This window comes from Phoca vitulina, unplaced genomic scaffold (assembly GCF_004348235.1).
Source record: "Phoca vitulina isolate PV1807 unplaced genomic scaffold, GSC_HSeal_1.0 scaffold52, whole genome shotgun sequence".
In the NCBI taxonomy this organism is placed as follows: Eukaryota; Metazoa; Chordata; class Mammalia; order Carnivora; family Phocidae; genus Phoca; species Phoca vitulina.
Genome location: NW_022589755.1, coordinates 7,515,045 through 7,618,709, shown reverse-complemented (window position 1 = coordinate 7,618,709; position 103,665 = coordinate 7,515,045). Strand labels below are relative to the sequence as shown.

Here is a 103,665-nt window from a genome sequence, read left to right as displayed (position 1 = left end):
AGCCCGATGTGGGGCTCGATCCCAGGACCCTGGGACCACGACCTGAGCCGAAGGCAGATGCTTAACGACTGAGCCACCCAGGCGCCCCTATCCTGAAATAAAATTTATAAAGAACATTACCTATTCTAAATTCATAATTTCAAAATAAATCAACATAATTCCATAACTGCAGTATAGAAGTAAAATGAAGCAAATTGATAATAAAATAATTAAGCACTCATGATCATAACTAACCTAAAAGATATTAAAAAGTGGCCAGATGCTTGTACCTCCAAGCAGAATCTCTTTGATTGTAAGAGCTAACAATGACTACAAAGAAGCCCCATTACACTGAAAAAAAAACAAACCAAACCTGGAAGCAATACTATCTCTGATTGAAAATATCGCTCCAGTTCAAACAATGTAAATCAGGATCAACTGGTTGAAACTGAATCTGAAAATTAGAGTCTTTTTTTTAATTCTGGAAAAGAGGTCCCCGAACATGCGTAAGATATACAAAAGGGGACAAAACTCTGCCAAAAGTGCATATACTAGACACAATTATGGCCTAGAGAGTCAACAACCTGCATTTGATTAAACCTCTTTCAGCCATATCACCGAGGGCTCCTGAATAGATGAAGGTATGCTTTTTGCATCTCCTCCCTCAGCTCTGGCTCCTGAACCAAGTACTGCTCTTTGGACTGGCGGGTATCACACTACTTGCGAATAGCTTTAACATCTTAGCCTTACCCTTACCCTGACGTCTTCCCCTTACACAGCAGTGGAGAAGTGGTTTTCCATGGCTATTTCCAAGTAATGCCTCACAGGACACAGGACGCTTCTCCTCGTGAGTGGAATAGCGATATCAGAAACAGGTGTCCATGTCAATCCCTAACAATGCTAGCTTACGATATTCATATCACTTAGACAAATGCTACTGTGCAGAGGCTTTTCTGCTCATTTGCATGCTCCCTCAATAAGGACAAGGTGCCACCACTGTGTAAATCAGAAAAACAGAGTCATCCCTAATTCTTTCCTTCCCACCCTGCATGTAACCCACCAACTAGACTTAATTTTGCCTTCAAAATAGATCCTAGCTTCAGCTTCTGGGAAGAACCTGCTTCCTCTGCTTCCATCCTTCTCCAAATCACCATCAACTCTGCCTGCCAAAATTTGCTAACTGGTCTCCCCAAATCCCCCTCACCTCCCTCCAACTGATTCTCCACACTTCAGTCAAAGAAACTTTTTTGGAATGTGAAGTCAGGCAATGCTACTTCCCTGCTCGTGTCCCTCTGGCTCACCTGCACACTTAGAAGAATATCCTGACCCCCGGATAGCCAATGCAATACTGAGAGAGAAAAACAAAGCAGGAGATACCACACTTCTGATTTCGGACTATATTACAAAACTATAGTAATAAAAACAATATGGCATAGGCATAAAAACAGACACATGGATCAATGGAACAGAATTGAGAGTCCAGAAATAAACTAAGGCATATATGGTCAATTAATTTATGACAAAGGAGCCAAGAATATGTAATGGGGAAAGGACAATCTCTTCATTAAGTGGCATTGGGAAAACTGTACAACCACATGCAAAAGAATGACACTGGACCCCAATCTTACACCATACACAAAAGTCAACTCAAAATGATTGAAGACTTGAACATAAGATGTGAAACCACAGAACTCCTATAAGAAAACATGGGAGTAAGCTGTGAGACATCAGTTTTGGCAATGATTTTTTGGATTTGACACCAAAATCAAAGGCAACAAAAGCAAAAATAAACAAGTGGGACTACATCAAACTACAAAGCTTCTGTATAGCAAAAGAAACCGTCAATAAAATGAAGAATCAACCATGGAATGGGAGAAAATATTTGCAAATCATGTATCTGATAAGGAGTTAATATCTGAAATATCCAAGAGAACTCCTACAACTCAATAGGAAGAAGAAGGAGGAGGAGGAGAAGAAGGGGAGGGGAGAGGAGGAGGAGACCTCTCACCTTGGTCTGCAAAGCTCTACATGACATTGCCCTTTCTATCCTCATCTTCTTCCACTCCCTTCCTTGCCTGCTGAGATCCAGCTACACTAATTGTCATTCTTCTTGAATATTCTGAACTCCTTCCTGTCTTTGAACTCTTCACACTTTCATTCCCTCTGCCTGAACCTCAATTCCCCCCAATTTTTGCATGGCTGGCTTCTCCACATTGGGAGAACCTCTTCTCAAATGCCACCTGCTCAAGGAAGACTTCCTTCATCCCTTCGTCTATGAAAACCCCTCCATCATTTCCAAATGACCCTGACTCCCTCACTTAGTGTGAGTAAATCCACCCACTATAAACATAATGTCCAAAACTATATTTGTAGTACTACATTTGTGGTGGAAAATTCAATCTATCTATGGAAGTTGCAATAAGGCACCAACACCTAGATGATAATTTTATTGTATTTGACTTCTCTGACATTTGACATTTTTTTTTTTTTTTTGTAATGGCAACATCTTTTGTATGTCAAGGTCTTGACTTCATCTGTTGGTCATAAACCATCAAAATTCTTTGTCTTGATTTGATTCCTATATGTCTTCTGCTGATTCTAAGAGATTCGTTTTTAAGACACAGTGAAGTATGTTGTTTGTTTGTGCAGTATGTGGGGGCACCATGGTTGAGATTGGGAACTCTGTTGGGGAAGTTTTGAGGGTGAAAGTACAGGAAAAGGCTTTCTTTATGAAATGCTTGATGAAATGAATGAATAAAATCTCTTCCAGACTTGAAGCTTGTCCTGTACTTTGGTGGCTAATGGATGGATGGATGGATGGATGGATGGATGGATGATTAAATGACTGTCCCATGAATGGCTGGAGAAAGTCAAACCACTCACGGGCTCCTTTCTGTACAGATTACCCACGATGCATCTTCCCCTTCGTCTATCGAGGAAGGTCCCATAACAGCTGCATCATGGAGGGCAGCTTCCTTGGAAGGCTGTGGTGTTCCGTCACCTCCAGCTTTGATGAGAAGCAGCAGTGGAAATACTGTGAAACCAATGGTGAGGCACTAGAGCAGGGATGGGGTGTTTGGTGGGAAGGAAGGGAGATAACAATGATCCTACTGAGGAGATGATGGCACAGGGGAGAGCAGAGCAATGGGAGTAATACTTCTAGGAATCAAGGGTCTTCTTGGAGAATACATTAGGACAACCAGAGGAGACAGGAATGTCCTGAGACCAGGTTCCCCCGAGTCCCCATTGTCAGCATGGAAAATCCAGTTGTCCTAAGAACCAGAACCATGGGTTGTAGTCCTGATATTGGTTTTCAAGTATTTCTGTTGCCAGAATTGTCAATAAGTGGATTCACCAAGTGCTGGACCCTTCCTTAACATTTCATCTTAATAACCTCTTCACTTCTTAATGACCTCCATTCATTCTAGAGCCCTCTCTGTATTAGACTCTGATCCAGGACCTCTATATATAACCTCCCATTGAATCTTTCCATGGAAGCTCTATGAGATGCTATTTTTTTCCCTAGTCAATAAATGGTCACAGTAAAATTAAGTCCTGCCCAAAGTCACACTCCTAGGTGATGTCGGAGTTAGGATTTGAATTCAAGTCCATATGGCTCTGATGCCCATGCTTTCTCACTAAGTAGTGTTGCCTCCATAGAGATGAAGATTCACGTGAGGCACCTGTCCATGAGCACACTTATTCCTGTATAAAATCTTAATTATGTTCTTCCCTTGGCACTCAAAAAATCCTAATCCCATATAAAACCTTAATTTTATCTTTGCCCTAGCTATCCATCACTTGTGTCCTTAACCCTACCAAACTTATCCTTAAATCTCACAATAATTCTGTTGATGAAGCCTGTGGAACACAAAAGCCTTTGTTCAGGTAGACAGTAACTGTGTGGTCATTGACAGTTTGGGTTCTCACTTGTATGCAAAGTGGACATAATAACATCACCAGGAACTTGACTGGGCACGTTCAATGTTATGTTGCCTTTCATGAGATAAAACATGGCGCCTAGTTCATGTGTGATAAATGGAAGCTCTTTTCGTTGTCTCTTCTTGTCCCTGTGACCTTTCCATGATTATTTTCAGAGTATGGGGGAAATTCTTTCAGCAAGCCCTGCATCTTCCCCTCCATCTACAGAAATAGCACCATCTTTGAGTGCCTTGAAGATGAAAGCAACAAGTTCTGGTGCCCAACCACCGAGAACATGGATGAGGATGGAAAGTGGAGCCTCTGTGCTGACACTAGTAATCCGGGGAAGGGGACTGGGTGGACACGGGTGGATTCCTTCATTCATTTACTCAGCAAACACCTGCTCCAGCCCTACTGTGTGCCAGACACCGTGCTGGGATGTGGGCATATGGTGATGAGTAATGCAGGCTCTCTTCCTCATGGATCTGATGAGCAAAGGGCATAAATAATGCGACTGTGTGATGGGCAAAATACGGGCTCCTTAAGATCCAAGAGAAAGAGGTCAGTATAAGATTTTCAAAATGTGAAACACCAAATACTTGTTTGTACAAACAGAGTAAGCACGTGTTAAGGTTTAAAAAAAATCTGGGGTGCCTGGGTGGCTCATTTGGTTAAGTGTCAAACCCTTGATCTCATCTCAGGTCTTGATCTTAGGGTCATGAGATCAAGCCCTGCATTGGGCTCCACGCTGGGCATGGAGCCTACTTAAAGAAAAAAATCTATTAATAAGGGAACTAGAAGGATAGGTAAGTCAATTCAGGGGACATTATAAGAAATACATGAAATCAGTGAAGAGAAGAATATTGAGCACAAGCAAGATTGTTAAGTTAGCCACAAAATCCATTAACATCTAAAGGGCAATCAAATCTTTGTGGTTATCTTGTCTACCAGACAGAAATTATTGGCATCTCTGTTGAACAAAAATCATTCACGATGTATCAGTCTTCTACAAGTTCCAGAGTTGGGGCCTCCAATCAACAGCAGGTAGTAAGTCAGACAAAGTTCTATTTCCCTAGAGCAGGGGTCTGTGAACCCCATCCTGCTATGGGCCACATCTGGACCAATGTTTCTTTTGGCCCCTAACCTAAGAATCGTTTTTACATTTTTATATTGTTGAAAAAATTCTGAAGAATGATCATATTTTGTGACAGACAAAAATTATATGAAATTCATATCTTAGGGCCCATATATAAAGACTGTATGAGGCATGAAGCTGAAAACACCTACCATCTGGCCCTTTCTAGAAAAAGTTTGCTGCCACTGAGCTAGAGAATCAGGTGACCCTTAGGGATTGTTTAGACAATGCTCTAGGAGGACATGAAAAGGTCATGTGGCAATCTTTTGGTGCCATTGCGTGTTTTGGATAATTTTGCTAACAAAGGAGAACAAACGTAGATTTGGTGGATGATCAGGGCAGAAGCCCTCAAGGAAGGAAAATAGAACATTTCTCTGTAAATATATTATACTATTTTCCCATAAAGCACATCCCAGAGCGCCTGCACTTCAGGATTGTGGACAGCTCTTCAGCACTGCACTTGGGCATTTTAAACACTTGTCCACAGCACGAGAGTTGCATGGAGAAGGCAGGGTGCAGCCTTGCTGGGCTTCAGCTAGGAACATGGGTGCTGTGTGTCCACACATGGCCGCAGAAGCCCCACCAGTATTGATTTGGGTTCCAAATAAATTTTAGCAAGCGGCGAATTCACACATTGAGGATCTGTGAGTAAAGAGGAGCCCTTGTAATATGTCCTCTCCATGCTTCCCACTCCACTCCCTGGTTCCCCTGGTGACATGACGTTGTCCTTCTCTCTCCCACTGCCAGGAACCCTTGTGCTTTCACTCTGCCCTTGTTCCCCATTCCACACCCCATTGAGCTAAACGCAACAAGCTTCCCAGGGAAGAAAATCTCTATGATATTTAGGATTAGGTCAGCATTTATCTCCACTAATGGGAACCTCTGAGCAGTGGCCATACAACACACCCACAGGCATTGTGGACCCAATTTTGATTTTAGGGTGGGCTCTGAAGCCTAAGCCTTCACCATAGCGTAAAGGCACAGGGGTAACCACTGTCTTAACCCCTTCTTCTCCCTAGGAATTTCCTCCTTGGTTCCTGGCTTTCCCTGCCACTTCCCATTCAACTATAAAAACAAGAATTATTTTAACTGTACTGACAAAGGCACAAAGCAGAACCTTACGTGGTGCGCAACCTCTTACAACTATGACCGGGACCACACCTGGGTGTATTGCTGATGCAAAGGTGAGATGCGTAACATACCCGGGGCAATGCTGTGTCCTTCCAGCGGGGTGAGCTCCACGTCCCAGAGATGAGGTGAAGTGGGGGTGGGGGGGAGACTAGGACAGCTTCCCAAATTAGAAGGAGGTGGATGAACTCTTTCAGACCCAGAAAGGTATCTTGCCAAGTTTTAGGTCCACGAGGTCTTGGGTGTGCAAGATAAGAAAATGGAATTTCTCAAACTGGAACGTAAGAAGAAAAGATGAGCTTGAGAGGAGACCACCAGGATTTCTCTGGTCCCCAGAGGACATGGCACCAGGTTGTTGATCTGCTACCCCCATCACTGAATAGTCAGAGGAGGAAAAGGTGGGGGTCACTTCTGCTCTCCATCGTGTGGGTCCCTCCCCCACCTCCACACATAAGTCTTCAACTCTCTGCAGGACCAACCTCACTCCCCCTTCCAGCCCTTTCCTCTGCCTTCAATATTCTTAGGCCAGTGGAAACTCTCCAGATCCCCTGCATGGGTCCACTGGCCTAATCACTCGGTGGTTCTGGGATTTAAACACAAACAGAAGCCCTTTCATCAGATGTGTGGATGGGGTGTTTCTAGAAATATTTGCCCTTACGAGGCATGTGGCTTATGGGTGACACCAAAATTAGTGACCCCTCCTGAATTTTGGCTTGGCCATGAAAATTATCTTCCCAGAACAGAGGAGAGGCAAAGGAGTGGGCTTGGGGCTCTGGGTACCATCTTAACAGTGTGGATATTTAAAAACACCCACAAGCTGGTGTGCCTGGGTGGCTCAGCCAGTTAAGTGTCTCTTGATTTTGGCTTGAGTCATGATCTCAGGGTCGTGGGATCAAGCCTCGAGTCAGGCTCCATGCTGAGCACAGAGTCTGCTCATGATTCTCTCCCTCTCCCTCCCCCTCACCCCCCACTTGCACGCACACTCTCTCTCTCTAAAACAAAACCAAAACCAAAACCAAAAATACCCACGAGTCATCCCCAGGCTGTGGCTAGAATGAAGAACATTTTTAGCGCCCTACCTCTGACTCCTGTCCACCAGAGCACAACTATCTTCTTCGGATCCCTCTTCCACCAAACCTATTAGTAGAGGTGAAGTTCAGGTGCTCATGGTCAGTGGCTTCCAGCCCCGTGAGCCAGGTGAGGGACAACGGTGTCTAACCCCTCCTGGCTCTGCTGCCTCATCTTCTGATTCAGTCTCGGAACCCAATACAATACTTCTGTATTCACATTACATTTTGAGTCAGTGCATACCTATTACCTGAATGCTGGCTTATGATTCTATTTTCCAGGGGAGGACAAATATCTTCAGAGGAAGATGGACATACCAAGTTTAGAACCTGCTTCGTCTTTTTCATTGAGTCTTTCAAGTTTAATCGCTTTTAGAAACACCTTGTCCGCCATTTTGCTTAATCACTTGGTCCTTTGTGAAGAACAGAGGGGAAATGTGGCATAACCACCAATAAAGGAGCCCACAGTTAACCCCGGGGCTGCCCTTTGTGCTTCCTGGAATGAGAGATATGGTGAGGGACTGGAATGTGTGGTGAAGGAAGCGTTGGTGACTGGGTTGGTGAGTCTCATGGAGGGAGGTCAGATTCTCAGCCCAGGGGCCCTTGGAAGTTAACTGCAGCCTGCTATCTCTTTCTGGGAACCCATAGATTTGGGTGGAGCATTTATAGATACTTGTTAAATCATTAATAAATAAATTAGTAAGTAAACAGAAGGTAGAAAATTCATTACACTTGATGTAATGAGCACTGGGTATTATATGCAACTGACAAATCACTGCATTCTACCCCTGAAACTAATAATACAGTATATGTTAACTAAATTGAATTTAAATAAAGAATTAAAAAAAAAGAAAATTCATTGCAAGACTACCTTGACTATTCCTTCCCCATGCCTGTGGCAGACATCAGTAATTGATTACAGAATCGGCTTCCCTGTGAGCCCAGATGCATCCTCATGTTGTTCTTCTCCTCCTTCTCCCCCTGCCCGCTCTCCCCCCACCCCTCCTCTCTCATAAAACACTGAGCAACTGCTACCACTATTCCACACTGCACGCAGGCATCAGGGATAGATTTAACCATTCAACCACACTTGGTACCAATCTGATTGTCTAAAATGATGTTGCATAGACATTTGAGAAGCCCAACGATCTCATTCCACTATAGCTCAAGAACAACCAAATGATCAATCCTCCCTTAATCACATACAAACACGCCGCAGGAAACCTGGCTCTCCTGCCCCCTGTTTCCACGTGTGCCCCCCCATTGTCTCCAGCCTTCCCTCACACACTTCCTACCACTGCCCCCTCACTCAGTACACTCCAGCCACTGCCCTATTCCTGACTCCAGCCTCTGTGCCTTGCTTGTGTGGAATCCCCTTCTCCTTGACCTCCTGAAGTCATTCATAAAATCATTGTCGATAAAATGTTAACTTCATAAAATAAAAATAAAATTCAGTTTCTCAGCCTCACTCACCACATTTAAAACTCAGTAGCCACATGTGGCAAGTGGCTACCATAATAGTGCAGATCTAGAACATTCCATCATCACAGAAGATCCCGCTGGATTGTGTGGCTCTAGAATACAAGCTCCTTGAGGTCAAGTACCTTATCATTGCTCTAGTTCCATCACCTGAAATAATGCCTGGCATAGAGCAGGGACTCAGCAAATATCATGTTGAATAGGTGAGTAGTGAGTGAGTGGGATGGACAGATGGACAGGTATATGGATGGAATGAGATGGAGCTGAGACAGGAGGCAGAAGCCATATTTTAAAGGATGATCTGGATTATGTCACTCCTCTGCTCAAAATCCTCCAAGGTCCTCAGACTGGCCTCTAAACATGCACGGTTTAACCCCTGATCCACCACCTACCCCTGTCCAGCCACCATGGCCTCTCACCATTCCTCCACCACAGTCAACGACATTCCTGCCTCAGGGCCTTTGCATTCACCCTACACTATGTTGGAAGTGCTCTTCCCCTGGATATGCCCCTGGTGCTCAGTAGACTCCCTGATGCCCCTATGTGGAATGGGGACTCCTCCTCATTCTCAGACCCCTTAAACCAGTTTCCTGCTCCATTTTTCTCCATATCTCTTACCATCTTCTACCATACTCATGTATTTTGTTCCATGTCTGTCTCCTCCCTTTATAATGTAAGCTCCCAGGAGGCAGGGATCCATGTATTTCATTCACCGAGGGAGCCCCATGTTTGGAAGTGTGCCCACAGCAAGCACTTCATACGTCGCTGTTGAATAAATGAAGTGCAGGAGGGAAGGAAGACAGGAAGGAAGGAAGGAAGACAGGAAGGAAGGAAAGAAGGAAGGAAGACAGAAAGGAAGGAAGGAAGACAGGAAGGAAGGAAGGAAGGAAGGAAGGAAGGAAGGAAGGGAGGGAGGGAGGGAGGGAAAGAGGAAGGAAGGGAGGAAGGGCAAAAGGAAATTTTAATTTAAATTTTCATTTTATGAAACAAGGTTATTGAACCTGATGACCCTTTGTATACATCTACTTAGTGGGTTTCAAACGTGCGAAAAACCTGGCAGAAAGTGGGACATGAATCCTGTACTTCAGGGACCTTGTGTTCCTGGAGCATCCTGCCTGCAGACGGAGGTGAGGAGCAAGAGACCCTCCCATTTCAGGGCGCAGGTCAGCGTCAGGGTGTGAGGGCTGGCACAATGTCCCCCCTAACAGAGGCTATCTCCCAGAGTGCCCAGGGCGGACACACAGGGGGGCTGGGGTTCCCAGGAACGGTTTCCACACCACCTGGCTGAGCTGAGAATTTGAGAACTCCTCGTCCTCCCTCTCTTTACATGATGATATTTTGCAGGGGATTAACCTCCCCCCTTCCAGGGATCAGCTTGCTCTAAACCTTGGTAATCCAGATTTATGATTTAATTCAGTGGCCTGAGTATCTTACACAAGGAAAAGGAAGTAGGAGACCTGAGGGAAAAAATAGACCGAGCTTCCGGGAAATCAACAAAACGGGCTAAGCTCACTTTGGAAGCCTCTTTAATTAACCATTTCCAAGCCCAGTCTTATCAGGAACCCCGTTTGTAGCCCCAAGATTGGCATGCCTCTCTCTTACTGACAGAAAGAAACTGAGGAGATCGGAAGCAACAACGGGGAAGGGTGGACTACAGGCTGAACTTTTTTGGGAGTCGGACCCAAGAGGACGCTGAGGAAGAGACTCTGGAGGGTCATAGGCATTAGGGATTAAGCAGTCAAAAGATGTCATTAACCTTTGGAATTGGGGGAGCAGCACTGACCCTAGTCCCAATCTCATTTCCATACGTAGACTCTTCCTTCTTAATCTCATTCTAGAGAGGTGCCCCTCACCCCACCCCGCCATCCGGGCAAAGCGATCACTTTCGGCCTAGCCTCAGCTCATGCTCTGTGGGGCCAGTCACCACGCACCCTCCCACCCTCTCTCCTGGAAGGGCCCAGGCGGGATTTGGTCCTCAGCAAGTGCTTGATCCACGTTGGCCAGGTGGGGAGTGAATGGGGCTTCCGGAACTTCCTCAGCGAGACATCATCTTCACAAACTCTGCAAAGAAAAGTCCCCGGTGAGGCATCTATTTGTAAAAACAGCGAGCATTCACTTTTGAGCCCTTACTGTGTGTGTCAGGGACCATGGGGGATCTTCGGGAAAGTCCTTGATGACCCCGTGTACCTCTGTTTCCTCATCTCCAAACTGGGAGTCACAGGACTACCATATACCTTCTATAGTCTTTCAGATGGTTAAACACGATCATGCTTATAGACACATGGACTGCTCAATAATAACTATGATTATCTGATTCCATCTTTTCAACCAGTTCTGGAGGAGTAAATATCATTTTACAGATAAGCAAACAGAGGCCAGTGAGGTTGACCAGTGCTCCTGAGATCACGTGGATGGTGAGTGGCAAAGCTTGGAAGGAATGCAGGGTGCCCCTGACTCTGCTCCATGACTCCATGCCAGGTGAACTCCAGGGCCCCACCCAGGTCCTGAGGTCAATCTGTCCCTCCCCTGCCTGGGGATCTGTCTCCTACCTCATCCAGATTTCCAGTGATGCCCCCGGTACACCTGACCCTGGTGAGATCCAGCAGGCATCCAGCAATCATTTACTAAGTTGCGGTCATGCAATAAATATCTACCAAGCTTCCCTTTTGGGAATGAGAGAACAGATGGTTCAGAGAACATCCCTTACCCCCCTCCAGGATTTGACAGCCCGGGAGGTCAAACTCAACTCAAAGCAGCAAGGTCTGCAGTGATTACTCCCTTTGAGGGGAGAGGAGCAGACGATTCCCGAGGGATAGCTAAGACCTGAGAATGCACTGACGGGGAAGGTGCAGGAAGCGGAAGGAAGGTCAGGGAGAAAGGAACAGGATTTTGAGGACACAGAGCAGGGGCCAAGGGTGCCCCAGAGCACAGCGACTCAGAGAGAGGCTGTCGAAATGCAGAGTGGGTGGGGGGCAGACCATGGGTGCACTTGAATGCTGGATTAAGAATTTAGCTTTTGTCGTGGCCCCTGGGTGGCTCAGCGGGTTAAGCATCTGCCAGTGGCTGTCCCCACGCAATGTCACCTTCAAAGTCGACGGTACCGTCTCCGTTCACGTCGGCCTCCCGCACAACCTCCGAGATCTCTCGGGGCGTGAGCTTCTCTCCCAGGAGCCTCTGCATGGCTTGCTGCAGCTCCCTGAGGGTGATCTCCCCGTCTCCGTTGGTGTCAAACTGAGCAGAGCAGAGCGGTGATGTCAGCACAACAAGGGCACTGTTTACTGGCCATTTACTGTGGGTCAGGAACTAAGCTAAGGGCTTTTGCACACGGCACGCTGGCGTGTCAGCTCCCAGAAGGCGGGTCATCTGCACCGTCTTGTTCACTGCCCCGGGCCCAGCCCCCAGACGGCGCCTGCCACTCGGCACGCACCGCATAAATATTGGCTGAATTAATTAACTGTTTTCAAGCCTCCACGCTGCACACCCTTAACCAATCTACCAGAAAGTCTCGTACGTTCTATGTCCCGAGCAGGGGACGCTGATGCTAACCTGGCCGAAGCCACCATCATCTCCTGCCTGGACTATCACGACAGCCCCCCTGATTGGTCCTCTGGCTCCCATCGTGGTCCACACATCAGGGCCTTGCGTTCATGTTCATTTAAAACAAATCAGGCGCCTGGGTGGCTCGGTGGGTTAAGCGTCTGCCTTCAGCTCAGGTCAGGATCTCAGGGTCCTGGGATCGAGTCCCGCATTGGGCTCCCCGCTCAGTGGGGAGCCTGCTTCTTCCTCTCCCACTGCCACTCCTCCTGCTTGTGCTCTCTCTCTCTCTCTCCAAAAAAAAAAAATCTTAAAAAAAAAAAAGAAAGAAAAGGTAGATCCACACACCCAAGGTTTTCCAAAAGGAATGTTTCCCAGTAACTGAATTGCATATTTGTTTTTAAATTCAAACAAGTTGAATTTATATTCTGTTGAATGTAAACGGAAATTAAATAAAGAATCGAATTGAAACTAATCAAAATTAGGGGCGCCTGGGTGGCTCAGTTGTTAAGCGGCTGCCTTCGGCTCAGGTCATGATCCCAGGGTCCTGGGATCGAGCCCCACATCTGGCTCTCTGCTCAGCAGGAAGCCTGCTTCTCCCTCTCCCACTCCCCCTGCTTGTGTTCCCTCTCTCGCTGTGTCTCTCTCTGTCAAATAAATAAATAAAATCTTTAAAAAAAAACCAAACTGATCAAAATTAGATAAAATGAAAAAAATGAGTTCCTCAGTCACACTTGCCATATATCGAGGGCTCGACATAATATGGCCAGGGGCTGCATTTTGGACAGAGCGTTTCGAGATCCCAGGAAGTTTTGTTGGACAATGCAGCTCTGGACCTCTATATGAAGCTGGGACGGAAAAAAAATCACACAGCTGGTAGGGGGAGATCTTCCTGGGATTTGGACCCATGTTTGCACAGCTCCAAAGTCTTTCCTTCCAAAGCCTACACTATTCTTTATTTTTGCCTCCTATATTGAAAGCTCTGAGGAAAGAGCTTTATTTATTTCTTTATTTTTAAAGATTTTATTTATCTATTTGAGAGAGAGAGAGCGAGATGGCGTGAGCTGGGGGAGAAGCAGAGGGAGAGGGAGAAGGACAAACAGACTCTGCTGAGCGTGGAGTCCGACATGGGGCTTGATCCACGACCCCAAGATCATGACCTGAGCCGAAACCAAGAGTCAGATGCTTAAGCCACTGAGCCACCCAGGTGCCCCTGAGGAATGCATTTTATTAGGGGATGAAAGCGAATTTCAGCAAGCCCCTTACCCTCTCTGGGTCTCATTTTCTAAGTGTCTCTACAGGTGGGTTAAACCAGATTATCTCTTTGCGTTCCCCTCTGGGATCTCAAATTATTGGATTCCTTCTTCCCATTGTGGGCATGGAGATTAGAGGTCCTAACATGTGTTCTGGGGATGGCAAGACCTCGGGTAAGATTTGTAAATTCCATGAGCCTCAATGTCCTCGTATGCGTAACTGTGGTAAGTGGCGGCTTACCCCTACTGTTCTTTATGATGATTAAACTAAAGAATATATGTAGGGGACCTTGTGCCTTGCAAGTGTTTGGAAGACGTCATTTTCCTTCCCTATAAATCCCATTATAGTTTCCAAAAAACTTGGTTTAGGTGGGTTCCATCCACACTTGAAGACCAATCGTAGACCCCTGGGGTTTCCTTCAAGCACCAACACCATGAAACTCTTAACTCACTTCCTTGAAGGCATCTCTCATCTCCTGGATACCGATCATCCCTGCTGTTTCTGCAAGCAGTTTGGGAGTCATGAGCTCCACAAAATCGTCAAAGTCGACACGGCCACCCACTGAGGACAGAAGAGGCAGGTCTAGTGAGATTCCACGTAACCAACCCCCCATGACCTCGCTGGACCCTTCAAAGTCTGTTCAAGAGGGAGACCTGCTCTGATCTCTCTGCCTTCTGAGAGCTTTCCCTCTCAGCCAACCCAGGCCCCAGGGTCCCTCTAATCCCAACCCGGATGGACGGGTGCGTGGGTGGAAGTCACTAGCTGTCCCTGTGACCTTAGGCAAGTCTCTTAATTGGTTCAGATCTACATTTGCTTGTCTGTTGGTCTGTAGAAGGGGGAGCATGAATTCAGTGGGAGCCAAATCGCTTCCAGATAGGAACACGATCCCATCCATGTTCAACCTTGTTTCCTCTGTGGCACGCCCGGAAGCAAACCCCAGAGCAATTCTGTGCCAGCTTCCTTCTCGAAATGAGCTCTGAAATCCATCCCAAGTTTGTTTCCAGCAGCAAATGTGGTTCCAATCTTGCCCTCTACTGATGCGTCTCAGCGGTCATGGTAATGACCTCCATTGATCACCACTACTGGAGGCTAAGCCTGACCTGCAACAGCTCCTTTATCGAAATCCCACAAGGAGTGACATCACCTCTGCCTGACAGGTGGGGAAACTGAGACTCAAGAGTGGGAGCTGACTCCACGTTTCAAAAGCACCACAATCGGTAAATGATAGAAGTGGTTCTTGGACCCAGATCTGCCTCTAAGAGTCACCCTTTTATCCCCTTCAAATGCTGTCTCCCTGAGTCCAGCCTGGATTGTTTGCTTCTAGGCTCCTAGTGACCCCTACCCTCTTCCCCCTTCCACCATAGCCCACCCCCACCCCCAGTGGTTCTTCCAGCCCTGGCCTCACAGTTCATGCGGATTTGCTGGCCCAGTTCAGTCAGCTCCATCTCGGTGGGCATGTAACCCATCGTCCTCATGAGATTCCCCAAATCCTTACAGGAGATGAACCCATCTCTGTCCTTGTCAAACTCAAGAAATGCTTCCTGAAGCTCTGAAAATTAAGAGAGAAGAACTTTGGGGGAACCTGAAACAGTCCATGGGGAAGACTGGCATCCCTTGAAACCATCAGGGAGGCACCAACTAGAGACTCCACAAAGGAGAAGACATCTTTGAAAACCAAAATTTCAAAAAGGAGTGATGTATGAAATGCAGGTGGAGACTGCAACGTGCAAGATCGAAATGTGCAAGAGGAATGATCCGTGAGACCACAAAGCGACAGCACCACGGTCCTCCAAATTCTGGGGCAAAATTATGGGAAACTTCCAAACCACCAAAAGAAAAACCAACAGTTTTGAATCATCTTACAACTCATGCTTGTGTCCCTCCTGGGTCTCTGAGACACTTAGGAATGGGCGTGCCTTCTAAACACTTTGGGAGACTCCTAAGTGACCATCAAAAGGAGTTCCGCAAAATCACGGCTGAGTGGGAGGAGAGAGGGGTGTGAAGCTTTCGTGGGAAGGGTCTACCCTGAGATGCACAGAGAGCAGCCTAGTGGCGGATGACAATGAGGCGGCATTTGGGGACAGAGGTTACCTTCGATCTCATCTTGTCCCAGGGGTCTTTCCTGGAAAGGAATGCAGGGGAGAGGGAATTTGGAGGAGGTCAGGGATCCAATATCCACTTCTCCAAATGCATCGTCCCCTCCCTCCTCCGAGTGACCCCTCCCCTTTCCTGTTTCTCCTCCACCTCCCCATCCTCTTCCTTCTCCCACTTCCTGACTCCTTCCCCTGACTGCTTCTCGCCCTCTTCCTCATCACTTCCCATTTCCTCTCTCCTATCCCGGAATCTTGGTCTCTCTCCCTCTGTCTTTCCTGAACAGACATCCATCCCATTGTGCTGCAAGGGGGCCAGGGCATCCTATCCCCTCCTTTTTCTGGGACAAGAAAGCGAGGCTTGGAATCACAGCTAACCCGTGCTCAGAATGCCAATTTCGTTTAAACCTCAGAGGTAGGTAGGGGAGGTAGGACCAAACAGCGTTCCCATCTTACTTGAGAGGAAGCTGAGGAACAGAGAGGTTAAGGAAACAGCCTGAGGTCACACAGCTCCTAAGTGGCAGAGCCCCTCCCAGGGCAGGGAGACATTAAATCACTCCCTCGACGTCAGGTGCAGCAAGTGCTGAGATTTGAATTCTGAGTCAAAATTCTTTCCACTACACCCCCTTGATTCTTGCCCCACCCACCCCATTCTTTCTCCCAAGGGTTAGAAGCCGTTTGCGTGGGACCAGTGTTCAGTGGCATCCAGGCAGGATGATCATTGGGTACGGGGCACGCCACCTGGGGAACCCCACCAGCCTCTGGCCTCTCCCTTTATCCTTGGAGCCTTCCCCCCAGCTTCTCTTTCTTATTATCCCCTCCCCCGTCTCCCTCCCTCCCTCCCTCTCTCTGGTCGCCTGAAAGCCTAGCAAGGAAGTGTAAGCCCCTTGGAATCAAAGCGAACTGACTGGACCCTGCCACTCCGTAACTGTATAAGGCAAGGGGCTTTGTGCCTCAGCCTCAGTGCCTGCATCTGTGAAATGGGAACGCAAGGGTGGCCAGCCTTACAAGGTGGTCCTGAGGATGAAATGACAGCAGGAAAGCACAGCCCTTTGCGCAGGGCCGGGCAGGCCGCAGTGCCTTGGTTAAGTGGCAGCTAATGTCATCGTCATCCTCGCTCTCTCTGGGTGTCCACAGAGATGGGTGGTGACGGACAGGGACATCCCAGTTCCCCTTTTATTGGTGGGTCTTCTCCCTCTCTCCTTTTTGCTGCTGACTTCTGATTTCACCCTCACCCACCTCACCGGCCCACGGAGCTCCCCGAATTCTACCTTCTCAGTCACGCGTCCCTGCCTGTGCCCCCCCCATCGGCTCCGGGTCCCTTGCACCTGTCACGCCCCTTCTTCCCCCACACCCAGCTCCCTTTGCCCTGCCCTTCCGCCTTGTCCACCACCTCACCCGCTGTTTCTCAGCGATGCCTTTCCTCAAGAAGATGCAGGCGGGGCCCATGGGAAACTGCATGGAGGGGCACGGCAGGGTGCACCAGGCACCAGGCACCAGGCACCAGGCTCCAGTCGGCTCCCCCTCCTCCCTGGCCCCCTCCTTCCCGTCCCCCTCAGCGGCTCGGCCTCCTTATCTTCCCTGGCACTCCTTTGCCAAGTCTTCCTGCCTCTCTGGGCCTCTCCCTCGGTCCTGGTGCCCGAGAGCTGTGACAGCTGGATCAGAAATCTCTCCCGGGGTTGGGGAGGGATCAGAGCTGTTCCTGCCTCCCCATCTGGCTTGAGTGAGGTGGAGGGGGCACCAGTCTCAGCCTCTGACCTTTTATCCCCAGAATAGAACTGGATGGTTTCGAAACCGGGGATTAGAGCAGAGGGCACCCATTCATTCGCGTTCCAGCGAGCCTGCGGGGTGCTCACTCCAAGCCCTGGGGGTTGAGAGGGGATCCAGACAGGGAGCCAGAGTTCAAATAGGGAGTGAGGGGGTGCCCACCGAGGGGCAGCGGGGCCCCGGGTGTTGGGGCCTGGGGGGGTGAGGATGCGCCGTGGGAGGGGAGCCGGCAGGCCCTGCGAGAGTAGGAGCAGACTGAGGAGGTGTCTAATGCAGGTCCCGAGGATGTCCGCTCGCGGGGGCAGCACCGTGTAGGGCGTGGACACGGGGTCAGGGCGAGAAGGGCGGCCCCGCCGAGCGGGATGGGTGGAGGCACTGGTTTGTACTGGGGGGTTTCCATACAGAGAGGGATGTAACAGTAAACAGACATCACGGTGTGCACGGGGACGTTGGTACGTATGTCGTCGAGCTAAGAGGACACAGAAGCAGGGACGCCTCCGGCTACCAGGGCTTGACTTCTAAATCCCATTCTCCACGAAAAGGAGCCAAGTCCTGGGAGACAGGGCTGCTCCCATGTCTGGAGCAGGACAAGCATGAGCCTAAACTGTGCCGTAAAGCAAGGACACAGTTGTGGGGTCACGGCAAGGAACACAGAGGTCAGAGGTCAGCCTGAAGAAGCTCCAGTGACCATATCAGGGGCAATTTGAAAATCCAAATAAATAACAGAGTATATAGGGTACCACAGGAAACCAGGAATCCATACAGACAGCAATAAAGAAGTGCCAAGCTTGACAATATTTATTTACATCGCACAAGGTATCCCCTTACAATATGCTAATTGCAAAGGAGGGTCACTTTATAGGGACACCGAGCAGACAGTATCTTAATGAAATGATTCAAATGAACATCATCAGTAACGTGACAAATCGAAATTATGAATTCGGTTCATGCGCAATTATGAATGAGCACTCCTGCCCCCGTCCCCTGCTGCCCTGCTCTGCACACACTCCCCAGGACTCAGCTCCGAGCACCGTCTGCCCTTGATGGTTTCGACAAGTTCTAGAAGCATTTCACCAGGGGTTAGATGTTCTAGCTGCCCTCCCCAACCCCGGCCCGCTCGCCCCAGCCTCATCCCTTTACCATCCTCATCTCCAGCCATCAGCAGGATCTTGTCACTCCCAGACCTTCACTGCCTGCAGGATTAGGTTCCACACCCTCGAGGGGGCACGCGAGGCTCCCCATGAGAGGCACTCTGGGCACAGGGTCTCCTGCGGACCACCCGGACCAAATCCTGGCCCTCCATCTCCTAGATAGTGGACCTAGGGAAAGTAACTTACATCCCTGTGCCTCATGTCCCCATCCGTCAAATGGGGTAATAAAAATTCCTATCCAGTGGGATTGTCGAGTGTCTTTGGTGAGGACGTCCCTGCCCAGCCCTGGTGGAGGGCCGGGCAGCCATGGCTGCTCAGGGCGGGGTGTTCACAGGGGTCTGCAGGGGCGTGGGGAGGAAGAGCATGTCCCCGGCCCCCTTTCCTCAGGAAGACTGGGTTCCATGCCTAAGGGAACCACGAGGCTGTACAGAGCCAGACAGACGTGGGCATCCCCAGACACGTAGCACTCAACACCAGTGTTATTTTGCCTTAAACATGCTGAGTTTGGTAAATATGGATGCACGTTAATTTGCTAGTCCTCTGAGGTAGAACTGTTATCAGTCAGAAACTCTTCTGGCCGTGAGAAACAAAAGCCATCTCACAGTGGGGTAGTCACACTGGGTTACACATCGTAACTATTCCTTCACCCCGCGCCCCCCCAACCAGAAGCCCGCTGGGCAGCAGCTGGCCCCTGGGTCACCGGTTAAGAGAAGTGGCTACTTTCCCTGAGGCTCCTGGCTTGTTCCTCATGATCACAAGGTGGTGGCCCAGGCTCCAACCATCACATCCACAGTAGTTGAGGCAGGCAGGCAGGCAGGGCTGCTCAACCAGGTCTCCTTTTTGAGCAGGAAAACCAGCACCGACTACATGCTGGGCATTGTGCCGGGGCTGGGGACCCAAGGATGAGCAAACCTCACGGCTCAGGCCCCAGAACCAGCAGTCCCCAGTCGGTGGGCGCCAGAGCTGGGGGGGCCTCACACAGTCACTGCACTGTCTCCCACGAGGCTGGGGCCCAGTGCCAGGCTGCTGGGTCAGAACCCCGGTGCGGGCCTGGGCGCCCACTTCCCTGCTCTGCGCTCCCCCCATCCGTGGAGCAGGGCCCCCCACACTGCCTGCCTGGCAGGGGCGCTGCACGTTACTCGAGTTAACGTTCACGGTCTAGGCCGCCACAGTCCCCTACGATAGCCACTCACTGCGTGCGGCTGCTTACAGGAAAATTCATGAAAATGAAGTAAAATCCGCAATGGCTCAGTTGTCAGGTGCACTGGCCGCATTTCCGGTGCTCATCCTGCTTCCCAGCGTGGATGCAGGGTGTTTCCAGCGCCGCGGAGAATTCGGGAAGGTGCTAGCACGCTGCCCGCCACACGCCACCCACGCGGGAGCTCCTGGAACTGTCCCCCCAGAGCCCAGCACACACCCTGACACGACAATGGGTGTTCAATAATTATTTATTGAAAGAAATGAGCAAATAAATCCCAGGCTCCGCTTAAGCCATCCCCACACACACACACACGCACACCTGTGACACTCCAAACCCACGCGGCCGCAACACCAGGTCCGCCGAGCAACAGGACACCCCCGCGTCCCCACCTCCGCGCGCCCCGCCCCCAGCCCCTGGGCAGGCGGGAGCCTAGTAGAAATCTTCTGGGTCGGAGTCCAAGTCCGCGCCCTGCTGGTTCTGAATCTGACTCTGCTTCCTGTACAGGGAGGCCACCTGAGGACAGCAGGCGGGGGGCGGCGGTCAGAAGCCCCAGGGTTGCCCCCACCCCGTTCCAGAATCCGCCGAGAGAAGCTGGTCCAGCCAAGCAAGCCCACCCCGGCTGGGGCCTCACCTGGGTACTGGTGGTGGCCTCCTCGGGCTTCTTGTCTTCACGGACGCGGATAAACCGAGGGAAGCGAAGGGAGATCCCCTTCTCACCATCCACCTGGGGGAGGGGGTGAGGATGGAGACCCTCCTGGGGTCTAGCCCCCAGGCCACTCACGGCAGCAGGTCCCTAGCCCAGGTCTCCTCCCCGTGCCCGCCCCTCCAGCCTCGGCTTCCTGATCCATTCAATGGGGCTAAGCATAAAGATTAAATAAGGGAATAAAGCGCTTAGGACTGTACCTGGAGCATACTAAGTGCTTAAGGAACGCCAGTCCGGTAGCTGTGATCTAGGCTGTTGTTCTGTTCTTACCCTCAGGGCCAAGAGGCAGGGCAGCAGAGACGGGGTGTAGATTCGAGTACCAGAGGGCAGGGTTCAAATCCCAGCCCCCAACTCAGGGGCTGTGTGACCCCAGCCCAGTGACCTCGGCTCCCGGGCTCTACCTCCCCAGCTGTGCCAGGGACACTCAGTGCTTCGTGAGGACGGAATGGTGCGAGCAAGTGTGGGGCCTGTGAGCACGGCGCCCGCTTTGCACGGAAGCTCCGTGAACGCTGGCCCTGCCACTTGTCACCGGGGGACCCTGACTGCTTAACATGGAGCCTGAGTGAGAAATTTTAAGACAAATTCGATTTAAGAATGTGAATTCTGGGGGGCGCCTGGGTGGCTCAGTTTGGCTCAGGTCATGATCTTGGGGTCGTGAGGTTGAGCCCCGCGCTGGGCTCTGCGCTCGGCAGTGAGTCTGCTTGAGATTCTCGCCCTCTGCACCCCCTACCCCTGCGCTCTCTCTAAAATAAGTAAATCTTAAAAAATAAATAAAAATGAGTTCTGCCTTTAAATGGAAGTCCACTCCTACTCAGAAAAGCACATGCTAGCCAGATTTTGAAGGGTCAGAAGGAATCACAAAGGATGCACATTTTTAATTCAAGATTTCTGTTCCGGAGGAGAGAGTGAAGAGCTGCTCTAGCACCAGGCTGACCCTCTAGCTGGCGCTGAGGGCTGAGCCACCAGTCACAGAGATCAGTCCGGGAATTTTAAAACTTGGTAGCGCGAAAATGAATTACGGTTGAGAAAGACGTGCGGCAGCTGAGGTCACTGCCCAGCAGGAAGTGTCCTAAAGTTCTTTATGCAGGAGAACTGTGTTTTCAAAAATCACTGAGGAGCCGAAGGTGAGGTTATGGTATTAAAGGAAACAATTTCACTGTTTACTTTCTACACGTGGGGAATTTTTTTTTTTTTAAATGGAGACTTTGACCCCGTTATCTGACACCCAAATAAAATGCGAGCTCAAGCTTTCCTAGTTACTATCAGCCCGGAGCACAGGCGTGGGCTCCATGACCCCTGCTCCCCATCTCCCGTCTGGAAGGTCGACCCTGGGTCCCTCCTGCTGCCTGCAGCCCGTGGTGCCCCGGCTACTCACCAGGCCCCGGGCAGCGGGGTAGATGGGGGACAGGGACAGATCGGCACATTTCACCTCCCACACAGCGCTGGGGTCCAGCCAGTGGTCGGGGGCCACGGCGCCGTCCGCCCGGACATAGGAGCGTGGGGTGGGCAGCACCAGGGCCTGCGGGGAACAGCAATGGGGAACAGCAGTGGCGTGAGGAGGACAGGGTCTCAGGTCTCAAAGTCAAGGCCGGGGGTTGGGCGGTTGGGGAGAGAGGAAAGGAGGAGGAAAATGGGGGATGGGGATAGACGGTGATATAGACATGCCTGAAGGTAAGAGCCTGGGCGGGGATGAGGGGGAATGAGGGGAAGAAACGAGACAGAGAGCCAGAGAGAGAACCAAAGAATGTCACAGAGACAGAGGCACCAACACACAGGAAAGGGAGTCGTACCCCCAAAACACCCATGACCGTGCCACAAACACTCCCAGTTACTAGGGGCTTCCCCAGCCCTGTCGGGATTCACTCAGGGCTGCCTCAGGGACCCCTGCGATAGTGCCCTCCCCGTGACTCGCCCTCTGGCAGTGGAGGCTCCCTGACCCACGTCCTACGCTAGCAGCTGCCAGACCTGGGACTTGACCCTGGACACGTGGGGCTCCCAGGCCAGCTCCAGCACCTGCTGCCCCTGAGAGGGTGGGGGCCCAGAGCCCCGCACGCACACAGAGCGAGCCGCGCCGGGAGAGGTGGAGAGGCCACGCCGCTCACCTGGAGCCTCTGGTAATGCTCCTCCAGCTCCTCGTCACTGAAGCCAGTTCCGAGCTGCGGGAAGGACAGGGGACGTCAGAGGGTCGGGGTGCGGCCTGTGGCCGGGCATTTCCCCCCCTGCCCCTGCCCCTGTGGACCCGGATCTGTGCATACCGGAGGCCCTCACCCTACCCTGGCCTAACCAGAACCCACAGAGACCACAGTGGAAGTGTGGCGGGGGGCGGGGGGAGTGCTGGGCGCAGAGCACAGGCGGGGAACACCTCTCCCAGTGGCATCCCCCCTCCCCCGCCCACCCGCTGCCCTTCACTTGCCAGGGCAGCCCTCACTCCGTCCGCTCTGCCCCCTGGCCCAGGTGCCGCTCCACTGGGCTCCCCCGCATCCCACCTGCCCCAGAACAGGGTGTCCTCTCCAATCTCCACGCCGCCGAGCATCTTCCCTCACCTACCCACATCGTCAAGCCTAACAACTCGCTGCCGGCAAATGTAGCGAGACAGACGTCTTCAAACTACGGATAGAAAATGCTAACCGGAAAGACCTTTTTGCATCGAGAGCCTTAGAGTGTCTCGGGCAGGCAGCTCTCTCAGAAAGCTGTTCTGGGTAAGCAGTGTAGATGGTGCCGGGTTGGGGCCCTGACGTACTTGTGAATGGTTAAGACCACCTCCGTCACGGGTCGCATGGGCTAATAAGCACTGCGTGCAGCGCAGATTCACTCATAAGAACGCCAGCCACGAGGGAACCAGCCAGCCACAGGGAGCTGGTCCAGGACGTGGGGCGCACACATCTTTTTGAAAACTCTTCCACAAGCGTTTGTGAAAAATTCTGGGCCACTTCGCTAACACAGTCAGAGGCCAGTCGAGGAAGGCCCCCTGACCGTCAGTTACAGGAAGAACCGGCCATTACAGAGGCCACCCCAAGCCTCCGTGGTGGGCTCCCACAGCAGAGGCCCCCACAGGGAAAGATGGACTCTGATCTACGAGAAAGCGACCACCCCAGCAACTCAGCCCCCCAGAAACCATCCTCCCCCTGGACTGGTGCTTTTTTTCCCCAATGGCCTTTTGTTCAAAACAACCCCTCCCACTGCCTCCTTCTTCTCCATAAAATAACACTCCTCTCCTTCGTGGGATGGGCCTATGGTTTCGCCACAGCTTGTGCATCCCGGAACTGCAATTCTCTGCTATTTCTGAATAAACCCATTTTTGCTGGTAAAATAACGGACCGTTTATTTTTAAGCTTAACACATTCAAGTTGTGCTTCTAGAAGTCCTGAACACAAGGGCAAACACTCTAATGTTTTTTAACATTATGCTACTTAAATGTATCTGACGGTATTTAAAACACGGTATTTATAAGACAAAAAGCAGGGGAAAAAAAAAAATCCTGACATACAAAGATCATAGCTTTGTAAAAGTATAAATAAGACATTCCCTCAAATCTTACTAGTGGTTAGCTCTAGGCACAGGAATTGTAGGTAATTGTTTATTCTGTTTCTGGGGCAAAAGCCTCACATTTGTTGGATCAAATGTATATACAGCTTTAATGTATATAGCTTTGAACAAAAACCAAAACCACTACATCTTTCAAGCTCCCCTGTGCATGGGAGTGGGCCATGGAGCAAAATTCTGACCCACGCCACAGAAGGTGCTCGCTGGCTGAGGCTGATGCGGGTGACACATCCCTCTGCTCGGGGCCTTCCTCCTTCCTGCTGCTTGGAGTGTGCATGGCCATGATGGCTGGAGCTCCTGCAGCCACATTATGAAGATGAGGTCGGAAGCACATGACAAAACCCCTGGGCGGGGAGAGAAGCCTGGGTCCCCAGTGACATCAGAGAGCCTGCCGCCGGCCCCCCCTTCAGACTTCTCATTACATGAGAGAAAAATAAATCCCTTGTAAGCCATCCTCATCTGCAGCTGAACTCAATTCCTGACATAGCTTCCTTACAACTTTTTATGATAGTGCATTTCTCTATGTGAAGCAAGAATTACTTATAGGATCAGAAAAAGCAAATAAAAACTAGAAAAAAAAATAATCCTACATAGGACATGAGAGCCTCTTAGTTCAGCCCCACAGCCCCCCTCACTCCGCGACTGAGTGGAATCTACTTCCCTCCTGCCTCCCGGCACCTTGCATATGGCCTGGAGCTCCTCACTCTCCTCGTCGTAGGCGGCCAGCAGGAAGCCCCCATAGCGGCCAGCCCGCTTGCCACGGCCCAGGTAGGCGCCAATCACCACGAGGTCCAGGGTGTCGCCCACACCATCGAGGTAGTCCTTCTTCAGCTAGGAAAGGAAGGCAGGAGGTGAGGGGGCGCTGCCGAGGCGTGGACCTCCCTGCTGGAGGCTCATCGGTGGGAGGAGCAGGGTTGGGGTGAGTCTAAGGAGAGCTCCTGTAGAGAAGACCAAGGATGGCCACCAGGCTAAGGCTGGACCTGGGAGGAGCTTCTGGACTTCCAGAGCCCATGGGAAAGAGACGACCCAAGTGGGAAGAGCCAGCGGGACTGAGGGGACAAGTCAGACGGAGACCTTGGGGGTCCCCCTTGGGTCCCCCTCTCCCTCAGGACAGAGGCACATTCCACTCACTCCTTCACACGGAAACATTCATCATTTGTTCCAGAAACACTAAGTGCCAGGCAGGACTCAGCCTCGGGGATGCAGCAGGGAAAGTGTCCTAAGACAGGAAACGCTCATACCCTCCCAGCTGCTGACAGTTTGGGGGGCGGAGAAAGACCACAGGCCGCTAACACACGCCCGGGAAACCCAGCCAGCTCCACTCCAGCTCATCTCCTGCTGCAGTCCTCTTGCCCCGCTCCAGGCAAGCCTCCTGCTCGTGGGCTCCCGCTCTGCCCAGCACCGCCCACCCCCAACCATCCACCATTCACAGCCAGACAGATGTCTTGTGCAAAAAGACAACCGGACCATGGGACTTCCTGCCTAAAACCTCCACTGGCTTCTCAAAACCCAGAATATTTTACAACGACCCCCGAGGCACTGTATGATCTGAGACCTGCTCTCCACCCCAACCTCACCTTGCACCTCAATCGCCTTGCTCCCTGCACACGCAGAGCTTGTTCCTATCTCAGGGCCTTTGCACTTGCTGCCCCCACCCTTCTCCTAGGTGTTCTGTCCCAGATCTCCACGTGGCTGACCCTTTCCTATCATCTGTGTCTCGACCCAAGCGTCCGCTCTGGAGAGGCCTCTCCCCACGACCAGAGCACTGTAAGATCCTCGCTGGCCCCTGACCTTGACTTGTTTTCTCCACAATGCTCATCACCCCCGATGTCATCTCCTTTATGTCATGGCTGACTCCCTTCTCGCCGGCCCCACTCGACACAGAGGACAAGCTCAGAGAACAGAGACCTCATCTAGCCGGGGCAGCTCTCAACTGATTCCTGGTGAATCCATTCATGAGGGTGTGCAGAGGGGTGGTCTCCGGCTGGCCGGACTGCGAGGCAGCAGGGGCCGAGAAAAGGCTCCTGCACTCACACAGGGTGAGGTGGGGACCAGAAACCCGGATGGAGAGACGGCTGGATGTGGGAAGGGCAGCCGGGGCAGCTCACCTTCAGCCAGTTGTGGGATCTCTTGGCGATCTCGTAGGTGGCATCGACGTCCAGGGTTTTCACCATCAGCCCCTCGCAGGAGTCTGAAGGGACACACGGACGGGTGGCCTTCGTGAAGCCCTGGCCTGGGACAGCCGGCCGGAGCCGCAGGCTTCCAGTGAAATCTTGTGGGCTGGGGCGCACGCGGTGGCCAGCCCCGGACCCCCTCACCTTTCACAGACTGCTCCAGGAACTCGGCGATCTGCTCCGTGTCCTTGGTGTCCAGGGAGGTGGCGAAGACAAACTCGCCCTCTGTCTGCACGAAGTTCTCCCGGAGAAGCTGCCGGCGTCGGGAAAGCGGCTCACGCACCAGGGACTGGCGGGGGGGGAGGGGAGGAAGGGAGCGGGAAGAGACAGAGAGGAAGGGACGTCACTGTGGAGGAGACGAAGCCCGAGCCTGGGAGAGACAGGACACCCGTGCGTCTCCAGCCACCACTTGGCTCCCGACGGAACGCCCCACCAGGAGGGACCAGGCCTGCACGAGGGTTGCGAGCGCCGAAAGGACCGATTTCAAGGGCAGGTCGAGAGCAGCGAGGGCGCTGGAGGCTGGAGCAGACTCCTGTTATCATGGCTACGGTTCCTTGTTCAACACGGGTTGAATAGAGCCGGAAAGAAGCCGACGACCACAGGGGTGTAACGTAAACGTGTTTCCGTTTTAATCCAGGGCTCGGCAACCCTGTCCCACAAAGAACCAGACAGTAAACATTCTTGGCTCTGCGGGCTATTCGGGCCGTCGCAACCGCTCACCCTTGGGCTGCCGGGCAGAAGTAAGTGGACAGGTGCGTGGTTACGTTCCCACAAAACTTCTGTACAGACAAGACAGGCCCGTAGGCCTTCATCTACCGAACCCTGAGGGAGACCGAATCCCTCGTGGGAAAACAGTGCTTGCTTTATACCGTAGAACAGGCTCCCCAACCTTCTGGAAGTTAATCCACGACCTGTGATCTTATTAACCACACCCTTTCATGTTCTGTACACGCTCCTGATGGACAGGCACAGCCCTGCTGGACATCACGCAAGCCGATTCGAGGCTGAATTTGGCAGGGAGCCTTGTTCTTACAAACTACCAGGCAGGCTGGGGAAGAAGTCCCCTAGCTCTCTCTCGCCATCCATCCCCGAGGGAGGTGTGGCTCTCCTCCACCAGGCCGAGGTGGGATGCTTCCTCAGATGGGGAGCTCACTCCTTCTGTTCTGTTCCATCACTGCAAGGGGATGGAACTTGTCTCAACAGCCCCAAACTCACTCATTCTGAGTCTAGATTCACTCTGAGACTCTCCTAAGGGGAGACTCTAGAATAAAGGTGGTGATTGATCCTAGTAGTGATAAGGAAGCGGAGACTCAGAGAGGCTGAGTCATTTATCTGCAGCCGCACAGCCAGGAAAGGAGAGCTGGGATGTGAAAGCAGGTGGTCGGGCTCCAGATTCTTAACCCATGCCCTGGAGCAGCAGTTCTCAAAACTCTCCAGTCTCGGGACCCCCTCACACTCTTGAAACCTGCTGAGGACTCACTCGAGAGCTTCTGTGTATGTGGGTTACATCTCTGGATATTTACCACAGTAATGACGATGTATCAGCTACTAAATCACATGTTAATATTTGCTATACTAGAAGTGAAAAATCTAGACATTTATTAATTCGTTTAAAAATAACACCTCCAATATGTTAACCCAACAACGTATTTTCATGAAATGTGCCTATCTTAGAAAAAAAAATTAGTGAGAAGTGGGGGCATCAGTTTACATTTTTGCAACTTCTTCAATGTCTGGCTTTTCACGGAGCTGGGCCCTCCCGTGCGCGGCCGTCCGCATTCAGACGGCTGCCACACAGGAGAATCTGCCTGCACGGCTGCGGAGCTGGGAAAGGCAGGCAGGGCCTCACAGACTCCCCCGAGAGGGTCCTGGAGACACCCGCAGGGGTCCTCGGGCCACACTTTGAGAACCGCTGCCCGAGCGTGGCCACTCAGACCGCCGGCTCCCAAGCTCGCACACCGCCCCCATCTGCCCCCAGACATGCAGCCGAACTCACCTGTCCATTGAGGTAGATGAGGTCGAAGGCGTACAGACACACCTGCACCTGGATCTCTGCCGCGTCCACCTCCTGGGTTGGGCAGAAGGGAGAGCAGGGCTGGGGGACGGTGGTATGAGGTGTGGTTGCCGTGCCTCCCATCATGCCCCAGGCAGACACCTGTCACCTACCACTCTCCCCTTCTCTCCAGCCAATAGGCCACACACCCATGAGGATGACAGTGCTCCTAGCTCCGGGCTCCGCATGGTGATGGCTCTCAGCTAATCCCAACAACCTCACTCCCCTTTGTCAAGTATTTGCTCTCCTAGCCTCCCTTGTAGCTAATGGTGCTGACAGGACACAGTTCTGGCCAATGAGGGTAAAGAAGTTTGCTGGGGCACAGGTTGGGGGGGGAGGGTTCTGGAACAGATCTTTCATGATAAAACAGAGACACAGGAAAATGGCTCTTTCCCCCTTTGTACTTGGCATGCTGAGATGAGAATGCAATGGCTGGAGCTATGGCAGCCACACTGTAAAAGGCAGCAAGAACTGTATCCCAGCGGACACTCTATCCTTCTGGGGATGGGGCAGGGTTGGGAGGAAGAGGAGAAAGTGTGGGACTATGGCAGGCAGCGGAGGAGGGCGGAGGCTACCTTGCGTTTGCGGGTGGTAAGCACTTGGAATGGCTGGATCTGCTTCTTTTCCCGGTCCCAAGCCACGGCTTCCGTGTCCAGGATGAAGGATGTGACTGACGGGAGTTTAATCTGAAAGGTGAAGAGGGAGACCCAGGGCCGCTGAGAGGTAGAGGATGAGGACAAAACACAGGCCCAGAGAAACAAATGTTCTTTTCCTTCCACAGCTCTGAAAATCCACCCACAAATTGATGCTAACTTAAAGATGCACATATGGATATATACCCTCTTCTCATTTCCCACAAGGAGGAGAAAAACAAACTTTTCTGAGACTTACTACTTGGTCCCATAAGCTGGAAACCCAGTGGCCTTTGTCAGTTCCCCGTGAACTTGTCCACTTCCCCTCTGAAATCTCTAAGCCGCCCACAACTTACTGAGCCCAGTCCAGCCGAGGCCACATCATCCTCCTGGTCTCCCTGCTCCTGCACGGACCCCGTGTCTAACCTGCTCTCCTCACAGCAGAGTGCTCTGAGCAAACCCCAAATCTGATCTCAGTGCATCCCTGCTAAAAACCATCCCGGGCTCCCCAAAGCTGTGAGGGCTCTTCCCCTGGTCAGCCCCTGGCCCTTCCTCACCTCACCAGGCCCTTTCAGACTCTGCACCCCAGCATGCTAGCCTCTCCTGTTTTGTGGATTGGCTAGGCCCCTTCAACCACAGGGCCTTTGCACATGCTAATCACTCTAGAATGCCTGTCCTTATTCTTCACCTGCACGGGGAGGACTTCTTTTCCCTCAAAGGAACATTGCTGCACAACACCAGATGCCATCCTTCATGCTGCATCCTGGGGCCGTGCACGGTGGCGGCCTGCCTTGCTGACATCGGGCCTAGGTCAAGTCTGACTCTTACAGAGGCTCACAGAATGGGGGTCCTTCAGAGCCCAGGTCTCCACATACAACTACAGAGCCAGCAGCGGGACGCTCCGACGAAGATCTGCCTGCCCTGCTAGGCCCGAGCTGGGTGTAGCCTGTCTAAGCTGCGTCCCCAGCCTCCTGCACGGGGCTCAGCCCGGAGCAGATGCCCAGGAAACACTTGCCCAATGAATGAGCAAAAGCAGCCAGATACAAAAGACCCCGAACTGAAGGATACACTCGCGGGAAGCTGGTTGCTTCTGGGAGCTGGATGGGGATGCAGCTTGGCATGGGACCCAAGATAACAATTTAGGGTGATACGTACATGGAAATGTCTTATGTTTACGTGGGTGTGCATAAACGCGCCCAAACTCGCCAAACCACGTACGCTACGATCAGAACCCTGCATAGACATTACACCCACCACACTGGCTCATCCATCTGCTAGTAAAACGGACTGGAAACACCAGCGCTTGGCTAACAAGAGCTCCACTACCATCTGTAATCTGCTGTTAGGTCTGTCCTTGCGGCTCCGGGAAAGCGCCAACTTCCTAATCAACTAGGGGCAGGCAAGGAGGGCTGTCTGACCGACTCCCAAAACAGGCCCAAGGCGCCCGGGAGCAGAGAAGCCCCGGCCTATTCCGGCTGCGGGGCTGATCTGCAGGCAGGCTCCCTCCACCCACATCCCAACCGCCTCTCCCCGTCAGAGCGAGATTCTGGCTTTCCTGGCTGCTGCTGCACCACAGGGCCCAGTGCTGGGCGGTGACCCCAAGCCAGAGGCGGCTGGCGGCGGGGCTGGGGGAGGGATCCAGAAAGCATTAACTCTCCTCAGGGGAGGGGAGAGCAGAAGGCCGGAACCGCTTGCCCATCTTTCTGTCTGAAGTATGGCACCTATCTGGGGACGATCGGGGGACAAGCGTTGGGATGAAAAGCCGACCAGCCAAGGACAGCAGAGGATAGAGACAGAAATGAACGGCTTCTGGGGGACTTCGGTGCACAGCTGAGCCAGGCTAGGGCCACCCACCCTGATTTCGTTGAGAAAAAAAAAAAAAGCATCTGCTTAAGCCTCTGGGAGGTGGGTGTTGCATTACTGAGGCCGAAGGCACTCCGCTCTCCTGCGGACAGTCCCGCTGCGCCCAGCTGGCCTGGACGGGCCGCAGTTCTCTGTACCCATATCTACAGCCCCCGCGAGAGGGGAAGTAGGCGGCAGACGCCCACCTTGGGGATGCGGCTGATGATGTCCGGGTACTTCCCGGTATTGTCTTCCTGATTCCTGCTGAAGATCTTCACCTCCCCGCCTTCCAGGACGTGGATCTGCGGCAGTGGGGGAGGGGAGAGGGACTCAGAGCCCAGCCCACCCCAGCTGGCCCCAGCCCCACCTTCACCGGCAGACGGTTCCAGAAGCTCTGGAGGAGGAACCGGTGCAGAGACCTGAGTAAATCATCTCCTCCATCCACACAGCGCCTCCCACCCGTTCTGGAAGCCCCTGCCATCTCCTTCCTCACCCTCCCTATCCACCACCCCCACCACCCTGGATGCTCAAGTGCCTTGCTGTGTCTAAGCGGATTTGCCTGGGTGTTAAGTCGTAAATATCGCCCTGAATTTACTGTTAACTTTCATACCGTCCGGTCACAGTCCGTCAGCAGGACCACGAATGTGCCGCCTTACACGCACATGTCACGGCCTCAAAGCACCGACGAGCGCGTCACCCAGCGCACTCACTCCTCCGTCCCCGCGATCAACAGGGCAGCCCCAGCTCCCCCCCAGGACAGGAGAGCCATGAGAAGCATCCTTACAGACCCAACCAGGGACGTCCCTGGCACGGGGGCGCCTCCCACGGCAGCTGTTACAGCAGGGCACGGGCGAAGCCCACATTTTCTTCAACTCCCACGGCCGTGGGTCAGGGACTTTGCCGATTTTATCAAATAAAATGGACTTTCAGGTAAGCCCGGGAGGTGGTTATGAACACGACCGCTGCGGGACGGCGGAAAGTGAAGCCCGAGATGCACAAGGTCACACGGGCGCTCTGTGGCGGGAGGCACTCTGAGCTCGGGTCTGACCCACCCCAGGGCCCCGCTCTCGGGCACCTTCCGTCCTGCCGCAGGGAGGCGTCCGCCCCCATACCTGCGCCCTCTGCCCATCGTATTTGTACTCGCAGGTGAAAGCTGCCTCCTCGAAGCGTTTCAGGACCTCGCTGACACCACGGGTGGGGTGCGCCAGCATCGGTTTCAGGGGAACCCCTGGGAGGGGAGGAGCGAGAGAGTTAGAGTAAACTGGGGGAGGCGCCAGCGACATGTCTGATCGGTGGGGGGGGGGGGGGCAGAGACAGCCAGCTGTGCCCCAGGACCCATTCTCCCTTCTGAGTAAGAGAAGACCACGTCCTCCCGGCTCAGGCAGGCAGCTGGCCTCCCAGCTCGGCACAGTCCCAGCCTCCCTTGCAGCGAGGGAGGGCCGCGTGATTAGAATGCGTGCGTGGTGGTGTGCACGAGGTCTGGGTCACGTCCTCACCCCTCTTCTCTCTCTCCCTCTTCTGTGATCTAGAAACCTGAGCCACCTCTGATCGTGCACATTAGGGTGAAAACCTTGGGACGATAAAGTGACAGGAGGGAGGAACCTCAGTTCCCAGAGGGGTCCCTGGAGCCCAGCCACATATCCTCCCTGATCACCTGCCTTCCTCTGGACTCATGTGCGAGAGGAACATTCTGTCTGGCCCGAACCACTGCTCTTGGGGTATCTCTGTCACAGCATGCACCCACACCCCACCTAATCCAGAGGGGGACTCCAAACAGAAAAGGGATGGGTTTCCGCACAGGGAACGAGATTCGATTTTGGAGGCAAGAGGAGGAATCTGCAGGTTCTTAGAGGGATGGAGGAAGCTAAGGCCGGGAGGAGGGAGTGGAGGCTGCAGGAAGGCCGTCCGCCACTCCGTGGCCCTGGAGCCGGCTCTGCCCGGCGTGGGGCTGCGGTCACTCCCGAGGGGCTGGTACCTGGGCTCAGCTTGCAGTGCTCCGGGAGGCGCTCCAGGCCGTGCTCCAGCAGCACAGGGATGATCCGGTCCAGGTCGGGCACCTCGCTGGGGTGGGGGCAAGAACTAGCTGGCAGGTGTCTTTCCAGAACTCTGACAGCCTGGAAAGCCTGTGCTCTGGCTACAAGATGCACCTCTGCCAGTCTGTCACCTTGTCCAGGGGTCTGCTCTCACCCATCCCGGACTCTGGCTGTCTCTGTCACGCTCCCGCCCCAGCACCACTGCACATCGCTCTGTCTCCCTTGCTCTGGGCCTGCCATCACCCCTACCTGTCACCAGGAGACCAGTGACCCTCTACCTGAGCTACACATTAGAACCACTCAAGGATGGATTAAGAAATTTCTCCAAGGCCAGGCCCCACCTCCCAGGACCGGCTGGGGAGCACCCCGTGGTCAGAGTGGAGACCATTGTCCTGGCCCTGGGAGGGTGGGGGTGGTCTGCAGGGTCGGTCCCTGCCCTGTGACCCAGCGAGCGGCCCCGAGGGCGTTTGCAGAAATGCTCCTGGGCCCTCCTGCCGCTGATACCCTCTCTGGGCACTCACCATCTCGCTGTGGCCCTGTCACCCCATGGATGTCCTAACCCCTCACTCTGCGTCAGTCACCAGCCCTGCTCTGGTTCTCTTCGGGCCTCTGCACATGTGCGGTCCTGCTGGGAACTCCCAGATGTCGTGCCGCTCGCACCTGCGGCCAGCATCTCCTCCCTGCTCCCTGTGCCCTCGTCCCTGGTCCTAGTCGCTGTCCCCCGCCTCATGCCCGGCACCAGTCTTGTCTGGGTCACCACCCCTGCTCTGTCACCAGCCCCACGATGGTCACTAGTGCTTGCTAGCCGCCGGCCCCGCCCACGTCGCACGTGGCCCTCGGAGCTGAGCCCACCGCCCCTCCGACCCTCCCACTCTGCCCACGGGCCCCGGATCTCACCAGAACGTCTGCTTCAGGATCATGCCTTGCTCCTCTAGCCACGTCTTTCGGGCCTCCGCTGTCCTGCCCTTCCCAGCATCCACGACGGCCGGGGGCGATTCTAAGACCAGACGCGCCGGCAGAGGCTTTGGGACGGGCCCGACCCCTCGGCTACCCCGGGGCACAGCGGGTGGCATGTGGGCAACAAGGAAGGGGGACAAGGCTGCCAGGGAAGGAACCTGGAGGGCAGCGGGGGCGCAAGGACCTCGGGGAAAGGAGAGCGGCCCGGTTAGCGGGGCGCGGAGACCGGCCGCAGGGCCTCACCTTGGCCTGGGGGCGTGAGGCTCACGGCCTGGGCGAGCGCGGCCACCACCGACTGCTCCGCCAGCCCGAGGCGCAGCCGGCCGCTCAGGGCTCTGGGAAGACAGCAGGGGAGGGGGAGCGGGCTGGTCGCCACCCACCCTCCCCGTCTTGCCCTCTACCCCCTGCCCCTGCCTCCCTGCCTCCCCCACCTTGAGCCTCTGGAACCCTCTCCTCAAAACCGGAACCACCTTCAGGGCCGGAAGGGACCCACGGCATCACATGGCCCCACTGAACAGACGGGGAAACGGAGGCCAGCCTCTAATAGCCGCGGCCGCTGGCCTTCCCTGGGGCAGAACTGGGGGCCTCGCGGTGTCTTCACCTCTCTTCTCAGCTGCCCTCCGGGGAAGCGGTGAGGCTCGGGGAGGGTGAGCCGGGGCACAGCGGGCCTGGAAACGGGACACGGCCTCCCCGGAGGTGCCACGGGACGTGCCGCCCAACAGCCTGCCCCGCACAGGCCCGGCTCTGAGCCAGGGGCCTCCGTCTACCCTTCCACAGAGCCGGCCGAGGGTAAGGGGCCTGCCCGGCAGCGCCGGGGGAGAGACCGACAGGACACCACGCCGAGCACCGCGCTCCCAAGAAACGCTCGGTGATGGGGGCTGCCGGGACGTCATTCCCACGCTCACGGCAACCGCCTGGCCCCCCGCCTGCACCGCTCCCGCCGAGGCCAAGGCACACGTCACTAACCAATCCCAGCACCTCTTAGCCACGAGCCCCAGGCCGCGAGGAGACGAGCCGCCCGGGGAAAGGGACCCCGTGTGCTCAGTCCAGCCCCTCAGGGCCCCGTGTGCGGGCGGTCAGGGCACCAGCGGGACCCCCACGGCCGGTCCCTCCCTCCCTCCCGCCGCCGCTCCCAGCCTCCCAGGCCCACGCCTACCTGGCGATGTATCGGGCTTCCGAGTGGCGGCAGGCGACAAAGAGGCCTTTGATGACATCCATCTTCTTGGCTGTGGACTGAAGCGGGTCGAGCAGTCAGTGCCTGGGGCGAAGGGAGGGGACGACACCTCCTCCCGGCTGGCCCCCTGGAATACGTGCCCCTGCCGTCACCCCACTCCCACTTCCCGCGGGGCGGTGATGCAGTAAGGAAGGCCGGCTCCAGCCCGCCTCCCCCCCTCGCTCTATTCAGCAGGTATTTACTGTCCCGCGTCCTGTCACGCGGCCGCAGCAAAGCAGGTGCTAGAATCTCAAGAGGAGACCCCCTGGCCCACAAGCAGGCCCGAAGCGACCCAGTCCCAGAGAGTGTGACCGGAAGGCCCCCTTGCCACACGCGTGGCTCCAGGTCCCCGAGGGGAAGGGCAGAGGGTCCAGGCGCAGGGCTGCCCCCCTGCCCCACTCACAGCACTGCCGGCCAGCCGGGCGATGTCTCGGAACTTGGTGAAGACCCCGGCGGCAGTGAGAGCGGGCGGGGGCAGCATGAGTCTCTGGGTGCTGCGGCTGTTCTCGGCCACCAGCCCCACGTCGCCCTTCTCAGCTGCCTCGGCCTTGACAGACTCCAGCTGCCGCCCTTTGGGTGGAGGGAACAGTGGTGAGGGGGACGCGGGGGGCTGTGTGTCTGTCTCGGGTCCTCTCTGCCCACACCTGGCCCGGCCCCCCACCCCACTCCTACCACAAACACCGAGCAGCGGAGGCCCTGCTCACGGTCTCCCCGCATCTCCCCTAAGCCCTCCAGGCTCTGTCACCTCCCTGGGCTCCGGGCCTCAGTCCCAGCCCCCTTGTCCTGCTCCCTCTGCATGCCCATCTTCCCAGCCCCCCTTCCACCCCCACGGTACTGGGGCTCCCTCACCTGAACCAGCGCCCCACGTTCCCCCCATCGCACCGACCTGTCCCGTCGGCCCCTCTCCCCACCTTCAGAGCCCCCTCTGCTGTCTCTCACATCCTCCCCACCTCTGCATCTTCTCCCTCGGAGCCCCCCACCCTGGAACTGCCACCACACCCCCTGCTTACCCGTGGCCTGGGCCACCGCCTTGAGGAGGACGCCGTCACCAACACCAAGCTCCAGGCCCTGCTGGGGTGGCCCGAGGCGGTTGAGGCTGAGGTAGAGGATGGGGAGGAGGTCTGGAGGTGACAGGGCCACCACGGAACGCAGCAAGTTGCTCAGCGTCTCCACCATCCGGAGCCTGGGGGAGGGGGCAGGGGTGTGACCTCCTGGCATTTCGGGGTCAAAGTTGGGGGGCGGGTGGAAAGGACCCTGGGGAAGGAGAAGAGGAGGAGCTCGAGTCTGGGCCCAGGTGGTGGCCTGAGCCACAGGCCCAGCCACAGATGCTGGCGGGAGGGTGAGCCTGCTCCATGCTTACGACGAAGATGGGGACGGCCATCCCCAGAGGAACAGTGGCTGTTGGCTGGAGCATTTTCCAGGTGCCAGACCGGGGGGCAGAGGGTGAGTCTAAACCCTCTGTATGTTTCCGCTCACCGAATGCTCAAGGCTCCACCATGAGGGAGAGACTGATATCACCCCCACTTTAGAGAGGAGGCAACTGAGGCCCAGAGAGATCATGTAACTTGGCCAAGGTCACAGAGCCAGTGAGAATCAGGCTGAGACGTGAGCTGAGGCCGTCTGCCCGAGGAACCCCGCTCCCCACCACTACACCGTGCCGGCTCGAAAAGTAAAACCCCGTTTCTGTGTGGCTCGCAGGATCTGTGCAGAGGTCTGCATTTGCTCTTGAGCAGGCCTCACTGGAAAGAGCAGCTAAGTCTCCCTTACAGAAGCAGCCCAATGAACACACGGAGGAGGCACGAGAGAGAGAAACACAAAGCACCACGGGGCGGACGCCAGACTGACTTCCAGGCAGACCAACAGCATGCCCCCAAAACTGAGGCCTGCCTGGAGCCTCAGAACGGGACCTTAATTAGAAAAAGGGTCTTAGGGGCGCCTGGGTGGCTCAGTTGGTTAAGCAACTGTCTTCGGCTCAGGTCATGATCCTGGAGTCCCTGGATCGAGTCCCGCATCGGGCTCCCTGCTCAGCGAGGAGCCTGCTTCTCCCTCTAACCCTCCCCCCCTCATGTACTCTCTCTCTCATTCTCGCTCTCTCAAATAAATAAATCTTTAAAAAAAAAAAAGAAAGAAAGAGGATCTCAGCAGGTATAACTCAGGTCAGGGTCAAGATGAGGTCATCGCAGATGGGGTGGGCCCTCAATCCAGTAGAAGTGTCCATATAAGGTACAGAAAAAGACACACAGAGAAAGAGCACGTGGAATCGAAATCGGAGGCAGGGATTGGAGTGATGCGGCCATAGGCCACGGATGCCCAAGGCCACCATCAGCTGGGAGAGGCATGGGTCAGGTTTCCTGAGAGCCTCCAGGACGAACCAGCCCTGCCCGCCCCTTGATCTCGGACTTCTGGCCTCCTGAAATGCGAGGGATACATTTCTGTGTTTTCAGTCCCCAAGTCAATGGCTATCTGTTTTGCCAACCCGAGGACACTCTTCATTCCAGGGCTCTCAGCAAGCTCGAGCAAGCTCGAGACAGATGATCTGTACTTTCCTTGTGAAGAGACTGAAGCTCAGAGAGGTCAGGCCACCCGCCCATGGTCACACAGCCAGGAAGCGGCAGAACTGGGCCCACTCCCAGGCCTGTCTGCCCACCCCGGGCAGGGCTTTGGCTAATCCGGCCCTCCTGCTGCTGCCGCCCACAGGCCCCCGTGCCCTGCAATTCCACTGTGGGGCTCCTGCCAGAGGAGGTTCCTCCTATGTTCATAAAGACACACGCTGACAAGAACAAAGCGCTGGGAATAGCCGAAATGCTTCGCTCATGTGTGAGAAGTGAAAAATGAAGGAATCCTACAGAGCAAGATTAAAAGGGCCGAGACCTACTTAAACCAACATGGAAGGATCTTCTGGAAACAAGGCTGACGTGCAGGTAGGAAGCAGAATGGGGAGGGCCCCCTGACGACACTGACTAAACACGCAGGAGTGAGGGCCGGGGCCAGGCAGCCCTGTGTGCCGGCGGCCTGACCAGCACTCGCTGGGAGTGAGGTTCCCACTAGAATCCAGACCCGGACCTCCTCACACGAAGGGCAAGACAATCAGCGAGGCCGTGGTTACTTCTCACCGCTGAGGGTAGATTAAGTTCCTGCCACTGGGAGGAGGCGGTTTCCCCACCCGGGGAATCTGGGCTCATGCTCACGGCTCGTTGTGACCCACAGAAACAGACAGAAGCGTGGTGTGGGCCTTCCGGGCCAGGGGCCCACGAGGCCCTGCAGCCACTCCAGGGGCCGGGGACGCATGCAGGAGGGTGAAGTGGAAAGAGCAGAGGCGGAAGGCACCGGGCAGCCGGAGCCGCCACCCCACCTGCCCCTGCCCATCCAGGCGGGCCTGATGAATTACCGAGCAGAAACTTCCTCAATCTTCTCAAATGTCCGGGCCACAGCCAGGTAAGGGACCCTGGGGAAAGAAGAGAAACACAGGGTGGTGTGTATAACCCACACCATCCATCCGTCTGTCCACGTGCCTCCCCACACCTTCGGTGCTGCTGCCTGTGTCCCCAAAATGGGGACGCGAGAGATCTGACGGCTTCCTCCACCGGAGGCCTCTGGGGAGATGCGCCCGGTGACAGGGAGAGGCGGAGGGACAGTCGGGGGCGGGGGGAGCCTCACTTCTGGCCTGGCTTCCAGCACGCATCGTCAATGGGATGGTAGTTGTTTTTGGCAGGATTGTAGCTGGGGGGGTCCAGGGGCCTGTGGAGGCAACAGGGGGATAGACACCTGGGTCAAAGAGAAGCCAGTCCTCCAGCTAACATTTTCTGAGCACCTACTACGCGCCAGACGCTGTTCTAGGCATGAGGGCGCAGAAGGGAATGAAAACAAAGTTGCTGAACCTAGAGCTCACATTCTAGCCGGAGAGTCGGGGAAGAAAAAAACCAAAACAAACGTAGCAACAAATAATTTTGGTATTAAAAAAATATTTCCAAAACCAAAATCAAACCACGCTGGGGGAAGGCGGGATGGAGGTGCCACTTCTGAGGAAAGGCTGGGGAAGGAGACATTTGGGCAGAATGACATGAGGAGTGAGCAGAGTGGGTATCCAGGAGAAGAGCACTCCAGGCAAAATGAACAGCAAGTGCAAAGGCCCTGAGGTAGAGACGCACATGACATGTTTGAGGAATGGAAAATGGGGTCTCACAAAAATGACATTAACAATCCCAAAAACACTGTCATTAGAATAATTAGCTGCAATCACCAATTGTAGCTGAAAGAATTTTTGGCGGGCATTGGTCTCATCGTTAGAGGAATCAAATCAGGAGAATCTGGACTCACCACAGGCCTCCCCTTACCGCCCTGTCCTCTCCACTCGACAGCCGACACGGACTCACCCCTTGGCCTCCTCCTGTCTTGCTGTGCCAGGTCCCTCTTCTTTCCCTTCTTTCTTGGTTGCCGGTTTCCGGGGGGCTGGGAATGAAGTCAGGAAACTGTGGGCCCTCCTCCTGAGAGCCCCCACCGGCCCATGAAGCCAGGAGACAGGGGTCAGACCTTCCACCAAGTGGGACGCGCTCTGGGGAAAGGCCCGCCTCCTCCCCAAGAGGCTGGGAGCTGAGGGGCAGGAGACACTCACCGAAGAAGCTGCTGACCGTCTTGGGCGCTTTGGCGGGCGGCTTGGCCGGGTCCTCCTCTCGAGCCTCCCGCTTCCCCGCCACCTCAGCCTCCAAGGCGGTGTCTGGCGGGGGCTCCGCTGCTAAAGCGAGAGACACTGGGTGGGGATGCCCACTTCCAACCCGAGACTGCACTCGTCACTGGTTCTGACTCCACATACGGAAAACACCTTCAGTTCTGCCCCTTTCCTTCTGTGCGTTAAGTTTTTTGAGCCTCTTGGGCCCGATGCTTTTCCGTCAGTACTAACAGAATTCCCTCGAGCGTCTAGCCTGAGACCGGAGACTTTACGGACAGCGGTAAAAAGAAATCTCAGCACGATCAGCAGAAAATGTTCCCACTTCCCCGGCAGTTGCAGGAAAGCGGGTAAGGTCCACGTCCTCGAAATGTCCCCATGATGCTGGACACAGGAGTCTCACGGACACCCGGCTGTGGGGCTTGTTCTTGGGCCTGTGAGGGTAACTAGAACCTCAAAAACCCCGCAGCTCAGCCAAGCGGTCTAACTTCATAAACTACCCCTCAGTAACATTTAGTACCTGTGATTTCTCAAAGATACAAATATTTTGTTGGAAGATGACTGGCTCTTTCTTCTTTCCCATGTGCGGGGGCGAGGGGGGAGATTTTAACCATAAAAACGATGACAATAAAACCTCTGATTCCCCGAGAATTTGCATTTCAACAACACATTGGAGTCTTATTTAAAATTAACTGGCCTCAGAGAGGCACCTGGGTGGCTCAGTCGGTTAAGCATCTGCCTTTGGCTCAGATCATGATCCCAGGGTCCTGGGATCGAGTTCTGCATCAGGCTCCCTGCTCAGCGGGGAGTCTGCTTCTCCCTCTGCACCTCATCTCTCTCTCTCTCACTCTCTATCTTTCTCAAATAAAAATCTTTAAAAAAACGAAATTAAATTAACTGGCCTCAGAAGACATCCAACCCAAAACCAGACAGCCAGGGTCCCCGGGGAGTGGAAACTCACAGGAGGTCTCTGGGTGCTCAGGGGGCGTCACGGGCTGGCCCTCCCCTTCTGCTTCTTCCTTTTGGGTCACTTCAGGCTCTGTGAGGCTTTCCGGTGGGGTCTCAGCTTTGGATGACAGAAGTCAGATGGCAAAAAAAAAAAGAATTATTCTGACCCCCAGGGACATTTCAACTCCGATCTGCTCCTCTGCAGATCAAGCACGTCTATAAAGTGGCAGGAGGTGTGAGCCCGCTCCTGGTCAGCCCCAAGCGCGGCGGGGCCTCCAACGGAATCCAAACCCCGTGTTCGCGCGCCTGGGCAGCCAGAAACGGACACAGACAGCCAGTATCTTCTGATCAACATCTAAAATTATTCACCGCAAGATACAACTGGAAAGAGTTCCAAACGCACATGATAACTTGATATGGGTAAAAATGAAAAATGTTTTAAGCTGGGAAAAAAAAAAAAAAAGGTCATACTTCCATAAAAACTGTGTAAGTGAACTTGAGAAGAATCAAGCAGCTGCCCGCTCTCCCACGCACAGCCCCAGACACCGACACTGGCTAAAAACGCACCATTTACAGTAAGGTTGGACCCGGACTAAAAACTGCCCACAGGAAGCCACATCTGCCCGGAAGAGTTGAGCCAAATGAGGACCTGTTATTAAACACTGACAGTGGTAAAGGCTGCACAGAGGTCCCAAGTGACCAGTGGATCAGATCTTTGCACCAGAATGTCCCCCGTGGGCCGAACTCTTGGGGATACCGCGGATAGTTCCCGGTTCCAGGGGAAACTGGGGGCATCTGCTGGTCACGGCAGGAACTACGAGCTCGAGGTAGGTCAGATTTCAGCATCCTTGGCCCGCGGGTCTCGCAATTCCTGACGTCACCTGTCCGCCAAGCTGGGCTTTCCTTGGCTGCTGTGATCAAAACTCGGCACGGGGAACAAGGGACTCCAAAGGTCTGCGCGACTGTGCAGAGGGCAGGACACATCCTAGCTAGTAACTAACTGTGACTCTCTGAAGGAGGAAACAAAAAATAGTACTTCTCCTTTCAACGGACGTGCGCCGTTTTCTCAAACACCCAAGTTTCTAGAACATTAACAGTTGTCTGGACATAACTACTTAATAAACGGAACTGTCGAGGTGGCGGCCCAGGGGTGCCATCAACAATTTACTACGCACTAAGCGTGCTGTTGAGAAGCTGGGGGTCTCTGCCTTCTGGTCCCATTTCTAAGGAAAAAGAAGTCATGGAGAAGAATACATTTTCCATCAACACAAACAGAAAAACAAAGGATAAAAATGGGAAACGGCATACGGATTCATCCTAAATTAAAGGGGCCCAAATGAATGCATTTCAAAATGCTCTCGTAACCCAAATGCCTGTGCTGGTGTGTGGGGTTCTGACGGCCACATCGAGATTCAGGGACACAGGCATTAGATCGGGGATCCTAACAGTCCAGCCTCGGGGAGAGGCCCCCACCCTTCCAGATTCCCCACGGTGCACCCTCCAACTCTCTCTCTCTCGCCCTCCCTTCCCCTGGTGCCTCACCTTCTTCCTCCTTCTTCCTCTTGGCCTCTCTGTCCTCATCCTTGCCCTGCTCCTCCAGGACATCCTGTATTGTCCGCTTAGGAAGCTGCTTCCGAGCTGGGAAGACAAGGGGCTTGGTGTGGTGGACCTCATGGGTCTGTCCGCCCCCCGCCCCAGTAAGCTCAGGCCAGTCAGTGATGGGGCCCCCTGAGAAGGCTGTGGGACGCTCCCCTTCTGCCCCAGGTGCGCCTCATTCTTCCAGCTCTGCCGCTTCCTGGCCGTGTGACCCTGAGCAGGTTACTTAATCTCTCTGTGCCTCCGTCTCCCACATATGCAGAATAGAAACAGTCCCCGAGAGTAAGAGATGCTACGACGCGCTCGGCCCAGTGCCGCGCCGACTCTAGCACCTCCCCCCCCCCCCCCCACACACATTCCAGAAGCAAGTCCTCTGGTATCTGCCGCTGTGCTGTCTCATCTCTCTCCAGCTGACCTTCTAACTCTTTCCACGCCACGTAACCCTTCATTCTCCAGCACCGCTGAACTCCTGCTGCTCCCAAACACAACACACCTCCGGGCCCTGGCACTTGCTGCTCAGGGGCAAAGTTCAGGGGTCCTTTCCTCTAAAAAGAATTCCCTGACACCCCCCGCCCCCCAGGGCCAATCTCAGGGTCAGCCCTGAGCTTCCAGCAGGCCCCGCGCCACTCAGCTATTTCATGACTACCTCCCCACCGCCCCCGTCCCGCAGCCCTCCCATGGCGCCCCAGCACCCGCCAGGACAAAACCTGGGCTCTTGGCCTAGCATGCGGGGCCCTGTGGGAGCCAGCCCCACCCTCCTGTCTCACTGCACACGGTCCTCAAACTCGCCCTGCTCCCCACATTGCACCTGACCCTCCAGAAACACGCCGGTGTATGTGACGCCCCGTGTGCCACGTGGTCCCTCTGCACACTGCTCGTGGCTGCACCGCTTCCCGCCGCCCTCCCGCATCTTCCAAGACTCAGCTCGGGTGTCACCCGCTCTGCGCTGCCTCAGTTCTGAGCCCTGTTACCACTGCGACTCCTTTTCTTCTTCTATTTTTTTAATTAAAAAAATTTTTTAAAGTTTTTTATGCAAGTGTAATTAACATACAGTCTATTAGTTTCAACTGTGCTATTTCTTTTCTTTTCTTTTTTTTTTTTTAAGATTTTAAGTAACCTCTATACCCAAAGTGGAGCTCAAACTCACGACCCCGAGATCAAGAGTCACATGTTACACCAACTGAGCCAGCCAGGTGTCCTCAGGCGTGCTATTTCTTATACCAGCACCACCCGATGGAAAAATACGGTGAGACACATACCTGATCTTAAACTTGCCAGTAGCTACATTGAGAAAAGGAAAAAAAAATCCAGATACACCTCGTTTTAATAATACGGTTTATGTAACCCAATGTATCCAAAAATACTACGACTCCAACGTGTTGTGTTTTCAATGCTAAAATAATTAACATTTTCTTTTCCGTGCTAAGTCTTCAAAGTCCGACGTACTTCAGCACATCTCAACTGGTTGCTAAGTTTTCCTCAGAAAGAGCTGATCTGTGTTTAGACTTCACAGAATTTACAGTTGAAGAAGATCTGTGCACCTAAGTTATTCTAAACGTGCCTGAGAGTCTTCGGTAATTCAATCCGGCATCAGCTTGCACATTTAAATTTAACAAAAACGGTGCAGCACTGAGAATTCAGTCCCTTGGTCGCACCTGCTACACCTGTCCCCTAGCATCATGTGAGGGTCTCTCACCTGTGCCTCCCCACCCGTACAAAACGTTCCCAACCCCCAGGGGACAGAGGTGCCATTCCTCAGGCTGGCTTTCCAGTGTCCCCTCTCCAGTGTCCCCACTTGGGGTCCCCAAGCCTCTGCACTAAGCACCAACACACCAAGCCATCAGTGCCCCAAAGGGCCTTCTCGATGCCTACTTCCTTCCTTCTGTTGTTAACCCTCTTCCCTGCTCACTCTTCCTTCTCCCTCAAGGCTCGGCTGGGTCAATCTCTCTTCTACCAGTCTCCCTCTTTCCTGGGCTCCCACAGTGAGCTGCGCTGCCTCCCGGACAGCACGTACCCGCGGTTACAATAACCCAAGCTTCCTGAGCACTTACTATGGGCTGGGCCCACGTCCAAGCACTTTCCACGTATTTCCTCTTAATCTCTGTATGATAAATGCTGTCACTATTATCGTCTCTGTTTTACAGATAAAGCTCAGAGAAAGTAAGTCATTTACCCAAGGTCACACAGCCAGTGGATGGTGAAGCCATGCTCTCAACCACAACGCTAAGATCAGAGCTGTCGTGAGGATGGCTGCCAGGTGCAGAAATCCTCAAGTGGACGAAGACAGGCAAGGGAAGGGGCAGGGGCCTGTGTGTCCTCACCTGTGCGCCGCTTTGGGATCCCTGCTGGGGAGATGTCCACAGGAGAGCTGGAGAGGGAGGGGCTGCTCTCGGGAAATGTGACAGGGCTGGGAGGCGAGACTTGTGGAGAGCTGGGGGCAGGCTTCTGGAAAGCAAGAAAGAGCAATTCTAGAGTGAGGGGAGGAAGAAGGGGCCACCCCCTTGTCCTTTTCCAAACAGTTGGGGGTAGAGAGTTCTCCGTCCCAGTTCAGGGCCCCTCCTCTCTTAACCTGGGCCTTACCCTCCTTAACCTCCTGTGGAGTTTCATGGCACGAGACTCTCCCCATCATGGACGACAATAACAACAACTCTTTTTCCTAATGTAACAGAACCTTTGATTTTTAGCTAGGCATATGATGGCCCAACGAAAAACCACATTTCGCCTCCTCCCCTGCAGCTAGGTGCAGCCAAGAGCCTGAGAACTACACTTCCCAGCCTCCCTTGCAGCTAGGTGTGGCCAGGAGCCTGAGAACTACACTTCCCAGCCTCCCTTGCAGCTAGGCGTGGCCAGGAGCCTCACTCCTACACAATGCAATACAAGGGAAAATGATGTACACCTCCCATGGAATGTCTTGCTCTTCTCACTGGCTTGAAAATGGACATTCGCTTGGACTAGGGCATCTAGGATAAAAGTAAGGGTACAGAAGCAGCCTGCGTCTCTGACACTGAGAGACTGCTATATTAATCCTGGACTTCCTATTCCATTAGAGACAGAAATAAATTCCTACCTTGTTTAAGCCCGTTACTTGTATCTTGGTTTCAATCCCTAACTCATCTTACAGGGCCCTCCGCCAGTTATTAAGCGACAGCCCCTCCGCTCCAAGCCTACCCCGTCCACTGTCCCCCATGATGCTCGGACTCTGAACACCCCGTTCCCAGTCTGGTAGGAAGCTCTGTGGCAGGCAGCGCCCTCACAGGGTACTAGAAGGGCCTGTGTCAGCCGGATCCGACTTTCAGCATTTCCAACACTCACAGGGCCTGCGACGTGATGCCCCTGGACGCCGGCACTCTCCGCCCAGGGCCCCTGCCTCCAAGATCTGAGCAGGCCCTCAGGGCGCCAGCTGTAAGCTCAGAGGCCCCGGCGCCCAGCAGCGAGCCCCCGAAGGTCTGACTGTCGGCTCCACAGCTCCCGGGGCGGGAGCTGCCCCCGACAGTTGCTACCACCATGACGCCTTCGAGTTCTCTTTTCGCCCCTGCAGTGACCTGGTTGAGAACTACACACGTATTTGATAATTCTTTATATTAAACTCTCTCTGCTCATGTGGTCTCTCTCTCCTATTCAGACCCTGATGGATACAGGCCCCAAAGGGACGTTGTGAAGGCTGCTCAGGACCCAAAGCCACCCCGTCCCTCTCCTGCTCAAAACCGGTCCACGGATCCCTAGCAGCCACAGGGCAAAGTCCAAGCTCCTAAGGATGGCCCCTCCTAGTCCCTGGAACCTGTGAATATATTCGGTTATGTGGCAAAGGGCAATTAAGGCTGCAGAGGGAATTAAGGTCACCAATCGGCTGCCCATTGGGTGACTTTGAGCAAGGAAAGGAAGGAAGCCAACGTCTCTGGAAAAGGCAAAAAGCCCTCTGCCGACAGGAGAGACCCGATGTGTTTTTGAGCCCTAATTCTGGATCACGCATTATTCTCAGATCCATAGGTGAACTGACTCCTTTCCTGTTCACAGTCACCCCGAGTGGTAGGTGCTCCCGGGAGCTGTATGTCACAGGTGAGGTGGCCAAAGCACGAGGCCCGGAGGCTGCCCCAGGCCACGGGGTGCAGGTGCAGTCAGAACCGTGCAGACCAGGCCGTCCGTCTGCTCCAGGGCACGACCGCTCAAATCTTCCACCTCCTGGGGCATGAGCGCCCCGAGCAGCTGGGCTACATTCCGTGCCAAAGGCTACTGGGAATGATGGCTTCGTCCAGGAATGGGGGGCAGGCTGGTGAGGACCTACCTGGCCTTTGGAGGGCGTGAGGGCTTCGTCCTCCTCCTCCTCCCCTTCACTGCCCAGGACCCGGGCCACCTTCCGCCCTGGCCTCTTCACTGGAGAATCGCTCTCAGGCACCTCTCCATTGCGCTCCTTCAGCGCCACCCTGGAAGGTTGGAAAATGGGGGTGTTTCATTCCCTTCCTTTTCTTTCAAGCATTCCATGAGCTTTTTCTAGGCGCCTCCTTGGCATACACTCTTAATCATCCGACCATCCACTGCATCCACGTTTCTGGAGGCCTCCCACGTGCCCACCTACTCTGTGACGAGCAATGCTGAGGGGCAGATGGAGCCCCTACTGAGAGCAGGGAATGGCCTCCAACATCCATTTGAAGACCCTCTCTTTTTCAGTCATACCAGCCCCTGAGATTTAGCTAGGTCCATGGCTCTCGGCTAGAGACTATCCCTTCCCAGCTTCCCCTGCAGCTGGGTAGAGCCATGTGAGGGGTCCTGACCCAGGGGATGGAAGGGGTATGATTGATGCATGCAACTTGCTCCTGACTGCTTGCCCACAGATGTCTTACTCCTGGAACTTGGACCTGCCAACCCCCTTTGCCAACGCCGAGGCCCTGGATCCAGCTGTGCCTGAGGCTGGACCTATACCTTTGGACTTCCCGGTTACCGAAGTCAAAAAATTCCCTTTAGGACTCCCAGACATTCTGAGCTGGGTTTGCCACACTTACAGCCAAGAGAGCCCTGACTTATAAAGGAACAAATTCACCATGTCTTCGCCCCATTACTTACTTTGAAGGTGGCTCTGTCTCTCTGACGCTGTTGGAGGTCTCCTTCTCTGGCTTTTTCACTTTGCCCTCATTCTTGGGGTAGAAAAATGACCTGGAGGAGCACAGAAGGAGGGGGAAAATGGGAATGATAATGGCACAAGAATCAACCAAGCCCTTCCTATGTGCCAGGGCGTCTCCCAGGCCCTAGGGATTCCAGGGAGACAAAGACACCAAGTCCCCACCCTCAACAGGTTGACACTCAGTAGAAGAGGCAACTGTTAAGTAACTAAATAGAAAATGTCAGGAAGTGTGAAGTGCTCTGGAAAAGATCAATAAAGCAAGGTATCCTCCCTCCACTTGAGACTGGCTGGACTGAGTAGCTGGCTTCCAGAGAAGTGAGTACTGAGGAAGGACCACGGAAAGTAAGGTGGAGAGGCCTCGCCCACACTCTCCTGACCGAGTCAGGAAGGTCAGCATCACTGGTCATGTCCCAGGGATGTCTGCACCCCAACCACGAGGGGATGAGACGCTACCTCGCTTCGCTGCCCGTGACCCCTGTCTAGTTATGAGAACAACGTCAGACACATTGGGGGGCCGTCTGCAGGTATCCTGACAAACAAAGTCTGAGAAACTGTCACCTGGACTGACACCAGAGGGAACCAAGAGGGCATGACAACTAAATGCAACAGGGTACTCCGAGCTGAATCCTGGGAACAGAGAAGAGCATTTGTAGATAAATCGGGGAGATCAGAGTGTAGTTAACAGGAATGTACCAATGCTGGTCCCTTACTGTGACCGACGGGCCCCATGACATCAACAGTGGAAGCTGGGTGCCAGGTACCCAGGAACAGGCTCTATTATCAGTACAACTTTCTGCACATCTAAAACCACCCTCAAATTAACACTTACCGTACATTCAGTCAATCAACCGATCAAGCCAAGCCAAGCCAGGGGCAGAAAGACATCTGAGGTGCTATCAGCCAAAGACAGACTATGCCCAGACTTGTCATCATGTGAGAAAAATGCAGCCTGTGATTTGTGACCTCCCAGGTCTCTGGCAGGTGGGCGGCCAGGTCTGGGTCAGTCTAGAATCCATCCCCTCCTTCCGGGAGCAGCCCCTCCATTTTCCTCTCAGGACACTCCCTCAAATTCCCAGTGAAAGGGTTTTGGCAACTGGGTCCAACCAAGCCCAAGGCCATTAATTCTGGAAGGCTTCAACTACACAAGCCATGTAATTCCCTGTCTCGTTTTCCTGAGGCCAGCTTGCATGAGGACAGGGTTTCCCACCCTGGACACTACTGATGTTTCAGGCCAGATCATTCTTCGTTGCGGGGGGCTGTCCCGTGCATTGCAGGTATTAAGCAGCAACCATGCCTGGCCCCTATCCAGTAGACGCTAATCACAAGCCCCCTTCTCCCCCTAGTTGTGACAACCAAAAACATCTCCAGACATGGCCAGCTGTCCCCTGGGGGGCCAAACCACCAACTGTGAACCACTGGGTCAGCATTTCTGAACCTCCAGCTAAAAAATTCTAGTTACCACACTACCCGTCCTCCAGATCCCACGCCCCATTTTCTGCACTGCTCGGCTCCTGGAAATTCCAATTGGGAGACTACCTTGTGTTCTTCCAAGAAAAGGCACAGAAATCAAGAGAGAAGCAGAGAACTCAGAGCATGTAGGACGGGGCGCCGCGTCCTTACCTGATACTCCGCTGCATGATGGGTCGGAATTCTCCCTTCCCCTTTCCTCCTCCTCGTCTGCAGCCAGATGCTCCTGAAATAGAAATCCAGATCCTTGGTGAGACTACTGGTTGTGCACAGACCAAAGCACGGAACCCTCCTTCTTTCAGAAAGAAGAAGAAAAAAAAAACGCACAAAATCAGAAACATGAGTTTCCCCACCGACAAGAAACTCCCATTTTTATGGACCAACACTGATTTATGAGCGAAGAAAAAGTTCCAAGTCAGAACAAGATAAGAAGCCTCGATTGTATGGAGCCTGCTTTTCATCTAATATGAAGGCACACGGAAGACCTACAGGTTTTTTTTTATTTTTTTCAGTTTCATTTGGGGTTTTTTGAGGAGAAGTTTTGTTTTGTTTTGTTTTGTTTTAAGTTTTAAGATCAGCAAAAAACTGGGGCACCTGGGTGGCTCAGTTGGTTAAGCGTTTGCCTTCGGCTCAGGTCATGATCCTGGGGGTCCTGGGATCGAGCCCCACATCAGGCTCCCTGCTCAGCGGAGTCTGCTTCTCCCTCTCCCTCTGCCCCTCCTCCCTCTCCCTCTCTCTCTCAAATACGTAAATAAAAATCTTAAAAAAAAAAAAAGACTAATAAAAAACTGTTTTTAGGTGAAACAACCCTGACGCATGGCACTCCATTAAATTATACCCACTGCTGCTGAGCAGTTTCTAAGGGATATTCTTTACAGAAACGAGGGGCAAAAACATCACGCAGAGAACACCCCATTAGAAAGTTACATACTGTACAGTTCATTTCTGGAACATTCTCCAAATAACAAAACTTAGGATGGGGAAGAGATTGGGGTGGTCAGAGCTTAGGGACAAAAGGTGGGGGGGCGGTCAGCTATAAACGGGGAGCACAGCGAGAGCCTTTGTGAAGACAGAACTGTTCCATATCCTGACTGCGGTGGTGGTTACACAGATCTGTACGTGGGTTCAAACTTCGCGCGCACACACACACACACACACACACACAGCTGAACCAGCTATGTGGTCTAGCTCACAGTATTGTCCAACGCTGACTTCCTGGTTTTGATATTGGACTACAGTTATATAAGATGCCACCAGGAGGAAGAAAGGTGTACTATTTTTATAACTTCCGGCAAGTCTATATAATCCTTTCAAGACAAAAAGTAAAAAAAAAAGCAGAATGAAGACATTCTCTATGTACTGATATAGAAAGATGTTCTAGGTATCTTAAGTAACATTTTAAACAGTAATCAAAAAGGAGGCAGAACAGTGTACATAATATGCTACTGATTTCGTAAGACAGGAGAAAATAGGAACCTGTCTGTTCTTTGGTCCTGCTTTTGTTTGCCGAATAGAAACTCTGGAAGGATAATCAAGAAACCAACAGAAGTGGATGGGGGCACTCGAGGTGAGTGGGAGTAGGGCTGTGAACCATACCTGTCACTGCATACTTCTATCCCGATTTTATTTTAAACCCTGCATATTTATTACCCATTCATTAAAAAAAAAAAAAAAAGTAAATCTAGACCCCACATAACCGTTCAAATTTTATGATCTAGCCTCCTACCCCCTTCCTCCAGGTTCCCTCTGGGGAGTGCCCCCTGGGACCACCAGCAGCTGGTCCCCTCCTGCCCAGCTCTGAGCACTGGATGGATGTCCAGAGGCCTCCCCTGGGTACCTGCTAGGAGAGACACTCCATTTCCTGACCTCCGGTGGTGCTTAACTGGTACTTCTCTTCTCACACGTATTGCGTTGATCCTGCGTTCTGATTATATCACAGTTCATCTTGGAAAGATGGGTCTGGTTCCCTCCCCTCTCCTCCAAAACTTATTTCCCAAACCAGACATTCTCCATACCACCTTTGAAATTTCAACAGTATCTATGTAAAACCTGAATTTTTTTTTCACTTAATATTTTTTCTGTAAAAAAAAAAAAAATCAACTTTATTAACTGGGGTGCTTATTAGGGACCAGGCACTATTCCAGATGCTTTATATGAATTAATTCACACAAAATCTATTACAATTCGTTATTATCCTGATTTTACAAACAAGGCAAAGGAAGCAGAGAGGTCGAGTGATTTGCTCAAGGCCACACAGCCTAATGGGTGGCGAAGCCAGGATCTGAAGAAAGGTATCTGGCTCCAAAGTCTGTGTCCTTAACCACTACCTATTCTTGAGGGTGAGGAGGACAAGGGTCCCCCTGTATTGGGACTGAAGGGGTGGCGGGTGGCCCTTAGATCTTGGGGCTGTTGAGATAACCAGTGTAAAATGATGTTACCCAATACTTCCCAACAACACAATCCAACATTTTCCATTTTTATCCCCATCTCGCCAATGAGGAGACGGAGGCACAGAAAGATGCCTGGAATCACAGAGCTTGTTAAGTGGCAAAGGGGATGATTTGGTACAATAGCAACAGAAAACTAAGATGGTAACTAATTTTTTTTAAGACCTTTTTTTTTTTAATTTTATTTATTTATTTGAGAGAGAGAGAGGGAGAGAGCACGAGTCAGGTGAGGGGCAGAGGAAGAAGCAGACGCCCTGCTGAGCAGGGAGCCCGATGCGGGGCTCGATCCCGGGACTCCAGGATCATGATCTGAGCTGAAGGCTGATGCTTAACCGACTGAGCCATGGCACCCCAAGATGGCAACTAGCTTTCTAAACTGTTGCAGTGCCCCAGGCCCAATCCTTAGGCCCCCTCTCTGTCCCGTTTACACCCACTCCCTTAGAGATCTCATGCAATGTGATCATGGCCCCCAAATGTCTCACTCGGGCTGTCACTAGCCCTCTAAACTCAAGGTGGCACATCCTGGTTTTCTGCTCTGACATCTGGATGTCCAACCAACATCCCCACCTCAGTGGGACCAAAACCAAACTCCAGACGACACACACATACACGTATTCCTTCTCCCACCTCTGCGGTGGTAGCTTTTGTCACCCAGCTGCTCCAGTCACTTGGAGTCCACTGCATGCCTATTTAACCATTAACAACAAAACAAAACACCGGACAATATCAAGTGCTGGTGAGGATGTGGAACAATGGGAAGTCTCATACTTTTCTGGAGGGAATTCAACATGGGTCGGTCACTTTTGGAGAAGCCTGGCAGCTTCTCAAACGGTGAAGCATATGCTTACCATATGACCCAGCAACCCTACTCCGAGGGATTTACCCGGAGAACTCCTACGTGCACACAAAACCCCGTAAGTGAATGTTAACTGCAGCGGGTCTGTTTACAGTCACCAAAAATGATCCAAATGTCCTCCCACGGGGAATCGATGAACAAACTATGGTACATCCTACAACTTGCTGAACAGTATCCCACTGTTGGATGTACTAAAGCTTGTTTACACTCGCTTGGCAATAAAAAGGAATATTCGGGTACGCTGCAGGGACGGAGAGGGACCGATAGTTGCCGGGCGGGGGGGGGAAGGGGTACCTAGAGACGAGGAACACAATCACTTTTTGGAGTGATGAAACTGTAGTATCTTGATGGTGGTGGTCTTTATACATAATTCTACACATTTCAAAATCGACAGAACTACACACCAAAAAGAGTAAGTTCGCTATATGTAATTTTTTAATAAAAAAAAAAAAAAAAAAAAAAAAAAAACGGGATGCCTGGGTGGCTCAGTCATTAAGCGCCTGCCTTCGGCTCAGGTCATGATCCCAGAGTCCTGGGATCGAGCCCTGCATGGGGTTCCCTGCTCAGTGGGGTGTCTGCTTCTCCCTCTCCCTCTGCCCCTACCCCCTGCTTGTGCTCTCTCTTCTCAAATAAATAAAATCTTTAAAGAAACAAAAACAAAAACAACCCTTGGACTGTTGATTCACCTGATTCACCTCTTTTCTCATACCCCAAACTCATCGACCCACGAATCCCACGGGCACTGCCTCCCAAAGACCACGGTCAACCACCTCTCCGCATCCCACTGCTCCGAGTGCAGGTCCGGCTACCGCGACCCCCAGCCTGCTGTATTAACCCCTCACTCTCCTCCTCCCCAGCAGTTAGCACAACTGGATCTTCTAAATTAGGTTTTGTCTCACTCTCTAGAGTACTGCTTCTAACACAATTTTCCACATGATAGAAACGTTCTATACCTGCAGAGTCCAAAAAGGTCACTCTATCCATATGTGGCTTCAAGTATTTGAAATGCAGCTAGTGCCACTGAGGAGCTGAGATTTTCATCTGTTTCTCATGAGCTTAAATTTAAATCTCTACATGGGGCTAGCTGCTACTCTATTAAGCAGTACAGGGCTAAAACGTTGAGTTCCATAAAGATAAGGATTTTGTCCATCTTGTTCAGCGATATGGCCACAGGACCTAAAACGGTGCCTGGTACTGAATGCATTGGCCCTTATGTATGCCGTTATTTAAAAATCAGGGTAACGGGGGCGCCTGGGTGGCGAAGTTGGTTGAGCTCCCAACTCTTGTTTTCCGCTCAGAGCATGATCTCAGGGTCGTGAGATCGAGCCCCACGTCTGCTCCACACTAGGCATGGAGCCTGCTTGGGACTCTCCCTCTCCCTCTACCCCTCCCCTGTCTCAGATAAATAAATCTTTTTAAAAAAATCAGGGTAACAAAAACATCATTACTAAAGAATTTAGGCTCCATAAGCAGGATCTTTCAAAACCCACAGGCCATGTGACAAGGAGCACGATATCAAAGGGTCTTTAAACAGTTTGAGGATGACCAGCCAACAGGCTCAAGTCTTTTTCTTCTCATTAATAAAAGCTCACGTTTCCTGACCTGTCTGTTCCCTTGACCACCCTCCATCCGTGGAAAGTATTTTACACCATTCCCCTAAATATGCTACTCTCATCCTCTGAAGCTCAGAACAGCTCAGCATCACCCAAAAGACAATGAGGAAGCTGGGACAGGAGAAGGAAAGTGAGTAGTTCAGGGCCACACAGCCAGCCAATGGTGGATCCCAGAAACATAGAGGGCCAGTTCTAAGAACCTCACCTGGGATTACGTGTAAAATATTCCAGCCTGCTCCCAGACCTACTAATCAGAAGCTCTGGGAATAGAAGGGGGACCTGCAGGCTTAGCAAGCTCTCAGGGATCCTAAGATAAGATGAAATTAAGGTCTTGGGGCGCCTGGGTGGCTCAGTCGTTGGGCGACTGCCTTCAGCTCAGGTCATGAATCCCAGGGTCCTGGGATCGAGCCCCACATCGGGCTCCCTGCTCGCTGGAGAGCCTGCTTCTCCCTCTCCCACTCCCCCTGCTTGTGTTCCTGCTCTCGCTATCTCTCTCTCTATCAAATAAATAAATAAAATCTTTAAAAAAAAAAAAAAAGAAATTAAGGTCTTACTTAGACCCCACTGGCCTTTCCCTCATGCCTCCCTGAGGCTAAAAGGTCAGAGATTCAAACAGGATGAAATGGGGTTGGAGGCCAAGAAGTGATGTGTCCTTCATCCCACGTCCTGCTGTCTCTCCTCAATGATTCCCCTCGGCTTTCAGATGCCAGCCCCCCTTTCCAAATGCTCATCTCTTCTCCCAGCCAAGTGCACCCCGCCCCCCCTTGCCTTATCCTTCAAGCCTACCCCTCTCCTAAGGACATCAATATCCTTTTCTCTCCGCTCCCCAAGCTCCTCTGGCCCTCCCTCCACCCCTGCGGGCAACAATAAGCCGAGACTTTTGAGTTACTCTCTCCAGGGCCCCTTCCCTTCCCAGGCCTTGGTCTCCCAGCCCTGTGGTCCAACCCTACCTCCGCTCCGCCCCCCTCATCAGGCATCCACAAAGCCAGACCTCTCCTTATACAGAAGGGTCCCGACCTTTCCTAAGGCCTTGGCCTAGACCCGGACCAGACCACTGACCTCTCTGCCCCACCTCCGTCCAGAGGGATCCTCCCCCCACACCGTCTAAAGCCGACCCCACTTCTCCCTCTCCTTGAACCTTTCCCCGGCCCCGCCTCCTAGCGTCTGGCCCCGCCCGCTAACAAACTTTGCCCCGTCCCCACCCCCTTCCAGGTGGGCCTGTCTCCCCGACCACCCAATTTCCGATGGCCCCGCCCACCGAGCCCCCGGGGGACTTCCGTGACCACGCCCCTCGTAGTAGCCCCGCCTCCCAGGCCTCTCCTCAAACCCTGTCAGGTCCTACTGACTCTGGCCCTCGACTACCCTCTACCTGGCCCTCTCCCTCCGGCGGACGCCCCCCCGTGCCCCGTAGGGACCCGCTGCCGGCGCTCTCCCTTCCCCGCCGCTCTCTCGGCCGCCTGAGCGTCCCCCACGCCCGCTCCCCGGCAGCCTACCGACCCGGCGGAGCCGTGGGCCCGGAGCGTACGACACGCGCGCCACCCCCCAGTTTCCCAGCCCCGCGTCGGCGGCCCCACCTGCCTCTCGCCAGCCCCGCGCGCCACTGTCCTGCGCGTCACACCCGGAACCGCTCGGCGCCCGACCGCAGCCCTCAATTCGCGCCACGGAATTCGCGCGCAGACTTTGGCGGGCGGGGGCGGGGCCGTGCCGAGGGGCGGGGCCCGGGCGTCGTCCGCGCCGCCGCTGCCTCCCGGAGGACGCTGGGAGTTGTAGTCTCCCGGACGGGAGACTACTAGGAAAGGGGTGAAGTAGGGTGAGCCCTCCCGCAGGGCACTATGGGAAACGGTCCGCGCCTTCCCTCGCTCTGGGTGGGCGGGTGTAGCTGCGGGTCTGAGAAGTGACTGGCGGGGAAAGAGGGAGATTCGGTGGAAGCCGCTGCGCGAGGCACGGCGGGAAGAGAGGCGGGAGGCCGCGCGGGGCATCCCGGGAGCAAGGGCCGGGCCTGGCCTCGGCGCGGAGCATTGTGGGAGGTGGACGCCGCTCCGGGGCGGGTAGGTGAGTGGGGAGGGGCGGGAAGGGTGCACATCTGGGGGAGGGGAGAGGCACAGCTGGGTGGGACAGCGGAGATGGGAGGGCCCGCGGCAGGAGGGGCTGGGAGGGCTTGGGGAGGCGGAAGCGGGTTGGGAGGGGCTGCACGGGGGCGGGGGGGGGGGGGGGCGCAGCTGGACGTGGGGGAGCATCTGGGGTGATGAAGCCCATCTGAGGACGAGGGGCCATGTCTAGAACCAGAATGCACATCTGGGGAGTACAATAGCTGCAAATGGGAGGAGGGAGCTACAGCTGGACTGGGGGGCGCGTCTGGGCAGGAGGTGGGCACAGACAAGTATTGGTGACACTTCTCAGAATTGGCCACAAGTGAATGAGGTACACACCTGTGGGCGAAAAGTACATATTGGATGTGAGAAGGACATCTGGATATGGGAGCCTCTCGGAGGCAGGGGCTACAGCTGGATGTGACGACCCATGGGGTCACATCTGGGGCAACAGCTTTATATCGGAGACACATCCAGGGAGGAGGGAGCCACAGGTACGTGAAGAATATGACTGGGGATGAGGGGTCCATGACTGGATGCGGGAGCACATCTGGACATGGAACATCTTTAGAAGAGGGCAAAGATGGATGTGAGTTACAGCCAAGTGTAGACACGTAGAAGGGGGGGTTTCATATGAATGGGGGCACTAGAGGTTATGGCCAAGTATAGGAGATATATCCGGAGCGGGGAGGAGGCCTTAGCTGGAAGTTGGGAACACATTGGAGGTGTCCACCACTGAACTTAAGGGTTATATTTTGGGAGAGGGACCCCAGCTGTACCTAGGGGCACATCTACAGAGGGGGCCAGAACTGAAATTAGGGATCAGGATGACAGGCTCCAACTGTCCCAGGGATAATGCAGAAATGGGAGAAAGCCAAAGATGGAGTGTAGATTCATATCTAGATATTAACGGGGGTGCATCCCGCCCCGGGCCCCACCTAGAAAGAGGCACCAGGACCAAAGAGGCAGGCGGAAAATGGAGGAAGTGGGATACCCCTGGTGGGGATGGGTCTGATATCCACGTGACCTCCCTTCCACTCAGGCGCCCCAGGATGGAGTCCCCACCCAGCACAGCGGGGCAGGAGGAGCAGGAGCTGCGGGAGCGTGCCTTCTTCTCATGGGCTGAGTTCAGCCGCTTCTTCGACGCGTGGTGCCAGCAGCGGCTGGCGCTCTTCTTCGTCAAGAGCTCCATGCACCTGGCGCGCTGCCGCTGGGCCAGCGCGCCCCCGCTCTACACACTCATCGACGTGCTCAAGTACAGCTACGTGCGGCTCGTGTGCAAGGACGTGCGCGCGCCCAGCCGGCCCACCGTGGGGTGCGTGAGCTGAGCCGTGCCCTGCTGGGGGGTGCTGGGGGGGAGGGGGAGGAGTAGGCAGAGAGCCCCCCACCAAGAGATGGGGAGGGAGAGATGCCTACCAAAACAGCTAAGTACACCTTGCAGAGAAGCCAAGACAGTCCCAGAGAAAGGCAGACAGCCAGTGAGCTGGAAGGACAAAGGCATGCACAGTGAGTGACAGGGCGGGCTCCAATTACAGACTTTAATAGGGACTTAGAGAGAGACAGAGAGTGAGATGGACACATTGAAGAAAGCCAAAAAAAAAAAAAAAAGAATATTCCAGAAACATGGAGACATGGAGCCAGAGACTCCAGCCAGAACCAGAAAAATGGGTGAGAGCCAGGTTTGGGACACCTACAAAGAGGTCAGAGACAGAGCTGCAGAGTAAACCACAGGACAAAGAGAGAAAGACCCATCTGTTGATTCAGTAAATACAGGGCCAGGTCCCACATGGGGGCTAAAGATACTTCATTGGGGTGAGAAGGTGTTGAGCAGGATAGACAAATCCCCTGCCCTCCTGGCATGTTCAGACTGAACAGGAAGGCTGACATTATATGAACAAGCTCACAAATAAGCTCCCTATAAGTGTAACACGACAAGGGGCAAATGAAAAATCCATGAGAGAGCTAGGAGATACACCCAGCTGGCCAAGGAAGTTTTAATCGCGCCCCCCCCCCCCCCGCCCAGTCTTAAACCAGAGCCCTCTCCATAAAATGTTCGGTTTCCGGCTTTTCTTGAAACATGGGAGAGGCTGAGCCCACGTTCTTGTGTGGCAGACGGCCACTGCAGTTAGATGGGGCATTGGCGCTCAGGTTTGCCCCAGACCCCACCGCTCCCTGTTACCTCACACTTAGCCCTGCCACTTCCGTGTTTCGCCTGCCTGGTCCCTATAGGTGCGCATGAGTTTCAGACCATTGGTTGGAGAGCCATGGGCAAGTACGGGGAGCTTAAAATCAGGCTCTGCCTTCAGGCCGCTTGAGACCGGCCCCAGCACTTCCGGGGTGGGTGTCTTTGGGCAACAGACATCACATCTCTGAGTGGGGTTTCTCCTCTCTGAAATGGGGTTCTCGCAGAGCTGTTGGAAGGTTACCGTGAGACCAAGCACGGGGAGGCACTTCCCCAGTGCCTGGAATGTGGGGCGGCTGGGTAAATGACAGCTGTTCTGCAAGTCAAGAGCACAGACTTGGGAGCCGGCAGGCTCGCCTCAAGCCCCAGGCCTGCTGGGATTAGCCAGGGACACTGAGCAAGTGACATCACCTTTCTGGGTCTCAGTTTCCTGACTTGGAAAATGGAGGAAGTGATGGTAATGATCGATCCCAGGTTTTGTGAGGATTAAATGAGCTGATACATGCAAATCGCCCTTCGAACAGAGATTCTCACCGTAGTCACTGAAACATTTATTAAGAGGTTACTGTTCTTGGTAGTTTACTCCCTGCTTATCTAGAAACAGAGACTCAGAGGTCAGGAAGCAGAACAGGATCAAACACACACATCATCACAGAGAAATCTAGAACGTTTGAGCTTGTGAGCGGCTTAGGCCCAATCTGGACTCTCTCTTTGTTAACAAAACCCAATTCGAAGTAACAAACACTTATTGAGCACCTACTGTGTGCATGCTCTTTGCTGGGCATTTGGAGCCCGCTGCTCTTGAGCAGCTGAGAACCTAATAGAGGAGAAAAAGACCAAAAAAAAAAAAAAAAAAAAAAAATTGGAAATCAGGGCTCACAATTGTGAGAGAGAAGAAGTTAGAGAGTGGGAGGGAGGAGGGAAAAGAGGAGTGGTCAGCTCAGCTCCACCTGAGAGCTTACAGGGTGCTTCTGGAAGGCTTCCTGGAAGAGGTGACCAGTAAATGGAAACTTGAAGGATTCTCTTTGTTTATACATTTATATATGTATGTATTTGACTTAAACACATGGCACTTGCTATGTGCAGGCACTGTCCCCAGTGCTCTGCAATTATCAGAGGGAGACAGGAGGGGCTGAGAGCAGGGGCAGCTCTGGGGTAGGATGATCCCTCCCGGGGCCTTGTGGGGGACAGACTGGAGGAGAGAGACGGGAGGCCAGCCAGGAGGCTGGGGCCAAGGGGCCTGAGAACACACCTCAGAGCTTTCTCCCTGGCCACTCCAGCCCCCTTCCCCAGACGTTGCCCTGTGACCTCCCCCAAATCACCATCCCGCCTCTTCCCCCTCCAGCTCCAGCCCTCTGCTCTGCACAACCCCCAGCCTCTCTCAGCGCTTCCCTCTCTAGAATGCACACACCAGCCTTTGAAAACACAAAGAGCTTGAGAACCTGAAAGATCAAGAAGAAATGGGTACATGGAGAGCAAAACAGCTCAAAGCGATGGTACTTTTAGAAGAAGAAAAATGGGGGAAATAGCAGGCTCGTTTTTATTAAGTGCTTACTGTGCACCAGCCCCTTGTCTAACTACTTTGCATAACGTAATCCTCTTCTGTACTCTCGATGAACCTACGAGGTAGTATTCTTATTAGCCCCAATTGCTACATGAGAAAATGAGCACAGAGAGGTTAAAGGAATTTCCCAAGATAACCCAGCTGCCGAGAGGGGGAAACCAGGATCAGGACCCACACAGTTTGACCACAAAGCCCATGTTTTTGGTCCCCTCTCTCTTCCCTCCCCTACCCCTCATCTTTATTTCAATCATAGATTATTGATATGAGAGTCAAATGTGGTCCTAGGTGCCATGCTGTTTGTACATCTGAGAGCTTTGTTTCAAGCATCTGCTATGTGCAAGGGTGAATGTGTTTTTAGATCACGGGAGTTTCAGTGGAAGAGCACCCCATTCAGTGAAGAGCATGCATTACAGATGCGCATCCATCAGATCCTCACCCCAGTGTGTGATGAAATCTGCCTGGGAATGGTCAGAGAAGGCTTCTTGGAGGAGGTGACGCTGGTTCTGAGTTGTGAAGGAGGAATAGGAGCTAACTAGGGGAAAAGAAGGGAGAAGGATGTTTCATGAAGAAGGAAAGAACTGAGTAGGGTTGCTGGCAGTGGGAATGGGGAAACGTGGATGGTCTGATGAGTTTTAAGGCATGATAGGCAGGCCTGGGTGCTGAGTGGCCTGATGTAATGAGCGCAGTGGCTGGGTGCCTGGGGTTCCTACAGCGAGATTCTGTCATTCCTCATCATCTATTTACTGAGCGCCTCCCAGGGGCCAGGGGCTGTTCTCAGTGCTGGGACCATAGCAGTAGGCAAAACAGATTCCTGCCCACATGGAGTTCACATGTAGAGGTGGGTGGCATTCTTCTCCCCAGCTGGGTGTAGAGAAATTGCAAAAATAGCGTGCTGAGGCCACAGTAGACAGTTATATGAGGTACAGGGACCCCAGAGGGGATGTGCTATTCTCTGGCAAGATGCACAGCTTCCCGGAGGTGTGGCCTCCCCTGAGTGGGGGCTTGTTCTAAGGGCTGAACCAAAAGAGTCAGCCAAAAGAGGCCAGACCAGAGAGTTTCACAAGAGCCCGCGAGTTAGCCAGGGGAAACGTGTCAGGTAGAGCCCTGTGAACGGGCCACAGTTTTGGTAAATCAAAAATGGCTGCATGTCGGAAATGTCTTTTGGTTCCACCTAACACCTCTAGGGTGGCTCCACATTTGTATTTTATTTATAATGATTTGGAGACTTAGACTTTTTTCTAATTTCACATTATTTTTGTTGCTTTAAATAAGGCAAAAAGTCTCAAGCTTTTTATGTAGATTTAAAAAATCTAGCAGACTCCTGGTTTTCCTTTACCTCCTGCATGGAGCAGAAAAGGCACGTGTAAAGGATCCCCTTCTGGTTTAACAAAGACAGTTCTTAAGTATTTATACTGGAGAGTGTCGGGGTGGGTTCTGGGGAGGCTCACCCTTCTCTGGGGCCATTTGGAAACAATTTAGGAGCATTTTAGGGCATGCTACTCATTTACTGCCTGTGAGTCACCCTTCCTAATTACTTGCCAAGCCCTGGACAATCTATGTTACAAGGGCTGACAAGCTGTGAGGACCTTGGGCCAAATCCACCCTGCAGCTGTGTTTTGGTTTTTTGTTTGTTTGTTTTAAGATTTTATTTTATTTATTTGACAGAGAGAGACACAGCGAGAGAGGGAACACAAGCAGGGGGGAGTGGGAGAGGGAGAAGCAGGCTTCCCGCAGAGCAGGGAGCCCGATGCGGGGCTCGATCCCAGGACCCTGGGATCATGACCTGAGCTGAAGGCAGACGCTTAACGACTGAGCCACCCAGGCGCCCCTGCAGCTGTGTTTTGTAAATAAAGTTTTATTGGAACACAGCCAGGCCCATGCATTGACATACCATCTATGGCTATTTTCACAGTATAGCAACAGAGTCTGTTTACCGTCTGTCCTTTTGCAGAAAAAGAGTGCCAATCCCTGCTCTATGAACATAAGCCTCCTACGCAAAATGCCAGTATCATTCCTCATGGAGAAACACGGAACCTCCTTTCAGAAAGCAGATGTCAATAATAAGTATTATTATCATGGAAATGCACCCTGATTCCCCCCCCCCCCCCATTCTCTTTCATTTTTTACAATGCTGGTTGTAGCTCCCTGATCGATTTCAGCTAATGGGTGGGCCATGCCCTGCAGCTTCAGGGCCTCTGTCCTAGACGGGCTCTTGCTCACACACAGACAGATGAAAGAGTTGGGTGTCATCAAAGCGTTGTTTGTAAAAAGGGAGGAGAGGAGACAACATGCAGTTGGCAGAGGGGGCACCTGGCTGGCTCAGTCGGTTGAGCATGCGACTTTTGATCTCGGGGTTGTGAGTTCGAGCTCCACCTTGGCTATAGAGATGAGTTAAATAAAATCTTAAAAAAAGAAAAAAAACCACCATACAGTTGGCAGAGTTGCGAGTGGCTTATCAGGCAGCAAAAGGAATGAACCAATGCTGAAAAGCTGATGAGTGAGAAAGCAAGTTGCCAAGAGTATATAGAGAGAGTGGGGTTAGTTTCCCATTGCTATTGTAACAAAGTATCACAAATGTGGTGGCTTAAAACAATGCAAATGGGTGATCTTAGAGCTCTGAGGGTCATCAGTCCAGCACCAGTCTCACGGGGCTAAAATCGAGGTGTCTGCAAGGCTGGTTCCTTCTGGAGGCTCTAAGGGAGAATCTTCTAGAGGCGCTGGCATTCCTGGCTTGCAGCCTCTCCTAGGCTTGCTGCCCCTCCAGCAGAGAAGCATCTTTCTCTCTCTCTCTCTCTCTGACTTTGACTTGCCTCTCTGGCTTCTTGCTTCTGTCTTCCCCTTATAAGGACTCTTGGGGGTACACTGAGCCCACCTGGATAATCCAGGATCATCTCATCTCAAGACCCTTAATTTAATCATATCTGCAAAGTCCCTTTTGCAGTGCACGGCAATGTTTGCACAGCTCCAGCAACTAGGACGTGAACATCCTTGAGGGGCTCTTCTGCCTACCATATGCTAGAAAGAAAAAGTTTCCTAAGTAAACTTTTTAAAAGCGTAACACACATGAAGAAAAGCACACGCATCGTAATGTATGCAACTCAGTGAATTTCCCCCAAACAAAATGCCCATGTAACCAATACCCAGAACAAGGGAATACACGTGCCCAGTGCCAACCTCCCCATAGTGTTAACCACTCAAGGGTAACCACTCCCAGGTCTCCTAACAGCAGAGGCTACCTTTGCCTCTTATGGAACTTGCGATAAACCCGACACGCGGTGGCTTGTCATCTTTCACACAGCGGATCTGCGAGATCCGACCACGTTGCTGGCAATAGTAATGGCTTGTCCATTCTTACTGTTGGTCAGGGTCATATTTGAGGATATAGCCTTACTTATTTTCCTGCCCTCCTGGTGGATGTCAGGTTGTTTCAAATACCTGGCTGATACGAACAGGGCTGCTGTGAACATTCTAGTACAATCTTTGGGTGCCCATCTTCAGGCATTTGTCTTGAGTGGAAATACTGGGTCACGGGGAGACACGTGATCCGCATTAACAGATACTGTCACACGGTGACAAGTGACAAGTAAACTCCGATCGACGAGAAGTTAAGTGTTGCGCTTTCTCCGCATCCTGGTCTGTGCTTTTATTTGGTCATTCTGGCGGTGGGTAGTGGCATTTCCTGGGGCTTTTCATTCGTATTCGCTAGATGACTGATGAGTTTGAGCACCTTTCCGTGTATACGAACTTTTAAAACCTGGGAACCTACCTTCCACTGTTTATGGGTACCCAAAAACACACAGGAAAGGCTAGATACCCAATTTGGGAAGTGGCTACTTTGGGGGACCGAGGAGGACTTTGCGGGGACAGAGTCCCCAGAGGCCCTCAACTTGCCATGCTGGTCTTGCTAAATGTGAAGTGGATACAGGAGTCTCTGAAGTGTTTTATTTCTTACAGTTGTTTGAGGTAAAGAAAATATCCCTTCGCTTTTGATAGAGACGGGGCGGTAGGCACAGAGGGGCAGCCAACACGGGGGCTGGCTACGTTGCAGACACGGTTAAGTGCTGTCCATACATCAACTCTTTCAATCCTCACAACAACCCCAGGAGAAAGGTCTGGTGCCGATGATCTCCCTTTCAACATAGGAGGAAACTGAGGCACAGAGGCTTGAAGGGACTTGCCCAAGGTCACGCAGCTGACAGATTCGGAAGGCCCTCTCTCTTCTCGATGCTTGCAACAGTCCTTAATTTTAGAGAAAATAATAATTAAAGAGGAGAGAGAGAGAGAAGGAGGACGAGGGCAGAGGGTGATGTGACGGCGGCGGTGGTCGTTCTCCCGCAGGCCCCCCCAGCCCGGCTGCCCGGCCTTCATCATCGTCAAGCTGAGCCCGCTGCGGGACCGCCTCGTGGTGACGGAGTGCCAGCTGACCCACTCGCACCCGGCCTGCCCGCTCGAGTTCGCCTACTACTTCCGCCCGGGCCACCTGCTGGCCAACGCCTGCCTGCCGGTGCGCACCACCAACAAGATCTCCAAGCAGTTCGTGGCGCCGGCCGACGTGCACCGCCTGCTCTCCTACTGCAAGGGCCGCGACCACGGCGTCCTGGACGCCCTGCACGTGCTCGAGGGGCTCTTCCGCACCGACCCCGAGGCCAAGGTGGGGTCTCGGGAGAGGCAGGCGGGGGCGGGGGAGAGCCACGCCCGAGCCTCACGGGTCATTCATTCACGCGTTCATTCATCCGCCCACTCATCCATTCGCTCCTTTCATCCTTCCCCCTCCCCCCCATTCGGTCATTCACTAAGTGCCCACTGCGGCCTGGAGGGGGCCGCAGCCTGCCAGACACCCGTGGTCCCCGCCCGCAGGGACCCGTTGGGGGTGCTGCACCGCCCGGTAGGGTAGCCCCTGGCCACACGTGACTGTTGAGCACTTGCAATGTGGCCAGTAGGACCGAGGAACCGAATTTTAAATTTTATTTCACCTTAACTCATTGAAATTTAAAGAGCCACTCCTGGCTATTGGCTACCTCGCAGAGGAAGCTGCTAGAATCACCTTGCAGTTGTAGTGGGGGAAACCAACAAGAGACAGACACACCCAACTGTGATAAAATGTCAGGAGGGTTGGGGCGAGGAAGAAGAGGTGACAGAAAGTGCCATTTAGAAAAACCGAACCACACATATAGAAAATGCGCAGATGAGAAGTGCATAGTTGGAGGAATGTCCACAAAGTGAAAACAGCCCTTCCCCACCACCCCAATCAAGACTCAGAAGAGAGGGCCACCTTTGTCACCTAAGGAGATGGAGTGAGGAGTAGTGCCAAGGAGAATAGGGTGAGGACATGGAGAGGGAGAGTTAGTTGTAAGGGTGCTATTTTATTTTTTTTAAAAGATGTTACTTATTTATGAGAGAGAGTGAGAGAGCACAAGCCGGGGGGGGAGAGGCAGAGGGAGAGGGAGACGCAGGTTTCCTGCTGAGCGGGGGACCCAATGCGAGACTCGATCCCAGGACCCTGGGATCATGACCTGAGCCGGTGGCAGATGCTCAATCAACTGAGCCACCCAGGTGCCCCTGTAAGGGTGCTATTTTAATTTGAGTGGTCAGGGAAGATCTCTCTAAGGAAATGCTGGTGAAGCAGAGGAGGCAGAATGGAGGCAGGAGACCCCCATTCTATCTTCAGAGGGACAGGAGTTCCAGGCAGAAGGAATAGCCAATGCAAAGGTTCAGAGGCTGGAGCACTCCCACTGTTCCTCCAAGAGGAATCTTTCTGCTGCTTTCATCCAACTTCAGAGCTGGGGTGGATGTGCAGGGAGGAAGTGGAGGGAGGGGAGAAACTAGGTTCTCCCCCTGGCTGTGCTTTTCTCTTATGTATGGAAGAATCCCAACCCAGGGTAGTGGTGCAGTGTGAACCCACTCTCCAGAATCAGGTCCAGAGCACTCCCCCCACCTCCATCTCATGCTCAGGAACCAGCCGTGATTCAAGCCACCAACACAAACCCAGGCCTCTATCCACACATCATATCGATAATTTTAGTTCACGTTATCAAGCACTGCCTACGTGCCAAGCACTACCCTAAGTGCTTTGCGTGTTATAATTCATTTAAATCGCACCAAAGCATGTTGAGGAAGGAGGCCACCATTCTCCCTTCCATTTTATAGACAAGGAAACTGAAGCACAGAGAGGTCAAGGAATTGGCCTGGGGTCACACAGCTACTTAATGATGGAGCTGGACTTCAGACCTACACAGTCTGGATCCAGGGCCGTGCTCTTCACTGCTCGGCTATTCCCCAGTTTAGAAATGAGGCTCGGGCCCCTTCCCATCAGGGCTAGCCTCCGGAGAGCTGAGGGTCCCACCCAAGTCAGTTTACTGCTCTGTAAAACGGGGGTACACACATCACTGGTCTTCGCTGAGCTATTCAGTTCTCCACTGTCCACCGTCAAATAAATAAGCCTTGGCTGTCTTCCCTGCAGACACCTATGTAGGGCTGCCCCCGTGAGAAGCCGCTCATCGACAAACAAAAGCCTTCAAGGTCAAGGGATTGTCCTTTTAACTTCCAGTTTGGAGGCTGCCATAGAATCCAGGCTAAACCAAGGTTGCCTCCTGGGTCCGTCTTTGGGTCCACCTTAATCCTTTTAAAGGAAACAAGGAAGGAGTTCCTGAACATCAAGAGAGAGACCAGTGAAAGGATTATTCCTTTTTTTTTTCAACATTTAAATTTTGACTTTTTGAATATGTAACACGTTCACATCCTTCTAAATCCAAAAGGTACAAAGGTTCAAAAGGTGAAAAGTCCCCTTGTCACCTCCTGTCCCCCAGGTCCCCTCCTCAGAGGCCACCAGAGTATCTGTTCTTCATACATCTTTCTATTCTATGGCTCTGGGCTACCGGGGGGAACTTTCTATGATGATAGAAATGATCTGTGTCCCCTGGACTCATGTGGCTATCAAGCGTTCACAATGTGGCCAATATGATGGAGAAACTGGATTTTTAATTTAATTTAATTAATTGCAATTTAAACAGCAGCTGGCTTCATACTGAACAGCCCCACCCCATAGGTATACAGGGAAATTTGTCTTTCATTTTCATTTTATTTCCACTTGCTCCCTCCTCCAGCATATTAGACGTACTTTTTTTTTTTTTTGCATCTTGCTTTAGATGTTGGGGCTGGCCACATGTCAGCATCTTTCGTTTCTTCCTCTGGGGCTGGTCATCTTTAACTTCTTGCCTGCGGGGGTAAAGGCCAGGCTGCCAGCTTCTGGGAGCCACATGGGGGAAGAGCGCTGGGGACCTGGCTTTGGGGCAGCAAGATGCATGGACACCCTGTCCCTCATCAGATGGACCCGTTGTCCCCAAGGCCAGCAGTCCTTCCTTTTTTTTTAAGATTTTTATTTATTTATTTGAGAGAGAGAGAACATGCCCATGAGCATTGCAGAGGGGCAGAGGGAGAAGCAAGTTCTCCGCTGAGCAGGGAGCCCAATGCGGGACTCGATCCCAGGACCCTGGGATCATGACCTGAGCCAAAGGCAGACGCTTAACCAACTGAGCTACCCAGGCTCCCCGGCCAGTGGCCCTTTCTGTTCTACCCTTTTCACAGAATAAACCTCCAGCCACCTGGGAGTGAGAGGAAACTTGACCTTAGAGGTCTACCTGCTTCTTAAACAGCCATCGACTTGTCTATTTTAACCTCCCCGCACTGCCTAGCGCTGCCAATTCCTTTTGAAGATGCTACTATCTGTCCTCAGCATTTTGCAGTTGCTGGCTCAGGAATCATGGGGCTCAGGGTTTGGCTTTTGTTTTGCAGGGGTGGGGGGTGGGGAGTGGCCATCTTGTCCAAATGCTTGCCGGCTTCCCAAATTTGGTTCCTGTTGTCTCCTTTCCTATTGCTCCTGTCTTAAAAAAAAAAAAGTCCTTTTCTATGGAAACCTCTACTTGAGGTTCAGGGAAGATAAAGTTAGAGTCTGGCCAACCTGTCACCTTTACGTGGCAGTTTCGGGTGGCTCTTTTCAGTCATGAGATATATTGAACGAGTTCTGTATTATTACTATGTTAGGATAATAATTCTTTATCTGGTCCCAAGACGAGGCTAAGCAACAACCAGATATTATGCTCTCTGCTTCCCAGCAGTCTCATGTAGGAGGGATGACTTTGTTTTTTGGTTTGGTTTGGGTGTTTTGGTTTTTGGGGTTTTTTTGTAGTTGTTGTTTTGTTTTTGTTTGTTTCTGTTTTGGAGGGGTTACTTTGAAAACCTGAATACCTGGGACCCCCTGAGTGTCGGTGACCCACTTGGTCCTGGGAGGGGGTCCAACAAGACTAGTGTACCCAAAGGCCACTGCCACAGTTTGTGGGCAAGACTGAGTAGCTGCTTCAATGAGGGAGGTGTTAAGACCTTTTATAATCTGCCCCGAGGCTGCGATGATGTGCTGCGGTGTTAGTTACATCTCCATCGCCTCGTTTGTGGCAGGCTCTAGGGTAATCGGCAAGCTTTCTGGGCAGAGATGGAGCTTGCACAGAGATGTTGGACCTTCTGTCATGGGTGTGCTTTGCCTTCTGAGAAGGAGGACCGTTGATCTGAGTGTGCCACTTTTATGAATAGTGAAAGGTAAACTGGTACAGTCACAGTGGAGGGCAACTGGGCAATGTCTATCAAAATGAGCACTTGGGCCCCTCTCCCACTGCTGGGAATTTATGCTGCACAGGTGCGGGTGACTTAGAAGGTTAATAACCTATTTTCTGGGTCCTAGAGTAACAGCTAGAAACTGGTTTTATTTATCTTGTGAGGTGCTAAGAGCTTTCTCTACATTCCAGCTGTGCCGTTTACTGGCCGTGGGACATCCAACAAGGTGCGACAAGTTACTTCTCCAAGCCTTAGTTTGTTCGTCCGTAGAATGGGGATAAGAATAGGTACTACTTCATAGGGTTGTTGTGGGAGGATTAAGTGGGTGTATGTGCGTGTCTGTGTGAAAACAGTTAAGTAGGAAGCCCTGTAAGGGTAGCTATTTAGGTATTATTTTTATTCCCTCAAGTTTTTCTTCGGGTCAGTCTGGAGAATAGTACCGTTCCGATCACATGGAAACAGGGGTGTGGATGGAGAGCGTTTCGTGGCGTGGTTTCTGATGTTCACATTTGTGGAATCCACCATCTGTGGTTGACGCATCCCAGTGTCACCGATTCGTGTGTCTGAGGTGACACCTGCCCTCAGGTGAGCCCTCATATCTGCCAGCCACCCGCCCTTGAATCAGGCCTGTGGGATCACTTTCGTGAAGGCCAAGGGGGTATAGCGGTCAGGAGCGCGGACTCCAGGCCCAAGCGGCCATGGGTTCGAATTCCAGCCCTGCCGCTTACTACCTGCGAGTGTACGCCTCTCAGCTGAAGGTTGTGCGACTGGACTGTTCCTGGAGCCTCAGCCAGTCCAACAGGGCAGGACTCAGGCCTGCCTCCGTCCCTCTTCTCTCTTCAAGGTCACACACAGCGGCCCACAAGAGGCTCTCAGTCAACGCTGCTTAATGAACCAATGGCTGGGCAAGAAAAGCTTCCGTGCCCTCTTTAGAAAGAAAACCCCAGGTCAGAAATCGAAATTATCCCTTAAAGAATGGAAGTCGGCTTCTAACTCATCAAGGGCTTGCCTGCTCTGGAAAAGTCTCGAGCCACATACATTTTGCTGTATTTCCTTTTCCTACTCCTGACTCCCCAGAAGAAACAGACGCGAACGCAAGACTATAGAAACGTGTCACTCTTTTTGTTATACTTAGGACAACTTTTATCTTGGCGGTAATTTCTCCACTAGTGCTGTCTGAAGGAACTTTCTGTGATGGTGCCAATGTCCTGTATATGTGGCATTCAGGAGACGAGTCTCTAGCCCCGTGTGAAATAGCACTAGTGTGACCGATGAACTGAATTTTTCTAGGTTGTCAAATATTAATTAATTTAAATGTAAAGATGGGATGCCTGGGTGGCTCAGTTGGTTAACCGTCTGCCTTCGGCTCAGGTTGTGATCCCAGGGTCCTGGGATCGAGCCCCGCATCTGGCTCCCTGCTCAGCGGGGAGCCCGCCTCTCCCTCTGCCCCTCCCCCTGCTTGTGCGTGCGCTCTCTCTCTCTCCGACAAATAAATAAATAAAATCTTTTTTAAAAATTTAAACGTAAATAGCTACATGGGGCTAAGGCGACCAGTTTGGACAGAGCAGTTCTAGATTGAGACATTTGCAGAGATAAATTGTAAAGTAATCGTAGGTGTAAAAATTCATGATGGTTGGAAAAAAATCGTAGTGGGGTAGTAACTAATCCAGCGGTAGGTTTTCTAGGCTTTTTCATAAAATATAGTGAATTCTAATACGAGTTAAGATGCTGAATATAGAATTTCTGGGGCGGGAAAGCAATTTACTTGTTTTTTTGGAACTCTACTAGTCCTTTCTTTTTTTTTAGAGGATTTTTTTTCTTTCCCCTTGAAAGCTGAGAATGATGCAGTGCTTTTTTTTTTCCTTAAGATTTATTGATTCATTTTAAAGAGAAAGAGCATGAGAGAGTGCAAGCAGGGGAAAGGGCAAAGGGAGAGGGAGAATCTCCATCAGACTCCCCACTAAGCGGGGAGACTTACGCGGGGCTCAATCTCACAACCCCGAGATCATGACCTGAGCCAAAATCAAGAGTCGGACGCTTAGCCGACTGAGCCACCCAGGTGCTCCGATGCAGTGCTTTTTAACCATTTGGTAGGATGAGGTTGGATGATGGCAGAATGGTTTGTGGCGAGATCCGTGCTTACATGATCCAGATCCTGGTTGTGCAGCTGGGGGCCAGCCCTGACAGGGATCAGCAGAAGGAATCCGATCGCCACCTGCCTGCCCCATTCAGTGGTTTTCATGCATGATGATGCCAGAGTGGCTGAGGTCAAGGAGGACGAGAGGGACAGAAGATGAGGTCCAAGGGCCTGATCGCCCAGCCCACAGCGTGGTGGGAAATCTGGGTGGTCCTTGAAGTGGGATGCAAAGTCCCAGGAGAGGAAAGGTTTTCAACCAGGGGAGGGGGTGATCTGACCATAAGTTTTGAAAATGAAATGGAGATGGGGCTGGTTAGGGGGCAGTGGGAATCAAGTGTGGCTCTGGGCTGCCAATCTCCAGGGACACTGGAGACGTCCCACGGGCCATGTTCCTGCCGAGGCAGTTCAGTAGATGGATCTAGAGCCTGGAGATACAGAACTGGGAGTCATCAGCTGAGAGATGAGGAAGGCCGTGTGACCAGATGAGATCACCTTGGCAGCGCCTACAGAGAGGAAAGAGAAGAGAAGCCAGGACGGGCTCTGCGGCTCAGCAACATTTAGAAGCGGAGCAGGGGTGGAAGAGGACAAGCAAAGGATACCACATGGGAGATGCCTGGGAGGAAGGAAGACAGCCAGGAGTTTCCAGGGAGACAGAAGCCAAGAGAGATCAAAAAGGGGGCAGGCTCCCTGTACTCAGTGCTGCTGAGAGATAAGCAAGACAGAAATAATAGCGGGATCAGATACGCACCAAGCTTTGGACACAAATGATCTCATTTTAGCCTCTCCATGGCCGTGATCGATAGACATTACCTCAATTTTGCAGCCAAGGAAAGTGAGACTCAGGCCAGGGTCCCCACAGCTAGTAAGAGACAAAGTGAAGATTCAAAATTAGACTCTTCCCTGGACTCCAGAGACATGGCGAGGGGATATTGCCACACACTGATGCATCGAGCCGTGTATTGAGCCGTGACTGTGGGCACCATTCCAAACATTGGGAATGCAAAACACAACATCCCTAACCTTGTGGCGCTTCCATCTTAGGAAGGGCAAACAGACGATAAGCAAATCAGCAAATAAAGAGGTGACATGCTCCAGGGTGGTCAAGTGCCATGGCCAACAGTGGCTAGAGAGAGCTGGGCTATTTGCTTAGAAGCAATGGTCAGGGCAGATCTTTATGAGGACATGATCTTTGAGCAGGGGTGATAATGGTAGTAATGATGAACGCTTTGAGAGCACTTACTATTGGTTGAACATTAATATATTTGTGCCAGGCAGCCAGGAGTTTCCAGGGTGACAGAAGCCAAGAGGGATCAAAAAGGGGGCATTAAGATGCTTTAATGCATTTTGTCCTTCCAGTCACAGAGATACTCTCTCTTCATTTTACAGATGTCGCTGTAAGCCACACGGCCAGGGTCTCAGCCCAGGCAGTCTGGCTTTAGACCCTAAGCTGGACCTGAGCTTCCGAGCATGAAGGAATGAATTTTCAGTTCCCAGAAGGGGAAATTGGAGGAACAAGGAGGTTAAGGAGGAAACTGAGGCTCAGAGAGGTTAAGTCACAAGGTTCGAGAGTGGTGGGGACGGGACTCAAACCCAGACGATCTGGCTTCAAAGTCCTTAGTGCTAGACCAGTGGCTCTCAAACTGGAGCGCGCGTGGGAATCCCCGGAGGGCTTGTCAGAGCGCCGATTGTGGGGCCCTCAGAGTTCGGGTTCCCAGACTCGACAGGTCTGGGAAGGCCTAAGAATATCCATTTCTTTTTTTTTTTTTTTTTAAGATCTTATTTATTTATTTGACAGAGAGAGAGATAGCGAGAGCAGGAACACAAGCAGGGGGAGTGGGAGAGGGAGAAGCAGGCTTCCCGCCGAACAGGGAGCCCGATGTGGGACTCGATCCCAGGACCCTGGGATCATGACCTGAGCCAAAGGCAGACGCTTAATGACTGAGCCACCCAGGCCCCCAGAATATGCATTTCTGTCAAGATCCCAGCAGGTGATGCTGCCGCTTCAAGGCCTACACTTTGCGACTTTTGCTCTAGCCCGCCTCTCAGCGCATGAAGGAATGAATACCCAGTTCCCAGTAGGTACAGCGAGGCTCAGAGAGGCTGTCCCGCGTGCAGAAATCACACAGCTATTAGACGGTGGTGCCGGATCCCACACGCGGGCGATCGGCCTCCGGAGGTCGCGTTTTTAAACCATTCCCCCGCACTGCCTCCTGCCGGGCGGAAGAATGGGGGCACGCGGGAATGAACGGATTCCCACTGCCCCCCCGTGGGGGTGGGGGGGGACCCGAGATCCGGGAGCCGCCGAGCACCCCCCCGCGTGCCCCGACCCCTTTCCCTGCCCCCCCCCCCCCCCCCCCCCCCCCCGCCCGCAGGTGAAGCTGGTGTTCGTGGAGGACCAGGCGGTGGTGGAGACGGTGTTCTTCCTGACGTCGCGCACGCGGGCGCTGCTGCGGCGCTTCCCGCGCATGCTCCTGGTGGACCGGCTGCCGGGGCTGCAGGGCGCGCTCGACCTGCTGGCCGTGCTGTGCGTGGACGGCGCGGGCCGCGCGCGCCAGGCCGCCTGCTGCGTGGCGCGCCCGGGCACGCCGAGCCTGCTGCGCTTCGCGCTGGCCTCGCTGCTGCAGAGCGCGCCCGACGTCAAGGGCCGCGTGCGCTGCCTGACGGCCGGGCCCGAGGTGGCAGCTCAGCTGCCCGCCGTGCGCCAGCTGCTGCCGGGCGCGCGCGTGCAGATCTGCCGCGCGCAGGGCCTCGAGACGCTCTTCAGCAAGGCGCAGGAGCTGGGCGGCGCCGGCCGCGAGGACCCGGACCTGTGGCCGCGCCTGTGCCGCCTGGCCGGCGCCGCGTCGCCCGCCGCCTACGCCGAGGCGCTGGCCGAGCTGCGCGCGCACGGCCCGGCCGCCTTCGTCGACTACTTCGAGCGCAACTGGGCCCCGCGCCGCGACATGTGGGTGCGCTTCCGAGCCTTCGAGGCGGCCCGGGACCTGGACGCGTGCGCCCTGGTGCGCGGCCACCGCCGGCGCCTGCTGCGCCGCCTGAGCCCGTCGCGCAGCGTGGCGCAGTGCCTCCGCGACCTGGTGGCCATGCAGTGGGCCGACGCGGCCGGGGAGGCGGCGCCCGACGGCGCGGACGGTGGGGGGCCGTGGCCGGAGGGCGAGCCGGGGAGGGGAGCCCACGTGGAGGAGAGGGTGAAGGGCCTGGAGAGCGGGGACTGGGGAGGGGCCCCGAAAGAAGGAAGTGTTCGGAGAGGCGCCCAGTTGGAGAAGGAGTGGCCCCGAGGTTTGGAGGCCAGAGAGCGGGGAGGGGCTCAGTTAGAAAGTGAGACGGGGAGAGGGCTGCAGATCCAAGACTGGAGAGAGGTCCAGTTGGAGAAGCAGAAAGCGAGAGGGCTCGAAGAGAGCGTTTGGAGAGGGTCCCAGCTGGAGAACGAGCCGTGGAGAGGACCAGAGATCAGAGACTGGAGGGGGGCCCTGTTGGAGGGTGAGAAAGATAAGGGACCGGAAGGTTATGTCCGGAGAGGCGCCCGGCTGGAGGACCACGGGCTGAGAGGATTGGAAGGGTATACCTGGAGGACGGCCCAGCTGGAGGATCGAAGGATTAGGGTGCTGGAGACCACAGACCGGAAGGGGACCCCGTTGGATTCTGAGAGGGCCAGGAGTCTTGAAGGGAGCCCCTGGAGGGCGGCCCAGCTGCATGATGAGAGGGCACGTGGGCTGAAAACCAGAGAGTGGAAGGGGCCTCAGGTGGAAGCTGAGAAGGGAAGGGGGTTGGAGGTCAGGAACTGGAGGGGGCGCCATTTGGAGAAGCCCAGGGAGTTGGTCCCTGAGAATGGAGACCAAAGGGGACCCCAGTGGGGAGATGAGAGGCAGAGAGGGCCAGAGATTGGAGAAGAGAGAGGAGTGAGTTTGGGGGTCAAAAGAAGAAGGGACCTGGAGGATGTAGTTCTGGTCCAGCTGGGGGACACAAGGATGACAGGCCTGGAGAATGGAGAGGGAGCCCCATCTGTAGGCCCCAAGAGCAGAGGAGGACAAGGGATGGAGTGTGGGGGCACAGGAGGGAGGTGTCTAGGGCTGGGGAACGGGGTCATGTGTGGCACCCCGGTGGCGACGGTGTTTGAGGGTGATCTAGAATGGGCAGGGACAAGGAGAGTCTACCTGGCCACTGGGGAGAGCCTGCAGGAAGGGGGTGAAGAAGAAGGTCCAAGGGAACCGAAGAGGTCTTGCTGCCCCTCGGCAGAGGAAGAGGTGGACTGGGAGCCCCTGGCCAAGTTCCGGGCAGCCTGCGGGCCAGAGCTGGCAGACTTGGTGGCCGAAGAGCTGGCCTTTGCCAGGCAGCACGGTACCCGGGGTTTCCGCTGGACTGGAGCTGGGTTTGCCCTTAAGGATGGCACCTCGGACTTCTTCCTGGACAGGGCTCTGACCCGCTGCAGCTGCTCCATCCACGCCGCCCGGCGTCTGCCCTGCCGACACCTCTTTGCAGCACGCCTCCTCACCGGGGCAGCCTTATTCCACATGGACCTGCTCAGGGATTGCTGGGGGAGAGCCCCAGAGCCCTGACCCTTCAGGTCCCTGCCTGCCACCTTCCGCTGCGAGGGCAGGAGGGCATTCTTCGATCCCAAAGATAATAGGGCTGAGGCCAAGGAGGCCACCCCAGTCCCTCTGGCTACCTCCTGTGTCATCCAGGGACCTCACCTTGGCCATTTACCTCTCTGGGTGTGAGGGGGCGCTGACAATGGTCTCCGAGGTCCTGGAGCCACAGTGTGGAAGATGGTGGTGGCCAGGATGGCTTCTGAGGGCTTCCCTCAAGAGAGGAAATGTGTGATGAGACGGGGGCAGAAGGAAGGAGGCTACAAAGCTGGGGGAGGGGAAGACACCAGGACATGGGGAGAGCCCAGGCAGGAACAGATGGTCACTCCAGAGAGTGCAGGGGTGAAGGAGAAAAGCAAGGGGGACTGTAGGAGGACAAGTGGGGGGTGGGGGGAGGAGAGAAACTAGCAGGGAGATAAGCAGAGGAGAGAGGACAAGAGGAGAGGCAGAAATGGGGAAAAGCAGAGGGAGGCAGGGGAGAAGGAGGCCAGGGTGGAGGACAGAGGAAAAAAAAAAAAGACACACGGAAAGGAAAGGTATGGGAGATGGGGAGAGAAGGAACAAGAGGGGAGTGATTTGAGAGTCTCTAAAGCCCAGAGGCTTGGATCCCCTTGACCTTCTGGTTGGTCATTCCCAGAAGAGACTGAATGAGAGGGGGGTCTGGTGGGATGGGCTGGAGGCTCTCCAGTGGGAGAGGGGAACAGTCTGGACTATTGTGCTTCAAGACTGGAATAAAACAGTATTATTTTGGTTTCTGCACTGAGTTCCTGGCTTTTCGGGGAGTGGGGGGAGGCCTAGACTTGGAGAGAACCTGAGGTGCTCCAACATTTCTTCTTCCATTCTATCAATAAGACCTCCTGGGGCCAGATGGAATGGAGGGGCCAAAAGAATCCATCTCCCCCCAGCAGCCCTCTTCCTCCCTCATCTGGACCAGTATGCCAGCGTGGCAAATGAGTAGTATGGGCCAATCTCAGCCACTGTACCAGTGAATGGTTTAAGAATGGGTGTGTGACCCAATCCTGGCCAATGGGTCTGCTCAGGGTGGGGGGCTTCTAAACATGCTCTCAATCCTAAGAAGCCCCAGAATGAGATGGTCAGGCCTAGACCTGCTTGGGAGCATCTTGATAGAGCGTGAGAATGAAGCCAGTGCTGAGGGTGGCAGAGCTAAGAGATGCCCTCTATGATCACCCCGAACACCCTGGGAGGTGGGCATGGCACCCGTTTCCTAGCTATGGAAATTAAGTCGGAGAGATTCCGTGACTTGCCAAAGGACACACAACAGAGAGTCCTCCCCAACTCAAACCTCCACCCCTGCACTTTTCCTTCCTCCCTCCCTCCCTCCCTCTTTCAAGACAGACTGAGAGAGCGCATGGCAGGGGGCTGCACAGGGAGAGGGAGAGGGAGAATCTTAAGCAGGCTCCACACCCAGCATGGAGCCCTACACAGGACTTGATCTCACGACCCTGAGATCATACCCTGAGCTGAAATCAAGAGTTGGGCGCTTAACCGACTGAGCCACCCAGGCGCCCCATATATGTCCCTGCATTTCCAATGGCTCTCATTAGGCAGCGAGTAGGGATGGAGTCATGCAGGGCTGGCTCCCATTCTGCTCTATCACAGCACTTGCTGAGGCTTCCCCTCTCTGAACCTTAGTGTCTTCATGTGGAAAATGGGGATAATACTAACTCACCAAGGCTGGCTGGAGAATTGAAAATAATGTGCTTATACTGTCTAGTACGTGCCAAGCACATCGGTAACTGGTTGTTACTATATATCAGCCTTCCTGCTTTCTTTGAGAGACTGAAAGTGTGCGTTAACGTTTGGTGACGCTCCATGGGGAGGGGCTCCCATTTATTTGTTAGCCCGGATCAACATCGTAACAGGTATCAGCCAGGCTACCGGAAATGCGCCACGCAGGCACATTGGGGCGACCGGCAGCGCTTCTGCCCGGAGTTCCCCCGGTGAACGGAGGCTCCCGTGAACCGCAGTGTACCTGGCCGGAAGGGTGAAGATCGCAGCACTAAGTGGGGTGGGGGCAGCGATAGGGAGGTGGCGAAGTCTGGGGAGACACCGGTCGAGTCTGAAAGGCACCAGGGGAGCCGGCGGTCTCGACCGTCCGTAGTTGAACAGGGACTCCCTTGCTGCGTCTCCCCCTCCTCGGCTAATGGTCTCGCCCGGTCCCCGTTCCCGGGGGCCACCCCGGGACATACCAAGTTTCCAGCACAGGGGTGGGAGGAGTGGGCCTGGGTAGGGCAGGGACGTTTCGCCGGGCGGGACCACTGATCCGGGGGTAAATGCTGGGGGGGAGGGGGCGCGGGATAAAGGGATCCAAACAGTTGGAAGAGGAGAGGCCTTCAGGAGACACTAGTTTGAAAGGTGGGACGGGGCTTGGAAGACCGCTGCTGAGAAAAGAAGGCGGGGCCTCTGGATGGATGGGCGAGTTCACCGGGTGGGGACGCGGGAGGTAGGGGTGGGCGGGTTCACTGTGTGTCCGGGTGAGGGGGATGGAACTGGTTGGGAGAGACCATTGCGTGTGTGGGGAGATTGGGGCAGTGCTTGAGGGTGACCTCTGCGTGTCCGAGTAGGGAGGGTCCGGGTGCGTGTGTGCGTCGGGAACAGGTTCGAACTGTGCCTGGAAGCAGGAGCTGGATTCTGACGCTCTGAGGGCACATCGGATATGGAGGAACAACACGTGCTAGTGCTGCTTGGCGGAAAAGCTAAGGACCTCCTTACGGAAGGAGAGGCTGCCGTTGGAATGTAAGGACCACAGGCACAAAGATCGAGAATGATGCTGGAGAGTGTGCAGGGGCATATCAAGGGGGACTGACGCTGTCCCAGGGTGCTGGGGAGCCATGGGATGGCCCTGATTAGGAGAGGGGCAAGATCAGCCCTGAGTGAAGAAAGCCTTCTGGGGCCGTGTGGGGGATGGACTAGAGTGGGGAGACCGGAGGCGAGGAGGCCTGAGAGGAGTCTGGGGTGAGATGCAGAGGGAGAGGAGAGCTGAGCTGGGGCAGGGGCTGTGGGGACACAGGGGAGGATACAAGGCAGAAAGAAAACGCAAGAGACATGGGGTTGAGGGATGGGGTTTGGAGATGACAGGTGGGGGAGGGATGGTGAGGAGAAGGAGGAGGGAGGAGAATCTCCCTGGGGATCTGGTCCGGTACTGGGTGAACCGTGAGGACTGACCATGGATGAGGACCCCTGGAGGAGGAATGGGTTTGCAGGAAGACTCCAAGATCAACATACGTGTTATGCGTGTGAAGGACCAGGGGGTCCTCCAGGAGGTTCTGGGGGGGAGATCCTGGTGCTGTCAGCTGTGATTGGTCCTTGGTACTTGCTGGTGGTTGAGCTAGCTGGAGAGAGGGAACTCAAATGAGGAAGGCACCTGCTTAGTTCCAGAGGCCATTCTGCGAAGGGCTTTGAAGGCCAGGTTAAGGAGCTCGGTTTTCTCCTGGGGGAGCTGGGGAGCCATGGGAGGAATGTGAGCAGGAAAGGGGAAGGGACGGCACTGGAGGATGGAGAGACTCCTCTAGGGCCATGTGGGAGATGCACTGGAGGCAGGACACTGGAGGTGTCCAGGAGGAGGCTGGGCAAGGACATGCATGAGGTGGGTTCAGTGCTCTGGGGATGGAGAGAACAGTGCGTAGTTTGTGGTGGAGGCTGTGGGAATGTCTGTCACCACTCCCCCACCCGGAAAGGGCTTGGAAAGAGATGGCCTGCCCTGACGCCTAGGGAAGGGGAAACCTGGAAGAACCTCCAACCGCAGCTCTCAAGGCAGACCATCTAGGTTCAGATCCCAGCTCTCCACTCATGCCTTGTGACGTTGGCCAAGTTACTTAACCATTCTGTGCCTCATATTTGTCCTCTATCAAATGGGGTAATAATCCCGCTTCCTGCAGCAGGTTGCGCTGAGGGATAAATGGGCTCTTGTATGAGAAGCACTTAGAGCAGCACCTGAAACTGTACCCCAGATACCTAGTACTTAACATCACCAGCTTGCCTTGGGCTGATGTTGTCACACTGTGTTCCGGTTTTTTAGGTACTGACTGCTCCATTACCTGCACCAGTCTTTAGAAAGACTGGCCCAGAAATCTTACCTACCTTCTGTGTGGCCGTGTTATAGGTTGAAACATGCCTCCTCCCCCAAAAAGAGATCTTGAAGTCCTAACCCCAGGCACCTCAGAATGTGATCTTATTTGGAAATAGGGCCTTTACAGCGGTAATCAGGTTAAAATGAGGCCGTTAGGGTGGGCCCTGATCCATTATGACTGGTGTCCTTACCAAACGGGACGTTGGGACACAGAGACAGACATGCGCAGCAGGAAGGTGAGGTGAAGACACACAGGGAGGATGCCATGTGACCAGGGACGATTGGATGGATGCATCTACAAGCCACGGGGCATCTGGGGCTGCCAGAAGCCGGAAGAGGCAAGGAAGCATCCTTCCGTACAGGTTTCAGAGGGAGCATGGCACAGCCAACACCTTGATTTCTGACTTCCAGCCTCCAGAACTGTGAGTCAGTAAACTCGTGTTGTTCAAAGCCACCCACCTTGCTATACTTTGCCACTGAAGCCCTAGCAAATGAATACAGGCCCCCATTCTCTATACCTTTGGGAGTTAGGAACCAGGTGGAGATAGGACCGGTCCCCCTGTCCACCTGGCAGTTCACCATCAAGATTTTGTTTCCCCTTGTATATTAGTTAGGAAACCCCAAAACAGAGTAGTACCTTAAACAAAATAGAAATACCTTTTTCTTGGGCGCCTGGGTGGCTCAGTTTTGTTTCCCCTTGTATATTAGTTAGGAAACCCCAAAACAGAGTAGTACCTTAAACAAAATAGAAATACCTTTTTCTTGGGCGCCTGGGTGGCTCACTCATCTTTCAGCTCAAGTCAGGATCTCAGGGTCCCGGGATCGAGCCCCGCATCGGGCTCCCTGCTCAGCAGGGAGTCTGCTTCTCACTCTCACTCTCCCTCTCTCTCAAATAAATAAAATCTTTTAAAAAAAGAAAAACAAAAACCTTTTTCTCTCTCTGAACAGTCTTGCATACGCTGTCGAGGGCGGATAAGCACCCAAGCTGCTTCTCTCTTGTCCTTGTCTCTGCCATCACTGCGCCTCACATCCTGTTGGCCAGAACTTGTTCACACGACCCCAGCCAGATGAAGGAGGGTCTGGGACATGCCGTCTTTATTCTAGAGAGAGTCCTGTGTCCGGTGAAAATATCAGGGTCACGCATTGTGCCCTGTCCTGGGAGCACAAAGGCAGGTCACTGAGTTCAGTGGCCAAGAAGATGCTAAGCTGGTCTCCCTTGCAGGAACCCCCCAAGTTCTTGTTCTTTCTCCTCATGAGGATGTTAAGGGAGGGGAAAGCTGATTGTCATGAATTTCTCTCCAAAGAGGCAACGTCCTTCTTCCAGTCAGTTCTGAAATCGGGAGGTGGAAATGGCGTGGCAGAGATCGTGCTGAACTTGTGCTCTTAGGCGGGCCACGCCTGGACCAGGAGACCCGCCCCAGCTGCTGGTGATTCTCTGACCTTACACTGGGAGGTTGATGTTGGTTTTTTTTCCTTCTCAGCTCTGGGTCTTGATAGTTCTGGGAAAACAGTGCCCAGTTACATCCCGTTTTGCAGATGGGCTAAGTGAGGCTTGTGGAGGTTGGAACCATGTAGGGTGTTTTGAAATGTGTGTGGTTGAGCCAGAAGTGAATTCAGATCTTCAGAGACCAGACCCATGATGTCATTGCTGGTAAACATGAATCCTTATCTTCACGCCTCCAGAGGGTCCTCGAAGACATGGAATCCATCCATCCTAGAGAGATCCTAGGTGACTGAGGTCCAGAGTGAGGACAGAGGTCGTGGGGACTGGGGGTGGGCACAGTGGGCTCTTGCATTCAGGGACGGAGGGAGGGATGGGAAGAGAGTAATAGATATGATATGATATTCAATCAATCTCATCCAGTGAATAAGACCGAACTTTGCAATCAGGTTGGCTTAGTATTAACCCAAGCCCTACTGTTTACAGCTGTAACCTTAGACAAGTTACGTAGCCTCTTTGTATCTCAGTTTTGGAATCTGTTGAAGGGGGATAACATTAGCACTGATGGCATCAGCTCATTCAACCCTGGCAAGGTAGGTTTTATTACCCCCACTGTATTGTAGTGGGTTCAGAGAAGTGAACAAATATGCCCAAACCCACAAAGTTAGTGAGTAGAGCATCGTGCTGCTCACACAGGCATTGGGTAAACATTAGAAACTATGGGGCGCTGGTATGGGTGTTCCCCATACTGCTGAGCTTGCTCTAGCATAATCAGTTAGTAATGGATGCATTAATAGAGGTACAGACACCAGCAGGAAAGGAGTACGATCCTCTTCTGCTTGGACCACTCTTGATTTCTGACTTCCATTCTACATTCACTTTTTGTTTTTGTTGATCAGTTGGTTGCTTGGTTGCTTTTGGTTTTGTAAAGCTGTATAGAGTAAAATGCACAGATCTTCAGTGTCTAGTACGAGTTTTGACAAATATAATCACCTGTGTGACCAACACCCCAATCAGATACGGAACATGTACATCACCCTAGGTTATTTCCTCAGGACGTAAGTTTGAGAATGTTAGAGAGAGAGAGCATGCCAGAAAGGGGAGGGAGAAGGAGAGGGAGAGAAAGAACCAGTGTTTGGCAAATTTCAGGGAGGCAGGTTTGGTTACAACATGAGGAATGAGTTTGTCATACCCTTTGGGTTCCTCATTGTTCATTCTGGTAACGCAGACATGCTGCTTTTTAATCTAGAATTCCCCTCACCCTGCGTTCCTGGACACACCCACATCCTTCAGCATCAGCATCATCGCTAGGGAAATTCAGGGGTCCTCGCTCTGCTCCTTTAGTCCATCGTGCATCAAATGTCCATTACAGGTTGCGACCACCTGGTGTTCTGATTGTGCGTGTGTCTGGCACACCCACCAGACTGTGTACTCCTGGAGGGACCGCAGTTACTCACCTCTGCATCTCCAGCGCAGGCCAGTAAATCGGGGGCAGGACAGTCGTTGGCTGGAAAATCCCATCTCAATGCTCATCACTGGTGCCATTTTTACTGAAAACGACACATGTCCAGTGTTCTCCTAATGTCCTCCATGCACGTCACATGCATTCCTCACAACAACTACGTAAAACAAGCTGTGCTTGTCACCCATGTTCCCAGGAAGCAGAATCTCAAGAGACAGTGTCAGCCCAAACGAGGCGCTCCCCAGATACAAGGCTGGAAAGGAGAATGAGAGAAAGAGAAACTGAGTCTGAGCTTTGTTTTTCCTAGGGAGTGGTCAGTAGGATGCATTCTTTCTTTTGTTTAATATGCTAGCATTTATTGAGTGCCTATGATGTTCTACGGGTTGAGGTTCCAGCAATGAGTAGGACGAGGTGTCTCCTGTTACAAAATGTACATCTGGTGGATGGAGACAGACAGATAGCTTCCCACCTGGAACTCGGTTATGGATATGTCCTGGTTGTCCACACAGCACACAACCCCAGATTTTATTTCTTTCTTTATTTTTTTTTTAAAGATTTTATTTATTTATTTGAGAGAGAGAATGAGATAGAGAGAGCATGAGAGGGGGGAGGGTCAGAGGGAGAAGCAGACTCCCCGCTGAGCAGGGAGCCCAATGCGGGACTCGATCCCGGGACTCCAGGATCATGACCTGAGCCGAAGGCAGTTGCTTAACCAACTGAACCACCCAGGTGCCCCTCCAGATTTTATTTCTGACGTCCACTCACTCCTCACACGCGCTGTACACATCACACACCTCCAGAGAGCCTGCTGCCAATCCTCCAAGGATGTTCCCTTAATCACAGTGATGGGGTCAGAGGCGGGACACCTGGCAAGAGCCAATCTGGGGCTTGTCTGGGGGCGCTTGGTTAGAACGCTTTTGTGCAACCAGATCTATCCCTTGAGGAGACCAAGTGGGGTCTACTCTTGGGTAGGGTAGGGTAGTTAGGACCGCTGCCTCTTCGTTTACAAGCGCTGTGGGGATTCAGTATTCCGGAGGGACTCAGGAATATACCAAACTACCACCTCCTTTCAGGTGTGTTACCTTGGATTTACACTGGTCAGTTTTCTGTGGTTCCAGCTGGCCTGCAGCCTTAAGAAGGACCAGCCAGGGACGCCTGGGTGGCTCAGTCGGTTAAACGCCTGCCTTCGGCTCAGGTCATGATCCCAGGGTCCTGGGATCAAGTCCCACATCGGGCTCCTTGCTGAGCAAGGAGCCTGCTTCTCCCTCTGCCTGCCTCTCTCTCTCTCTCTGACAAATAAAATCTAAAAAAAAAAAAAAGAAGAAGAAGGACCAGCCATAGCCCGTGCTCCCTGAGGGGAGTGCTTTTATGATTTTATATTTTTATGATTACATGTATTTGTCAAATTTACCCCATGGTAGTAGGATTTCTTTTTTTTTTTTTTTAAAGATTTTATTTATTTATTTGAGAGAGAGAGAGCACATGAGATGGGGGAGGGTCAGAGGGCGAAGCAGACTCCCCGCCGAGCAGGGAGCCCGATGCGGAACTCCATCCAGGGACTCCAGGATCACGACCCGAGCCGAAGGCAGTCGCCCAACCAACTGAGCCAACCAGGCGCCCCGGTAGTAGGATTTCATTTTCAGTTGAATTTCTTTTTTTTTTTTGAAGATTTTATTTATTTATTTGAGAGAGAGAATGAGATGAGAGAGAGAGCATGAGAGGGTCAGAGGGAGAAGCAGACTCCCCGCCAAGCAGGGAGCCCGATGCGGGACTCGATCCCGGGACTCCAGGACCATGACCTGAGCCGAAGGCAGTCGCCTAACCAACTGAGCCACCCAGGCGCCCCCAGTTGAGTTTCTTTTAACCTGACTATTGATGAGGTGGGGACCCTGCCATATATTTACTGACAACGTGTCTCTCAACCGAAGTGCCCAGTCAAGGCTTTTAGCTTCTTTCCTGTTAGGTTTTCTGCCCTTTTGTTATTTTTTTTAAAGATTTTATTTATTTATTTGACAGATAGACACATAGCAAGAGAGGGAACACAAGCAGGGGGAGTGGGAGAGGGAGAGGGAGAAGCAGGCTTCCCGCGGAGCAGGGAGCCCGATGCGGGGCTCGATCCCAGGACCCTGAGATCCTGACCTGAGCCAAAGGCAGACACTTAACCAACTGAGCCACCCAGGTGCCCCTCCTCTTTATTCTTCTAAAGCCTTACTATGTGTTGCCTTTTACAGCTAATATTCCTGGAATTAATATTTGTAGATAAGGTGAGTTCAGGCTTCAGTTCCATTCTTTTGCTTAAGGAAAATCAACATCGTATATGATAAAGTTCTTCCTTTCCTGCTAATCTGAAATGACACCTCCTTCCTAGAGGTTTATTTCTGTGCTCTTCTTCCATTACGTTAGTAAAGGCGCCCGGCTGGCTCAGTTGGTGGAGCATGCGACTCTTGATCTCAGGGTTGAGTTCGAGCCCCATGTTGGGTGTGGAGATTACTTAAAAATAAAATCTTAAAAAAAAAAAAAAGAGTACACTGATCATGATGAGCACTGAATAACGTATAGAATTGTTGAATTGCTGTATTATATACCTGAAACTCATATAACACTGTATTTTAACTATACTGGAATTAAAATTTAAAACTTCGTAAAAAATTTTTTGAAAAGGAAAAAATTCTATTACTTATAAGACCTGGAAATTATATGGCATACATGGGGCTGCATAGCAAGGTTGCAGGTAGAGAGAGAGAGAGAGCGTACACAGGCCTGGTGTTCTGCTTTTATTGGTGAGGAGGGTGGGGGCCTAAGGCTTTTGCAGGCTCACTTTTTATTGTGAATTTAAAACATAAAAGCAGGGGCGCCTGGGTGGCTCAGTCGGTTAAGCGTTTGCCTTTGGCTCAGGTCATGATCCTGGGGTCCTGAGATCGAGTCTCATGTCAGGCTCCTTGCTCAGTGGGGAGCCTGCTTCTCCCTCTCCCTCTGCCTGCCGCTCTACCTGCTTGTGCTCGCTCTCTCTCTGTCAAATAAATAAATAAAATCTTAATAAATACATAAACAAATAAAACATAAAAACGGGCCCACCTGGCTGGTTCAGTTGGAAGAGGATGCGACTCTTGATCTCTGGGTTGTGAGTTTGAGCCCTACACTGGGTGTGGAGATTACTAAAATGAATGAATGAATGAATAAATAAATAAGTAAATTTAAGAGCAGGAATTTAAAGCACGGGAAGAGAAAAGAAAAGTTGCCCAAATGGTCAGTTATTGAAATCAACCAAGATCTCTAGAACAGAGAACCCTGGAGCATGGAACCTAGAGGCTGGGGGCAGCCTGGCTCTTTATCTTTATCTTGTGTGGCTGGCAGTGTATTTTTTTTTTAAGGTTTTATTTATTTATTTGAAAGAGAGAACGAAGGAGAGAGAACGCAAGAGGAGGGCAGGGAGCAGAGGCAGAGGGAGAAGCAGGCTCCTGGCTCAGCAGTGAGCCCGAAGCGTGGCTCGATTCCAGGACCCTGGGATCATGACCTGAGCTGAAGGCAGACGCTTAACCGACTGAGCCACGCAGGTGCCCCTGGCAATGTATTTACTGAGATGACTGTGTCTTGTCTTGGACACGGATGCCTTGGCAAGCAAAGCTTAAGTCGGGCACTTGCATTATCAAAAGAAAAGCCACCTGTCAAGGGCTTACCCTAAATCAAAGAAATTTAAATAAAAACCACAATAAAATATAACTTTACAACTGTTAGAACGGCTTTTATCAAAAAGACAAACAATAACAAGTGTTGATGAAGATGTGGGGAAAAGGAAACGCTCGTACATTGTTGGAGGGAAAGTAAATCCATGGTATGGAGCTCCCTCAGAATATCAAAAATAGGACTGCCGTATGATCCAGCAACCCCACTTGTGTGTATATATCTGAAGGAAATGAAATCAGCCTCTCAAAGAGCTACCTGAGCCCCACGTTCATTGACACATTATTCACATTAACCAAGACGTAAGCAACCTCCTTCAAGAACAAAAATTCAACTAATTGGTTTTATTCAATGATTCATGAATCGGGCAGCACCCCTTCTTGTAAAGAGACAGGGGCTCAGGGGAGTGGTACAAAAATGGAAGGTTTTATAGGCAGAAGGAGGCCAGGGCAAGAAAATTACTAGCAAAAGAAAAGAAAGGAGCACCTGGGTGGCTCAGTTGGTTAAGCGTCTGACTCTTGATTTTGACTCAAGTCATGATCTCAGGGTCCTGGGATCCAGTCCCGTGTCAGGCTCCGCACTCAGCATGGAGTCTGCTTGAGATTCTCTCTTTCCTTCTCCCTCTACCCCTCCCCCTGCTTGTGCTTGCTCTCTTTCTCTCTCTAAATAAATAAGTGAGTAAATGAAATCTTAAAAAAAAATAAATCAGTAAGTGCTATGCAATCAAAACAACAAGGAGAGGAAATGATAGGAAAACAATTAAGTCTCAGAGAACTATGGGACAACAACAAAAATCTAACATTCATACCATCAGAGTCCCAGAGGAGAGGAGAAAGAAATGCAGGGTTGAAAAAAAATATATTTAGGAGTGCCTGAGTAGCTCAATATGTTAAGCGTCTGACTCTTGATTTTGACTCAGGTCTTGATCTCAGGGTCATGAGTTCAAGCCAAGACCCATGTTGGGTTCCACACTGGGCATGGAGCCTACTTTAAAATATATAGATAGATAGATAGATATAGATGTAGGTACGGATATATAGCTAGATATGTATATATGTATGTATACACACACACATATATTTAATATATATCTTTAAAGAAATAATATTTGTAAACTTTCAAGTTTGGTGAAAAAACATAAACCTACAAATTTAAAAACTGAGTGAATTCCAAATAGGAAAAACCCAAAGAAATCCATACCCAGGTCTATCATAATCTAATTGCTGAAAACTAAAGACAAAGAAAACAAATCTTGAAAATAGCCAGAGAGGGGCACCTGGGTGGCTCAATCGGTTAAGCGTCTGCCTTCGGTGCAGGTCATGATCCCAGGGTCCTGGGATCGAGCCCCATGTCAGGCTCCCTGCTGGGTGGGAGCCTGCTTCTCCCTCTCCTCCCCGTTTGTGCTCTCTCTTGCTATCTCTGTCCCTATCTGCCTGTCTCTCTCAAATAAATAAATAAAATCTTAAAAAAAAAAAGAAAAAGAAAATAGCCAGAGAAAAATGATACATTCCATCTAGGGAAGCAATCTGAATGACTGCAGATTTCTCATTAGGAACAATGAAAACCAGAAATAAATGGCTGAAAAAAAAAACTGCCATTATATCCAGCAAAAATATCTTTCAGGAATGAAAGTAACATAAAGATATCTCTAGATGAAGGGAAATTAAGTGAATCCATAGAATCCATAGAGAATTGCTGGGGTGCCTGGTTGGCTCAGTCAGTAGAGCCTACAAGTCTTGACTTCAGGGTCATGAGTTTGAACCCCATGTTGGGTGTAGAGATCACTAAAAAAATAAGCTTACGGGGCGCCTGGGTGGCTCAGTCGTTAAGCGTCTGCCTTCGGCTCAGGTCATGATCCCAGGGTCCTGGGATCGAGCCCCGCATCGGGCTCCCTGCTCCGCGGGAAGCCTGCTTCTCCTTCTCCCACTCCCCCTGCTTGTGTTCCCTCTCTCGCGCTCTCTCTCTCTCTCTCTCTCTCTGTCAAATAAATAAATAAATAAAATCTTTAAAAAAAAAAAAAGAATTGCCAAAAGAAGTTCAACGAAATTTAGAATATCAGGATTACAAGAGAAGCACAACATAAATGGTAAATATCTGGGCAGATATCATAGATTATACTCCTCATTTTTAAAACATACTCAGCAATTGAAAGTAAAAAACAGGGGCATCATTTGGCTCAGTCGATTAAGCATCTGACTCTTGATTTCAGCTCAGGTCATGAATTCAGAGTCGAGAAATGGAGACCTGCCTCAGGTTCTGTGCTCAGCACAGAGTCTGCCTGAGATTCTCTCTCTCTCTCTCTGTCCCTCTGCCCCTCCTCCCACTCATGGTCTCTCCGTATCTCTCTCTAAAAGAAAGAAAGAAAGAAAGAAAGAAAGAAAGAAAGAAAGAAAGAAAGAAAGAAAGAAAGAAAGAAAGAGAAAGATAGAAAGTAAAAAACATATATAACATTCTTCTTTTTTTTTTTTTTAAGGATTTTACTTATTTATTTGAGAGAGAGAATGATAGAGAGCATGAGAGGGGGGAGGGTCAGAGGGAGAAGCAGACCCCCTGCTGAGCAGGGAGCCCGATATGGGACTCGATCCCGGGACTCCAGGATCATAACCTGAGCTGAAGGCAGTCGCTTAACCAACTGAGCCACCCAGGCGCCCAAAACATATATAACATTCTTCTGATTGGGACCTTATTATATGGAGAGGGAATATTGAAAATAACTGGGTCATAAAAGGTACCATGGCCAAAATGGTGCTAAGGTTTCTAGATTCCACTGTAATTAGCACAGTATGGATACTAGGACCGATGCATTTAGGATGTATCTTTTCATCTATAGCACAATCACTAAAGAATATACAACCACAATTGTCAAAAACAATAGACAAATTGAGGTGGAATACTAAAAACTCTTCACATAAGCCCTAAAAAAGCCAAGAAAGGAAAGATAGGCATGCAGCACAAAGGAATAAACAGAAAACAAATACTAAAATGGCAGACCTAGGCTAAATCTTAACATTGCCAGAATTATGTTAAATGTAAATGGCTGAATACACCACTTAAAAAGCAGAGATTGTCAAAATGGGTTAAAAAAACAAAAACAAACTGACCCAACTATATGCTGTCTCCCATGAACTCGCTTCAAAATAAGGAAATAACTGGGTTCAAAGTAAAAGGATATCATTAGTTATGTCATGCAAACACTGGTCCAAAATAAGCTGGGATGGATATAAAATGGCAGGGTTCAATGGCAGAACCCAAATGTCAGGCTCTGCTTATTTTCGTGACGTACCTAGCCAGGAGGGCCTCTCTCAGAATAAGCTGGATGCTCCTCCTTTCCCCGCTTCTGCTTCTATGGAGACCATTAATCCATATTCCTCCCCTGGGTTCCACGGAGCTGTTCCATGAAGTTGGATGTGCCCATTCCTGGTACCAGCATATGTACCAGAGGCAAAAGGTTTTCTGCCAACGTTTGCATTTGCTTCCACTCCTAAGCGCTATTTAGTCAAGGGACTTCATCATTCTAGTATAAATAGCAATAGATAAAATGTTAAAGACATAGCATATTAAAAAAAAAAAATTAAAGCTTGTGAATGTCATGAATGTCCTCAACAGAGAGTTTTTGTAAGCCTTCCTGGCTTCTGTTCTGAGCAAGTGACACAGCGGATGTAATGTTCACTGGAATTGCTTCTCGCATGACTCAGGAGAATTGGTCTCCCTGGGCCCTGTCAATCATAAACACACCTGCTCTTGCCTTCCTCTGCCCAGATTTCCAAGAAATGTGTCAATGGATGAAATAGGAATTTTTTTAATTTTTTTTTTTAAAGATTTTATTTATTTGCGAGAGAGACAATGAGAGACAGAGAGCATGAGAGGGAGGAGGGTCAGAGGGAGAAGCAGACTCCCTGCTGAGCAGGGAGCCCGATGTGGGACTCGATCCTGGGACTCCAGGATCATGACCTGAGCCAAAGGCAGTCGCCCAACCAACTGAGCCACCCAGGCGCCCTAAATAGGAATTTTTTTTAACCTGGCTTAAAAAACATTTAGTATGAATATTCCTACTCTCTTCAGATATTCTTGAGGTTAAGGTATTAGGATACAGTAATAGGTATCTGCCAAGTTACACGTCAGTCCTCGATAAAACCTGTGTGATGGGTAAGTGTTACCTGGACCTTTTTTGTCTTGGACACTGAACTCAATTATGATACGTCTGCTTATCCATTTTCCTTCTTTAAAAAAAAAAAAAAGATTTATTTAATTTATTTATTTGAGAGAGAGAGAGAGAGAGGGAGGAGGGGCAGAGGGAGAAGATCTTAAGCAGACTCCCTGCTTAATGTAGAGCCGAATGTGGGGCTCAATCTCATCATGACCCTGAGATCACAAACTGAGCTGAAATCAAGAGTCAGATGCTTAAGCTACTGAGCCACCCAAGCACCCATTTATCCATTTTCAATGGAGAACACTGGATTCTCTCTTCCCGAGTATCGGCCTGAGTCATTGTTGTAAACTCTGCTGGCTGAGGTAGGACATCAGGTAAGGATCTCTTTGATAAAGGCTCCTGAAGAGTATCTCCAGGGCCTGAGGCCCTTTCTTCTCCACCATCTTCAGCAAGGTTTCATTCTTCCTCTGCTGCGTTGGCAAGTGCTGCACCAGCTCCTTCTCTTCCTCAGTGAAGATCTCACTGTCCTGAAGATCATCCAGTACTCCATTCAGGTCCCCCAGCCTGGCTTGCAGCTGCCGGCGGTGCTCCTTCATAAAGGCCACAACTGGGCAGAAGAAAGAGTTGCAGACTCAGAAAGGGATAACTCACTTACGGGGTTTGGGAACTATGCCCAGCTTAAAGACATTTCTTTCTTTCTTTTTTTTTTTTTTTTTTTTTGAGTAGGCTCCAGGCCCAGCATGGAGCCCAAAATGGGGCTTGAACTGATGACCCTGAGTTAAGAGCTGAACTGAGATCAAGAGTCACACACTTAACTGACTGAGCCACCCAGGTGCCCCTTAAAGACAGAATTCTGTGTGGAGATATTGCTCATTGTCTTTTTGCATGTTGCCCAGATCTTACACACACATCCTCGGGGTTCCCAGTCCATTCTCAGGGGTGTATGAATTTAGGGAAACTCAATGATCCCTCTTCTTCAATCCCATTCCCTCCCCTCCAAGCTTTGAGCACCTCTCCTTCTTCACTTTCTGGTTTTCTTTGGAACCTAGAGAGGACTCTATCTTGCTGTACATTCATCTATTCATCCTTCTAACAATTTCCAAGTTCATACATTGGTATGCATGATATCAGAGGTGCAGGTGGACTAGACCAGCTCCCTACCCTTAAGGGTCTTCTGATAAACTGTGTAGAAAGAGATTTAACTGGTTATGTACAACACAGAAGGGATTGGGAGCACTGGAGACACAGTATTTTGCATCATGCTGACTCAGGATTCATGCTGGTGCCCATATATAATACCTGCGTGACCTTGGCTAAAACATATTGCTTTCGTGTTCCTCAGTTTCTTCATTAAAGGCATGATTGCCTTTTGTTTTGTTTTTGAGAGAGAGAGAGAGAGAACCAGTAGGGAGAGAAGGGCAGAGGGAGAGAGAGAGAAAATCTTAAGCAGGCTCCACACCCAGCATGGAGCCAGACACGGGGCTTGATCTCACAACCCTGAGATCATGACCTGAGCCGAAATCAAGAGTTGGACGCGTAATTGACTCAGCCACGCAGGCACCCAAAAAGGCGATTGCTTTCTACGTACAACTCATGCCTCTAGAACTTCTGTTCTAAACACAGTGGCTCAGATCATTAATGTCCAGTCATCGCAACTATAACCAAACAGCTTAATTTAATAATGGGATTTCTGTGAAGTCTTGGTGCTTCTATTGAAAAGTCATTGGAAGAGTACGTTCAGTGACTCCTCAATTTGAATGAATGAAGTTGCTGTCACAGAAATATTCTCAGTTTAACCTATTCTTGCTGCCTCAATTGTTTTCACCCCGCCCATTTGTTTAGCAACTTCTATTCAACCTTCCTAACTGGACGTAAACTTCACTTTTTTCCTCTCTCCAGGATGCACTCTGAAACTTTTCAACTCCCTCAATGTGAGATCTGAGCCCCCCGTCTTATCCTCTCCTAAATCCCTCTAATTTTCCTTTGGAAAACATACCACAACTGTATTTTGATAAGCACTGTGAAATCAGCTTTGTTGTTTTCACCTGCTGGAACAGAAACCCCATGAGTGCGGGGTATGTGTCTGTCTCCGGCTACACTCCGTACAGGATAGCTACTTCATGGCCATTGCCATGTTTACTCTGACACTCCTCCATGATTCTCTGGGGAAGCCAGCCAAAGCGTATTGACAGGGCTAGACAAGAGTGGTGGATATAAAGCACAAATATACATACCCTGAATATTCAGTATGCTATAGGCATTCAATAAGCTGCATTTGTCATCATGATCTCTTTTTTTTTAGATTTTATTTATTTGACAGAGAGAGAGAGAGAGAGTGAGCGAGAGAGGGAACACAAGCGGGGGGTGGGGGGGGTGGGAGAGGGAGAAGCAGGCTTCCCGCACAGCAGGGAGCCTGATGCGGGGCTCGATCCCAGGACCCTGGGATCATGACCCGAGCCGAAGGCAGACGCTTAACCGACTGAGCCACCCAGGTGTCCCAGGATGCTGGTATTAAATACAAGATGCCACCAGGCCAAAAGGGAAAGAGGGGGAAAGGGATGTCATGCTTCACAGTGCACGCTGGCCAGAATGAAGATTGGACTCAAGATGTGGGCTGGCAGCAGCTTCTGAAGGGTCTTAGCAAATGAGGTTCAGTTTATCCTTCTGACAAAGGTGGCAGCAGATACCTCTTGCTCAAGAGCTTGTGGACTAGGAAGGGTAGAGACCTTTTCTTGGTGTTACATCCTCACCACCTACATCCAATCCTTTCAATTTCCTTTGTGAAATCATCTTTACCTCATCCTTAACCAAGATCTTTGGTTGGGTTTGAACCCAATTGCAACTTGATTTTCTTTAGTTAGCTGTCTCTCTGGACCTCCTGACAATCACACCAGCCGGCCAGGAAAAGGGTCTGTCGCCCATTTCAAGCCAATGTGACAACCTGAGGTGCCTTCTCTTCAGTGAGAGGGATCAGGAGATGCTCTCTTTCTCCTCCTGGATGATCTGGTTTGGGACAGGAGGCCTGTCACTTTTACTGTGTGGGGAGCCTGACAATCAAAGCCAACAGTATGGAAGGCAGAATGGAGTCCTCTGAATCTTGGGTCCATATTTTATTTTATTAAAAAAAATTTTTTTATTATTATTTTCTTTAGTAATACTCTACTCCCAAGGTGGCATTGAACTCACAACACCAAGGCAAAGAGTCACATGTTCTTCTGACTGAGCCAGCCAGGTCCCCCTTGACTACTTACTTTGAATAATTTCTTTCTCTGCTACCTACTAGTTCCAGTAACCTTAACCAATTCCCAGCTAATCCCTGTTCTTGATTTTTACAACAGCCTCATAAGCCGGTTCCCACTTCCTGTCCATTCCCTCACCCATAGTCATCCACACTGTTCAGAACAGTGATTGCATTGCTACCCACCCTTCCAAAGTCCCCCTTTGCCTTCAGCCTAAGGTCCAAAAGAGTTCAACCATCATCCTTATGCTTTCAACTTCTGTTTCTTGCCTGCCTCGGGTCTCATGTGGCCTCCGTCCGTCTAAATTTTCATCTCCAGCCATATCGATCTACTTTCACTTATAGTTCACCAGATGCAAGACGTTTTCCCCAATAAGATGTGGTTGCATGTTCAGAGTCTGCATATTATACCCTCTCATGAATTCACTGAAGTGGATCATGCTCTGTCTTTGTCTCTGACACCACTCAATTTTTGTAAATGAAGAGAAGGTATGATCCCTTATTGAGACACATCACACCAGTCAAAGACCTCCTGAAATCAGACACATCCCTCTGACTTTTGGTGTAAACACTGCACTTGGGGCGCCTGGGTAGCTCAGTCATTAGCGTCTGCCTTCGGCTCAGGTCATGATCTCGGGGTCCTGGGATCAAGCCCCACATCGGGCTCTCTGCTCAGCCTGCTTCTCCCTCTCCCACTCCCCCTGCTTGTGTTCCCTCTCTCTCTGTGTCTCTTTCTGTCAAATAAATAAATAAAATCTTTAAAACAAAACAAAACACAACACTGCACTAACCTGAGAAAGGAGGAGGGACCAATGCGGCATGAAACTTGAGGTCCACTAGGAAGAAAGGAAAAGTTGGAGAATGAAATGAGCCATTTACCTTTATTTAGTTTTTCCTTTTTTTTTTTTTTTTAAGTTTTTTAAAGTTTTTTGGTGTTGCTGTTGTTGTTGTTTTTATTTTTTTATTTTTTTGTAATCTCTACACCCAACATGGGGCTTGAATTCACAACCCCGAGATCAAGAGTTGCTGGCTCTTCTGACTGAGCCAGCCACGTGCCCCTGTAGTTTCTCTAGTCTTTGATGTAATGCACAAAAATAATTTAATTCCATTTCCTAAGTTAAGGATCCCATTGAAACATTGATATACTAATGGAACCCAATTAAGTAGAAGGTCACTCACTGCCCATTAAGGAACTGCATCAGAGGAAGGAACACATTTTTCCAATATTCTTTCTATTTATAAGCCAAAATGTGGAGAAATGTGAAAGCTATGGTAAAATTATCACACTGTTCTACATAAATTATCTTCTAGGCAAATGTATTTTAGACACGAAATACCATCATGAAGTGAGTACATTTGAACAATAAATGATGATATTCTTTAAATCCTATAATACTGGGATTGTTGATAGTGCAGAACTTTTAAGTTGGACGTGCTTCTAAGTTGGTGGGAGATTTGCCAATTGGAGCAACCATTTGGAAAAATCACTAAAGTGTGTTTACCATTAAGACTTCCACGTGGTCTTATGTTTTCTTTCTAAAAGCCCTGCTATTGTTTAAATTTCTGATAAATTTTGTGTCTTTCTTCCTTCAGCGACTGTTTAGTCCCTTTGTATGGCAACAACTATAAAATTGCCCAGAAGATAGAATTAAATTGACTTTCTGCTCCTTCTGATTCTTATAATTAGCATCTCCTGTTCACTACCACCTAGGTATGAGAGGTTCCAATTCTGCATACCAAGAGCCATTCCTATCCCAGGCACACATGACCACTGCCAGCACTTTGGTTTCAACTCAACACTGACTATAAACTGGCAGTAGATTTGTTTTCTTCTCTGGGATGGGACCATAAACAGACCTTCTCCTCTGACACACTTCACTACAACCAAGGGGAGAGGTACATGACTTTTTTCTTCCCCCCCCAAACTTTAGCCTCGTATTTTTACCTACCTGGCTTCACCAAAGTGTGCCAGACCAAAGTCTTGTGTCTTTTGTCAGTAACGTTAAGTACAATTGGTTCCTCCATCTTCCCAGCATAGACTTTAGAGAATACCTGGATTTCTCCAGGACTCCTGTAGGATAATTTCAACTCCTAGAGGAAACATACCACTTGACTTAAAGTATCAGGAGGTTGCGAGTGGGGTGAAAAGACCTGTTTGCCTGCAGTGAACTGGCCACTGAAATATACTCCATTTCCTATATAGTCTCATGGCTGAATGAGGGAAAAACAGAGGTAGAATGGTCAACAATCTTTTAAGTTTACAATTTTAGGAAATAGTATTATTCCATGGAAGGAAAGATGGCCCAGCTCTTATCAGGATATGGTTCAGAGAATAGTCACCTGAGCTACTGACCCTCCACCGGTCTTCCATTTTTTTTTCATGTATACAAAATATTTTGAAACCCAAGTTAAATTTGAGTAGATTCAAATTCTACTGACCTTGGGCATTATTTCCAGGTGAGGTGAACTGGACACAATATAACGGGAACCAAAATTCAGGGGATCCACTGGGGGTGAGGTCTGCAGACGCACACCATGAAACTTAGCTTCTTCATCATCTATTGCCTGAGGAAGAAGAAAAGAAGCAAATCAGGAAGCATAGCTAAAAGTAAATAAGCAAAAAAATATATATATAAATATATATATATTTATATATATATATCAATAGGCCTCTGGACGTGAGGGGATGTATTTTTTTTTATATATATTTTATTTTTGAGTAATCTCTATACCCAGTGTGGGGCTCAAACTCACAACCCTGAGATCCACAGTTGCATGCTCCTCCGACTGAGCCAGCCAGGCCCCATACATAGAGGGATGTATTAATAAAATTTTACTGGTGGTTATCTCAGAGCTAGGGATTTCTTTCTTTTTCATTTTCTTTTTCTTTTTCTTTTTTTCTCTTCTTAGAGGTAGAGAGATGGGGGAGGGGCAGAGGGAGACTCAGAGAGAATCTTAAGCAGGCTCCACACTCAGCAGACAGCCCAACTCTGGGCTCCATCTCAAGACCCTGAGATCATGACCTGAGCCGACATCAAAGGTCAGACGCCTAACCAACTAAGCCACCCGGGCATTCCCCAAGGGATTTTTTTTTTTATCACAAATCTCTGTATGGTATGATTTTTCTTTGTATAATGCGGCAGGGATTGTCTGAGTGCGCCTCAAATCTGGGGACAAAGTGGCTTCCTTCTTCTTGCCCCGGGAGGGGACCATCCCTGTCTGCAGCTGCATCTATAAGGGATGGGCGTAGAGACGACTTCCCTCCATCGTGAGGCTGCTGCCCCGTGAGGTTCTCAACTACGTGCACACCAGGAAGAAACACAGCAGTGACACCGCCCCAGAGACCCAGAAGCAGAGCAAAAGAGCCCTCAGAACTATCTGAGGAGCCGCCAAAGACACAGAATAGAACTCAAATGACAAAATAATAATAGCATTTGGAAAGTCTCAGCTACAGCTCAATAGAGACTTTATGGAATCAACGAGCAAGAATCGCTGTCAAAAAAATTACAGTAGATGGTGTCATTATTCCAGTTAGTAAATACTTTTGGTGGGTAGTGATCAGGAGAGGGCAGGAAGGGGAAAGAGAAGCTGGTGATGTTATACTTCTCCGTATGGGTACTGGATACATGGTGTGTCCACTGTGAAAATTAGGGAGCAATACATTTATCTGCATATTTGATTTAAGTTAAAAGAAATCCATAGATCCATTTGAAGGAAAGGATGTCCGATGCTGGAACATGAGCTGGACCCGGAAGTTCAAGTGGAAGAAAAATTTCAAATTGTATGGAGAAGGAAATGAAACCATGGTGGGGTAGAGGCGAGGGAGGGAGGTGGCAGGTTCTCAAGGAGTCACTACACACACACTAGTAAAGAGCAGCAGCTCCAGAGGGATAAAGACAAAAGGACAGAGGGAAGACAATAATGTGCCATGCCATCTCTGATGAAGAATTATTTTAGGGGTGTCTGGCTGCCTCAGTTACTACAGCATGCAACTTGATCTCGGGGTGGTGAGTCCGAGCCCCACGTTGGTGATAGACATTACTTTAAAAAACTCTTTGGGGCGCCTGGGTGGCTCAGTCGTTAAGCGTCTGCCTTCGGCTCAGGTCATGATCCCGGGGTCCTGGGATCGAGCCCCGCATCGGGCTCCCTGCTCCGCGGGAAGCCTGCTTCTCCCTCTGCCACTCCCCCTGCTTCTGTTCCCGCTCCCGCTGTGTCTCTCTCTGTCAAATAAATAGATAAAATCCTTAAAATAAAATAAAATAAAATAAATCTTTAAAAAAATTATTTTAAATGAGGAGATATATTTAACTGAAATTATAATAATAAGAGATTGGAACTTAACCAAATACATCAGTATAACAGTGATAGGTTATCATTGAGAGCAGATTTCTGCAGATAGTGGGATAGACTGCTGTACTTAGCTTGTCGTATGGGTTGAAACTGATTCCCTTTCCCTTTCTTATTTTTTATAGCACGTGTCATATCACATATATCTTTCCTGTACCACAAGCATTTCCATCTTCCAAACAACCTTTGGTAGTCCTGCTTTTGTCTGTTTTGTCCACTGATGCATCCCCAGCCACTAAAATAGTGTTTGGAATAGGTAAAGCACAGAATAAATATTTTTGATTGGATCAATGGATTTCCATGGAGCAGCACTGTTGAGTAGAAATATAACTCAAGCCCCAAGTGTAATTTCAAATTTTCTAGTGGCTGCATTTTTAAAAAAAAAAAAGCAAAAAGAAGCAGATGAAAATACTATTACTAATATATTTATGAAATATTTCATATAACCCCACAAATTATCCTTTAAATATGTAATCAATATAATTAACATGCATATACTTGCATTATATTCTATCTTCAAAATCTTTGCGTATTTAAAAAAAATTTATTGCATATCTTAAATTTATAGCACCTCTAAACCGAAGGACTCAACAGCCAGGCATGGCATCTGGCTACCATACTGCATTGTGCAGCTCATCACACAAGCAGGGAAAATTCTCTGGGCAACAAGCGATATTTTGAGTTTAACTTGTGTTTTCAAGTGAAGAAAAGGTTTCTCCACTCTTCTTCCCCTCCAAAGAGAGGAAGACAGACCACATTTCATTCCTTCTGTCAACAACATTTCATGAGTGTGTACAATAGGCCTTACACTGCGCTTTTAACTAACTTGTGATTAAGAGGAAGTGGTCCCTCCCACGTACAATGTTTACAATCAACAAAAATCCAGACAATAAGCAAATAAAGAGATTTATGAGGCCAATGGAGGGAAAGAAGAGGGTGCAATGATGGTACTAGAGCCAATGATGCCATGGACGAAGGAGATGACTTCCTTTACGTCCCAAGTGTAGTAAGGATTCGTGGAAGAGTCTTGGCCAAGAAGAGGTGTGATTATTTATGTTTGTAAAAGATCTCCCTGTTGCCAGATAAAAAGCAGAAGCTACATGTACAATAATGGAACCAGTGGAAGAAGTCTGAAGGCCTGAGTCATATTTCCAGCAGAAGTCAGTGGAGGAGGGCACCATCACTGGCAGTGGCGAGGAGGAAATGAAACTGGTTCGGGTCACATTATGAAAGTAAACTCTGAAAGCAAAGAGAGCTGGACTTGAGCATCTCCTTACTTATTTACTGTCTGTTGCTCTGTAGGCTGCAAGCTCCAAAAGATTTCATAGACTATTACGAAAGTAAAACTCATTGAGATGGAGGATACACTGGATGAGGAAAGGAAATGAAACAGAGAGATGGAAGATAAACTCTAGATCTGGGATCAAATGACTTAGTGGAACTCGGTTTTATATCCTCCATGGAGAAGACAGTTGAAAGAGCAGGGCAGTTTTGGGGAAGATAAGGAGGTTAATACATGAGGTAGGTATGCTGATGGGCAGTCAAGTGGGCGCATTAAGTCGGGCAGTTCACAGTTGGAGCTCTGGAGAGTCCAGGACAGGGATACAGATTTAGGAATCCTCTCCTTCAGTGGGATTTGGTGACAGGCCTGAGAACAGTCACTAAGACCATCAGTGAGTTTGGGAGATGGGGGGTTTCAGAGCAAGCACCTGCAGAAGTGAAGACCTGGAAGAGGGACCAGAATGGTTAACTAGGAGATTGGGGAAATAGGATGTGAAGGAATAATAGAGAGGATTGTTATCAAGGAAGGGTGAGGCCAACAGCACAACATGCTGTCAGACAGTAGGGAAGAATCATCCAATGGAGATTTTGAACAGAGCCATCTGAGGAAGTGGAGGTACACTAACCCAGTGAGAGGCATCTGAGGGCAGAGTGAGCACTGAGGAAGGTACAGACCAGGCGGTCCATAAAGCTGATGATCCATTCACCAAAACACAGAAGAGAGAAATGGACACTAATAGGGGAAGGAAAGCATCTCTCTAATATGGTAGCTATGGTCGATCTGGGGTTGCTGATGGGGATCTGAGTCCAGGGTGGGACACACTCACTGAGGTGAGGGTAGATCCTTCCGGGTGTGGTGTCCTCCTGGGAAAGGCCAGAGGGAAATGGATCCAGGACACTTCTCAAACCCTGGCCTTATGCAAGTAGGGGGCAGTCTTGTCGCTGCAGGAGGGGGTGTGAGGGTGGAGGACGAGTGAAGCTGGCACAGAATTAGACTTACAAAGTTGATGGCAGGAAAATGAAGTCATTTCCATTTCATTGTTTCTACTGAATCAATAAAGTAGGAGCAAATGATCCTATGAGATTTGGGGTCCAGGAAGGAAGAAAAAGCAGGATGGGCCAGCCTGGGAACCAGGGTGTGTCCAGAACAAAAAGAAGATCCCATATGACTTTTTTTGGGTTTTGTTGCTGGTTTTTTGTCCCTGTGTACCCCAGGAACGGTCATCTTTAGCATCGAGATTAAAATATTTTCTTTTGTATTTTAAATACCCACAGTTACTCACAACCCTAATGACCACCAGGCATTCACCTGTCTCTGCTTGGGCTGTAGGAGAATTAACCAATTGGTCAGAAAATCAAATGATCTTCCCCTGTAAAGTCTCCACCAAGGCTGGTACTTTATCTAGGAAGGCAAGGGCTCTAGAGCTTCAAGGGCCACCATGTCTGCTTCAGCACTAACCCAGGAAAGATTGGGGGACTCTGAGCCTTTACAAAGGCATTGGAGGGAGATGCCACGGCACAAGAGGAGGATGATTCCAGAAGGGCGTGTGTGTGTGTGTGTGTGTGTGTGTGTGTATTTAATTTAGATATTATTAATTTCAAATCTACAATGAAATCTCTGCATTACTCCTTCTGCCATTCCCCATAAATCTCGTCCCGTTTTCCTTCTCCTTAAAAGCCAGAAAAGACAGCTCCATTTTTAGCAGAACTGAATTCCTATTGCAGATCCTTGCATACGGCTCAAGAGTCAGCACCTACAGATTGAACTCATGGAGGGTGATTCATGCTTCTATCAATGAAAGCCGTGCATTGACTTTTCTGTTCAATATAGAAACAGAATGTCGAAGGTGATAGGCTGACAGTGTAATTCTCATATCTTCTCCAAAATCTGCCAGCCTTACCTTCATTAACAAGGAGTCGCTGGGGATAAGGTACAAGTGAAATTTAGTATCTTCAGGGTGGAAGTGATAATAGATCAGGACCGTGGAAGTGATGGGGACTGAAACACCGGTCCCACTGGCGATTCTCAGCAGGATCCCCATCAGAGAGAAGCTGGGGTTTTCCAGGACTGCACAGAAAGGCTTCACTCGGGCTGGCGGCTCTAGGACCATCCCCTCATCCTTAAAATGGGCAACTTGGAACCAAGAGATATCGACCTCATTTGCTGTAGGACAACCACAAAGATGATCAGACAGTGTTCCCCACCGTCCCCATGGCCTCCCCTCTCCCCTCCTTACCTGGGAGGGAGATGATGTGGGGGAGGTGGATTTCAGCGATGACCCCCTCGGGCTCCACAGAGACCTCAAACAAAGGGCCTGCCACCATCCACTGCTCCTCGTGCTGTAACTTCAGGTCCAGATGCTGACCCCAAGAATCGAACGCAATCCTCACGGTCACCGCTGCTGTTACCAAGAAGCCAAGGTGTGTCGCTGGCCATAGATAGAAGCCAGCCATGGGGAAGTGGACGCTGAAAGGAGCCAGAGTGAGAGTCATGCTGGGAGAAAACCAGGACTTTGATTTAAAGAACAAAAGTGCAGAGGGATGTGGAGTTTGGGGTGGAGCAAGGTTCAAGACCCATCCGTGACTTTCACTACATTAGAAAACTCTAGGGAGTTAACTAAACTCTCTGAGCCCCGGGGCATCTGGGTGGCTCAGTCAGTTAAGTGTCTGCCTTCAGCTCAGGTCGTCATCCCAGGGTCCTGGAATCGAGCCCTGCATCCGGCTCCCTGCTCAGTGGGGAGCCTGCTTCTCCCTCTCCTCCCCCCTCGTGCTCGCTCTTCTCGCTCATGCTCTCTGTTGCTATCTTTGTCTCTCTCTCTCTCAAATAAATAAATAAATAATCTTTAAAAAAATAAAAAAATAAACTCTCTGAGCCCCAATTTCTCTGTATTCTACATATGTTGAAATTAACATACCAACTCAGTGCATAGAATACAGAGAATATTGACAAAATTTCAGATGTCTTAAGGGATGGATCACATACCCTACCATGTAGGTGTATACATGTAAATATCACACAGCATATACTTCCTTTATAGGAGAATTATATTGAAACAATCAGCATCTTCGATTCTCACCTGTATCTGTTTGCACTCTTATCAATCAACTCAATATCCACATTTCCTTCAGGTCCTAGAAACTGATTACTTTTACAAGCTGGTTCAACCCCGGAAAAAAGTTTAGGAGCCTGGAGGGGTACTACTATCTTCTCTTCCAAGCAAGTCTCTTCTGAAAAATACACATTGCACGTGTGAGATGCAGATTGTTAGACATGGCATGACCTGGAGGAGTCCTGGATGTTGAATCACACATGTCCCGTTGGGAATCCAGACATCAGAGAGAAGGGTATGTGGGGAGAACAAGGGGCTTTGTTCTTTGAATCCAGACAAAGAAAGGCACAAGAATGTTCTTTGTTACTACTGAAACTGCACCCCAAATTTAAAAAGGAAGCCAGGCTGGATGGCTTGGGGGAGGGGGCGGTATTGCCTCCGGCAGGAACCACAACAACTAAATTTCTACATGGTCCCAAGAAGCAGCTAATACCTGATGCTGGAGAAAGAAGGCAAGTCCATAAAAGGAACAAGCAGGAAAGCTGAAGAGGCAAAGTCACATCCGTTCATCCTAGTGTTTGCCACCGCCCATCCCGAGGCACCCCAGACCATCCCCTGGTTCCCCGAGCGTTTCCATCATCCTGCTGGGAGAGCCTTCCCAGCACCATTTGGAGACCCTCCACGCGTGGGCTGCTGGACTCTACCCCCAACATTCAGGCTCTGGGCAAGGATGATTTGCATAGAACAAATATCTCTTCCTGGACGAAAGAAGTCTCTGATACACTGTGCTCTGACAAAATCGCTTTATCAAGATTTCTATGTGATGGAATCTCATTTTGCAGAGAGTAGGGATTTTCACAGGAAAAATAAAGTCTCAAACTGTTACTTAACCTTTCTCAGCTTTTCTTCTCTTACCTCGAAGTGCTCTCAATCTTGCTTCCTGGCTGTGTGGTACCTAGAGAAAATAGAACACAGTTTCAGCTATTGATGTGTATACAGATGAGTGGGTAAGCACAGGAATTGGGCTGAGCCTTAAGATACAGCCAAACCAGTGCCCTGCTCTCCTTGAATCTCACGTGGCTTTCAAACTGCTTCACACCATGTGGGACAGTTTCCAACCATGAGCACTTAGAGGTGGAGCATGTAATGACAGGATGTAGGATAGTCAAGTCAGGTAAATTTTTCCAAAGTAACACAGTGAGTATTGGGCTGGTATGCTGACTTTGAAGATGGAGTCTATAAGAAAGTCCTAAAGGTGAAATGAGGTCATAAGAAAGAACTCTTAATCCAATAGGACTGGTATCCTGGTGTCCTTATATGAAGAAGAAGAGAGAACAGATCTTTCTGTCTGTCTGTCTGTCTCTTTCTCTCTCTCTCTGGATACACAGAGGAAAAGCCATGTGAAGACCCAGGGAGAAGGTGGCCATCTACAAGCCAGGAAGAGAGCCTTCACCAGAGACCAGATCTGCCAGCATCTGATCTGAGACTTCCAGCCTCCAGAACGATGAGAAAATTAACTTCTATTGTTGAAGTGCCCTAGTCTGGGGTATTTTGTTAATGGCAGCCCTAGGAGACTCATAAATAGGAATGTCTCCTAACCCAAAGCAATCAGAGTATAAACGTCACAAAAGGTCAAGACCCTTAACCACACATTGCTTATTTTTTTGAAGTCTTCACATGGATTAGATTAAAAGAGAACAGGCCCCTTTTAGTTAAACCAAACACAATCCAGTGCTGCCACACCTCCCCTCCTACCTGGAAGATTTCTCACTTCTGAGTTTGCTTTATTTGTCTTTGAAATAGAGTCTATAGGATCCTCTCATAGAGCTTCTATGGACAATAAAAAGAGAATGTGTTTAATATCCCCAATAGAGGGTTTGGAATATGGAATCCATTCCAGACATTACATCCAAGATTACAAATACTTCATATTCGCATTTTGGTTGTAGGGAGGATGGTGTTAGAGATAAGAAAAATTGCTTTTGATCATCACCACCACAAAGGACTTCAAGACTATCTTCACATAAGGGCGCCTGGGTGGCTCAGTTGGTTAAGCGACTGCCTTCGGCTCAGGTCATGATCCTGGAGTCCCGGGATCGAGTCCCGCATCGGGCTCCCTGCTCGGCAGGGAGTCTGCTTCTCCCTCTGACCCTCCCCCCTCTCATGCTCTCTGTCTCTCATTCTCTCTCTCGCAAATAAATAA

General features: G+C 51.3%; 5 protein-coding genes across 10 annotated transcripts in view; 2 read left to right on the top strand and 3 right to left on the bottom strand.

The window, feature by feature from the left end:
* Positions 1-8,071, top strand: part of ELSPBP1 (epididymal sperm binding protein 1) — a 15,045-nt gene extending 6,974 nt beyond the window's left edge. The window contains exons 4-7 of one of the 2 annotated variants that reach the window (XM_032388965.1): positions 2,881-3,027; positions 4,077-4,235; positions 6,055-6,219; positions 7,513-8,071. In XM_032388965.1, the coding sequence (XP_032244856.1) occupies positions 2,881-3,027; positions 4,077-4,235; positions 6,055-6,212 (464 nt within the window). In that variant the 3' untranslated portion in view covers positions 6,213-6,219; positions 7,513-8,071. Of the gene's footprint in view, positions 1-2,880; positions 3,028-4,076; positions 4,236-6,054; positions 6,220-7,512 lie in introns of those variants that run through there. The other variant, XM_032388964.1, reaches the window with a different exon arrangement.
* Positions 8,072-10,687: 2,616 nt separating this feature from the next.
* CABP5 (calcium binding protein 5) lies at positions 10,688-17,238 on the bottom strand. The gene is made up of 6 exons (XM_032388875.1): positions 16,986-17,238; positions 15,589-15,619; positions 14,903-15,046; positions 13,949-14,058; positions 11,793-11,940; positions 10,688-10,770 (listed from the first exon to the last, which is right to left on the bottom strand). The coding sequence occupies exons 1-6, from the start codon at positions 17,046-17,048 to the stop codon at positions 10,745-10,747; spliced, it is 522 nt and encodes a 173-aa protein (XP_032244766.1). The 5' UTR covers positions 17,049-17,238; the 3' UTR covers positions 10,688-10,744.
* Positions 17,239-19,949: 2,711 nt separating this feature from the next.
* LIG1 (DNA ligase 1) lies at positions 19,950-55,260 on the bottom strand. 3 transcript variants are annotated; one of them, XM_032388696.1, is made up of 28 exons: positions 55,137-55,260; positions 48,800-48,872; positions 47,122-47,211; positions 46,346-46,484; positions 44,385-44,508; positions 42,010-42,105; positions 40,481-40,585; positions 39,469-39,588; positions 39,230-39,305; positions 38,514-38,594; positions 38,245-38,301; positions 35,867-36,039; positions 35,260-35,426; positions 34,800-34,876; positions 33,887-33,978; positions 33,584-33,683; positions 32,629-32,714; positions 31,766-31,881; positions 30,860-30,955; positions 28,755-28,865; positions 28,123-28,194; positions 26,271-26,415; positions 26,061-26,143; positions 24,631-24,783; positions 22,512-22,565; positions 21,785-21,928; positions 20,338-20,430; positions 19,950-20,219 (listed from the first exon to the last, which is right to left on the bottom strand). In XM_032388696.1, the coding sequence occupies exons 2-28, from the start codon at positions 48,814-48,816 to the stop codon at positions 20,136-20,138; spliced, it is 2,751 nt and encodes a 916-aa protein (XP_032244587.1). In that variant the 5' UTR covers positions 48,817-48,872; positions 55,137-55,260; the 3' UTR covers positions 19,950-20,135. The 3 variants fall into 3 exon arrangements, with proteins under 3 accessions (XP_032244587.1, XP_032244589.1, XP_032244588.1); XM_032388698.1 differs by having other exon boundaries at positions 39,469-39,585; XM_032388697.1 differs by having other exon boundaries at positions 55,141-55,260.
* A 296-nt stretch (positions 55,261-55,556) lies between these two features.
* Positions 55,557-75,161, top strand: ZSWIM9 (zinc finger SWIM-type containing 9). 3 transcript variants are annotated; one of them, XM_032388674.1, is made up of 4 exons: positions 55,557-55,614; positions 56,695-56,967; positions 63,737-64,049; positions 72,512-75,161. In XM_032388674.1, the coding sequence occupies exons 2-4, from the start codon at positions 56,705-56,707 to the stop codon at positions 74,690-74,692; spliced, it is 2,757 nt and encodes a 918-aa protein (XP_032244565.1). In that variant the 5' UTR covers positions 55,557-55,614; positions 56,695-56,704; the 3' UTR covers positions 74,693-75,161. The 3 variants fall into 3 exon arrangements, with proteins under 3 accessions (XP_032244565.1, XP_032244562.1, XP_032244561.1); XM_032388671.1 differs by having other exon boundaries at positions 55,567-55,610; XM_032388670.1 differs by lacking the exon at positions 55,557-55,614 and adding an exon at positions 55,944-56,146.
* A 14,611-nt stretch (positions 75,162-89,772) lies between these two features.
* Positions 89,773-103,665, bottom strand: part of CARD8 (caspase recruitment domain family member 8) — a 16,166-nt gene continuing 2,273 nt past the window's right edge. The window contains exons 2-9 of the mRNA XM_032388945.1: positions 102,378-102,417; positions 101,490-101,640; positions 100,650-100,879; positions 100,314-100,576; positions 95,224-95,349; positions 94,734-94,875; positions 93,576-93,620; positions 89,773-90,153 (exon numbers count right to left, since the gene is read on the bottom strand). Of these exons, the coding sequence (XP_032244836.1) occupies positions 89,882-90,153; positions 93,576-93,620; positions 94,734-94,875; positions 95,224-95,349; positions 100,314-100,576; positions 100,650-100,879; positions 101,490-101,640; positions 102,378-102,417 (1,269 nt within the window). The 3' untranslated portion in view covers positions 89,773-89,881. The remainder of the gene's footprint in view (positions 90,154-93,575; positions 93,621-94,733; positions 94,876-95,223; positions 95,350-100,313; positions 100,577-100,649; positions 100,880-101,489; positions 101,641-102,377; positions 102,418-103,665) is intronic.

Bases quoted from the DNA above. Each gene is read 5' to 3' on its own strand.
- CABP5 (XM_032388875.1), bottom strand. From the start codon at position 17,048: ATGCAGTTTCCCATGGGCCCCGCCTGCATCTTCTTGAGGAAAGGCATC. The intron at 15,047-15,588 runs GTAACCTCTGTC...CTTAATTTTCAG, and splicing joins GGGACAAGATGAGATCGAAG to AGCTTCAGGAAGCATTTCTT. The intron at 10,771-11,792 runs GTGACATTGCGT...TTTTCTTTGCAG, and splicing joins CGGTACCGTCGACTTTGAAG to AGTTTGTGAAGATGATGTCT.
- LIG1 (XM_032388696.1), bottom strand. The intron at 38,595-39,229 runs GTGAGTCCGTGT...TTGCCTCCACAG, and splicing joins AGACAGGAGGAGGCCAAGGG to GCCCCTGGACCCCCCCAGCT. The intron at 31,882-32,628 runs GTACCAGCCCCT...CTCCCCTCCCAG, and splicing joins GCACTGCAAGCTGAGCCCAG to GGGTTCCCCTGAAACCGATG.
- ZSWIM9 (XM_032388670.1), top strand. From the start codon at position 56,037: ATGGGAGCCTCTCGGAGGCAGGGGCTACAGCTGGATGTGACGACCCAT. The intron at 56,147-56,694 runs GTACGTGAAGAA...CCTTCCACTCAG, and splicing joins CAGGGAGGAGGGAGCCACAG to GCGCCCCAGGATGGAGTCCC. The intron at 64,050-72,511 runs GTGGGGTCTCGG...CCCCGCCCGCAG, and splicing joins GCACCGACCCCGAGGCCAAG to GTGAAGCTGGTGTTCGTGGA.